At 41.4% G+C, this 102,849-nt stretch overlaps 7 protein-coding genes across 9 annotated transcripts; 1 reads left to right on the top strand and 6 right to left on the bottom strand.

Annotated features, from left to right (window-relative positions):
- The first annotated feature begins 1,624 nt into the window (after nt 1–1,624).
- LOC142956849 (protein APCDD1) lies at nt 1,625–11,308 on the top strand. The gene is made up of 3 exons (XM_076098608.1): nt 1,625–2,509; nt 8,155–8,476; nt 9,577–11,308. The coding sequence occupies exons 1-3, from the start codon at nt 2,195–2,197 to the stop codon at nt 10,038–10,040; spliced, it is 1,101 nt and encodes a 366-aa protein (XP_075954723.1). The 5' UTR covers nt 1,625–2,194; the 3' UTR covers nt 10,041–11,308.
- A 1,270-nt stretch (nt 11,309–12,578) lies between these two features.
- vapal (VAMP (vesicle-associated membrane protein)-associated protein A, like) lies at nt 12,579–26,872 on the bottom strand. Its single transcript, XM_076097344.1, has 6 exons — nt 26,705–26,872; nt 20,244–20,396; nt 17,957–18,060; nt 16,739–16,819; nt 14,080–14,262; nt 12,579–13,551 (listed from the first exon to the last, which is right to left on the bottom strand). Exons 1-6 carry the CDS (start codon nt 26,760–26,762, stop codon nt 13,390–13,392), a joined length of 741 nt encoding a protein of 246 aa, XP_075953459.1. The 5' UTR covers nt 26,763–26,872; the 3' UTR covers nt 12,579–13,389.
- An 813-nt stretch (nt 26,873–27,685) lies between these two features.
- Nucleotides 27,686–35,075, bottom strand: rab31 (RAB31, member RAS oncogene family). Of its 2 annotated transcripts, none has more exons than XM_076098027.1 (7): nt 34,891–35,075; nt 33,818–33,897; nt 33,453–33,534; nt 31,826–31,897; nt 31,279–31,385; nt 30,300–30,409; nt 27,686–29,575 (listed from the first exon to the last, which is right to left on the bottom strand). In XM_076098027.1, the coding sequence occupies exons 1-7, from the start codon at nt 34,924–34,926 to the stop codon at nt 29,478–29,480; spliced, it is 585 nt and encodes a 194-aa protein (XP_075954142.1). In that variant the 5' UTR covers nt 34,927–35,075; the 3' UTR covers nt 27,686–29,477. The 2 variants fall into 2 exon arrangements, with proteins under 2 accessions (XP_075954142.1, XP_075954141.1); XM_076098026.1 differs by lacking the exon at nt 34,891–35,075 and adding an exon at nt 34,291–34,585.
- Nucleotides 35,076–36,243: 1,168 nt separating this feature from the next.
- ralbp1 (ralA binding protein 1) lies at nt 36,244–44,869 on the bottom strand. Its single transcript, XM_076097709.1, has 10 exons — nt 44,801–44,869; nt 42,706–43,010; nt 41,008–41,445; nt 40,541–40,890; nt 39,940–40,101; nt 38,982–39,113; nt 38,667–38,777; nt 38,403–38,524; nt 38,171–38,291; nt 36,244–38,063 (listed from the first exon to the last, which is right to left on the bottom strand). Exons 2-10 carry the CDS (start codon nt 42,953–42,955, stop codon nt 37,758–37,760), a joined length of 1,992 nt encoding a protein of 663 aa, XP_075953824.1. The 5' UTR covers nt 42,956–43,010; nt 44,801–44,869; the 3' UTR covers nt 36,244–37,757.
- An 861-nt stretch (nt 44,870–45,730) lies between these two features.
- twsg1a (twisted gastrulation BMP signaling modulator 1a) lies at nt 45,731–61,080 on the bottom strand. Its single transcript, XM_076097345.1, has 5 exons — nt 60,667–61,080; nt 59,640–59,798; nt 52,133–52,232; nt 47,285–47,545; nt 45,731–46,218 (listed from the first exon to the last, which is right to left on the bottom strand). The coding sequence occupies exons 2-5, from the start codon at nt 59,763–59,765 to the stop codon at nt 46,037–46,039; spliced, it is 669 nt and encodes a 222-aa protein (XP_075953460.1). The 5' UTR covers nt 59,766–59,798; nt 60,667–61,080; the 3' UTR covers nt 45,731–46,036.
- Nucleotides 61,081–62,626: 1,546 nt separating this feature from the next.
- Nucleotides 62,627–90,919, bottom strand: ankrd12 (ankyrin repeat domain 12). Of its 2 annotated transcripts, XM_076098716.1 has the most exons (13): nt 90,751–90,919; nt 75,798–75,911; nt 74,320–74,470; nt 73,178–73,249; nt 72,650–72,790; nt 71,620–71,823; nt 71,282–71,424; nt 70,668–70,815; nt 66,065–70,560; nt 65,642–65,740; nt 65,402–65,545; nt 65,195–65,290; nt 62,627–63,914 (listed from the first exon to the last, which is right to left on the bottom strand). In XM_076098716.1, exons 2-13 carry the CDS (start codon nt 75,855–75,857, stop codon nt 63,729–63,731), a joined length of 5,940 nt encoding a protein of 1,979 aa, XP_075954831.1. In that variant the 5' UTR covers nt 75,858–75,911; nt 90,751–90,919; the 3' UTR covers nt 62,627–63,728. The 2 variants fall into 2 exon arrangements, with proteins under 2 accessions (XP_075954831.1, XP_075954832.1); XM_076098717.1 differs by lacking the exon at nt 73,178–73,249.
- A 1,733-nt stretch (nt 90,920–92,652) lies between these two features.
- On the bottom strand, nt 92,653–98,789 carry ndufv2 (NADH:ubiquinone oxidoreductase core subunit V2). Its single transcript, XM_076097925.1, has 8 exons — nt 98,652–98,789; nt 97,630–97,692; nt 96,138–96,200; nt 95,517–95,633; nt 95,223–95,391; nt 94,718–94,827; nt 92,961–93,037; nt 92,653–92,852 (listed from the first exon to the last, which is right to left on the bottom strand). The coding sequence occupies exons 1-8, from the start codon at nt 98,691–98,693 to the stop codon at nt 92,759–92,761; spliced, it is 735 nt and encodes a 244-aa protein (XP_075954040.1). The 5' UTR covers nt 98,694–98,789; the 3' UTR covers nt 92,653–92,758.
- Between the last annotated feature and the right edge of the window lie 4,060 nt (nt 98,790–102,849).

Below are 102,849 nucleotides of genomic sequence, written 5' to 3' on the forward strand. Positions count from 1 at the left end.
TTTGTTCTTCATGGAGCTTCTGGCTTCTTTAATCACGTGTTTTTTTTTTTTGTTCCTCCCTTGGTGTTAGTCTCAAATTAAAAGCACTGAGGCGACTGCAGCGGCATTCCAAGGTGTTAAATGATATTGCCCAGCATGTTGGGTCCAAATAGAAAGAATTTAAAGCAAAGTCTTCATATTTCAAGGTAGATTTTGGTGATATTAGAGTATTACATTGAATAAATCCTTGCTGGAATGTGGCTTCAAGGCTTTTCTTTGGCTGAAGGCATTAAAAATGCTTTCATTTCCGATATTGTATCCCCTTAAGCTCAGCCCGTTGTTGAGCATATTGTTATTTCATGTGGTGCATCGAGGGTACGCAGACAGGGTGGGAACTCGATCTTCAATGCTGCTCTTGTGCTTTTTAACTTTCTTTGTAGCTTGATTTACAGTTTATTTTAGCGTTTGTTTCAAGTCAGCTGTGAAGGTTCTTCAACCTGGACTTCTAAGCTTTGCCTTTTCATCACATGTTTAGCTAATATTAACCCATAAAGACTCCACTCATAGCAGGTGTTGCAGGTTACGGATGAAGCCCTGTAATCCCCGGGTGATGACATGAGTTAAAATAACTACAAAGAGGCCTGATTGATCAAGCAGAGTGAAAACATGAAAGCCAAACCTCAAACTAAACAGACAACCTCTTTCTCTATTTGAAGTAATTGTAATTAACTTCATTATCAGTTTAAAAGCAGTTGAGCTTCATTTATTAGGTGCTAAAGATTTAAAAGAAAAAAAGATCTTTAGTGGTTTATTCAACATTTCAACCTCAATGAAGCACATGTCTGAGGTTAAAACAGCTGAATGGCTTATTCAGCATCAGTGTATCTATTCAGGATTTCAGTATAATTCATTACACTGCGTTAATACTCAAACATGAAAAAAATATTGTTATTATTTCACATTTTAACAATAAAATCTGTTTCTCTTTATGAAGAGCAATTGAATTAATAAAATTTAAATCTCACCCAACCTTTTGGTGTCCTTATTGTGTCCGCAGGCTGGGCTGAAGGTGGTTCCTCTCTTCACTACTTAGACGGTCGGTCCAGCCGCCTCTCTCTGGAGAAAACCTTCGGCCGATCGCTCAAAGACTCCCAGTGCAAACACATGTTGAAGCACCTTCACAACGGAGCCCGAATCACTGTGCAGATGCCTCCCAGCGTAGAGGGTCACTGGGTGTCCACCAGGTAAAGAACGACGACTTGTCTTTTCTATGCATCTTTAATTCACAGGCAGGCAGGCAGGAAGATTTGACATACAAAATCGAATGCAACTATCCCCTAATGCCCCTATAAGGGCATTAAAACGTGACATGTAGCCTATAGTTTAGGCGTTTTTGCTTGTTATTCTGAAGTGTACATAACACCAACAAGATGAAAAAACGCACAAGAACTTGAATAAAAGAGAAGTTATAGAAGCATACAGCTCCTGGCAAGTCTGCACCTGAACTGCACCTAATGCCCCCCTATACTTTACTCAACATGGTACAGTCTTAGCTCCTCTACTATAAAGCCCATTGGAAGCTCTCACTTCCTGTTTAGCAGTTTAGACCAATGACCTGCAGGTAATGTAGATGGGAGCTCGTCAACAAACATTTTGCCAGTTGAAGTTAATACAACTAATGAGTTCATTTCATTATTCAATCTATCGAGTGGTTATTTCATTAAACAATGTGAATAATGACAGTATGCACACTGAGATGACCAGATATTAACCTACTAATGGTAGCAGGTTAGCATGCTACATCCACATGTGCTTATTATGCTAACATAACACAGCCACAAAGACTTTTCCATTAATTCCCTGCTGGCATCTGCATTACCACAACATAACTTGCTGCACACTAAAACACTCTGGACCAACTTAAGACCTTTTGGCATTTATTTAAACATATTTTGAATAAGAACTTGCACGGTGTTTATCTGAAACCTCTGTTTCCTGTTGCAGCTGTGAGGTGAGACCAGGTCCGGAGTTCTTGACGCGCTCCTACAGTTTCTACTCCAACAACACCTTCCAGGCTCACCAGTTCTACTATGAGGACAACCACTGCACCAAACCCACCTACACCCTGGTGATCCGGGGTCGTCTGCGCTTACGCCAGGCCTCCTGGATCATCCGCGGCGGCACAGAGGCAGAATACCACCTCCACCACGTCCAGATGGTTTGCCACACGGCCACCGTGGCCAAAGAGCTCAGCCAGAGGTTCAACCGCAGCTGCAGAGGAGCCGTGAAGGGCCCCTGGGAGCCCAGTGTGATCTACGAGTTGTGGAGCGAGGAGGGCGGCTACGACTGCTCCAGGGAGCTTAACTTTGCCATGCATGAGCTGCAGCTGCTGAGGATGGAGAAGCAGTACCTGCATCACAACATGGATCACCTGGTGGAGGAGCTGTTTCTAGGAGACATCCACACCGAGTCGTCCCAGAGGCTGTACTACAAGCCGTCCAGCTACCAGACCGCCCTGCAAAATGCCAAGGTAAGTCCCGAATGATCATCTCTCAGGTAGAGGAAAGACGGGGAAATGTGGCCGTGGAGTCTTTAAAGAGCCAAAGTATAGCTGCAGTAATTCTGTAGATTGCCCTTCCAAGGGATCACAACATAATCATAAGGTGTTGTGAGGGAGTACAGAGTAGGAAACAAGAAAAAAACAGAATTCTGAAACACAGAAGAGATCTCTTCCCATCCACTGTGTTTTGTGTTTGTTGGAATGCACGACCAAGCCACAGGTAGGGTTTTGTTTTCCGTCCTGAGCATGTAGCTCGGTGGAGAGCCTCTGCTGAACTCAAGTCCCGCTGTGTCGACCCTCCCCACTGCAAAGACCACACACACCAGAACCAGCATGAACTGACCTGAAGATATGAGAGTTTATCTTAAGCGTAGCCTAAGCAGTGCTGTGAGGAGACCTGGGTAAAATAGCATTTGAAAGTAAGTCTTCGTGTTTTGTTTATGAGGTATCAGAGCAGTGCTCTGTGCTGAACAAGTGTAGAAGGCTGAATGTCAAGTGTTTGTAATATTATAACTTGTGAGACAATCTGAATTGTTTTGCGGCTGTAAACTCCACCTGTCTGTGGTAACAAACCACACTTTAAGAGTTATTCAACTACCGTTTTAATCCAAATCTGATTTAGGATCAGTGCATATGCAAAGATCTTGCCCCTCTACACTAAACATTTGCAGTAGTCGAAACCAGAAACTGTGTACATACTGACTTCATCTCCAAAATCTAGCATCAAGAAAGAGGCCCTTTCTTTCCTCCGCTGTGCTTGCGGGATGTAATTTCTCTATTTACACTGCTGAACAGCATTCCCCCCCGCTGGGTGAAACCCTAGAGTGATGTTTTCACTGTCACCCTCTACAGAGATTACAATAAAATCATGTCTAAATAAATATCCATTTGAACGGGGATGATGGGGCTTGGTGTTGCTGATCGCAATGTAAACAGTGTGGAGTGAGGATCTGTGATCAGACACGCTCCCCTGTGATTCTGCAACGACCAGAGCTGCTCTCCTTAAGCCCCTCTGGTCCGCAGAGGCGCAATGTGAAACCCGGCCTATCTCTGGGAGCGCTCAACATGTGGTATTCCTAGAATTTGGGATCATGCGGCCATATTAATTATTCCAGCGAGCGCATACCAGGTCTGATTTCATGCATGCCTGAGGCTCAAATCAAAGTGTTGCATTTGCTCTATTTCTCCTCCATCTTTTCTGAATAGGAGTAAGGCCCGGGTGTGATTCACTTGTTGCCGTTAAGGGTCAAACATAATTACAGCATTGCCTTGAAGGGATAGTTCTGTTGTTGTTGTTTTTTAAATGGGGATGTATATGAGGTACTTATCCATAGTCAGTCTTACCTACAGGAGATGGCGGTCAGAAAGTTCTGCAGAAAGTTGTTCCAGTGTAAAATAAGAATAACTCAAAATGTTTCTGAAAACATAATGCTGTTGAAATTTGCACGAGGCAATATTTTTGTGGTCTAATAATTGTTCAAATGAAATTACATTGTATATGCGTGGAGGCAAAAAGCAGTCTTATCCCTGTTGAGAAAAGTGGGGACATTTTATTTTGTAATTTGAGTGAGCTGGCTCTTTAAGTTTGGCTTCTATAATAGCATTTTTTTAAGCATCATGATAACTATTGGTAAAATTTGGGCCGCATTGGTCACCAGCTATGCACGTACAGTAACGTCTGTTTTAAATTGTATACATTTTGGGTGAAACGGTGGTAGAAAGTATACCTCACTCCGTCCTACACAAAAAGCACTAAATCCGACCATCTCTCGAGGTTGTAACGGTTTCTTTTCAGGGATTTTTATTGCAATGGCTGACGATCCAATCCATTAATCATAAGCGGTGTACCCAGAGCTGGTCCCCGTCCAGAGCGTTTGCTGGTGCCAGCATGTTCATTGGTGGTTATTGGGTGGATCTCAGAAGTGTGACGCAAGAGCGAGGCAGCAGGCTTTGTTTTTAAATTTGTTTCTGTTCTGTTCTCTCCATTCTCTGTCGCCTGGTTCACTGTTAGAGTAACGAGCACTTGATAATGATGCTTGTTAGGAAGGGATCTGTGTTTTTATATTGTTGTTGTTGTTGGTAAAGTGTTTCGGTGGTTATGGTGTTTTCACATGTATCCCTCATGCAGAGAGTCATTTGTTACGCTTTCCTAAGTTTGGTTTGTGCTTTGTTCTTTTGCTACTTCTTTTTCAGACTATAAGCCTTTGAAATATATTGCAAAAGCCAGATAAGACTCTTATTATGAATTCACTATTAACTATGTTTTACTATTAAATATGATTTTTTTTTTTGTTTTTGATTAATATCACTAATGCGTACGTTGCATTGTACTGCTGTAGATGTTTAGATTCTGTAATTATATTATATACTGGTGGGTAGTTTATTAAACAGCAGCACATCATATTCTTTAAGATCACCATGTATTTTCTCATCAAAAAGTTTATTGAGCTTAAAAAGTAGGATAATTTTCACACACGCATGAACACAAAGTAACACTTCATCTTTCAGTTCATCACAAACATTCAACATCAACACATGTGGAGATGTATGTTTCTAACTGGACAGGGGAAACTGTAATCTGAACAGTAAGCTGTCAGATAACTATAGGGGAGTAAAAAGTACTACATTTGATCTGAGATTCAGTGCAGTAGAAATATAAAGTTGCATGAAAGGGAAGCACTGAAGTAAAGTTCAAGCACCAATTGAGTAAATGTACTAAGTTACATCCCACCACTGGGTGTAGTTTCTATTATATAACCAAGAAGTGTTTTAAAGCCTGACGTGGTTTCTGTTCCTCGTAAAATGTTTGCTTCTGGACATCATCTTCCCCTGAACTATGGCGGTAATCCCCAAAATCCCCAAATGAAAGATTTCTGCCCAAACAAAGTGTAATTCAGTTCTAGTTCTCCTTGATCTACTGTGACGTGGATTGTACGCCAAGACGGACCAAAGTGTCCGCCAAATGTCGCAGTAAAAATGAAATGAATAAATGTAATTTTACATGAAGCAAGAGAAGTAATATCCTTCCTCATTTCCTCATTTATTTTCTTCAATTCCAAGAAGAGTATAAAATGATTTGAATCCAGCGTGAAGACCCAACAATTTATTGAAACACAAGCTTGAACACATTGGACATTGTGTGCTATGGAATCTACAAACTGCGTATTTTGCTGTTTAAATGTAAAGTAATAATTTTACATTTAAACAGCAAAAAAAAATAGGTTTACTGAGAGCAGCTTGTCCATGCTTTCACCCACTCAAACTAAGACTGGTTTGATCCGTTAACGAGCTGAACGGTAGTCAATAACAAATTAGCTGATTGACAGAAAAACTAATTTAACTATTGTAAATAACTTTCAATTAAAAAAAGACAAATATTCTGTGGTTCCAGCCTCAATTCCTGGTGACAAATTCTCATTTTTCACTTCCACTTTTGAACTATATTTCTTAAGAGAAGTCACTCGTTTGTTCCCTGTTAGTCTTAGTTTAGTTTTACATGGTTTTCTCAGTTGGAGAAGCTTCCAGTAAAACCATAAACTGGATTCTAATCATTATTTCGAATGTTTGAGGCAAGTATGGTGTCACAACAGCAGTAAAACTTTTATTTGTAACCTGCAAATAATTGTACAAGCACTGGGTAAAGCTTGCCTGAAGCGGCTCTGAACTGGCTTTAACACTCAATGGTGTTATTTCCACTGGGGATGGGGGGAGGAGGAACATGATTCCCCCTGAATTTATCTCGTATCAGGTTGATTTTCATACTAAAATCTTTCTGAACATTGTTCCTAGTGTCCAGCCTCCACAGTTTACACGCGAGAAGAGAGCAGTTGATAAAAATGTTGACATGTTCATAGTCCGGACATTTTTTTCAGCTCAGACAGGCTGTCTGTGTTTTATGGGCTCAAGATCTGGAACATGTTTTCCACACCTGCAGCCGTCTGCTCTTTTTCTTGTCTACACATATGTGTTAAAATAAACTCTCTGCATACTGTATTTATTTTCCCTCCTCTTACATACATACAGTGTATATGTCTTAATCGTACATATAAGTAGATGTAAACGTGCACTACGCTCTCACACACGCGGGGCTGGATTCAGAGGAGGCCTCCCCTCCAGCTGTCCCATTAACCCGTCACTCTGAGGCGTTTTTTTAGAGCTGCACTGGGATTATCTCATCTGTAGGAGGTGGTGACTTTTTTTTCCCTCCTTCTTTCAGAATTTTTTTACTTCCCATAAATCCCATGCAGACATAGTGTTGTCTGAGAAAAGAGTGATTGGGTTGGTGGGGTTCGGTCTTAAATTTTGACCACCCATCAAATAACAAAAACTCCACCGCCTCCCTGGAGTTTAGTCGTTGGAAGAGACTTTGTGGAATACAGTACGATGAAGGCTTCCAGCTCCGTGTCCGTCAAGGCCCTCAAGTCTTTTCTGCAGCCAGAGACCCACAGCTGTCCTGGTCATTTATAGACTTTTTTTTTTCTTTTCATCAGGGTGAGGAAGACACCCTGCTGTTGTTTTGTAAGTAAGTTCAGCTCCCTGTTCGCGGTGTGACTTCCTGTTGTCATGGCTGTAGTTCAACCAGACATCTGTCTTTTACAGTAAAATGATGCGATCACCCTGAGAAAATGCTCGTCTGGCTTCCAAAACTCAAGAGAATCAGACTGAAGGAAACTGTTTTTCCTCCTTCACCCCCGAACTGACGCCAGAAGTTCTTTGTGTATATTTAACAATACTATATTCTGATAATGATTTAAAACCAGCTTACAGTGCTGACGGATTTAATATGACTGGTTTTTTGTACAGCGATGTTCAAAGGGAACTTCAGCTCAGAGTTTGCAAACAGATCAACAGCTCATGATTTTCATGGTTAATTTTTGTTAATTTTTGTAAATTTTTCACCTGCAAAAATGTACTTTTACGCTTCTGTATCAATAGAGCCCAACAGATATCATTAGCCGATATTAGCTCATTGCTGATTTATCAATAAGTGTATATGTCGTCTGAGGAATTTCAGTTTAGAAATAAAGATTCTTTTCTGTTTTAATGTAGTTTAGTCTCCATCACATGACGCTGAACGAGAACAGCCTGACCAGAGGGCAAGCTTTTTTTAAACTATAAAATGTCTGTTATTGTTTATTTACTGCAAATTTAGTGTTTTTCGTGTGATAACTGTTGATATGGGAAATAAATCTGTAAATGTTCTGTTGTTGACTTGCTGCTCGTCTGCGAATCACTCAGTGGCTTTGGGCCCAAATACATCTCTGATATGCTTTTGCTATATGAACCTTCTAAAACCTGTTGGGACTAGCTTACTGGTGGTCCCAAAGGTTACTTTACATTTTGAATCTCTTGTGTCCCTTGCCTGTACTGTTTGAATTGTAAAACTTTTATCTTTGCTGTGTTTGTATTGAATTTCCCTGGTGTGTGACATGTGACACATTAAGTCACCTTGCCTAATACAGTTGCTTAAGAAGCAATTGTTTTTCTTTATTAAGGATCTTTATTTCAACATAACCTCCTGTTCGTGTTGTTTTAATTAGTTTTTCATGGTTATTGTAGTTTATGTAGCTGTATTTGTATATACTTGGCTCACCTTTCTCTCCCTTGTGTTTCAGAACCATGACCACGGCTGCATTGTATGTCGTATCATCTACCGCTCAGATGAGTTTCACCCTCCCATCCTGCCGCCGCGAGCCGACCTGACTGTCGGGTTGTACGGTCAGTGGGTGAGCCAGCGCTGTGAAGTTCGCCCCGAGGTCCTTTTCCTCACCCGTCACTTCATCTTCCACGACAACAACCACACGTGGGAGGGACACTACTACCACTACTCTGACCCCGTCTGTAAACACCCCACCTTCACCATCTACGCCCGCGGACGCTACAGCAGAGGGCTTCACTCCACCCGCGTCCTGGGCGGGACAGACTTAGTCTTCAAAGGTGACTGGTTGATATTTTCTGGTCTTAAAGCTAATTTTTTTTTTTTTTTTCAAACGTTAAATACAAACGATTCTCAGAAGAGTTCAAGTGCCTAGAAAAAACTAATCTTCCCTAATTGTTCTGACTTTACCTTTATTCAATCGAGGACATAAATAGTACAGATAAATAGAGAAATTTAAAAAAAAATACTAAGAGGTATAAAACTAAAATAAGAATAGAAGTAAGAAAAACTATATAAGAGAAATTAAAGACAAAATTACAAGGTAAAGAGCAACATAATCTGCAAGTTTTAGTTTAATAGTTTACACCAATATATGATGACGAGGACATCTTAAATCCTTAACTATGTTTCTACTCCTCTTTTTGATTGTTGATACAACTATTTCGGTACGACTCTTTGTAACAGTCCGATAAGTTAAAGGAATGCTTAATTTTGGGAAATATTTTTATTCGCTTTCTTGCTTGAGAGATTAATGAGAAGTCTGGGACCGAGTTTTATGTATACTGACTTCCTTTCACCATTAGACAAGGCGACCAGCTGAAACTGCAGGACGTTACTGCAACTGGCCAAGAAACAATCCCGCACATAAAAACAACAGGTCTTTTTTTTACACTTCAGATTTAATGTATGCAATGTCCTTTATGACATTAGAGGTGCTGGTAGGCGGATTTTACAAAAGAATAGGGCCAGAGTTGTAATGACATGCAGAGAAACATTGCATCCAGTTGAAGTCCTTTGCACCACATCACTACTCTGGGGTTTATCAAAAACGAGAGGTTCAGTCCTGCTGGTGTTACTCTTAGTGTGCTTTTCGTTATGCTGAATTATGCTTCCTCACGTCCTCTCTCCTCCCATGACCGGGAATTGTTCCCCCTCTACCATATTGGGGGATCCAAAAACAGGTGTATCCTACACAGACGTTTTTAATCCAGTGACGTGATGTAACAGTTTAATTTAAAACAACTGTGGAACCAAGGATTTCTTATCTTCGGCTCTTCCTCGCGTCTATATCACATCCTCGCTTGGAGGAGCTGAGACGTTAGGAAAGCGAGGAAAAACACCGAAGGAGTTAACAGATCTTATGTCTTTTCTCCCCTAGTGAACCACATGAGAGTAACTCCCATGGACTTTACCACCACCTCCCTCCTCAACGTCTTCAATGGTAACGAATGTGGTGTGCAGGGGTCCTGGCTGGTTGGGGTGGAGCAGGACGTCACCTTAACCAACGGCTGCGTGGCTCTGGGCATCCGGCTCCCCCACACAGAGTACGAGCTTTTCCGCATGGAGCAGGATGCCCACGGTCGCTACCTGCTCTACAACGGCCAACGTCCCAGCGACGGCTCCAGCCCCGACCGGCCGGAGAAGCGGGCCACATCCTACCAGATGCCCCTGATGCAGTGCTCGGCAAGCAGCCAGTCGTCCGAGAACAGCAGAGAGGACGACATCGACGGGCCTCTGCTGCATCACAATGACTGCACGGGATGGCACAGAGGCAGCCAGCAGCTCGTCGAGGTGACTCTCGTCGCATTCGTCGCGTCTTTGCTTCTCAGCCGGCAAAGCTAGAGAGCAGTTAGGGATTTTTGTCGACATAAGACGCAACAAGACAAAAGTGTGGATTACAAGAGCAGACGGCTAATTTTAACGTTTTACTTCTCTGATGTGAAAGAGGATGAAAACTGGTGCTTCTGATCCTCTGAAGTCCTTGCCAGCTACCAAAAAGACTTGACGCTGCTGCACCACAGAAACTTTAGCACTTTAGTGTGGAACCAAAGACCAAGCTGTCTGCGTTTCCACAAATATTCAAAGACGTCTATATATCCACACAGACCTGAGAGTATGTTTTATACAGTGTATTTACCTGCAACTATCAAGTCATCAAGACTCAGTTTGATGTGGGGAAACCTTTTCTACAATAACCTCTTGACAATAAGCTCCTTGTCTCAAGACGTGCTTGTGAATAGTCACTGTTTACAGTAAAAAGGCGCGACACTACTCAGAGCTCCATATTCACTGGCCAACACTTGACCTTCTTTCTATTGGGGACATTTTTCAATTATATTGTACTCAGATTGGGAAATGGCACCTGGAAAATTGGCATATCAACTAGCGTTGTCAACAAATACTCAGACTTCAGATGCACTCGGCAATATGGCTAAATTCAATACAATTATGAGAATATTTTTTTTTAATAAATATCAACATTGTAAATGTATGAAAAATCAAATGAATGCATTGAACGGTGTTCCATTGTTGTGTGCGAAAATGTGTTCATTTTAAATTACAATTTCCTTGGAATTATCGCAATATGTTTCCAATACCTATCTATGAAAAGGAGAATATTGAATCGTTGTCCAGCCTCATGTGCAATCCCAAGCTGTGACATGTTTTGTTTTTCTCGGTTAATGGAATACATGCAAAGGGACTCGAATACATTTATATTCCTAGACATAAATAGGTGGTCTGATGGATCAAACATTGAAAATAACTGTCTATGTTCCAAATAAGATCGTGCTTTAAAGTCAAGTTTTTTTGTAACAACAGAGAAGGCTGAGGTTAACCAGGAATTTAAGTATTTTTTGGGGTAAATATTCTTTCAACTTTTTAGAACAATGATCCAACATGAATAACTGGACATTTATGTAATTGCAGATTCTGGTCCAAAAGCACTGTATAAAAGCCGCACCATGTCCAGATTGTGCGGCTCCTTGAAAAGGCTTCCATTGGGGGAATCTGTGAAATTTTAAAGTTAAAGACAAAAAGATTTGGTTCATTTGTAGATTTGAGGTTTCTGTGGCATTGCGGTCATCAGGTGTGGCACAGTATCAGCTCCCTTCAGTGGGATCTCCATTATAATATTCATGAAGGACTCTGTGATATCGTCACGCTCATGATAGTGGACCAGTACATGTTTGAGAGTTTACCAGCATGCTTCTGCTCTACAACAACACTTTCAGACAGTGTTCAACAAAGACGGAACAAACATGCCATCACAGCATACTTTATTTTTGCAGTGGAAAAACGTTCTTAGTCTCATCATTAATGCAAAATCTTCTTCAGACTGAAGAACCTGTATTGGACTTCAAGAAATGTCTTTTTGTAACTGGATACATGTATATAATAAAAGGTTTGATACTCTATCTAATGAGTCCATTTTTAAAGTGTTGATTTTTTGTATACTTTGTAAAAAAAAAAGAAAATCATGGAATATAGTATCTACTTGAATTGTCAACAGTATGCTGTCAAGTCATAAATGTATTGCATGTTGAAAAATTGATCCCTCAAAATGAAAGCCCCCACCGTGTATTTCCTGTGATTTTCAACCAATATTCTATTTGAGATGCAACAGCTGGTCATATTTACAATCATGTAACATTCGGCTTGTCGCACACTATCTCCATGCAGTAACAGTAAAGCATGTAATGCTTAAGTCTCTCTCTCACTACTGTAACGAACAAACTAAAATCTCCTGGTCTTTTCCCACGCTGGTCTGTCCTCCAGGAGACGGTATGAATCATACATCTCGCTTTAATTCAATGATTGCAGGTTTCACTTTAGGGGAAAATAAGACTTGTGAAGAAGGTTCTGTATTTTAGCAATCATGCTGAATCGAATTAAGTTTTGGGCCAAATGACCAGTGCAGATTTTGCCATCCAGCAACCTATAATGTGCCAAACTACTTTGGCAGAACAACCTAAAAAAATACTTTGTGCAAGATGAAACCATTACAATGTGTAAGAATCTCCTCCCTTCACAACTAAATTTAGAATCCAAAAGAGATCCAAACTTCCCGTCAACAAACAAAGCATAACTCAACACTAGAGTCTTCTTCAATTAAAGCTCGTAACAGAGCAGGAGTCCGAGGTTGTGAAGCATGTTCTAGTTCTCTGACTCTTTGCAATTAGTAGAAATGTCACGAGTAATTAAAACGCATGGTTAGCTCACATATTCTACGTTGTCCTTGTACTGAAAAAGAAACGGTGGCAAGACGGAGAGGAGAACCTGGCACACAAACAATACACTCATTTTATGGAATGAAATAATAATATTTAAGGGCGTATCATTGAAGGAGAGAGACAGGAAAAGACTGCTATCAAAACCATATTGTTTTTCATTTTTATTTCTTCAACGCTTAATACCATGGGACAGGATTTTAAGAATGAGACCTCATTCCAGTCAACATTTGCCTCAGAAGGAATATATGATTTGTATAATAATAATAATAATAATAATAATAATATAAAGTCTGCATTGGTGTTGTAAGGAAAAAGGAAAGGACAGAAACGTACAAGAAGGAGGCACCTATATTATCCCCAGCTGGACCTGAACATTCCAAGACAAGAAGTAGAAATTACAAACTGAACAAATTTACTTCAGAGGCAATCCAGCAACAGGTAGCAAGGTGTGTTTGATGGAAGTTCTCTCCGTTTTTGTTTAAAAGGATTTAAAACATTTACAAGACACCTAACATTCCATTCAATTCCTATTAAAAACAACAGAGAGAGAAGAATAATGGATCTTTTGACTGCGTCTTGCCCATGGCTCACTCATCTTCCATGTTGACCGATAGCATACAACTTGCATTGTCCCACCACATCACCTGTATAATCCAGCCATCAAAAAACAGAAAAAAAAAAAAAAGGGAACATTCACTTTTTTTGCCGCCTTTCTTTTTCTCAACTCTGTGTGAACTTAACCGCGTGAGATTGTAAAAAGGCGACGCCTTTGAATGATGCTGTACAGATGTGTTCACTGTAGGCCACACACTACCAATGATATGGCAAAGTCAACACAAAGACTTCTTTTTTTTTTTTTTTTTTTTCCAGGCCTGTTTTATTCCGGAGCCGGGGCGGGTGGGGGTGGAGGGGGGGGGGGGGGGGGCTGGGGGGGATATGGCTGGCATGCACCTCCCAGTCTACAAGATGAACTTCCCTAGGAAGAATCCGATGAAGATGGCTGCTATCACGACGAGGAGGGAGGGCAGGGAGGCACTGCTGGCTTCTCGGCCGAGGAGGCTAGTTGAGTTTGATGTCATTTGGTCTGAGCGAGGCATCTTTCTCATTCTAATGCCATCATCCTGTAACAGAGGGAGAGCAGGACACAGTCAACAGACCTGCACAATACAGGTTTACATGCATCAATTAAGATAAGCGGTCTCAAACTTAGTACCATTAGCATAACAGACGGCAAGTTACCAGCTAATGCTAACGCTAGCTTGGGTCGCACAGTGCAGCCGTAATTTGCGTTAACTGTGATATTAATTGGCACGTTTCTTATGAACTTACTGGGGAAAAAATAAACAGCCGACTCCTTTAGAGTATCTTTTAATACAACCGAACGCTTTGGTAGTGACTCGTCAATCACGCCCTTAATCGTTTCAATCATTTGGGCATCTTAACATGGGGGTCCCTGGGGATCGACTCCCTTTTGGAGCCTCAAGTGGCCATTCGAGGAATTGCAGTTTTGGGCTTCATTTTTCAGCCCCAGAGATTACTGCTTGGGCTAAACTTATAGAGACCAGTATGACAAAATGTGGTGTGATAAAAGGCCTATGAAACCAGAATGTTTCACCACGTTATGAATATCACGTATCCACAGATCTGACCTTTAATTGCCGGTTCTCATCACCCAGCTTGCTCATCTCAGATTGCAGCCTCTTGCACTTCTCCAGCACTTTCTTCATCTCTGGATCGTCTCCTGAGGCAGTTACAGGCACCGTGGCTGCTGATGAGTCGCCTTTCGCAGAGTTCATCAGAGGGGCTGCTTTGGTGGTCGCCTCGACGTCATTCTGCCCAACAAGTAGAGGAGAGAAAGAGCCAATGACGTGAAATCCGCCATGTCGTGAGTTAAGTAGGGAGATGGGCCTGTGCCAAAGAAAGGCCGCCTTCTCCGAGGCCCAGAAGCTCACAGTGGCTGATCAAAGAGACCAGAGAGGAAACGCGTCCCTCAAGAAGTCACGTTTGATGTGGCTTTGTTTTGTGGGACAGACAACATGGCGGCATGGGGAAATGAAGGGCTTTCTAATGGACATGCAACAACTGTAGTAACGGTAGATGAGGGTTGACAATCATCACACAGACAGGATATGATGATATGATGTTATTATCCATTGTACCACCATCCAAGGCAAGCTGATATTAAAGTCTATCAAGGCCCAGGTCTGTTTTTGTACAAAATAATAAACAATTCATTTAGGCACCTCAAAAGTACCGATGTGAGGGTCCCGGGCAACTATATGATCAAAACTAAGATAAAGACACACAAAAAAAAAAGCAATCCTGCACGCTGACAATCACTTGTGCTGACTTTATTTAAGCCTTTTTGGATCTCATACCTTCATTAGGTAAAAGAAGTGGTTGAGAGAGCGACGGATTGTTTTCGGTTCCTTCACAAGTGAGTTTTTGAAAAACATCCGTCTGTGAGACGGCAAGAACTGTGTAGTAATTGTTAACCAGCTTTCAGTACTTGACAGTATTTGGTACTCCACCAAACCAAAGTACGGGGTTTGACAGCTTATTACGCCTAAACACAAATCTTCCACATTATGACGTTACACCTCAAACTACATAGTCATCCTGCACATTTACATAATTAACATTTTGCACATACATACTATACTGTACATGCTACACGGGCAAAAGCAGGAAGCAGAGCGCAGACACTGTGCTGACTGAGCAGTCCACATAGCCTCACTGTTGAGCCTCTTAGCGTAAGCTAAATCTGACACCGGTGGCATTTTCACCTGAACTGTGAGGACCCGCTGAGCTGTCCAGCAGCACTGCTTATCTAAATCCTGATTACACTGAGTTCATTAATACAGGCTCCCAGTGTTCAGAGAGTCACCAGTTTATTATGACGCTCTGTTGAAGTTGACACTGTTAGAGAAGCGTCGATTCAACTCTGTGGTACATTTTGATGCCGAGTTAGTGGAGTTGCTGCATCTCATTTATGACTATAGGGATAAAACACACTATAAAGTGGGAATTTTGATTGCGCTGAATGATGTCAATGTTGATTGTAAATTTCAACACTATTCATAAACCCTGAGCAGCTATGTGTGGTCTAACAATGAAACTTATTGGTGTACATTTCTCTGGAGGAGCCGTCTTCCCATCATCGTACCATGCTTTTATTATATTTTGTCTTTTTGCGCCATCTCCTTATTGTCTGCCAGTTTGCAGCGAGTCCAGGGTCGCAGATAGTTTTAATCGAGTAGTCGGAGAATAATACGCGTGGTCCAAAGAGAGACATGTGGTCAGAGAGACCAGAGCCGTTAACCAAGAATGGACAAACTCGGAAATGTTCATTCTTCCCACGGACGGTTGAAAACCAGGATGTCTCAAATGTTCAGAGACCGTGACGATTATTAACAGCGGTGATGTGAAGCGCCACTACGACACAAAGCACAAATCTTTTGAGCAAACGTACCCACTCACATCTGAAATGAAGTCACAGATATGAAACAACCTAAGAGCCCAACATGATCAGAATCCTAACACATGAATTCACTCTCCAACAGTGATGTTAACAGAGAGGATAGAGCTGAAACAAGTGGTTTCATAACCACAGATAAAGTCCCTGCTCACTAACTTATCTTATTAGAAGATGAGACGAATATAATATCGTGGCTTTTTTGGGTGACATCACTTCACCCTGAATGAACTGAATTTAAAGCTGCAGGGCAATTCAGTTCATTTTTCTAAAATTAATAAATTTTTTTAAGAAACACACAAATTAAAAAAGCTTCCTGTTATGTCATTTAATCTTGAATGCAGCCCTTATTTTACATGAAACAAGAGAACATTCATTTATTTTTAGATTATTTATTATTTATAATTCGTCCAATTCAATTTGAAAACTGACAAATATTGTTCATATATTATTCTATTCAACTTTCTTTATTTGATTTGACAGTCAGCTGTTGACTTCAGTAATTATGCTTTGGTCTTGAGATGTAGTATTTATTTACCTAAAACAAACTGTACACACAGACTGCACTGCTAGGTTCACAGCTAACTTCACACTAGTGTTGCACGGTATACCGATACTAGAAAGGTATCGCAATAATTATCATAATATATAATTTGACGTTATTGCTGTACATTTTTTCCAACGTTTTTTTTGCCTTTATGGAACGTTATGGTATTCTGGAAAGTTTTAAAGTTGAGCATTGGACAGAAATCCTTCAGAGACAGAAATCATACTTCAGTTGATTTAAATGAGGTGGAAATCAGCCGTTCTCAACGTGAGGCTGCATCTCTTACCACTTTGTCGTTTTCTGAAGGCAGCTCAAAGACGCATCTCAGCTTGGAATCCATGAGATCATCGGGTTTTGCATCTTTCCACTGGTGGAGATGAACAATGGGCATGTTATTCATCCACTAACAGCTGGATTATATCCACACACACACACACACACACTTCAACCTACATCTATTCACTATTATATATATCATATACTATTCACATGCACTGCAGACATAAAACATGCACAGCTTCATTTAAATAACAGTTATAACCCCCTCGACTCATTTTACCACAAACACAAGTGTACATTCCTCCACTGGTTTATTAAGGTCTGTGTTTTTAGAGTGACAAATTTCCATCACGTCAGCTCCTGAACTCTATTTTATACTCTCTATGACAAAGGTGTTCGGATTAAAAGTGCTCATAAAGCAGAGAATTGCTTTAAGTTTAAGTTAAAGAAATAATCTCTGTCATAAGTGGAAGGTGTAACACGGTCCATGTGATAAAGCAGGAACCTTATTAGATCCCAGTTTACTTATCAGGACCAGGGAGACCTTTGTTCCTCTACACTTCCTGGATGTTGCTTCTCATTCATGACAAGTCAGTTCATGAACAGGACTTCAAGGTATGTGAATGTTTTACTGACTGTATGAGCCTTTGCTGTCCTCTGGTGGACAACTGAGAATGCTTCTCAATGCATCTGATGTTCTGCTATTATGGTCTTATACAAGAGCAGAGCGCTTTACATATGAACTCTGCAGAATGACAATTACCCCGACATCATTGATGACCAATTTCAAAGAGAAAAAAAAAGATGTAGGAGTGTCATTTGACACTGAGGTGTTATAATGTATGGAAAGCTCACTCTAATCTGTATTTATCTTAAACAAGAATTAAAAGAAAAGCACACAAATACAATTTAAACTCAGGTTAAAGAAAACTGCATTTTTTCAGGGTAAACAGCGTAGTTTAAACATTTGTCCAGCGTATTTGTGTTCTACCACATTTTACTATTCACGTTCTACAACGTGAATAGTTTGTGTGTGGGGGGGGGGGGGGGGGCTAGCTTTAAATTAAGAGTTTTTAATGATAGAGTAACACAAGCATGTAATTCAGAGCTCCAACTTTAAATACATCCTTATTACTGAAGGTGTGTTTGTATCTATATATTTAAAAGTCGGTGTTTTACTATACACATTTTAAACAACTTCTTTAAGTAAATAAAAATCACTCACCAATGAATCCATGTCAGAAACATGTGACGGGGCAAAAATCGTCTGCACCATGAATTTATGTTTACTTTTCTCGTTGGGGTCATAATCAAAGGGCTGTAGCATGACTGCAAATTAAAGATGAACAATGTTAAAACATTTGAGTAGAGACATCTCTCTACAGGAAACATATATCATAATCAGCATAATAAATCCCACAAATCAATTGTCAGTGACAACATTGATACCCAAAAGATGAAAAGGTAGCGCACACACACTGACTCTTTCCCTGCTTAAGACTGGGACGTTGCCCTCCTCCCCTCTGATCTGTAGCTCTGAGTTTCTGTGTGATTCTGAGGAAGCAGCTCTGAGCTACACTTTATCGGAGGTGCTGAAGTTACCATTAGCACGAACAATGAGCCACACGATGCTGGGATTTATGTAGAAGCAGAAGGTTTTCTGTTAGTTTCAGTTTTCCACCACTGATGAAGCCGACTAGAGGGCAGGTGGATTTCTTTCATGAAATGTTATGACTGGTTAGTTATTGAGAAAGATATGAGGCGGAGGAATGAGTAAATCATGCCTGTATGTGTGTTGACTCAGCAGGGATAACATTAAATGTTGATCTACAAGAAAATAAACATTTGAAAGAGCCTGAGAGCCTTATTGCATTATATGGAGAACATATGTTTGTGGGCCAACCCTGGAAGTTAGCATCGCACTGGTTCCCTCAACAAAATGCCAACGGGAGTTTTTTTTTTTATTGGATTTTGAATTATTGCAGAAAATAAGCTCTGTGGCAAACAAACAATTATGATACTTGTTGTGAACACCACTTCTATGATTGATGAAGCATAAATGCAATGGCCAGAGGTAAAAAGCTAACGTTAGGCTATAAACAGAGCACATCACGGTCGGGTTACTACATTTAGTAGTGTCCTTTAGCCACTTGGAAGAAACCCTTTTCCTTTCTTAAAGACATCAACGTATTTAATGTTGTAGAACAACAAGATGATTTTAGTTTCAATGCTTCCTCTGAACTCAAAATATGGAAACATAGAATGTACATAACAGAACCTGTAACCTCAGTTAAAACAGTATGTCAGATGTATTTGGGATCTCAAGTGACCTCAAGATGTGACCCTTTGAACCTGACAATTACCTGTCAAGTCCAGTAAACAAATGACATGACTTCCATTTTCATTAAATGCTCTGATGAAGGCCTCCACATAAGTTATGAACCTCCTGAAGCTCTGTGTGTGTGTGTGTGTGTGTGTGTGTGTGTGTGTGTGTGTGTGTCCGCTTCACCTTTGGGTGTTCAACATTGGAACTTTGTGTACTTGGGTTTAGCACGACAAACCAATACTGGTAATATGCATCCTGGTCAAAAGATCTCAATGTTAATAATCTCATTTTCCTAAATGAAATAAATGTTCACTTCAGAAAGCCAAAAATAAACAATGTTCTTTATGTAATGTGGAAATCTCAAGTTAGTACATTCCTCCCACACTTAAGGTCGAAGGCTGACATCTGATCACCCTCATGTTGTTGTGGTTTTATATTATTAGTTAATTCCATCATCTCCTAACCAATTTTAAGACGTTTATTTCTACCAATATAATCCAGTGTATAAACAGTAAGTCTCCAATGTCATTGTGCATTTAAATAGGTAGCCAGTGACCCTCCAATCAGAAGTGTCCTATTAGTTTTGTTTAAGCAAAAAGATATTTACAGAACATTTCCCTTCAAGTCTCTTATAAGACTTGAAGATATCTTCCTCTGCAGTATCTCCTTTTTGGAAATGAGCCTCATCTCTTTGCAAGATGCATTATGAAGCATCTAACTCCTTAGCCTTGTGTTACATGGATTAATATTTTTAAATGCTAAAATACTGGATGGCAGTACCCACTTGCAGTATGACTGACTTAGTGAATAAGTTGTTTGTAAGTTACTAATTTTGGCCACTGAAGGTTCAAATGATGGTTACATCCCGACTCTACAGTCAGTTTCTGTCTAAATCCAGTTCTTACACTACATCACGTAGTGAAGCGCAGCCCGGGGGACTTGATAATTGGGTAAAAATGTGTAAGTATCATAACGTTTTGTTTGCCACGAAGCTTTTTTCAGCAATAATCCAAAATGTAATGGACAAAGTCTCATTGGCTTGTTGTTGAGGGAACTAGTGCTATGCTAACAAAAACACATCATCCCTGTAGCACTCTATTAACAACATGTTGAGGGGCTAAAGGAATGTCTGGTCACTGAATTTAAAAGGGAATAAAGACTAATAATAAAAACAAAAATAACGTACCAGAGATAATGACAGTTGCTCCGGGATCGATGACGCCGCTGTTTGGCCGTACACAGTATCTGCGCGGGGCAGTCGTCTTCACTTTGAAACAGACTTTTCTGTCAGAAGGGTTCCCCAGTTTCAGGTTGGTGGTGACTACATCTGTGAAAGGACCTGATGGACAAAGAAAGACAAACACATTATCATCTCTATATCATGGAGTACACTCTTCTCCTGTGTAAACTGTAAAAGGGAAAATAAAGAAAGACGAAAGTATCCTTGTAGCAAAACTTAAAGAAACTGCTGCTGCGTTAAATTGCAATGGAGACAGAAATCCCCAGGGCCTTTAGAATACCTCTAGAATGGTAAATATGTTGCGTGTTTACAGTGAAATGGCAGAAATAGAGTCAATTCAATATTTCAAGTTATATCTCACCGCTGAAAGGCCGATAATGCCGACAGTAATTTAGCGCCAAAGACTTTTAGAAAATTACCGCCAGGGTACAACTCAATTAAGCCTGTATGATTAAGAGGACTAATTGAATAGGGACTTCCTTGGCTTGAAGTTGGATTGCAGGAGCTTTACCGTACAGTATCCAACTTTGATAAGCCATATCACGTCAAAAACACAAATGGATGCCAAGTAAAACATTTAGAAACAACCTTACAATTAGCCTCAGAGGTCTTGAAAAGAATGTGTCCCATGATCAGTGTTTTTCCTGCACAGAAAACAACCAGGCGGTGGTAAACTTCTATCCCACCTCTAGATCTCTACAAAACTCTGATGGGTGTCTTCATGGAAAACACAAAATGTTGCGCATGGGGGATTTCTGTAAATGTGGGAAGGCAGTGGCATTACAGCAACGTGGTGGAGCTGTATCCTAATCAGCATAGTGAACTGGGTGCTGCCAAAACTGTCAGAGAGAAAGGAAAGAGCCAGCTGGTTTTGGCTGGAGCGCTGAAAAGTGGGAGCCAGCCCTGAAGTTTGTCACCAACTGACTGAGCGAGTGATCCCGAGCCGTCTCTAATCACACTTTTGGGGCGTCAAAGCTTGAGTGAGGAATATTTGACGATATTTGAGAGAGAGAGAAAAGAGAAAAGAGAGAGCGTCAGAGGAGACCTTTCTCTTTAAGAGAGTCAGTTGCCTCAGTCTTCACTCTGTCAGTCAGTAAGAGAAACAGATCTCAGTCAGATATACAGCTGACAGAAAAAGGTTGTTTTTTTTCTCTGGTGGCTGGTTGTGTCAGAGTAAAACCTCTGCTGCCATTGTGTCTTTATACGCAAACCTTCCCATTCAACCGGTAGCACAGAACCCTCGGTCCCGTTCAGTCAGGAGTACCACAGACAGTCTTGCAGGATTTCTTTCTCCCTATGAATTTTATTTTATTTGTCCTCCCCTCCTCGCCTCCTGGGCCATCGGGCTTGAGCCCGGGTAAGACGACGACAACACAAGCTGTCAAACTTTCCTCAAATTGTACTTTACAAAGAGAGATGATGACAAAAATTGGGACATCACTGATTTCCTTTTAATTGAAACGAAGACAACTACAAAATGTGCAATAATCACACGTTATAAATTACAGCGATGGCCCTTAGAAACAAATATCCTCGTATGAAAAGGTCTTTAAGCAAATTAATAAATAGACTGTAGCCTATGAGGAGTCTTAAAACAAAGGATCCGACTTTGTTGATACTGTCCGTTTCAGTACCCAGATTAAAATTGTTTCACAGGATATAGTTTATCAGTATTTGTGGTCATATTCTCAGTCTCAAACATAACTTAACCATGGCATGCGATATGCAACTCCAGTACACTTTAGGAACAAATATAACGATACTAACGATCATTTTTTACTAAATCATCATCAGGTGTCTCTTGTGCCCTAACCAACAGGAATAGTTTAAAAAAAAAAAAGGTCTTAACACATGATAAAGTTTTCTTCAGGATTAACCGATTCAAAATGTTATTGTGACTTTGGACTCCTTTGCACTGTTTTCATACATAAAAACAATGGATAAAAGCATTTCAATATTCTTTCTAGTCTCCCACCATTCGTTTGTTTTACAGCTTGGTTGCTCAAGAGTTCACAAAGCCCACATTCAGCCTTAGTTCACACCCAGCGTTCAGAGCGATAAGAAGCAATGCGTGACCAGATTGGAGTGGATCTACCCAGCTAAAGCCAACGTGTCGAGATATAGGAATGACTGGGGCGTTGTTTTCAAAACAGGTGCGTCACAAAGGCATTCCTACAAACCTGAAGAACCTCATTTGCCACATTTCTGTGCACATTCCCTGCTTCCAACATCTTAGTTTTTCCTGCATATCGTTTTGGAAGCTAGAGGAAGAACATACGAGATGCTTCCTGCTGTGGACATACCAGCTTATTGTAACAAAGATAGTAAGAGCTCATTTACATTTTTGAAGGAATGAAGGACGTAAATGTAACTTGGGACAGCTCAAACGTACCTGGCAGGCATGATAATTACAGCTTATAAACCTTTCCTCTTCCCTTTGCACATGCCTGAAGCCGTTCTACTATCCTGTACTTGCTGGTGGGCCAAGAGAAGCATCAGTTTATTTATCAAACAGTTTTCTGTCACACAGACACAATAAAAACATGCAGACCTAAGACAACAGTGTACTTTCTGCAGGAAAGAATTCAAGGTTGACTGAGATAAATCTCTACACTAGGTGGTACTGTGAGCTGGTGCTGGGCTGTATACCGATCCATGCTGTTTTAAATTCCCTTATGATATACATTTTTCATATTCCGGGAATATCCAGGAAGAGCGCTACGGTCGGAGAGAGCAGAGAGTGCATTAACTGCGTACCCTTCTCACTCATGGTAATAACTTACACAACAATTAATAACCCACAACTAACTCTCTTTAACAGGGTAAAGCACATGGCACGCAACAATTTGAGACACGTAAACAATTTGTAAAACTAATAATTGTACATTCACAAATTCACACCATCAAACGGCATCCTGGGTAACATTACAGCTGCTATCTGGCAGCATAAGAATCTGTTACCAGCTAAGGAAGTCCGTCGCTACTACGCATTCAAGAACAGAAAAGAGAGATGAAGGATGAAGAGAGAGAGAGAGACCAGAGATGCACTGGAAGAACCGTGTCTGTCAAAATAAGTCACTGTTGTTGCCAGTGGTGCTAAAACTAACAACCTCTGTCACCTCTGTCACAAAACGTGATGGATTATCAAGAGTGTGATTATGATGGTTGGATTCGCCCCAGTGAAACAGCGAAGACAAAGGGTCAGATATCGCTCGTTACAGGCATTTCCCCGTGGCACTGCATAGGACAGGAAAGCAAGCAGTGGAGCGAGCGACAGTACGAACGCATAACAGTCCACCTATGCAAGGTCATGGTCCCACTACAGACTATTAAATAAGACTTCTAAAAAACTTCTATCCTAACATTATACCAACAATGCCAACACAGTCGCCCTCTTTTCTAGAACAACAGACCTCTGGTCAGTTTATAGTCTTCAAACAACCATCTTAAAATATTTTATTTTGAAAAGACCGAAATATTTGTATATTCCTCACTGTATAATAAGCCACCATAAACCTACATAAAGGCCCAGTCATGCTAAAACAATAATAAAATACTGTGATATACCGTGAAAAATCTTAAAGAATCTTAAAAAATACCGCGATACAGATTTTTGATCAGCATTAGGTGTAGGCATTACTATATCAGTACTGAAACAGAAAAGCAGTTATGCACATCAGATATACACCCACATAGCCTGCCTCCATTGCCTAACACTGCGATGCCACCTTTGCTCGAGCAGCGTTAGCACCATTTCTCTCATCTTGTTGCATGTATGCTGAGTTAGGGTCCCCCAGGCCAGGCCTATTCTAAAAATACCAGCCAAGGAAAGGAGGGCTGCCCCCTCTAGCCTGCTGGAGGAATCCCAGCAGAGGCTCTAAAACAGACCAGCTCTCAGATGCACGCAGACAAATTTAGCACGGCCTCTGTGACAGTCAAGAAGCTGTGGTCATCTTCCTTCTCCTCATATTGTTTTTCAAAAGGCAGAATAGGAACCATTTAATTTTCCTTTGTGATCCTCCTGAAGTACGGAAAACCTCCCAAACTGAGTGATCCTTTCTCTTTGACCAATCTATCATTTAAGTTAAAACCATGGGAAGATTAGTTTGGGTCAAGGTGCATAAACTATTTGTATAACACATTGTATTCAGACTCAGGCCTGCATAAATGAGAGGTTAAGAGGACTATTCAAATTGTACTCTGGTGTAACTAAGTCAGCTTGCTAGTTATGCTCATACTAAGCAGAAATAGAACTGGTCAACAAATCATTATCAATTAATGATGATCAGCTTCGTCTTAACTTTGTAATTTTGCCTTGCATCCATTCCAGAACACAGAGGTTAAAAGTTGAACCTGTCCTGATAACAGAAAATGGAAACCGTGTGACTAATCAGAAAAACGGGAACACAGTCTACCTAAATCGGATAAAAGTAGGAGGTACACTCTATGATCTGATTTTGACAGACCATGTCTCTGCCATCAGACTAAAGGAAACATCAATGTAAGGTTCAGCTGAGAACAAACATTAATTCATGTTTACGTCTTGACCGCTCTATTTCAAACTTGTATCTATTCAAACTGAGCCGACTAGTGCAGCCAGACACCTACTCTTAAACATTTCACTACTTCACTGAAGAAGTTGTCTGTTAAAGCACCAACAACCTGTTGCACAACATTAATGAAAGTTTGATCAGGTTTAAAGTCAATACTACCGTTTGTATTTGAACTAGCTAGTTTTAAACTTAACGCAACATGAGTTTTGTTTATCTTAAGCTGTATATCTTTGTAATTTCTTTGACTGGCAGGCTCTATTCACCACCACAAGTCCTACACCTGATAAAGCAGTCACGGATCTACCAGTGACAAAAAAACCACTTCCTGATTTAATAAAGTACAGCAACTGATTACGAGTTTTGTGGTCAAGGTGAGGCTTTCTTGCATTCTCTGGTATCATCAGGTGTAGGATCTGCATTGTCTAAAAATATGTGACAAATCAGTTACACATAGGACACCTCATCACCTAAAACATCTGTGACTGTCCCCCCATTCAATCGCTGTCCTGTGGGTCTGGTATTTGAACTGGTGACCTCTCCAACAAGCCTGTCATGTCCGGGCTACAATCAGTATCCACTCATACAGAGTCCTTAATGACAATCAGCATCGTAGGATAACCGAGACAAAGGGCTGGTTCTAAAAAAAGTGGTACATTCAGCAACAATAAAACCACACTGACAATAATACCTGCAACAAGGAAAGAAAACACAAGGAAATAATTCTGGAATAAATGAATAATGGGGACGTGATGATGGTCTGGGATTGTTTTGGAAAAACCCATCACCTTGGCAGACTAGTTAAACCTGAAACTTGTAACTACTGTAACTTGTAACAATAGAGTTTTACTGTTGGCTGTTATTTCAATCACTTGTAATTGTCACTTCACAACGAGAGCAACAGCTGAAATCATACAAATGTCAAACTTAAAATACACCGTTGATAGGTCTAAAAACGGCAAAACAAGGCAGTTTGTTCTTAGTAGCTAAGAATGTAAGCTAGCTAGCTTAACGTTAGATATCAACTTTGGCATTAGCCTGGCTTCCATTAGCCAACGGTTAACTGACACATCATTGAACGTTATATCATCAAGCAATCAGTGGTACTCTGATGTGTGGATTACTTTGGTTTCCTATGAATGAGTTGGGATAACACTATGTCCGTTGACACATCTACTGAGCATATATAACGTCATTTAACGGTTGGAAGTTAGGAAAATGGAGCTAACGTGAGCTAACGTCTGTTGTCAACCGTAGTAAGCCAAGTTTGTCATTCAAACTGTCAGTTACTTTTACCAGTTTAACACAGCAAAGTATCTGCGCGAGGTGTGTCAGTTTGGACACTTAACGTTATATGTGTCGCTTGAAAAAAACTTAATTCCCTTCTCCCATTACCTCCGGGCTATGAGTTGTAAGTGAATAGGCTGAGTCCAAATGAAACAACAGTTTGCTGTGGCTAACCCCACTAGCAACAGCATAACGTTAGTAGCTCATGTTAGCTGCTAAACACAAACATAGTGCGCTGTGTGTGTTCACTTCCATTCCGTTTAACAACCACTGGTAGTTGCCCCACGTTCTTCCACTTCTTCGCAAGGTGTTGTCAGTTAGCGTCCGCTGGTCATAAATATGGCAAACGGTCAAAAAGACACGCCACGCCGGCTATCCACGTCACTACAGCGCGAGGAGGATACAGCGGCCCGTTCTTGTCCCTAGCTAACTTAAAATGGCGGTGAATGCTAGCTAGCTTCGCTAGCAACGAAATTCGCTTGAGGGAGTGTGAAATCGCTCTAGTTCAGGTATTTCTCCAACACTACTCGCTGGACATTTGACATGTCAAGAAAATGTCGATTTACCTACCTTTAAATTTGAGGTCGCAGGGAGGGTCAAGGACAAGTATCTGATCCAACTTTGACATGTTTAGCTTGTGGGGATGCACTTGATTTCAGTATCAGGGAATAACTGACAAGTGGAAATTCTAGCTCCCCTGTTGCCACTACTGAGTCAAATGCTGACTGAGCTCTGCGAACGAGCATGTGGGTACAAAAACTTCGAGAACGCGCGAGTGCACAACCCTGTTGCGCGCCCTCGTGGCTCAGCTACTGAATGTGATGTGATTATGGTACATTTATCTAGTTACACTGCGGGTACACTCAGACACTTAGAAGAAGAAAAATACTGTAATTAAAGGAGGACGAGTCCTTACTTCACCCGTGGACATTGTATTGCAAGTTAGTTAGTCCATGTTTGTGGTTTAAATAATAATGTGCTGGTATATTTATTCTATCCTATAGTTAAATCCATCTCCAGGACAATACGTGTAGACCTCCCCTGTGTAAACTGAGAGTAATCCTCTGCAGTGCACTGAATAGGACTCTATGGGAGTGTTCTTCTCTGCCTGTAATTTGTGCGGTTCACAGCTTTTTAGAAGGTTACCTGAAACATATATGTGCAAAAATAACACAAGGCTAATTTGTTGAGTCTTTCCTATTGTGGGGCCAATAGGTCGTGGTAGAGTAATAACTCTTATGTAAGACACTCCCACTTTGGATAACCACATAATGTGGTTTGCAGTGACAAGGAGTAAAAGCTTCATCTAAACTGTGAAACCAAATAGTGTCATTTTCACACTTTTAGCTTCCTGAGGTGTCAAATTGGCTCAGCTGGGATGCATACCATGTTCCCCTCTTCTCTCGTTCATCATTCCGGTCTCCACTAACAAAACATAAAATCAGCGAGGCTATACAATAATCCTCTAAGAGTGTCCTGGTGTCTTTGACATTTCAAAACACATACTTCATCCTTACAATGGGTGAAAGTAGCAAAAACAAAACCGAAACATAGAATAGTCACTACTTTATTACACTGATTAAAATACAAAAGTTAATCTGGTCTACAGAGGATACAGGGGAGCATGGTTTAGGCACACAGTAAAAGAATGGCTGCAGATCATTGTTGACTGTTTTGCATACAATTAGTCTGTCCTGATTTAGTCAAGTAATTCATGCATTACTCTAGCAGTCTGCACTTTTAAGCCGTGTCACACATTTGTTTAGGAAAACACAAAAAAAGGCATTTGTGTAGCAACAAATATATCACTTTAAAAAAATCTCATCACAATGTCAACATGCAACCTCTAATAAAATGTATTTGCTCAATGTAATTATCTCTTGTATGGAGGTCCTATCATGACAAACTGCATTGAAGAAGCGGTGCGATTTAATGAAACTGTTGTCAATCTGTTGGTAAATGTGACATACTGTACATCTGGACCACAAAGCCGTCGGTTTCATCTTTCCATTTTCACTGCATTAGATTTTAGTGGAAGCAAGGGCACATTAATTAGCTGGTTTCTGAAAGGAGTTTGGTGAGAACAGCACATATCAGCACAGTTATACTATAAGTGCATTAAAAACTACGAGTTGAACTCCATTATCCCGTCATACATGTTGGTAACATGTTTTTTTAAGCTATAGTAAAAAACATAAATACTGTTAAATAGGAAACCATGTTGCATCTAGGTCAACTTTCATGTCCATTTAAAAAAAATGCTGTTAAAGAATACTGTTGCTGTTTCAACACTTCCAAATGAATACTGTTAAATGTCTGCAAAGGTGCTGTTATAAATGTCTCAAGTGGTCACACCTAAGGGCACTGCTGCCAAAGAAACAGCAGCAAACAATATACACCATCTTAGAATACACAACTGGGTTAAATCACCCTTTTTCTACTTCTTTGCCAGCTAGAATTTATTGGTTTAGGTCTTTAATTCCATACTTTTTTTTTAGAGCTTGGTTAGTCTATAAATCACCCTTTTGGAACTTTAACAGCTTTCGACATGTTTTGAGTAAAACACATGCAGGTCTTTTCTCCTCTTAACAGTATAAATGTAACCCCTCTTCAGATAAATAAATACATGCTGCACAAGGTCATCCCCTGTAGTGAAATCAATACATTTCAGCAAAAGAACCGTAACAAATCACCATGTAAACAATTCTAGTATTGGTCAGTGCTTCAACAGGGGGTGATTTACTGTAAGCACGACCACGTGGAATGTAAAGCCGCTGCATTTGAGCCACAGAACTGAATGTTTGTCCAACGTCAACACAAGTTGACAAACACAAGTTAGAAAATTCTAATTCAATACATACATTTAAACAAAAGCTCCATGATAAAAAAAAAAGTATAGCCTTGATAAAAAAAATTCAAACTGTATAAAAACCTTCATTTAATGAAGGCCATTTAAGAGCCACAGTGCAGGGGAAACCGAGCCAAACTGCGCTAAAAAGCACATCAGCTAGATCACTTGTTATGTATGTGGGTTTATTATTGAGCTGTGAACTATACCGCACAGACAGAAACCTTTATGTAATTCAGGTAAAACACCACCTGAGGGGGACAAACTGAAAGCCTTCTGATTCCAGACCTCATCAGAGTTGAAACGGCTTCAATCAAATGAAATATAAGTGCAATGACCGATACATAGTACTGTTGTTTCATCTTGCGGCTGACCTCTATCTGTCCACTGTCTTGTCTTTCCCAGCAGTAAGACACTGTGTGCATTGTGGACGATGTACTGTGCTGCTGGGGTCTCTGGTGCTGAGGGGAGCGATCTCATCAGCCACTGTTGGCACTAGCAGCATCTCCTGTAGGACGGAGCCGGCTGCCGGGTGAGTTTGAAGGAGTCGATGCTCTCCACCTCGGGATTTTCCAGGGGCGGGATCTGTTTACCTAAACACACAGCTCAGGGTCAGTCACAGAGTTACCATGGCAGATTTAACTGTTTTAAATCATATAAAGTGTTGTATTGTTACTTCTGCAATGTGTTTGACATGTTAAATGAACCACTACTAGAAGCCTCAAAACAAAACATGACATATTTAAAACATTTTCTTAACACAGCACATACTGTAAAATCAAAACATCAAACAGATATATTTAAAAAAATAATAATAATTGTTAGATATCTGCAATTTTACTTGTCATAAACAAATGTAATGGTGTTTTTCTGCCCCAAATTATGGGAAAATATATTTAGGCCTACAACTTACAAATTGAAGAAATTAAAACGCATTGACAAAAAGAATATTTAGTTTATATTTGAAAGAATGAATGTGTTTTTTTGTGTCATACCATTAAAATGATCCATCCCAGATGTGATTATATGACACACAATTAAACAACATATAAATAACAGCTCCCGGCATTATTGAAAGGCTTGTCTTAATTAATACAGTACTTATATACAGACTCACATGACATAGACACAACATACAGTAGAGACAACATACAGTAGAGACAACATACAGTAGACACAACATACAGTAGAGACAACATACAGTAGAGACAACATACAGTAGACACAACATACAGTAGAGACAACATACAGTAGACACAACATACAGTAGAGACAACATACAGTAGACACAACATACAGTAGAGACATGGTACCTACTGATTTTCTGAAAGAGCTCCTCAACATTGACAGCATTTCTTGCACTAGTCTCGATGAAAATAGCTGCAATTGAGTCAGCAAACTCCTTCGCTTCCTTCATGGGAACTTCCCTGTAAGAGAGAAGGAAACTAAAGTAAGCACGGAGCAGGTTCACACTTAAGAAGTGTCCCATGGAAAATGAACGACTTTCATCAATGACTTTCATCCATTACATCTTTAACTAGTTTGCACTGAAATGTGCTGGAGGAGATGACACATTTGAAACCATAGTGCATCATTAAGGTTCTTCAAACAAACTTTACAGTTTCCCCTCTCAGCGTGGGGTCCCCTTCCACAGAGACCTTCACTCACAGACAGAGAATTTGCGGTGGCCAGAAGGGACAATATTAAAAAATGTCAGCAACCTTCACCAATGTTTTGGAGGTGTTTCTTTAGCTGCTATAGTCAAACAAACAACAATTCAACAAATTGTATCCGGTGACAGTTGAGTGACCAAATGATTTTGCCGCTCAAGCCCCGGCTGGTTTCTACAAGCTGCCCTGTTCCAGTCTTCTTACAGTCGCACAACGATCGCAATGACAACTATCGAGACATGGTTTTCTTAGCACAGTGGACTTGACATGAGCTACATGACAGGTATCACAAGAAGATTACTTTATTAGTTGTGCTTGTTCACTAAACCTGTAAGAGTTTGCTATGCAGAAAGTCCCAAAAGGATGCGGTGAAACAACAGTCATAACTGAGACTCCCGTGAATCTATGGAGGCAAATAATAAAAGCGGTAAAGCGGTAAGAAGCTCGAGTTTTATAAAAAAAACAGATGCGTTTATGTTGATGCACGACAGACTTATAACTATTAAAAATGTGCGTTCTTGTGTCTAGTAGTGAGTGTCTCTTAAACTTTATTATCACCATAATATCCATGAGAATGAGTTTCTTTCCAGCTATGACAGTCTAAAAGAAAAGAACCCTTTGCTCACCTGATGTCTCCTAAATCATTCTTGTTCCCTGCTATGGCTACAACAATGTCCTCCGGACCATGTTCTTTCAGCTCCTTCACCCACTTCTTCAGTGTCTGGAAAGAGTCCTGAACAAGAAGAGCACATCACGGTCAACTGTGGGATAGGTTCTTCATGAGAACGTGCCTGTTTTCTACAACTTGTGCCACATATTCACTGTATTAGAAGGTGTTGTTCAGACAAGTTTCCATGAACAGACCAGGAAAGAATGACATTTGTAGGTCATGGAATGCGGCCCCCAGAGTGATGGAAAAGTAATCCAATTTTACATCAGGCTCATAGTTCAAAGCACTTCTTCTGTTACACACATTTCATACACCAGGGAGCAGCTCCAATGGTGCTTTTAATGGTGAAGGACATTGCTTTTAGGAGGGCAAAACGTATTGTTAGTTATTCCATTTTGTCACGGGGATCTTGTCCACTGGTCTTGCGATGTCACCACTCAACCCAAGTTTAATTTACCGTCACTCCTTTGATGAAAAGATGATAAATGTCTTGTTATTCTTACCAGTTTAGTAATGTCATAGACGATGACAGCAGCAGCCGATCCTCTGTAGTACATAGGAGCTAATGAGTGAAACTAAAAAAGACAACATATTACCGGTGAGCATGATCAATCAATAGTTACACAGAAATGTATAAAGATTTAAACTAGGGATGTCTCGATCGGGGCCAATCCTCTGCTTTACGTCAGCTGTCACACTAATGTACAGTATGTGCAGTCGTTTCATTTCGGCTCAGTGTGAGTCTCTCTTGCTTATGGCTGCCATCTATAATGCATGATGTGTCACTGGGGACGGCACAGACATTCAGCGGTGCAGAGGAGACAACAACCACACTCAACACGCCACTGCATGTGCAACAAAAAGCACCGCGAGCAACGAGCCAATAACAGTAGATTTATTAATCAAAGGATGCACAGATGATGAAGATAAACACTCAACGGAATATAGTTTTAATGCAGGAAAAGACTGCAGCAAAGCAAACACTGGAGGACACAGAAGATTAGAGAGTGTTTGTTATTTTGCAAAAAAAAAACTAAAACATTTAAGAACAGTTTGGATGCAGACATTTTCACTGCAATGCAGAGCGAATTAATTGTCAAGCAGTGCATTGATTTTAATAACTGTAATGTACTTGTAATGTGCACTGTGCAGCTGTATTATTGAGGAAAAGTGTTGGATCGGGACTCAACATCAGCAGATACTCAAAACTAAATTGCTCGGATCAGGATCGGAGGCAACAAAAACTTGTTCGGGACATCCCTAATTTAAACTGAACACAAACTTAAATCCATAACATTGAAAATATTGTATTAACCCGTAAACGACTAACATGATGTGATGTTGGCAGAGGGGAAAAAGTTACTTCCTTACAAGTTTCAACTCGTCTTAACTCACTATGAAGGTTACTCCAGTGTTAAGAAGAATGTTCTGAAAGATAACTGTTTTCCACAGAAGTCCAATATGTGTATTGTTAAAAGCTGAACAAACACGTTGAATGCATTTCCTTCCCCAAGAAACGTCAAATTCTTTATTTTAATGTTTCAAACCCTACATTGTTTTCATCCCCACCACCAACCACATTACCACAGACAGTAGTCAGCACTAATGTGCACCACATCACCCCTGTGCTCATGACAGTATGTGCAATAAAAACCATGACGGTGCCCACTCATCAAAAAACATGGCTCTTAAGCACCACTAGTGGTCATGTTGTCTTTGTATTGCATGCAGCCAGGGGTCATGATAACAACAGTTATTTTAGTACAGTGACGTGATTTCTCAACAATTCACATTAACCCCACAGATGAAGAGAACTTTAAATCCTGCTAAAGAGGTTTCAAGATATCATTTTCATACAAACGAGAGAAATACTTGCACTAGTTTTGTCCATGCTGTAAGCATGTCTGGTTAGCTTTAACTACCCATACCACCCCCCCCCCCCCTCCATATAATATATCACCGTGATGACACCAGTCTTGTGATCCTTATGTGAATCATCCAAATTTGCATCTAATAATAACTGTATGTCATGAGGACCACTGACAGTGACATGATTGTGTCACTGCTAGTGTCTAGTGTCATGTGTCTAATAATAAGAAAATTAGGAATTCATGCTGTGGGTGCACTCACCCTTTCCTGTCCGGCTGTATCCCAGATCAGAAATTTGTGTAGTTCATTTCCAGATGGCACTGTTTTGGTCAGAAATGATGCTCTGTGGGTGATAAAGAGCATCTCACAACAATGATTCTACGCATGTTCTTTAAATAGGCACAGGAAGCAAATCAGTGCAAGTCAGCAGGAAACAAATAACACAGAATAAAGATGGCCTACACTGAACCCATTTAGCCTCAAAGCACTAATAAAGTATGAGGTCAGAGGCGCACAAAACAACAATCAAACGTGTATTTGTAATTTGTACCAAGTCTTCTTATAGTGAGCTGAACCACCTTTCAAAAAATATGCATAAACCATTCGTTTTCCTGCTGTGCTCTTACCCTATTGTGGGACTTATATGGTGGTCAAAATGATCCTGAACGAATCGGCAAACAATGCTGGATTTTCCAACTCCAGTGTCCTGAAAACAGAAGGTCACACATCAGACACAGCGCTGCTCACACACACATGTACACAGAGTCACCGGTCACTACTGGATCATATTGATTAGGCAACTGTCTGGTCACATGCCCATCAGATAGCTTCCTGTTAGTCCACAAATTCTACAACTAGCTCTGTTTTTATAGAAAATATTACTTTTTTTTGTGCAAAACAACAAATCTCCATGTTTACCTAACAATAAAGTAAACTATTATGGAAACTTTTGGCTGCATGTAATTTGTTGTTCGTGCTTTTTAGTTACTCCAGACACATAGACAGCTCTTATTCTTCTTTACATGGTTAAAGTGTGAACCTCTGCTATACATAAGCAAAGGAGGGAACCAAAGATAGGAAAGAAATGTCTGTGGTTAACTTTTCGGTTGGCTATTAAATGCCTGCTGAGCTTGTCACTTCCTGTGGCGGACTGTTGAACGTTTCGGTGTAGTCTCCAGTTCCTCAGCACTTCATTGATAAACTGCCACTTTGCAGTCCCAACGCCTCTGAACGTCCCTGCCACCGTCTCTAAAGAGGGAGTGCTCTGTTTTGCTAACATCAGCAAGAAAACCTAGCTAACGGATTGCTCCTCGCGCTTGGAATGACTATGACGCAATGCGTGATAAACTGAGCCGTTATAACAAAATAAAAGAAAAACGCAGAAAACTTCCACAAGTCGATTTATGAAATCAAACAGACGTAACGGTACACGATGAGACAGGAAGTGGATAAATGATTGCTTCACCCACTGGTGGATCAGTTATTGGTTTATAGTTAAATAACGTTAACTATCAACATGTTGAAGTTTTCTGACGAGCAACAAGACGGTTAGTTTAAAAAACGGTGACCGACCGTTACAGTATCCGTGTCAGTTGGAGAAGCTAACGTCTGTTATTGTGTTGTTAACGTCAGTTACGTTCTACTCGCAGCAGACAAGGAATTTCTCCTCAAAGTTGATCAACAAAAACATGTCACTTACCCCTAAGAGGCACACTTTGAGCTCCCTTATGGCCATGGTCAATTTCGAGAAGTTTTTAAATCATTATTTTAAAGTGTTCACTCGGTGTCTTTGTCTCGTCATGCTTAAATTAATTTGTTTTCCCCTCTTCTTGGGTAAAAGAGAAACCCAGCCCCTGAGACAGACAAGACTGACCGTCTACCGAACTAGCGTCAAGCTTTATAAGTGTCTTATAGAACTTCCGACGGTGACATTCAAAATAAGACATTAGTAGATCGATATACTCCATATTGTGGTTTAAGCTCCAGACCATAGACTGTGCAAGACATGTAAAACAAAATTCTTCTTTCATTAATAATGTGTGTGATTTGGCTTTTCCACACAAACTAATATCACCCAATTAAAAAAATCTTAAAATGACACTCTTTCTCCCTTATTGGGGACTTAAGTCGTTTAATAGTGTATGTGCACTGGATACTTTAAATCACAATGTTACTCTGCATATACATAACTCTGTAGAGTGAATGTCAAAGTCAAACATCCAAATGAAGTAACAGTATAAACAAAATACATGTTTGAGTAGAGGGTGATTTTAAATTAGTACTACTAATGTCAATATTCATGAACAGAGACACTATCTGACTGTGTTTCAGTAAGGAAGCTTTGAAACTAGATTTGAATTGACTTAATTATTTTCCAGTAGTTTAATAATGGAGAAATGAAATACAAAAAACTCAAAACTAAGTTAATCCCAAAACAGTTTTATTTTGAAACCATTTCTGCTTGTTTCCGGTCTTTTCCTGGCTGTTTTTAGCTACTTGACGATGCTACTTTCCAGGTCGGAAACCAGTTAAAGCAATGCGATGGTCGAAGAGCAAAAGCTCCTATCTGAAAAAGCCTGGATCATTTTGCAGATAGGATATTTTGCACTTGGTGCAAGTTGGAAGAGGTTCTACAAAATGATGCTCTAAATTAAGTTTCAACAAAGGGCGGGATTATTTTAAGACAGACTGAATATGAACAGCCTTCCTTGTTCTCATCATCCAAAGTGAAATCCGGCAATCAGAAAATTCTGCAGATATGAGGTTTTGCGCTTTGGCCCTCGAATTTTATGACAAAACAGTCGGGTGGGTGAACTCTCTCTTTTATACCCAGGCCTTGAGTCTCAGTAAAAACTCAACAATGAAATGCTTCACTTCCTCAAACTGGATGCAAATGATTTATCCACAGAGTCATTATGTGGGGAGAGGGGAAAGTATTCAGAGAAATTGTAACAGAAAATAGGAAGCACTAAATCTGGACTACACTTCCAGTAGACATAGTTGAGTAAAAAAGGCAGCCTGTGTGTCAGAGAAAGAGACAAAGATGCAGGTAAATTATTCGGATCGACACTTTATTCTTCACAGCATTATTCTGACTGCAACAATAAGCTACAAAAGCTTGGAACAATATGAAAATAACCTCATGAGAAGCTTCTGAGCCCAATCTAGCGTTTATCTGTTTCAGTCACAGGATTATGAACACGTTGAATCATGAGTCCAGGTGAGATTGCTTTGATTATCCCGCGACCAAAGCAGGGGCAGTCCCACTAGCGTACTACATACAGGTCATTAATAATAATAAAAAAGGAACATATGACAAAACATAAAAGCTGAGAATACAGTATATTTGCAATTTTACAATGATATACACACAATCGGTAAGTAAGTGCAGGCCATGCCTTTGCTTTAAATATCACTGAACGATGACAGTACTTTGTCACGGATCAGCTGTGAAATGGAATGATTGACTTTCAATCTTGAGGGTTTTTTATATTTTTGACTCACTTCCAACTGATGCCATGAACAATAACTGCACATATCAAGAACCTAACCCTTAAAAAAGAAAAAAAACACGATCAAATACACAACAAAACTAAATAGGCCTCCTGCGTGTCTCCGCACACATATTTTGGCGACAGTAATCATCACCACAAGATGTGAATCCATCATAAAAACAGGAGAAATATCATTTTCCACATTTTCCTTGTTTGTGCAAGAGAGGCAGAGGCAGAGAGAGAAGACGATTGCACTACAGAGCAAAGAGTGACGGTAACAGCCTCCAGCTGTGTGTCTACATGTGATGAATATACCTTTGATGCGTGGTGGTTTTGCTGTTCACGTTTTCATCTACTGGTCAGTTAGCGCGGTACAACGCCACTGTGTTTATGTGCATCTGCTGTTCAAAGAAAAAGAAAGAGCACCTACAATATATTTATACATATATATTTATATATTACTAAAAAAGCTGTAACTTAAAAATCAACGCATTTCTTGAATAGTCATCCGTATTCTTCAGAATACCACTTAAATATATAGATAGACCAATCGTAAGCTTTTGTATTAGTGATTCTCTGGGGAAACATCTCCGGTTATGGCACAGTGGTCTCTATCCTAACGCGTCCAATTAGCATCTTATTAGCATGAGAAACAGGGACTGAGATCATTTATGGTCTATGTTCGTCTGTTTTAAACCTTACCACCAAAAAATAAAACTTTGTCATATACTAGGAAGGTGCCTGACTTTATTCCTGACTCTATTCCTTCCCCTTACTTGCTTCATGAATCCCTTCATTTCTCCTTCCTTCATACAGGCTTGGCACTGTGGATTTGATAATACGACTCCCCTCGTCTCTCACAGTGGCAGCCAGTTGTCCGCTACAGCAGCTACTCTATTTCTGTTGTTTGTGTTGCGTGGAAGAATGGCCGCCAGCTGTCACCTGGTGCACACGATGACTAAATGAACCCATGGATCCAGCAAAGTGAAGTTTCCAGTGGATCACGAGAGACACTGAAGGACAACTGACCGGCGGTGGAGACGTACAGCGGGCACAGAGCCAACCGAACATCTCACATGTTGGTGTCCCTCCTGTCTTTGTTCGGTGAGGGCTTTGAAGGATCCTTAGCGGCCTTGCCATTGGACGAGGCAGCAGAATCGGCGTCAACGGAGCGTTTGGTTTGCTCCTCGGTGCGGGGCTCCGGGCTCGGCTGCACAGGCGGGGCCTGCTCGGCCGGCAGCGGTGGTGGCGGCGGCGGCGGCGGGACGGTCAGCTCCTGCTGCAGTTTGTGGCTCTGCAGGAGGCGGAGCTGGACACGGAGCTCCAAGATGGCTTCCTGCTCCTCGTGAATGGCCTGGTTCAGATGGGTGTTTTTGTTCTACGTGGCAATAAAAACACACAGACGTTGTTTGAGAAACAGACTAAAAAAAAATAATAATAAATACCGGACTATAACAGCCAGTATGTGTTGAATATTTTGCTCACCTCCAGTTCCTCGTTTTGCTTCTGCAGATCTTCCAGAATCATCTGCAGCTCTTCCTCATCTTCACTCTCACTTTCACTGTCTGATGAATATTCCTCCGTCTCACTGCGACCCTGCTGACGACTGAGGAGCACAACGTTGGGATACAGTCGAGACCTTTAGCGCATGTACCGACAGGTAATGCATCATATTACAACATGTTTAGCACCTGAACTGGTTTCAGTCTTATCTCACCTCTGGATGTCTGCGATCTCCGCTCGCAGTCTCTCGATTTCTTCCTTCTCGGTGGCAATCTGTCTCCGGAGCACCTGCTCTAGAGAGATCAGCTCCTCCTGCTCTGTTAGGATCTCATTTTCCTGATTAGTGAGACACAAGATTATTCCATCACGGAGGATTTTAACACAACTTTAGGTTTTCAGACACATATCTTGTGGTATATTTTGTCGGTCCGAACACATTCTTTATTAACTTGTATTGTTGTGTGTTTGAAGGACTCACCTGTGCTAAGAGGAGGTTGATGACTTCCTCTTCATTCTCGGTCATTTCCTCTTTTGAAACATCTTCCTTTGAGAGGCTTGCAATCTCCTGGGCTATCTTACTCTCACAGTCCTGAAAGGACAAAGGAGGAGAGATGAAGAAATAAAAGCACAATGGTCATTTTTGAGGCCGTAGTTTGTTGTATTATATGTTCATCATAACCACTATGTTTATGTACATTAGTGCTGTAGTTCAACAGCTTGCAATAAGTTGGTTTGATTGTTTGTTCCCTCATTTAAAAACAAACAAACGTACATGTATCCAGGCACAACTCACCTGGCGTTTGGCCTCCCTCAGTTTGCGTTTTAGAGCAGTCAAGATCCTCTGAACCTCCCAGAGACGCTCCTCCTTAGATAAGTCCTTCACCCCGGCCTGCAGGTCCCTGTGCAGGCAGTTCAGCAGGAACTCCTAAAACACAACCACAGCTTTACTAAACGCAAACTACTTCAACTAATTAAAACGAGGACAACAGTCAAACACCTTTTAATCACAGCAGTCGTTGACAAAGTAGAATTTTGAATGATAATCATCAATTTATCGTAAAAGAAAGTTATTTAAATATTTTAGAGAACTTAAAAATATATAATACCCAATTAAGTAATTTACTTAAAGTCCTTAAGCAAGAAATGGATTAGGGCAGCAACTATTGATTACTTTCATTGTCCACTGATTTTGTCAATAAAATGTCTGAAGAAAGTTAAATAAAATGGTCATCATAAGTTATGAGAGCTCAAAGTGATATCTTCAAATAGCTTGTTTAGTCCGACAATACTTTAACACAAAGATGTTCAATTAAAAAAATCTGCCGTTCTTGACTTTTTTGTTTGATGAATGACCTAAACTATTATAAACATATTGTTATTTAAAGGAATAAAATTTGAGGACCCTCTCATATCTGTCTGTTCAATATGTACTCCAGCTATGAGACAGGTAGCTTAGCTTAGCTTAGTACAAACACTGGAAACAGCTAGTGAGGCTCTGTCCAAAGGTAAAAACCTCTAAACCTTATTAATTAATGTGTTATTATATCTGGTCCTGGTTTGTTTAAGCCATGCAAACACCACAGTGTAAAAACGTCAAGTTGCGGTTTTACGGACAGTTATGTGCTGGACTGTTTACCTTTTTGTCTCGGACTCCAGTTTCGTATCAACCAGGCGGACATGAGAGTGTTATATCTCTCTGCAGGATATTTATATAATTAATAAAGAAGTGGCTTCAGCAGGACTGAACCCACCTGTCGGCGGATCTCCTCTTTGACGCTCTCTTGGGTGTCAGGCAGCGCCGGCATGGTGGCCATGTTGGACCAGCGGAGCGGCCGCACCACCGGTTTCAGGACTACGTCTCCAAACAGCTCCTTCACGTGTGTGAAGAACATGTAAAGAACACGGTTCCCAATCTGAACGCAAGGTAAACAAACAAACCAGTGAACACAAAGCAAAACACAAACTGCATGTAGTCTTATAGTCTCTTATCATGTGTGTTGGACTGTACTATGAAACCCAATTCTTTCTGTGCCACCTTCTCCACAACACAAACATATTTACTTTGCCTAATTCAACTCTGGAGTGTTAATTTAAAGCGTTTGTGGCTCCTGCTGCTGTTGGTTCAGAATAAGTGGAACAGCCAAAGAGACGTCCCCTATGGGAGTAAATTAGGTTCGCTAAACTAGGCCAGAGTTTTACACAAAACTGACTGACCCAATAAAAACGTGGTTGGTGTGTTGCTGAGGGGAGGTTTCTTATGTTTGAGGTACACTTGAGCCTGAGCTCAAGACATTTATCTAGTTTGCCTGCTGAATTACTGCTCTCTGCAACATTTAAACATTCCTCTCTGACCTGTATGGTCGGGTTGAGGACGATGGAGATATTCTGAATATTCATCTTGGTGTCCCCCTCCCTGGCGATGACGTGGTCCATGTGCGTGACGAGCCAGGAGAGAAGAAGCCGGCTCTCCGGCGACACCTCGGCCAGCAGCCTCTGGAACTCGGCCATCTTCTCGGCCTCCACCTGCCGACCGCAGGCGTCCTCGAAGCGCTGGGCCAGATCTCGGCCCAACACGTTCTCGGGCAGCTCGCGTAGGTACTGCTTCAGGAGGCTGGCCACCGTGTGGGGGTCATACTCCTCCAGGCAGGGGCACTCCTCGCGGTCATAAGCCGCTTTCAATTCATCCACTTTGGACTTCATACCTGAAAGGGAAAGCAGATGACGTGAGTATCAATCAGCCTTAAACATCTTGAGATACATTCACATACTAGTTATATCTTTTCCTCAAGATGATGGAAAACAGCTCAAAGTTTCGGTACCTGAGACCCGGTAGATGCCTTCACACTTCATGCCATAACTTTCAATGTAGTCCATGCATTCTCTGAAGACAGCTGGCAGCTGGATACCGTCGTACAGAGCTGTCCTCTTGACAGCTTCAGTCAGAGGGGCTCCAAAGATGGGCCGGAAGGTGGGGATCTCCACCGGGACCGGCTCGGCCTCTGTCGTGGGTTTCTTCTTCTTCTTCTTCTCCTTCCATTGTTTAACCACGTCTGCAGCCGTCAGGTCCTTGGATTTTTTATCCTTGGCCTTGTCCTCCTTGGGGCCCTTCTCCTTCTCCTTCACCTTGAAGTCCTTCTCCTTCTTCTTGGAGAAGCTGGGCTTCTTGAACACATGGATTCCCTTGGAGCGCTTCATCTTGGACGGGCTCTCTGCTTCGTCCGCTGAACTGTCCTCCTGGAAGGCGGCGTAGCCTTCCGCTGTGAAAGTAACGAAAGAGATGAGAACTGAGGGGAGAAACACCCCCGTTTTCTTATCCTCCTCCTACGACAGAACCGTGATAGCGGTGAAACAGAAACAGGAAGAGAGATGTGTGAGAGAGAGAAGATAGCAAAGGAGGGGGAGAATGGGGGCTTAGAAAAGAGGTCAGACACAGATTTAGCATCGCTCCCACAGCACCTTACGCCTCTCCTCTCTAGAACAGTTTAAGTATTTCTCCTCGGAGCAAACAGCTACACCACAGTGCCAAAGACAGTTAGGGGCCTCTTTGTCTCCTCTAATTATCTTTACGCTGGGTTTTCTGGAGAACAAGCGCTGCCTTTGACACACCTTCACTGGGCTATCTGGGTGTGCTCTGAACCGTCCATCTCTTCCTACCCTGGTGGTGTGGAGGCTGAATACAGACATGGAAAAATCCTGATACAAAGAGGACAATGAGCCAGAAAACCACTCGGTGAAAAACATTCTCAGTAAAGGAACATTTCTCACTGCTACAGGCAGCGCCAGCCAACAGGATGGAAAAGTGGGAAGCTCTCTCTCAACTCAACAGCTAATGCTGGGGTGATCGTTCAGCGTCATTATGATGGTATTCAGTCCTCTAGTGCTCAACAGCTGAAGGTACGTGACCTGAAGTACATGACCTGTATGTACGTGGTAGGAAGGTGATATTTGTTTCTTATTGTTAAAATATCCTATGACACACAGTTGTGCTGCGTAGCACAATAAACTACGAAAACAGAATTTACAAAACAGATCAATGAACACTTAAAAGATTTAGCTCATGTGTTGGCTTTGATGAAACTTCTTAGCAAAAACCCTTCCTTAAGACGCTGCCCAAATACTCAATTAGTACTCATCTAATCGTATATAAATCGTAGAAATGACTTATCATTTAGTGGTGAGCACTTTGCCAAGAATACAAATATATATATAATATATATTTCTATGGGATTTACCAGTAAATTGTTGCCATTTTCAACATTGCCTATAATACAATTCAACACCTTAAAGTATTCTCATTATTATGAATATTGTTTTGTTGTACTCCTAAACATGTAGCAGAAATATTAGGATTAGTCTGACAAAGATTTATAGAACTTAATGATACATTTCCAGAGCTTTCAGCCAATTCTCGTAGCTTTGACAACATCTGGAAAACGGCTCAAAGATCCTCAAAAGTGACCCTGAGCTCTTTCAAACTATTTCTAAAGTCAAAAAATCACTACAAGGTAGCTTCTTACTCCTTTTCTCCTTCTTCTTGAACTTGTTCTTTTTCTTGCCGTGCTCTTTGTCGTCGTCTGAGACGTAGGCGTCAGGTGTCTCGTGGTGATGGCCGTCATGAGGCGGTGATGGCTCGCCGGTGCGGTACAATCCGGGGAACTTGGTGGGACTGATCTCCTCAGAGCTGGGGGTGCGGGCCACGCCCCCTGGGTGTTCAGCCCGACGCTGCTCTGCAGGGCTGCTGCTGGGGGGCAGGAAGCACTCGGTCATGGCTGAGCTCTGGCCTTATCACTCCTCCCACTGACACATCACCTCTCCATCACACCTGCAGGGGGAAGAAATACAAGATGGCAACAGTACAACCCTGCATTCAACTTCACAGATTATCTCAAGTTTTGTAAAGTCTGCAGACAGATTCTTTATTTATTCCTGCTGCTTGTTATCTACATTATTCACTTCTTAGTTGTGTGACAGATGGGGGCCAGGCCTGTCAGATTTTCATGGATTTTAATTGTATTTTTCTGTTGACTTTTTGATTATATTTGAACAAGGAAATATAAATATAAACTGCACTTGAAAAAAGCTGCTTCACAATCAATGTTAGGAATTACTAAAGGATTTGTGTCTCATTCCATTTAATGCTTTTAACCTATTTAGAGACGTCTGCGATTGCTTTTGATGCAGCTTAAATACTGTATATGCTACAATCGTCTTTTTTGCAATGTATGTTTTCTCTCTATACATTTTTCCCGCTGTGCTCAGATGGACATTCCTGCAAAGGAGATCTCAATCAAAATGAGTTCATCAAATTCAATAAATCATTGTCTCAGCAGTATGTGCACCAAAAAATCAAAATCAAAATTCATAGTTCTGCTAAAAAGGACATTTTCAACACAAAGTTAGAAACCATGTTAGGCCAAGAGCAGAACACAGTTTAAACATAAATATGAAGTATTACTTCCTCAGACAAGCTGCGATAGCGTATGTAAAATAAGTATTTTTCCATTTAGACAAATGTTCAAAACCTGTAACATCTATTTATCTGTAAACCAAACTAAAGCATGTTCTACTCATAAAGTTAGAATCACAATAACACTAGATGTAGCTCTTCCCTTCTTCTTCTTTCCTGAATATTGTAATGAATGTACAAACAGAACAACTGTAACAGTAGTGTCCACCCACCAGATGGGGCTCTGCTACATGGACAATCACTTCTTGCATTTCCTACTTCTAATTTAGCCAATTCTGACATCCACAGTCAGCTAAATCAAAACTCCACGTCCACTTCATCATGTTTAGAAACGGCGCTTTACCAGAAACACAGTTATATTTGTTCAGCTGAATGTTTATGCAGTTATTTGAAACAGTATGCCAGTATGGCTGTCTGCAGTTTATTTTAGATTAAAGGACTAACGGGAACACTTGTACGAGTGTTAGGAAGTAGACTAATTATGTAATAACGACAAGGGTGCTGTGCGTTTGGGATCTTCAAAGTACCCAACGAATCACTGTAAGAGGTTTCTAACACTGACAGCAGGCTGAAGATCTCCTGTTACATATTGATACTAGAAACAACTTAAATGTATGTCAAGTGTTTAGTATGGTGCATCCAAGAAAGTATGCTGCACTACCACGAAGAAAAACGTGTTAATTATTGAAGACAACAGCAATGCGTACACTAACACTGTCTTAATTGAACTATAAATACTGCCTGTCTGTCTTAATCCTTCGCTGAGTGCAGATTATACTATTTTCTTACCCTGTCTTGTTCTCCAGAGAAAGGTTAATCAAACACACAACTAGTCACATAACAACTTGATATTAGAATACTCCTCCTAGTTTCTCCAGTAATGAATTAAAGCACGTTTACATTAAAAGAAACAGTGATAAAGTAGCAGCTCTCCTCAGAATGGAGGGGCCCATATGCTAACGGCAGTTCCGCTAGCTGCCAACCTGCTAAGCTAGCTGATTAGCCTAACCGTCACGATTAAAGCCGTTGTTTCGTCCAGATAGACCCAACATTATATAAACAGATAGCTACATGTAATGGAGTATATTTTGTAGACGCTGTACTGTCATTGAACACGCAAAACACAAAACACAAAAAAACTTTACCAAGAACTATCCCGTTCGGTCAATTTCGGAGTGGAGCTTCCGGTTGTCTGTATACTAAATAAACCTATCTGCGCTTGCGCGGCAGCCCAGTTGTATGGTGGGAAATGTAGTTTGAAGGCGAATCTATAAATCACTTGGCTCTCCCGCCGCAAATGTATAGTCTATGTAGGTTTCTTGGCCCAGAATGATCTGGATTTAATGTAGAATGTTTAGGCTGTGGTCTCATTCTGACCTTAACCACAAGTTTGCTGTAATACAAGCATGTGTACACGATAAACTGTCAAACAATGTGTTGAAAAGCATGTACATTTAGTGAAACCATTTGCTATTCTGAATCATGTGGACTTTGCCAAATGCTGCGGTTGCACTAAGAAGACTCGTGGTCATCCTGACACATGAAACACATTAGGCCTCTGATCTTTGTTGGCACCATCGGCTCCAAATCCACAGCTGCAATTGCGAAATGAGGTCGTGATTCAATATCATAAAAAAGAAAAAGAAAAGACAAACAAGGTCTCATTGTGCATCCGGTACATTAGTCAGTGCAAACTGCTGTTGCATGCCAATTGGGAACAGAATCAGTGATAGGGCACCCTGCTGCCCTTTTGAAAACGCACTGGCATTACAAAGAGCACTTGTGTGTGGCGGTGAGAGATTGGCATCGGTAAATGTTCCCTTTCCCCTCCGCTTGCATGAGACGGTCATTGAGCAGTGGAACACCTGTGGAACAGAAGGGTATAACAACAACTTTGTTTCCCCAGGAAATTATGCGTTTCCTGACTCGGGCAACACTAGGCTAAGATTAGAGCAGGAGACGCGCAGCAGGGAGAACAAACATTTACTATTCCACTCATGCACTTTTTTACACATCATTTTAAGAAAAATATTTAGAGAAAGAAAAAACATATTTTAAGATCAGACACCTTTCTGTGAGACAACACAGTCCTTGTCACCAAACTTTTCTTTATTTGGCATGCGACTGGGATTTAGCAGACCATAATTGTAAAAATACGTTATTCATATACACCTCTAGTAAAAAACACTATTGAAAACATATCTAAAAATATACAGTGAAACATAACAGCAGAATAAAAACAATTTGCTGGAGTAGGAGGAGGGGTGTAGGGGGTATTTTACAAGGTAACTGAGGAATGCTAACACATAACAGTCATAGTTTCCTCTGCCCTCAGTCCTCTGGTATGGCCCAGACATTTGGTACCAATATGTGCCCGCACTTCAGAAGAGACAGTTCATGCACTTCACAGCCTTGCTGCCGTAGTCTACACACTCGGGTCCGATGCACTGGCAGCAGGCGTTGTGAAACCAGCGGTACTTGGATCCTCCCATTGACTCACAGTATAGTTTACACTGACGGATAGACACGCAGTCGTCAAAGTAGACCACCGTGCACATGTTTTCTGAAATAAAAATGTTTTCAAAAGGAAGGAAAAATAAAATAAAAATGTGAGTCACAAACCCAGTAAAACGTGGTTTATAAAAACAAGCAGCATTTTAAAGGAAGTACCTTTAACCATCAATGTTCCTAATTTAACTTCAGGGGGGAAATTAATTTGCTGCACCTAAGTATGACCATATGTGTTGTGAGCTTAATGAGTTAACTGCTCGGCTCTGTGGGAACACTCCCATTATGAGTGTGTCTTTACAGCAAATAGTACTGGCTCACAGGCAGACAGCCAAAACACCCACAAATGAAAATAATAAAAAAAAAATGGCACAGGAATAACACTTTTAACACAGTTACAATTACCTAAACTGGAGGTCTTTTGGCAGTCATGTCCCCCTGAATTGATGAAAACCTGACCCAACTAAAACCAGTCTCATTTCAAGACTTTGTAGTCTGCTTCAGCTCTGGGCAGGACCTACTTTTATTACCACTCTTAGTGAGTGGGCATAAATGCAAATAAAAGATTTAACTACATGACAGGACTAGAAAAGTATGTAATAGCAATGTGCATGTGAGTAAAGCTCACTTTTTGATCATGTAGTGTAACTTATTTAAAAACTTCATGAGTAATGTTAGATGCAAGGTCTCTATTGGAGCTTCAAACCAGTCCAGCTAATACAACTCCTTTATTGGGTAGTTGTCGGGTAGTTAAATCCATAACAATGCTTCATATTTAACAAGCTCATCATTTGTTGTATATGTCAAAACACAATCAGCAAAGTAATTACTAACTATAGCTGTCAAATAAATGGAGTAAAAAGCATAATATTTCCTTCTGAATAGAGGTTTTAAAGCATCAAATGGAAATTAAATTTTTCCAAGTACCTCATAATAATATTTACGGTAAGTAATGTACAATACTTGAGTAACTACATTCAGCCGCAGGTCACATGTCTATTTTGGGGATATCCACACCTTTTCGTTCCTATTTTACACTGTAAAACTTCAATATATGGATCAATATGGATAAAATATAGATTTCCGCGAGCTAAAATAATCCTTCACAGCTCAAGCGTTACCTTGTGTGTCGTAGCTGGCGTGGATACTGTTGCTCGGCAAGGAGACGTTCTGAGGCTGGCTGTCGAGCGACTCCAAGAAGGACACCAGGTTCTCGTGATGGGAGAGCTCCTCGGCGACGGGGAAGGACACCACCATCATGTTGATCGGTGCGTCGCCCTCTGTGAGGGCGCGGAACAGCGAGGGGATGGGACGGTGCAGCTCCTCCACGGTGCTCTTTGACGTGGCCGGAGTGTCGCTGTAGTTCTTGGGGTTACACATCCCTGACATGAAAAGACGGATGAAGACATTAGAGGTCAGTTCATGGAAACTGTTTTGTCTCTATTCAGGTGAATGGAATAGTTTGTGGTGGTCACGGTATCTTTTTATTCATTACCAGAGATATTGTCCCTGTTACTCTGATTGAATCCAGGCCTCCAGTTGATTACTTACATTAAAACAATTATTTTTTGTATTACAAGTTTTCTGAAATTGTATTTCTAAATATGCAAATTCAGAATTATCTAATGGTAACTTTTGGTGAATTTAGGAGAAATCTACAGACACAAACAGAAAAAGCAGTAAAATAAGCACCTGAATGTGTATTTTGGATGTTTTCTTTCCACTAGTCTGAAAGAAGACTATGGAAGCAAAATAGCCCAAAATCTCAAAACTGACTTTGTACATATACTGTATATTCTAAACGTTGTTTCAAAGCCTTCTCTACACTACCAGGTATGCAATTCTAGTGGAAAATACGGAATTTTAGTTCAATATTACCAAAATATGTGACGATTAATCTAATGTCGAGTTTATTTATTTTTTTAAATCAGCCTTAAAAAACCCGACATGTTTAATATGCGTGTCATTATCGAACATCAACACTTCTTCATGTCATCATACTCCTTAACTTCACAGATGTATGAGCACTGAGGACATGAGCTCATGTCCTCAGTGCTAGCTACAGCCATGACTCTGGTGGAGACAGAAATCTTAGGAGGAGATCTTAAAATCTGGGTAAATAAAACCAAAACTATTTCCATGTCTAGATTCCACAAAGGTTTTTGTTTGTGTTTTGTGATTTGGGTGAGCTGACCCTTGAAGCGTATTGGCATGGTTTCATGGTTAAATGGTTTCACACATGATTTCAACTGGCAGGGGCAGTTTTGTAAAACCACACAGCTGCCAAGAGTGTCTTGTCTCAATTAAGATCCTTTTAACACTTCATTTAATTTCCAAATACAGTAGTAATCATTTGACAAAGTCCCCACATCCTCTGATATGATCTTCCTAAGCCTTCAAATGAGTCAAAGTGAATTACAGCTAATGGGTAAATCATTTAATGGGGAACCGAGTTTGACAGTAGAATTGGATTACAAACCGATGCTAAAAGCAGAGCCAGAACAGCTGTTTTAGATAAAGCTTACACATGGGTCCTCCCTTCATGTCCTCACTCCCTCCTCCTCCCTTCCTCTAAAATACAAACTGTCCTCTCCCCGCCGCTCCTCTACTGGGCTGCTCTAACCACTCGCAGATACACACTTCAAAGTAGCCAGCGTTTGGCACAGATAACATGTTTAGAGTGGAAACTTACTAAAAGTGGTCATAAGGCTAGCGCTGTGAGAAAAAAATAAAAGCGTATAAATGAGAAATATATTCTAGCTTAAAGCTACAGGCTGTCTTCAGTGTGCAGAAGGCCTGTTCAGTAAAGACAACTCCACCACCGTAACATCTGTGCAGCAGCAAGTTCAGCGCTCAGTCAGATCCTTGTATTTGTGTTCCACATGAAAGAGTTTTAATAAAGCCTCCTTGTCAGCACGTACAGTAATATCTGTCCGTCAAAGCTGATCTGAGAGCCTGCTGGTTTACAGGGGCCAGAGAGGTAGACAAGGGTGGCCTAGGCCCCCCTTTGTGACCACCCTACCAGAGTCAGACGGTGATAGGTAGTTGGCCTACCGGCTACGGGTCCAGGGTCCCAGGGTCACACCTAAGCTACGCCCGTAGCTGCCAGCAGCTCCTCACAGGGCGCTGATTGGTCCGTGCTCTGGCTTACCGAACGCAAACGCATTACTCGAGCCTGACAAGATGGACTTGGTTTGATTTGTGATCGGCATCCCACTGTCATGCACAGCAACCATGGAACCTCTGTATGACAAAACAACGCTCAAAATGGCAGAACGGGACACAAAACAACATGCAAAAAGATGCAGAGCGACAACAAAGACATGCAGAATGACCACAGAGACACAAAACAAGCCAGTCTGTGTCTCTTGTTCCAATAAAGCTTGTGTTGGGGGCCTTGTCCATGTCTGTGTCTGAGAACCAAGTCTTTAAATTTGAGTCCGACACACATTTTTTACCTATTTTATAAAAGCGCCCCCATTCTTTGAATCTGAGCCCCAGTCTGCTCCCCCTCCTATCCACAAGTGTCCCGCCCCTGCTGGTTTTGAAGCAGGTTACAGATGAAGAGAGGAGTTAACAAGCTGAATGTTTTCTTCTTTCACAAATCCGGTTGTTTTGGATTTCGCAGGGATTTATACCCCCACCGCACATCGTCGCCGGGAGGCTGAAAGTCAAAGTTCATTTGAGCGGGTCGACCTCCTCGTCCCCCCTCTCTTCCGGCTTCTCCATCCTTTGATCTTCTGGAGGACCTCGAGACTTCCTGTCCACATGTGTAGGTGCTACTTAGCAGTGACAATGCTCCTTTAATTTCCTACGCTCTCGCGAGCGGTGGTGGTCCTTCTCCGGCTCTGCTTTGCATTAACCTCCACGTTGTCACCTCTCAGAGGCGCCTTCGGTATCTGGCTTCACTCTCCTCACACTCTTCTCGTATCGGAGCAGCAACACTCTGAACAAACCGGTTCCTTTCTAAACCAGCACGCTTCTCAACTGTTAAGTGCATTTCAGCCACGAGCTAATTTTTCACAGGCTTTTTACCGGGAGAAAGTGCTCGGCGACAGGGTGACTGAGACGAGTGTCACATGTGAGATTAGTGGCAGAATCATTTTAAATATGTTGCAATCACGGTATGATCAATTATGGGTTCATAGTTTACTGTATTATCACTTTCTCTTAACTGTACTAACTTCTTCTTTTCACATGTTTCACACGACACACTTGCTTGCTTGTTTAAACCTAAGCAGTCTAATTTCACTGTGTATACTGCTTCTGTAAATAATGTCCACATCACAGTTACATGACTGATGTGTCAGAGCTGCAATGACTCTACCACATGCATATTTCATAAATTGGTTGTATGTTCATTTTGTACATTAAATCATTTGGTAACTTTACTTTAACCCTCAATTTAGCATTCATAAGCAGTATGTAAGAATCGAATAGACGGTTTATAGAATACTAAAATATAGGTGTAAGTAAATATAAGAGTATAAGTATAACTCGTCCTGTGGGCATCCACAAGCGGAGGCTGCTGTATAAACATAGACTGTATATAAGAAGTGGACGTAGTCATCGTGAGGTCACTCTTTGGTTTGCGGGCTACACTTTTGGAGCCTTGAGTTCGGCATTTTGGTTGTCGCCATCTTGGCTTTTTGAAAAACCAGAAGTGACATGAGAGGCTGGAGTTAAGTACAACCGAACGCTGAACAAGACTTTTAGGCAACCAACAATGTTACAGTTAACTTTCATGGACTGGAAACACACTGTGAGAGGGTTAAAGACGTAAGACAAAGACACGGACACCGTGGTATCCACCTGTCAATCACAAGGTAGCCTTATTGGCTTTATCATCTATTTTACTCTAAATGGGACGTGCTGTATAGAAGAAGACTTGAAACTTGCCATTGAGACCATAAACTCATGCTCACAATGTTTACTGAGGTAATAAATCAAGTGCGAAGTTGAGTCATTTTCTCATTGACTTCTATACAATCGGACTTATTTTTGTAACCAGAGGAGTCGCCCCCTGAGGAAGAAAGCAAGTTTAAGGCACTTCTGCACTACTTCACTGTTCAGACCTGCATGTTTACGCCTGTGGATAAACAGATAACGTAAGGCTATATAGTAAAACACAGGTGTAATAATACAAAATGAGTCTTCACAGGAGAAGGTAATTAACAAACATTGATAAACACCTAAAAATGTAATTAAATCTGCTTAAATTATAGGGGATTATAATCCATTCATTAAAATGTTTATATACGGCTCATGAAGGATTATTGGGGGTTTAAAGTAAAGTGTTGCCATTAACTTTTATATAAATATACATGCACAGCTAAATCAAATCTATCAACTGGAGGTTATGAAACCAGTTGAACACAATATGATAAGTAGATGACAATAAAAGATCAGTCAACAACTCTAAAAATGATGCTGTTGATTAAATTAACTTTTGAAATTAATTTAAATAGAAAACTTTGAACTTGAAAATAACATCCTAAAACTCTAATAAGTTATATAAACTTCCTTTTATGAACTCAGACTGCAATTTATAAAAAAAAACATTGTAGTCTTGTATTTGCAGCTACTATTTTAATGGGAGATATGATGGAAAAAGAAAGTCTTGATCTGGCCTCAGTGGCAGGTGAACACAGCAGCAGCAGCACCAGATGATAAAATCCTACATGAAGGATGAACCAAGGAAACTAAATCTGAAGTCAGAGTTTCGCGCATTACGTTCAATTAAAATAAAATTTCACTCCTGCGGTTTTACATTAAATTGTGCCTCAACCTTCCAAAAACAAACCCGACAGATGAGCCATTGATGCATCTCAAATGCAAATCTTTGCTGGCACTGAGCTCTCAACAGTCATCTGCGGGCTACGCAGAAAAGTCCAAAATGAAATGCTGACTTAACTTTGCCGCTGTCAGCTCTAAAATGTGTTGCTCATAAATGGAGACGCAGAACTCACCCACGCAGTCGCAGCACTCCTCCCAAAGGTTCCCCAGACACAACATGCACTCTTTACAGCAGGAGCAGTTCCCATCAGACGGACGACACTGGCACAGCTCCTGCAGGACACACACAGTAATCAGGAACATGTAAAACAGAACCAAAGACCGTCACGGATCCATCACACTTCTAATATGATACCGTTTGGTAGCCTGATAGTTTGACTGAATTGCCGTTTTGTTTCACTTTTGAATTGCTGATAAAAACCAAGATTTGGGCAGAAATTGAGAAAGTGTGGAAGAATGCTGATAATATGGAGTTGAGGAGCAGATATTGGACATGATACACGGCTACATGAGGCTTTCAAGGCTCTTAATTAGGGTTAACATCTGTGTTGCGTTGACATTGGCTTCACTGTATGTTTTAAGATAACAGGAATAGTCGAAAATCAACCATTTTTGTCTTTTAAATGTTCTCTGAGACACCAAACAGAAGTAATGTACCATTTATGTAGCGTGCTGAAACACCATCAGCTAAAAATCATGCTAAGATGCCATTTTTTAAACAAAATTAGGAAAAGTATCAATGAAATAAAACGATTTAATGTGTTTTTGATCTGCAGGGAACACCTGAACCAAGCAGCAACAAAGTGCAACCTCCACACTTTGCAAAAATTCAAAGACAGTGGTATAGTATTTATGGATTTCTATTTTATTTTTTAAAGGTTGAGCTTTATTATTATCCATTTAATTGTAATCAGTCCGAGATGCCAAACCTTTATTGCCTTTTACTAAATTATGTTTCAAAAGGCTGTCGTGAGAACATTTTTTCCTCCCGAGCTAATCGGTGTAATTTGGAGAAAATTGGAAAAATGCAACCGTCCATCACACGTCATAATTAAATGAAGAGCACTTTTCATTATAAAAGGTCTGATAGGTGCAGTAGCAGCAGACAGAACACGACATGTAGACACAGTCCTGTACAAACAGGAGCCGTACCATTAAAACACACAAAGAGCAACAGCTGCAGGGTTGTTTCGTGTTGTACAGTAACTATTACTGCACGACATGCGGCATGTGTGGTATCTATAGAAGTATGCAACATCGTAATAACTGTGGGGGAAATAAATAAACCTCCGCTTTATTTCAATTCAGGAACACAGCGGGTTCTGACACGTCCAACTTCACAGTATTCAAAACATTTTCTTGAATGTTTTTTACACGCTCAGCATCTGACAAGTACTGTACTTAACGCAAGTACAAATTAAGGTACTTGTACTTTACTTGAGTGTTTCCATTTTAGGCTACTCTACACTTCTAATCCATCTTGTACTTATTACTCCACTACATTTGTCTGATAGCTATAGTTACTTTTCAGATCAAGACTTAAACATAAAATATACAGTTTATACAGTCGTTAAAATCTAACACTTTAAATGGAACCATTTTACATAATGAGTACAACTGCTGCTAATACTTTAACTTGTAACAGAGTATTTTTACTATTTACTTCTTCCACTACTGCTGACTGAGTTTTCATTTCAGGGCAGTCTTTAACTCTTTAAGTCTTTAAGTCTTTAAGTCTTTAGGGACAAGTTCAAGAGGAGTCTTCATGACAAAAACACAAGTTCAAAAGCAGGTCAAGTCTTCAGCGAATCAAGTGTCAGAAGATGTAAAGTCATCATCATCAGTCATAAAGACATAACATCAGATTATTTGCTGAGATCTTGTGAATGTGGTGACTCTGAAAAGTCCTCCAGGGTGTCGGACATGTTTTAAACAAACCAACAGGTTGACAAAACTTACTTTAAGAGAAAACAAAGCGCTGACCAAAAAAGATCCAAATTCAATTTTGTTGTCAATGTCATTATAAAATTCAGTGTTCATGCTATCAGTTACATTCATGTTACCGTACTGAAAAATGAATCCAATAAGGCTCATGCAGTATGGAAGAGGATGTCGCTCAGCTCTTGATATCGACAAATGCCCCTAGTTTTAATTGATTTGATCTATTTAATAGCGACTAAAGAAACACTATCAAAACCATATCAATAAAAACAGAATATGAAAATGCCATTCAAGACATTCAAATAAAATAATAAACTTATCTGATTTTGAATACAAATAATTAGTTTCTAAACATACATTTATTATCCTGTAACAAAAGTATCACACAGATAACAAAAGTAAAATGAAACTTAATAGAAGTAGAATAAATAAATGAACTCCAATTAACCTGTCAGCCAAACAAACTGCTTGTTAGAAACAGTGAAACTAAAACAAGGATAAAAAGTTTCCACAAACTGCTGGTTTACAGCTTTGTTATAAAATGTATGCATGTAACAAGTATGTTTATCTGGTTTAAGTAATATTTTTTCCAATTTCTTACCCACAGATTTTTTCATTTTTGTTAATATGCTTCATGCAGAGGGGGGAAAAAAACGCTCTTGCAGAGAACTTCTCTTGTTGCTTTTTATAGATGGACGGTAATATTATTACAAGAGCTTCTGCAAACCTCCAATAACATGCGACCTCTGCTGATCCCATAACTCTTCAACAAACACTTAAATAGCTTCATTCCTCAACGTCAGTTTGTCTCGGGGGATGCAGGGACAGTGAAGGAAACCAAACTCAAAACGTGTAGGTGGGGTTGAAAAGTGGGTCTTTCTCCCCCCTCTGTTCTCTCCTGACACAGAACAGGGAGCACATTCCTCCAAGTCAAGGTCACCGCGATGAGGGAGGTGGGGAGGGGGGAGGAACTGAGGGAGGGAGAGAGGGAGGGAGAAGAAAACACCTGGAGAACAGAACATGGCTGCTCCCCTCACCCCCAAACAACACACTTCCCCCCCTTCCCTCCCTTTCTCCCTTGTTTTTTCTCCGTTCAGCCTTATTCCCCCCCCCCCCCCCCCCCCCCTCATGCCCCCCCCCACCTCCCTCTTTCTTCCCTTTTGCTTTGTTTTCTATTTTTCTTCTCCCCCTTTATATCTTCGCAGAAGCCATGTCCTACACAGCAACAGTCCCGGCAACGATAAAAGACTCTCCGATGACTCACCGAGTGAGGGATTGCAAAACCACACACAGCTCACTTAATCACCAGCCTCTCAATCTTCAAACCTCTGATCAAGATCTGATCCCGTGAGTAATTATGACTCTCAAAAGGTGGAATTATATATGTCAAAAAAAAAAAGAAGAAAGAAGAAACCGATGCTGGTGAAAAACCTGCATCTCAAATTTCACAACTCAGGAACATTTGTTAAAAACTATTCATGGCAATAAAAGACTTTATTTTTAAAGTTTAAAGTCAGATACAAGCTCTTACCGTAATGCCTAGTATATACACATATAACAACACAATGTTGTTATATGGTATGGTATATCTTAGGTCACGGTTTCCTGAACACAACGCGTATGAAACTGCTTTTGTGCGACACTTCTTGCATCACTTTCTCTCCCTGTTCCCCTCATACATCTGCCTGACGTACAGCGAACGAGCGAACTCTGGCAGATGGAGCGCGGAAAAATTTTCAGACATACTATAAACTGAAATGTTAAGGACATCAGAACGCCCGCAACAATTTTCACCAATGAAAAAATAGGTCGGATGTGGAGCAATCACACGGAAATTAGAGAGAAAAAAAAGCCAGAAAGAGAGAATTTTTCAAACAAGCGACACGTCGCTTAGCCTGCTGGCTGATGCAGAGCAGGTTAGGACATTCTCATCGGCTATAACTGAAACAATCTGATGTCCGCTTGTGTCTATGAAAGGGACGTAGCCTGTTACCAAACCCTAAATGCAAAAAGTGAATTTGGGTATGCGCCGTACTTATTTATCAATATTTTAGTTCATGGCTGGTAGCACCCTCGAGAACATTTCACACAAAGCTAAAGCGTTCCTTTTTTAAAGCCATGAGTCTAAATAGCACAAATGCAGAAAACTACAAAAACTGAAATAAAAGCATAAAAAACAGCCCAAACTTTGAGCCATGTAGTATTCTCATCCAAAGGCGGTTAACGTGTAGAACATTTTGTGTGATTTTGTCAAACATTTATCAAGCAAAACATGGCAAACATTCTCCGGTTCCAGCTTCACAACTCTTTGTCTTATATGAAAGTAAATTGAATTGAGTTTTGGGCCGTTGGTTGGACAAAAGAATTCGAAGACGTCACCTCGGGTTGTAGAAACTTTGTGACGGACGTTTTCATACACCACTACGACATTTAACAGATTAAACAATCGCAAAACCAAGACGAACACCTTCCTCGCTGAACTGGATGAGGTTATCTCAACGACTTTAAGAGCTCCTATGAGGCTTCCCTCGAGCGGGAGCTGCTGTAATCAGTCAAAACTCAGCTGCAGCGAGACAAAAGGGACTCTGGAGAGAAAGTGAACATGTGCTGCCTCGTCCTGCCGAGCGACCGCTGCTGTGTGTTAACTCTGAAATCTGCTGCCCCACCCTGCTGAACAGCCCGGCCTGGACAGAGTCGGCTTGTGAATCTCTGCACCAAACTGTATATTTCCCTCAGCCAGCCTCCCCCAACAGACACACACACACACACACACACACACACACACACACACACACACACCTCCTCCTGACCCTGGCCTCCCCTCCCTCCCTCCTCTCAGGTTCTCCCACCCTCAGGGGTTTTGGGGGAATTCAGACAAATGACTTGAGATGGCAGCAGAGCGTAAGAGCGAGCGTCGGACGGCAGATCCCACTAATCAGAAGCAACATGGAGCTTCTAGAGAGGGGCGACAGGCAGGAAGGGTTTCTCCTTCACGGCACACGCACCATCGCTCTCGCCTCTGACAGCTAGCAAGTCGGTGTCGGCGGGGTCGCGGAAGCTACAGAGCTACAATGATTCATCAGGCGAAAATAAGCCACCTGGAAGTAAAGACGAACAAGCAGCAACCACAAATGTTCTGCTGATCACAGGAGGTTTAAATTGTACAGCAGGAGGAGCAGAAGCTGGTGGTTTTGGGTAGCACTAAGTGTGCAGACGGAAATCTGTAAAATGGACCACGAGACACTTTATTTCCTGTGAAGATTGACTTATTTTTAGACTGGAAATTCTGTCTGGTTAAAAACTTTAAATTTGCAGTACAGGCAAGTGGGCGGCAGTGACATGTGAGTGCTGCTGAAAGCAACAATTGATTCATTAGGCGATGGGGGAAATGTGTAATGTGTATTAATAAGGCAAATTTAATCACATTTCTGGTTCCAGCTTTTCAAATGTCAGAATTTGTTTATTTTGATTTTTTTTAAATCACTAAAACAAGCTAATCAATGGACTGTGGGGAATTTCAACAGGCACTATTTTAGTGGACGACAATCAATTAAGATTGTATTGGCGGTCAAAATCATCTTTTAAAGCAAGAACTTTTAAGTTTTTAACTTTGTCACAGAGACTCAAGTTGCCAAAAATAAAAAGCAACAGATACTAAAGTTGCGCTATTGTGTTTCTGAAGTTACATCTTGAATTAATTCATCGATTTTTCATCATTTCATGTTTCTATGGCTGCTGTTGTGCTCAGATGAATATATTTGAAGTTGTTCTGCATATTTTTGTCGTGTTGTTAATGGCTGCTGCAAGGCAAGTTTCCCTTGAAGCAGCATAAAATGAAGTAATGGTTGTGGTTTACCAACAGCAAATTATTGCCAAATGCCGAAAACACACCAGAGCAGCGGCGAAGTGCGGCCTGCGACAAGCTGCCATGCAATGTCGATGGAAATCTGTGGCGGCTGCTCAGAGAGGCCGTTTTGATAATTAGGTGATGTGCAGCCAAACTAAAAGTTGGCGATACACGAACCTTTAGCAGCAAAGTGCGGCCTGAAAATGCCTGCAGCCACTTTATCACGAGAACCCAACGCGATGCCTTAAAGTTGCTTTTTTTTGTCTGACCAACAGTCCAAACTCCAAAGATATTCAATGTACCGACGATTTATCAAGAGAGAAAAGCATCAAATCCTCACAGACATGTTGGCATTTTGCTTGATAATGGATTTAAGCTATAAATTGCAGATTAGCTATACATTTTCTTTAGATTGGGAGGTCTTGGTGGCGTCGTGGTAAAAATGCACATCTGAAGCTCCGTTATACGGGGATCATCAACAAATCCTAAAAGGACAAAAAAGTATCCTAAAAAAATATGATAAATTCATTAACCTATTGTTTCAGCTGTAATTAAAAAGACTCAACTTCCTGTGCCATGGATCTGGTCCACCGCAACTACCTGCTAAATAAAAACACAAAGAAAACCCTGTAGTTCACTCACACAGTAACTGAGGTCAAACAGGTGAAATGGCCACTGACGTTAAATACAGTACTTTAAAGATGTTAATGGGAGAGGCAGGTCCACTAAACACACAGCAGGTCAAACACACACACACACACACACACACACACACACACAAGAGGACAGAGGACAAGCAGCAGCTGAAATTTAACTAGACAGGAGGCGCGAAGACAGGCCGACACTTCTCGCCATGTTTTCCCCCTCAAAAATAACAAGAATGTGTGACAGAATTTGTGTAAAGTAGCGGTGTACCAACCCTCTGCCCCTCACTGCGCTGCAGACGGGAGGGAAAAAGTGACACAAAGGAAGTGATGCTACAAAGTCAACAAGAGTCAGAGGAGTTCATGTGAAAATAAAAAAGGAAACCGCACATAAATCAAAGAAGAAGTATTTCCCCGAGACTGACTTGCAGAAGTTGTACAAGTATAGAGAGCAGGTGTGCATGAAGCTGGACATTGAGATCACATCTCCTCTGCTCGCTCTGGGAAAAACCTTCCCTCCAGACTTCACTCAGCTTATCGAAGGAATGTACGTATTTGAATTCTTCACAACAGATTCCATCTTTGTTCTCCGATCCAGATATCCATCTCAGTCAGGACAGATTGTAACTTAACTTTGGCTACGGCTGGGTATTGTTTTGTATGTGAAGTATTTGCACAAAACTGATGTTACAACAGAGGAGACGTACTTTCTTGTGTAGTTTTGAGTCTGTCCCGCCAGTTTAATGCTCATTTAAAATTGTATAAAAAGAGGGTTTTGACTCTTAACTTGAACTCAACTCTGGCTGCAGGCGACATTTAATTTGTGTTCTGATCAAGAAGAAAAAGAACAATCTCTGTTGACACAAAAACAGCTGCGACACTGTTGGATGAAAAGCTTGAATTTGGCTGCACTCATGTCGAAAGTTCCCACTTTAATCTACAGGAAAAAGATCAGCACTCAGATCAGATTATCTGTCTTCAACCACAAAGCTGGTTTGTTTGAGCAGTGATGTAGAAAATAAAAAATTCAAAGTCTGTGTACATTTTTAAAGAAATCATATGGGATCTTTGAAGACGCAAACCATATATTTGCATGTAGTTTAATGTTGGATTTATGTCCTTTTTCATACTTTAAATGTGGATTATAATGAATGGAGTTGTGTTTGTTGCTGTTAAACGGCTGTTAAGAATCCAACGCTCTCAGTGAAAGTGTGTTTACAGAGAGTGAAAACCTTGACGTCCCTTTACCTGGATGAGACACTTGCTGACGTCGCTCGCACAGAGGGCTTTGTTGCAGCCGGAGGTCAGAGACAGTCCCGATAGGAGGAAGAGGAGAGCGGCGGCGGCGGGGAGGATCAGCTGACCAGGCCTCATCCTGACAGCTCACCAGCACGGCAATGGAAACACCTACATCAACACGAGACACAGGACAGGACCTCAGGGACCAGCGCAAATAAACAAAAGTCCATCACGGACATTCCACAGGAGGAAAAAGTGAAAAGCTGCAGTTGGTGCATAATAGATAAGCAGACATGAAAAATGACAAAAGGGGTGCATGATGCTAAAACTACACTTCTTAGATTTTTTTTTTAGCCCAATACAGATCTCAAAAGGTAAATCTGTCCCTTCTTTTCATCCATCAACTCCTGAGCCGATTTTAAACAACAATACTGAATAGTGTTTTTATACCTCACACACTGTGATGTGTGACATCTTAATTCCAATGCTAAAAAGGGCAACAAAGTGCAGCAAAAAAATACCTATATATATACACACACATACATATATATACAGTATATATATATAAAAATATATAAATATCGAAATCACGGCTTTGTGATGCATTAGAAGCACACATGACATGTAAACATCACATTTCTGCGGGGCCTGCGTCCCATTTCATTCAAAGGCAGAACTCACTCGCGTTACTGTGGGATAACAACACACACATCTGGCAACATCAGCTTCCTTTCACCTATTTTTTTCCAAAGTGCAGCGCGTGAACACGCCGTCTCAACCCTCTGCTTTTAAACACCTTCGCCACTTTGCTTACACATCGTTCCACTTGACGTGACGGAGAGAAAACATGTGAGAAACATTAGTCCCCTCAGTCACCAACGCGTTTCTTCACCTTTTTTTTTTTTTTTGGGGGGGGGGGGGGGGGGGGCTCACATCGCTAACACCGAAACTTTGTTTCACTCGCGCGCAGCCACGAGAGAGAGTCGAGCGCAGGAGAACAGCGACATAATAAAGAGAGAAGGAGTTTCAAACTCACCACAACGCCGTTAACGAGTCCGAGACTATTCTTTTTTCGGAGGGAGAGTGGCTGTTTTCTCTTTGAACTTCTCCAGGATGGTGTTGCCTCTGCCGCCGCTCAAGTGTCCACTGTGTCCAGAGGGCGTCAGTCTCTCCGCAGCAGAAAGCGACAGGCAGTCGGGCGCCTTAAAGGCACACACTCCATTTTCTATCCAACGAGGAGAGCGCCGGGCCTCAGGTCACACACACACACACACACACACATGCAAACACCGGGGTCTCTGCAGTGTAACGGGACATGCATGAGCCGACTCACCGCACCATGATACATTTACATGTGCGCCACTGTGGAGTTGTGTGCGCCAAAGTATTGTGCGTAAAAACGTCTCCGTTTATCTCCTTTTGGCCCCAAACTCTGGTCATTGCCCGCCTGCTTAGGTGTGCTCTGTTTCAGCCTCTTTTACATAAGCAGTTCTTTCCCAAGCCACCCCCCACCCCATTAAACAGTCCCTTTGTCTCCTGTCTTATCAGCGGCCTTGTGAGTGCGCTCATTAGGTGAGAAAAGGGCGATTCGGAAGCTGTGAAGTGGTGTGAAGTGGTGCTGAGGCGCGTCCTCCCCCCCCTTGAGCTCATTTGTAGCGGACTATGCCGCGGGAGAAACTTTCTCTCGGATGGTTCTTTTCACTCCACAGGTGTTAACACGGGCTGTCCTTCATCAACACAACACAACGGGCCCCACGTCCTGCAGGAAGATCAGCGAGGAATCCAGGAAGAGACGTCCGATTCAGGAGTAACTTATTTCGGCAAAGTAAATGTAAGCCAAAGCAAAAAAAAAAAAATTGTAATCTTTAAACACGGTAAAGATTATTTTTGTACCTTATAAGAAAATTAGTTTTTGAGTTTGAATCATGAAGTTATGTTGGTGTTGTTGTTCCAGGTGGAGGTTATACTTTTTAAAATACACTCAGTGGCCAGTTAATGACATCAGTGCAATAAATCATCAATACACGGTTTATAATGGAGTTAATTCAAACTTCATTGTCGTTCTTGCTTTGTCTTATTTTAGGGGACGTTTCTCATATTAAGTGTAGCCTTGTTGATGCAAACGGGAGTAAAACAAGATAAACATGTTTCGTCTGAGAGTGAGGTGATAGTGCTTCTCCCTGCAGGTTGTTGAGGCCAATGAACTACAAAGCAGATGTTTTATACTTGAAACGTTGCATTAGCCCCTGCAGATGATTATCTAAATGCAATGAATACCCAACAACGTGCAGTACATAGTATACGTTTGTGTACTAAGCAATTTTTGTCTCATAAGGTGAAAGAAGTTTCAAGTTATTTTACTTCAGTAAAAGTAACGATACAGTTGCATAACACTCAATACACGTTAAAAATCTGCATTAAAAATATTTTACTTAAGAGTACAGACGTTTGTAAGCAGCAAAATGTGCTTAAAGTATCAAATGTAAAAGTACACAATGCAAAGCTTCAGCGGTGAGATTATTTATCATTTAGAACTGATGCAATAATATGTAAGCAGCTTTTTAATATTGTTAAAGTCACCGACGATGAATGACAGATAACTTGATATTTAAGGAGGTCGACAACAATCTGATCAGTATTTGTCACAGAAAGCTCAATGAACTGACTGCGTGATCCGTGTTGTGTGCAGCGCCATCTACTGGCGGAGGAGAACACCGCTGCAAGAGAAGAACTAAAGATGGATTTGAAATGTTAAAATCATTTCTTGTTGGGCGGCCAGGTATGATTATCTTAATCAACAATTCATCTTTTAATTGAAAAACCCTAAATCCTGAATCCTGAGAAACTGAAACCAGTTCTGCATTGTAGCACGATAAACAACTAAAACACTTATAACCAATAATAAAAACTGTTTATTGACTTACCGACTAATCTATTAATTGTTTCAGCTATAATTTCTTGTGCAACCTTAACATGAATGACACCAAAACAAACACTTAATTTCACAACAAATAAAATTTATTCAATTATATATTACAAATATGTACATGTCATGTAACAAGTAAATATTAAAATAGACATTTTTTAGAACTATCGTTCAAAAAGGCATTATGTTGAAAAAATAGGTTTTGTTGTGATCTCACATTGAAACTGTAAAAGTATGTTTTTTCCCCCTTGGAAGCCACAACAGACTTTAATGTGCTCGAGACACAATGGACAACACATGAGGAGTGAGGCCGCAGAGAGGGACAGAACACAATGGCGCAAAAGAAGAAGGAAAAAAAAAATTAAAAAGCTGGAGCACGTCAGTAAACCTCACAATTAAGTACACAGTACAGCTTTTTGGGGAAAAAAGTACAAACAACGCAACGCATGCACAGCATTTAATTGCCAAAGTCAAAAAACACCAGCTGTGGCGTGGAACTCCAGGTGAGGAAGGAAGAAACGGTAAAAACAAAAAACACAACAGAAGCAAACACATGCTTAAGATTTTAAGCCAACAACAACAAGAACATCACGGACGAAGAGGACGCTTGATATAAAAACCAACTTTGGTCCATTAAAACATGAGACTGAACAAGTTTACAATCAAAATATCTATTATTTTTTGTTTTTACAAGTTTAAAACAATAATTACATGGCTATTTACAAATGCACAATTGTTTTATGTATAAAATAAGTTAAAAAATTAAGAGCACAGTCTGTACACAATGTATGAACACTCACTTTGAAAACAATTGAACTCTCAGTTGTGTGTCGATGAGGAGCAGGTGGTTGTCGTCCACACTGCCGTCCCGCCCCAGCTTTTGGTCTCTGCTCCCTGGGCTTCACCTGTGGCCTGGACCCCTCGTTCTCCACGAGGAGCAGTCGGCCTTCCTTCCCCGTCCTCGTGGTGGGCGCGCCGGTCTGGACTGTAAGTTTGCTGGAGTCAAATCGTCACTTTTCTGAATGCTTTTTTTTTTATTATTTTTTTTTTTTTTTTACTACCGCCACATTCTAAGTGCTTCACATTTTCATTTCCTTTTCTTCGAATGTGCGGGCTGCCTCTCGTGTCCGTGATGCGGCGGACGCCGTGGCGAAGCACGTCTGTCCAAGAGCTCATATCGGGGTGAGGTCGAAGTCGTCGTTGACCTCCACCAGTGGGATGTAGAACTCTGGAATCTCGAAGATGCTGGTGGACTTGTAGGTGGCCAGGTCCAGCTCCTGCAGCTTGAGCTGCCACTCCAGACGCTGCACGGCGTTCAGGGCCGCCGCCTCGTGCTGCTGCCTCATCAGAAGACACGTCTGTGGAGGGAAAAGGTACATTTATTATTTTATCCAACCAGATGTTCCTTGTTGCGATCGAGAACGTCTGTATTTTTTGCGACAAACGCAAACATTTACAAAAGCAACCAAAGCTAGCAGGCATAAGGAGAGCACAATGTTTTGTCACAATCCTCCATCCTGCTGTTGGACTCAGAGATGCTGCAGTATAAAATTCCCTGTTAGCGTTTCCTGTTGAGCAACAGTGGAGAGATGGTAACAAAAAGAAGGGAATTTCACATGGAAAAGGCTGCATTAACCTCATACATTTTTGCACATAAAAGACTGTACATGTTGTTCCCCATCACTTACTTTAAAAGGGATATCTCAATCGCCAGTATGAACAGGAGGAATGAGTACATTTAATAAAACCTCTGTACTACGGTTCTACAGGTTTTTCAAAGAGAGCATCACATTCAGGTTACAACCGTAATGTGATAAAATCAAAGAAACACAGCAGGATAACCCGATAAACTTTGGCATCCAGAGTGTTTACAGTTTAAGAAGGGAGGGACTCAAACTGAACTCTTTCAGGAGCTCAGTTTACAGGCAAAGAAAAACATCGAGCGCACAATTGTTTGTTCAGGTTTTCAGCTATAGACTGCCGCCAGCCCCGACTTCAAACTTTATCCATAATTGTGGGGGTTTCCTGATGTCGAGTTCATTCGCTGAGGAGTCTGGCCTTCTTGCCAGGATTCCTCTCCGATTGAAGGATGATTCCTTTCATCAGTAACACCAAGCTCATTACTGCTAGAATCATTTATTTGTTCTGTATTAAAACATTTTTTTTTTGCTCAGTTCACAGAAAGGCAGCAGCTCTTCATGGCTGTGTGACACCACAGGTGGAAAGACACGTCCAGCCAGTTAACAGACCATTAAACGTTCACGTAAACAGCTCGACTTGAATAAGAACCGAGGCGCAAGGCCAGCTACATTTATCTGTGCAAGTAAATGCAGGACCAGTGGCCGCCTAGAAGTATGATGTGTACTTATACTGCATTACATTATTTCTTGGATCCTCTTTTAGATTAAATCTAGAGATGAGGAAGCAGCCTCAGGAAAAATCAAACCGGGTGTTTTTGAGGGCTAAAAAGCAAAAATAAACTGCAACTTTGCCGAGGAAACAAACAAGAGAAACATCTATAAACATTTTTGGTATTAATTAATAAACATCAAAGATCACTCCTTACTCTGTGGCGAGTCTTAGGAATTGTTAAATGGAGGTGGGCAGTGAAGACAGACAACAGTCACAGCGATCTCACCTTCAGTTTGTCAAACTTGTCATCGACATCTTGTAACCAGGACATGAACTGCCTGGCGTTGAATCGGTCTCTGACTGACGTTTTGCCGTCGTCATTCTGTGAACCAAACGCACAACAACTTATCAAACATGCAGTATTTCTGCTTACTATCATCATCAAGTACAGGCTGAAAACAAAACACGGGACTGGTGATCTGATGACTCTCACCTGGACGTCTTGAGGCATGTTGTACACTTCAGCATCCAATAAAACTGTACAGGCACTGAACGGCAGCGTCTGATTGGCTAGTGTTCTTGCTGCCCGGTAATGGACGCGTAAGACTTCCTGTTCATTTGAAACAATCAGTTTTTCCTGAAGAGAGAAAAATAAGTCAAATGAATACAATAAATCCAATATTGCATGCGGTATTAAAAATGTATAGCATGCAACTCGAGCTCCACTACGAACCCTTTCAATGCTGTGTTGTAGTCGTAGCTTCATGCGGACCACCTCTTGTTGTTTGAACATCTCTTTCAGCTGCTCAGGTAATGATGGAGGCGGAGTTATCTGTTCAAACACAGAGGGAAATAATACATATAGAATCCTTCAAGTTCTGGTCTGTTTTGTGTTCAGTCCAGGTTTTTACAATCAAACAAAAGAAATTCTTTGTGTTTATTTATCTAAAAAGAGCTTATGATGAGGTAGGAACAATCTAAATAGACGCATCTTGTGCGGTAACATTACGAAGGGGAAAGTTACTGACCACGTCTCACTTTTGACCGGGGCTAAAATACACCGAATAGGACGGGAAAATAACACTCTGTAATAAAAATAGCTGTTAGTTGTGGCCCAATCTGACCACGATGTGAAAAGGAATGAAGAGGAACTCACTGTTGGTATGCAGATCTTGCTGAGCGGGTTTCCATCTAAGAGGTAGGATCCGTTGAATGTCACATATTCATCATAATACTGCGGTGGCTGTGGGATGACGCTGCACAAGACTTTGCGCTTCTCCTCGATCTTCTTCCGGATGTGCAGGAACTCGTAGTACGGGTTGGCCCTCTCGGTCTGGTAGGGCTGAATCTCCTCCAGCTTTACGGAGTCCACGATGGCAGCCAGAGACTGCTGGCCGCGCTCCTTGTCCTGCTGAGTCACGGAGTACGGCTGGGAGCCCGACGCTCTAGGCATCTTCCTCTTGCGCGGGTGGGAAACGTGGACGTCCGCATCCTCGTCTGCAGAGCGAACCTTGACCCGAGCCCCGGAAGAATCTGAATCCCGGTCTCCAGATTGTGGAGAGCAGCTCCCTGAGGCGCTGCAGGTGCTGCTGCTGCTGCTGCTGCTGCTGCTACCGCTGCTACCACTGCTGCTGCTGCTGCTGCTGCTGTTGCTGTCGGTCTGAATTGCCGATTGGACGGTGCTCTGACTTTGCTCTTCTCCAGCTAAAGACGACTCTGGTTGCTCGTCGGCAGGCGTCACCTCCATCGGCTCCGAGCTGGCGTCTGCTGTAGATTCAGAAGAGCCCTCTGTGGCCGTGCTGTACTCAGCCGATGGACACTCCGTTATAACAGAAACGGCAGAGCTGCTGTCCATCTCTGAGCTCTGTGGGACGTCGGTCATCTCTTCGGCCTTGTGTTCAGGGCTCGCACTATCGCATGACATCGGAGGTGTACCGTCCTTTTTCTCCGTCTCCGCATCGAGACATGGAGCAGCAGCAGCGTCACCGGGAAGTCTTGAGCTATTGCAGTCCGGGTCATTTACATCCGTATCCTCTTGGAAACATTTAGACTCTGCGATCGTTTGGCTGAAGCCGGGCAAAGTCTCCCCCGCTGTGGAGCTGGGAATGTGCGAACTGGTGGAGGGCACAGGACTTCCCCCGCCCTCGGTTCTGAAGCTCTCCGTTTCCATACTCTCTTCGTCTGCTCCATCAGCACTCTCGAGAGGTTCATCTTTAAGGTCGGAAACATGTGTGGTACCCGATTCCGTTTGCTGCACGCTCTCCACACCACAGACGGTGAGCGGTTCCCTCTGCTGGAGGGTTTTTGCGTTTGTGAGCTCCGACGGCTCCGCAGACAGACAAGCTGTAGGCGTCGATGGTCGATCCGACTCCGTGTTACTACACTCTGCCTGGGAATTCTCTGTCGGACACTGGATGTCCTGCTCGACAGGAGGGTCAGAGGAGGGAAGAGTTTTCTGTTCTGTTGACTCCGTTTGAGAGATGCTGCACTCTGGAAGTGTCAGGCTTTTACTCGGAGGATCTTTGTTTAACATTTGTGCTGTTAAAAGTACAGGAGGGCTGCCTTCTCTCTCCATCGCTGGATCAGAAACTGAATTCATACATTGCTGTTGACTGTTGAGGCTCTCTTCTGTGTCTGCCGAGGCCTCTCTTGTTGCCAGCTCTTCGGCAGGCTGGCTGGGTTTCGGCTGGTTTTCAACAGCTTTACCTTCAGCCGATGAGTTGGCATCCTCGTCCAGAATAGCCCTGAGGTACGGAGATTCGTGTCGGCTGGACAGCGGCGTCCGATTACTCTGCGGCACATCTGGAAGACTGTTGCAATCTTTATCGTGGACCGACGGCGATCTGGTGGCTTGAATGACGAGGGAAGACTGGAGAAACGCAGGCTGAGAGTCTGAGGTTTCCAGGTTCATGTCGGAGTCGTATTCGACGTGTCTGGGTGTTAGTGTCGTCGCCTGGCACGAATCCTCCGAGCTGGCGACAGAAACCAAGGACACCGACCTGGACATGAAGCCGCCGCGCTCACTCTCTGGTCGGGGTGATCTGGTCAGACAGTTTTCCACGGCCGACATGACCTTTGCGCTGATAGAAGGCAGACTCTTCCCATCGAGCGACATCGTTCTGGGGCTGGCACTGTCCTTCAGGGATTTATCCCGGCTTTGGACATCAGAGGCTTCAGAGCTTTTTGAGCGCATGAGCTCCTTACTCAGGCACGGTTCGGTCTTTGTTCGGTCTTTAGGCTTGGACTTCCCTGGATCTGCCAGAGGCCGCTGTTTCAGCCTTTCCCGCTCTTTTTGTTTGATTTTCTCCAGGTGTTTGCGATGCCACTGCTCGATCTCCTGGTCCTTCAGGCTGAGCATGCGCTCAAAGCTGGTCTGCATCAAGTCATCGTTCACAAGCCTTTTCTCTTTGGGCTTGGCGTCTCGTGTTGCTGGCGAGGCTTTTGACTTGGCCTTGTCTGCATCCGTCTCGTTGGCTTTGGGCTTGCTGACTTTGGCCTGCTGGGAGCGGTCTTTGTGCCGCTCCTTGTCCTTGTGTTTATCCGAGTCTCTGTCCCGGTCTCTACGGTCGCGGTCCTTCTCTGGTGTTCTCCCAACTTCCTCCTTGGATTTTGCAGATAAGGACTTGCCGCTCTCGGACAGATAGCTCTTCTTCTCTTCCAACAGTAACTTCAGATTGGAGCTTGAGGAAAGAGTTCCATCTTTTATTTTGTCTCTCTTTTTCCGGTCACAGTCCTTTTCTTTTGAACGATCAGATTTACCGTGATCCGCGGTCTTCTCGAGAGGTTTTCCTTTCCTATCGGAGTTGGTGCGTTCCTTTTCTCTGTGATCCCCGACGCTATATTCTCTGTCCTGCCTCTCCCTATCAGACCGCTTGTCGAACTTATCTTTATTCTTCCTGCTGTCCTCATGCTTTTTGGTTGTGGATAAAGATTTCAGTTTCTCATTCTCTTTGTAGTTTTTATCTCCAGGCGAGTGGGAAGAAATGGTTCCTGTTCTTTCTTTTTCCTTCCAACGATCCACCGAGTTCTGTACTTCAGCTTTGTCAGCGTGCTCCGTTTTAACCTTTTTTTCCTTGTCAGGGTGCCTTTTCTCCAGTTTCTCGGAATCCTTCTCTTTTCCTGGGAGCCTCTTGTCAGTTTTATCGCGTGAGGCTTTTTCAGAGAGCTCCAGCTGTTCTTGATCAGCTGTGATCCCACTTATGGGTTTCTCTTCCGTCTCCTCTTTCATGCTGTTGCTCTGCAGCGAATCGTCAGGAATCCGCCCTGAGCCGAGGCCGTCCGCTCTCTCGTCACGCTCACTCGGCTTTGAATCCTTCACCTTCTCCTCCTTACCAGCAGCCTCCTTCCGCTCTTTTTTCACCGCCTTGTCTTTTTCTCGCTCCTCTCTCGGCCTCTTCTCCTTGCCGCTCGGGTGTTTCTCCTTCGTGTTTCTCTCATCTTTGACAGGAGATGACTCAGAGGTCTTCTGAAGTGAACTATTGTCTTCACCGTCCTTCTTCACTGGCAGATGTTCATCCGTCTCATCGCTTTTGAAAAAATTCTCTTTCCAGAACTCTCGGTCAAACTCCAAATTCCTGTGGCCTTCTTTCCTGGCCTCCTTCTGCCGGTGGCGGCTGCGTTCTGCCTCGTATTCCCTCCTGTGTTTGTCTTTCTCCTTATGTTTGAGCTTATGCTTCTTCACCACTTTGCCGTCTAAGTCGGTCTTCCGTAAGGCACCTTCAGAGCTGTCTACGCTGTTTCCTACGCTACCGTCTTTGTCGGGACTCAAATGGCCGTCGTCCCCGTCTCCGCTGGAGTCTTTCTGCTGATGCTTGCTCTTTTCCTTGTGCTTACACCCCTTGGTGCTGGAGCCCTCAGTGCAGTAGTCTGCCTCTGCGTAGTGGTTGTATTTGACAGCGTCCACCGGACATGAGCCGTCACTGATAGAAATGCACATCTTAGTATTTTCCTGTTTGAGTGGCGTTTGTTTATCCGTCAGGCTGTGGTTCAGTTTTGGAGATTTTATGGATGACAAATGGAAGAGGTGGACAGATGAGTCATCTTTAGGACTGAAAGACATCTTGAACGAGTCTTCCTCCCGTCCCTTCTCCGTGCTCTCAGACACGGTTGCGAGAGAGAGGACCAACGTTTTGCTGTTCTCTTTCCCGTCCTCTTGGTTTTCCTTGTTCTTATTCTGGCTTTTGCTCTTCTTCTTGACTTTGCCCTTGTCTTTTTGCTCCGCATTCTCCTTTTTAGGCCTCGTGTCTGCCTTGAGGCTCTCTGAGCTCTGAGAGCAGGTGGGGGAACTCCTTTTCTCTGGAAGGCTCTCCATTTCGTCGCTGGAGGTATCCGAGCTGCAGTGGACACGAGAAGCCTTCTGCTTTTTGGACTTTGAGGTGGAATCCCCTTTTCCAGCCTGCTTTCCTGCAACATGATTCCTATCTTTTTCCTCCTTCTCACGCTGCCGGAGTTCCCTCCGGAGAACGTGTCTGTCGTTCAGGGCTTTACTGACATCCTCCTCCTCTTCCTCGTCCTTGAACTCGTACTCGTCCAGCCCCGGAACGGACGATGACGCTTTCGTGGCCGGTTTGCCTTCAGAGTCCTTTTCAGTATCGGAGTCTTCCAAGTTGTCATCTACACTGGATGGATTGATGGACAGCGGGTCTTCAGACTCTGCAGAGAAGAGAAGATCAACTTTAAAACGATACAAATGAAAGTCAATCAAGAACAAGTGACTTTAAACGGAAGGTCAGCTAAACTCTAGAGCGTTCTCTGCCTACCTGAAGAGGTGTCATCTTGGTCCGACAGTGGCACCTCTCCCTTTAATAGCTGCTCCAGCTCCTGAGAGTCCGACACATCCACGGGCCGCTCGCCGCGCTTGTTGGCCTGGAAGGCGTTACCGCCGTGGCGTAGCAGCAGTTTCACAATCTGTACAAAACACAACAATAATGGAGATTGAGAAGGTTGTAGACAAAACATATGAAACAGAGACGGTTGGAAGAAAAAAAGAGCGAAAAACAACAAATGTTAAAGACTTGAAAATTGTGAAAACTGATTCTTAATACAGTGTGATCCTCATTGTTTCTAAACACTATTTAAGATCAATGATTGGCAAAGTTTTGTAATGTTATGCAGTTTATAAGTATGTTAGAAGACCAACAACTATGGCAGGAAAACACACTGGATGTTTGAACTGGACAACAGCTCAAGATATTTATTATTTCCAAGCATTAACTGTTTTGACTAACAGTCTACATAACTGTCAAAATATATGGGCACATTATATCTATGTCCAGTCTGTAAGAAAAGACCGTCATCAGATTTTTTTAAACGTGTAATTTCAGCTTCAGTTCTACGTTTCTGCGGCAGGACAAACTTCCTGTGAAGCTCTTACATCTTTATGGCCGCTGCTAGAGGCATCGTGGAGCGGCGTGTCGTCATCCAGACCCTGCGTGTTCACTTCTGCACCGGCTGCTATTAAGACCTTGGCCACGTCGTAGTAACCGAGATTACAGGCTTCATGAAGAGGAGTCCAACCTGGCGAGGACAGAAAAAAAAAAAAAGAAGCAACAATCAATCAAAATGAAGAATTCAAACGACACAGAAAATGTGCACAGAATGTATTAAGATGCACACTGATTCGTTTTTATTATCCCATTAGAGATGTCACCTTTGAATAGGCAGCTGTTAATTAAGCCGCTGTCAGCTTCATGCCATAAAAAGCTACCGTACCTGCAAAGTCTTTGACGTTGACGTCAGCTCCCAGGCTAATGAGCTCTTTAACTTGCTTGGCGTCTCCCCTGATGGCGGCCATGTGAAGGGGAGTCTCCCCTCTCTCGTTCCTCTTGTTGACCTTGTCCTTCTGTCGAGACAAGGCGCTGCTGGGGACTTTCTTCTGCACAGGGGTCGTTTGTGAGGGGTGACTGGGAGTAGAGTCTGCAGGCCAGAGAGAGAGAGAAAAGTACTTAATTGATGCGTGGAGCAAAAGCCTGGCACAGGTGGAAATAACTGCCTGCATTCAGCTAGGCTAGCTCTATCCAAAAGATAAAACAAATAGCTCCTCTCAGTGGAAAACTGCACTTTAAACTGCAACTCATTCAATAAAAGAATGTTAAAAATAACCGCATAGTTTCCTCATATTGTGCAGCCCTCACTTTAACACTGGGGTTTTTGTACCATTTAAACAAACAACATTTACAAACTTTTTCAATCAGTGAGCTTTAGAGGTGCTGGAAGGTGGATTTTGTTACCTTCTGTTTTCTGGTCTTTATGCTAAGCTAAGTGGCTGCTGGCCCCAGATTCATATTGAACAGACAAACACGAGCGTGGCATCAAGCTTCTCATCTAACTCATAGCATGAGCATATTTCCCAAAATGTCAAACTGGTCCTTTAATAATCATTTGAGTAACGACAATGACACTAGAATCCTGTGCTGACTTGTGTCTTTGTGTGTATTTTCTGCAGGTCAGTACTTGTTGTACTCGTCTTACAACTACTCAGATCCTATTATTTGCGGAAAGATTATTTCAACTTCTCTGGTTACATATTTGATGGCAATAGCACAACATCACTGGCAAATGATACAGAACAGCTTTCTTTCCAGTTGAGCAGCTACGTTAAACACGACGCATTGCCTTATTCCCAACCAAGCAATGTTGAAATATTAGAAAGCGTGTTTGTGAAAATGCTCAGAGGCATGACTCATCCAACACGGAGGCATCTTGAAGATGGTGGTTGAGGTGAGAGGGCGGGTGCACTAACCTGGACTGTTGGCAGTCATCTGCATCAGGAGAGCCATCTGTTTGCGCTCCGACAGAGGATACCCAAACAAAAGGTTGGGAGCCTGGGACTTCTTGCCCCCAGACTCCTTTTTCACCTTCTTCTTCTCTGGTCCATCTTTATCTGCAACACAACCAAGAAAGATGTTAGGGAGCCGTCCAAAAAACAGAACGGAAAAAAAAACATCCAGCAGCAATTTCATCGTCGCAGTGACACCGTTTTCCTCTTTTCCTTGTATCTGTTGAGAATGCAGAGAAACAGATGACAAGCATTTGAAAACGAAGACGGCATTCTCTTAAGCCAGCCAAGTGCCCGCCCGCCCTCCCCCACCCCCGTCTCCGTCGGTCGTTACTAAACACAGACATGCATGAGCTGTAACGGGGGGCAAATGCAGGGCGAAAACACACACACACGTGCATGTGTGTGTGTGTGTGTTTACAGCAGCATAGTGGCGCTAAGTGGGTTACTTGTGGAGGACACGAGGGCTGAGGATCGGGCTGCAGCGTTTACCTGCGTATATCCTGCAGGGAGGCACTAATCTCTCTCCCCAGGTCTCACTCGACTGGCCTGGGTCTGAGTCATCTACAGTGCAAAGCAGAGAGGATGGTGAGGGGAGAGAGGAGGGAGGGGAGAGCAAGGGGGAGGTGGAAGGGTGGGAAAGCACTGCATTAACGCTCGCTCACTCTCTCTCTCTCTCTCTCTCTCTCTCTCACACCCTCCTCCTCCTCTCACATGTTCTCAAATACAGACAGGCACAAAGACTCCACGCACAGATTATGAGTCACGGCAACACAGCAGAGAAGATCCGACGTGGTCAGTGGATTCATTACTTCCCCTTTTCCTGCTCAACACAGGACCGGAGAGGAACATTCTGCTGGACGCCCTCCACGCTAGTTTAGCTTTAAAACCTGTGCAACATAAACTAAACCGCGGTGATTTCAAAATTGAGGGTTCTCGTCTGGTAGGTTGACACAGGACCACACAATGAAATGCTCTACAGAGGAGATGAAGGCAAATTCAGAGGACCTTAAACTGTCTGTATAACACATTACTGGACCTCATTTGTAATTATGGCTGAATGAGACACCTACTTTTAGTTCTGACGTAAACATAGTTAAAACTTCTAAATGACAGAAGCAGAGTAGTGTATTTACACAAGTAAGAGAGGTAAGTGAATAGTGCATTTTTCTGGGGACTATTTTCAGCGGTGGGTTCATTTACATGTGGTGCCCTTGGAATTTACAGCACCACGATGGTGTACGTGGGATTGAGTCCATACACCACCCAGTGCAACAGCATGGCTCATTGGTGCGTTTGTTTTGGACAAGAATGGAGGTTCATTGCACAGAGGACTAAAGATATACAAGGGTTTTTACTACACAGACAACGGGACAATGGAAACTTTTTTTCTCAAGTCTTATTATACATGTTTTTTTATATCTTATTATTCAACAAAACAGGCCACAACTTCATCAACGCAGTCTTTAGATTTTGATCCTGATGCAAAACAAGTAGAAACCCATTGACCAACAGACGGTCTCTAAAGAAAACGTTCACCAACAGGCCATCGGGGGGCAGTGTGAGGACATGGCAGCCAGCCAGCAGCATGGCTGTTGAGAGGAGGAGCAGGGAGGAGCAGCGACAGCTCTTACCGGTGTCTGAGTCTCGCTCCTCGGTCCGGAGCGGACTGGCAGTGAAGGAGAGCTTGCGCTTCATGGAAGACTTGGCTTTCCCTTCTTTGCCCAGCAATTCACTCCGGTCCAGCTTCGGAGTTTTGGTGAAAGGTGACAACTTGTCTTTGCTCTGTCGAGAGGTGAGGAGGAAAAAGAATAAACAAAAATCAGGCCATTTCAAAACACAGCAAAAGGTGTGGCCACATTTGTGACTCGAGTCTGTGTGTGTGTGTGTGTGTGTGTGTGTGTAAACAAAACAGTTGTGACAGTAGATAAACAAAGGAGGTCCCATTTAAAAAGCTTTGTTAACTAGCTTAACAACAAACAGGTTGAGCTCATTGTGCAGGTAGTCTTTCAGATGGACTAAAGCTTCCTAAAACATGACACTAATATAACAAAGTGGAGACGATCATATTACAGGCTCGGTGTTTCTGCAAGATACTGTTTAGGTCCTGCAGGCAGCAGGTTTGCCTGCATGACTCAGTAAAAAAATTCTTATTCCCAAGGCAGGGTCTCTGCCAAGTGAAGAGTAACAGATCAGGAGTGACAAGGTTGTTTTTTTGTTTACAAATACAAAAGAGAAAGAAGTCTATTCTAATGGTACTAAGCTTGTTGAAGTGTGCCAGTCAAACTCCCATAGTAGTGTTGAATAATAGTAATAATAGACTTATTACATTAATGGCATCTTCCTTAAGTTTTGCATGTGTATAGAGAGAGGCTATCCGGATTCTTCAGAAAATACTGAAAGTACGGTAGGGTTAGAAGAAAAGTAGGAACATACTCCAGTTGCTGACAGCGCCCACTGCATCAGGCCTAAACATTACACCAATAATATATCTGTATTATCACAATCTCTTACAATTCTAGTTACCGGGTTCTTGCACTCTGATTTGCAGACAAAGCTTTTTCAGTTCCAGCACTTTGGTGCAGTAAAATACATGTCTGGCAGGAGGAAAAATGTCTGCAGTGTGGTGCTTCTTTGATCTCAGTGAAGCAATGTGCCAGCTGTGCAAAGCTGAAGTGTCTGGCAGTGTTGAAAGTAGAGGAGGGTTAAGATGAGAAGCACTTCTGCCTTAAAAATTAAAGCAGACATAAATGGTCTCTGTCATTTATGAAGAAAAAGAGAAATAAGTAGGTTTTGGTACAGCAAGTTGTGAGATAGGATATTGTGCACTGCACACCTGCGCGACTATATACAGAGAATGACGCGGCTCGGAGGGTAGATGCTATGATACATATGATAAATGACAATTAAAAGTACTCAAATACAAGCCAGGGGTGAAGATGACTTGAGATCCAGAACAGCTTCTAAATGAACCATGTTTTGTCAACTACTGTTTTCAAAGTCAAGAACTCCGAACCTCCAAGGAAGACAAAGTGAAAACACAAAGAAGAATGTGGATCACTCCTCGCTCAAGTGTTGCTCTTAGTGCTTTTCTGTGTCTGTGCTCACATACCTTCTTCCCCGCCTGTTTATCCACCATGGCTCCATCTCTGTCGCTCCCAGGTTTGGCCATGGTGCGGCACCTGACTAGCTGCGACAGCTACAGCACAGTAGGATCATCATGCACCTGGACGCAGAAAACAGCAGCAATGAGAAGGATTGTTGGATGTCTGGGTGGACGACCGGCCCCGAGTGTTTCTTTGGACTCGGTGTGAACAGGCTGTGGCAAGAACAGGAGGCGTGTTTAAATACAGTTACGATTAGATTTTCCTCAGAGACAAAACGTCAAGAGCCAAGAAGAGAAGAATCAGTTAAACCCAGAGAGGAGAGGAGCAGCACTGCTGCAAAGTGTAACTCCGCTGTGATTCAGGATGTGCGTTGAGTGGAACAGTAATCAGGGATTTCTAATGAAATTTCCATTTCACTTCTTAAGTCAGACGCTAAAAAACAAAAAACAGGCAGGAAACAACTAGAGAAAGCACCATGAATCATGGCTTTAGGGACTCTTAAGCTTCTGAGAGGAGGACGTCCCCCCTGCATGTTGTCACTACGGTCTACTCATCAGTGTAACCGAGCTTCTCTCTGATGTGGTTTGTGTCAGAGTGTAGCAGCACACGCAGCAGAGCCAATGGGGGGGGCACTGTGGGTGCCCGGCTGTAATTGGAGAAAGTTTAACACTCAGTTGAACACGAAGCCGACAATGGCACGTCAGTTATCTCGTCACATGATGATCCATGAGTGACAAGATCCCCTTTCTCGTGTACTTTCAATGAACTTTCCGTCTTTTTCTCTCTCTCTCTCTCTCTCTCTCTCTCTCTCACTCACTTACAGCATCCCTTCTGATGTTACAGAAACATGACAACATATGGATCGTTATCAAAGGATGGTAGATTAACGTTAATTAAATGAATGTTTTTTTCTTTACTCTCTTGATACTTTGCGTCGCGGTAACCCGTCTGCTTATCTGAGGCTGGTGCTACATGCACATTAAAATCATGATGGGGAAAACCTATGCGCACAGGGAAAGCACCTGTGGTTGTGAAGCCGCCCTCGTCGAGTCAATTGATAACGCCCGGTCACACAATGCCCCCAAAGTGAACCTCTGCCAATCCTCAACCAGATCTGCGCCACCACGACGAGGGCCTCGCATGCAGAGCCTCATCCCAAAGGAGCCCTTTGTGATGGAAAAGGCTAAATAATTGGCTACAAGCCAGTAAATAGCTACGTTGTTTGTTTACTATTTTATAGTCGTGTAATACATATAAAAGAAAAATAAAGTTTGGTGTTGATAATCATTCCCTAACAGTGATCATTGACACACGAGTCACTGTTAAGTTGTGTGAATGAATGAATGAATGGGACAGCCCTGTTTACTCAATATGCATCCTGTCACAACTTTACTACGATCTATAAAAGCACATGCATGATTGTTTTGGTTCGCTTTTTTAAGTATTGCAGTTATTCACACAGCCAACAGGAGTTCTACTGGTGGTGACCCACACTCGACATCGTACTGGAGACCTAACCAAAAGATGGGCGAGTACTCGGCTAGTACTAGCCAGCTTCGTACTACTTTTGTCCTTTTAAAATACAAGTTTTATATTGCGTTATTTACTTGAACTGTCATACAATATAGCCAACAGCAAGAAGATTTTCAGCTCCCTGGTGATCTTCCTCTAGCCAGAAAGAAAACTGCATTCGGTGCATCTCTAGTTATTTTGTGGGACTATGATAAATATCCAATGAATCATCAAGCTTTTAATATTAAAAATGTATAAATACTACCACTATTAACATGGTTAAATCTTTAGACCGCGGGGCACATGTCACTCTTAAACTATCACGAATAAGAAGACTACACTTCTCAAGAGGAATCCAACGTTTTATTCTTCAAATACCTCTGACTTCTGCTGATGCGACGTAAGAGCACAGTGTCGACGGGTATCGTTTTCCGACCCACCGCTGCAATGCTCAGCTGAGGCCAGCGAGAGGTCCATCATTAGTCAGCAGTTAGCCAGTATGCAGCAGCATCGTCATTCAGGCAGCTGAATGGGAGAATGGAGCGGCCCACAGTGAACACGTTGGTGTAAAGAGGAGAGTGTGAGGGGGGTATTAAAGCGGTCTGGACAGCCCAGGACCAGAGCAGAAAACAAAACGCTGACAGGACTCCAGTCTGACCCAGAGACGAGGAGGGTGTGACTATAATTACAGAGGGATTTGGGCCCTCGCCAGTGTGGCGTTCTCATTCACTGCCATTTCACGAGCAGCTTAGGGCTGAATAAACCACTGCAGGCTCTGCCGTTAACCTTGGGCTGTTTCAAGTTTAGATCCAACACTGCCTTGATGACTACTAGGCTCACAGAGACGAAGGCTGAGATTAGTTTTAAGGGTGTCAATAATTAACCGTTTAACCGACAATAAGAATTTAGACAGAATTTTTTTAACCCTCTTCTTTTAATCCCAAGGTGACAAGCAAGACACAGGAACTTGGGTCTCGAGGAGTTGTAGCAATTATTCACCAGGAAATAGCCTTAACCGTACACACACATCACTGCATTGTGCACAGCTATTACGTTACTGCTAACTTCATACTTCCCGTCACATCCACGGCTGGCCGCCGAGCTTGCAATACTCTGGCAGACGCACAGCTGACAACCTTGCAGCTAAACTTGGAGCCTTACAGGGAGAGTGGCTGCATGCGTCCATGACTAGGCATGCAACATCGTGGCTGTTAACTCTCATGGACAAATGAGCTGGGGACTCAGTGGCCTGTCTTGCTCATGTACTACAGCTGGCGGTAAATTAGGGATCGAACCAAATAATAGTGACGCCGTGGTAGAGACGCTGTATGCGGCTATGGTAGCGACCTGTCAATCACAAGGAAGCCACGCCCCACCTTTAGCTGCAATAAACTGATAAAAAGGATGCCGAAATAACTAACAAACAACGCAGATTTTTTTAAATTTACATCCCTGATTAGTTTGACGTTGGATCCCGTACAGTTAAAAACAGTGACAGCAACATTTACCTAACCCATTGAATTCCAATGAAGCAGACCATCAAAATGCAAAGTCACGACTGTGAAAGAGTGAGAGATGGAAAACAGATCAGACACACAAGTGATGGCTTGTTGCCTCAGCCGAGGAGCAGAGACGCTGATGGGACAAAACAAAATATAGTAGGGCGGAGACTAATTATTATTGTTTACTATCGATACGTCGGTCATAAATGTTCTTAACTGATAAACACGTTATCTGTAAAATGTCAGAAAACTGCCGGAAAAGAAAAGCCGGTTATAGCTTTACAAAGCTTACGGTCAAGTCTTCAAATATCTTCAGAACATCCAGCAGCTAATCCTTCCATTGGAGAACAAACAAATCAATTACCTAAAATAATCTGTATCAATTGAGTTATGGATTAATAGTACACCCTAAACAATTAGTCAACAGATTTATCAATTGACAGAAAACTACTTTGTTAATCGATTCCTCTTAAAAAAAAAGATTCAAGCAAAAGTACCCCAAATTCCTTTGTTCCAGTTTCTGAGAATATTTTCTTCTTTTTATGATGCGATAGTTCATTTTATATCTTTGGGGTTTTTTTCTGTTGATTGGACAAAAAACAAAAAACACCTAAAAAGACGTCACGTTGAGCTTTAGGAAATGTGATGGGTCATTTTTTTTGTAACATTTTCTAATGTTTTAAAGACCAGACAATTAACAGCATAGTTCAGCAAATGATTATCAGATTAAAATAGGTAATACAGATAATAATTATCAGACTAATCATGGTGGCGCTATAATATACTTTCCTTGGTCCAGATCACTGAAACCAAGTAATAGGCTCTGTTTGCCAAATTAATGGTTGCCGTCAGTTTACTTTTCAGATTATGAGAGTTAAAAATAAAACAGTTTCTAAATTATCCTCTTCCAGCCTGGACATGACGAGCACTTGTAATAAAAAAAGAAATACAGGTCTGAATTTTTCAAACTCTAAATATCCAGCTCCTCCTGACTGAACTAAGTCAGTGAGATCCCAAGTTAAGTGTGCTGGCTGCACTGCTGGTTCCTCTTGAGAAGCAGATGTCTCTGGATTTATTTATAACCTGGTGTTCCTGCTCTTTAACTCCACTGGTTCCTGACTAACAACAATAACCACCGTTTCCCTGTAGTGCTGGAGCATGTTGGCCCTGACAGCAGAGCGGCTGCTTCAGTGCGTGTCCTTGCGTGAGGGTAGCGGTTAGAGGGTTTAAGGAGTTGGGGCGGTGAAGAGTGTGGTGGTGTAGCTGGGATAGATGAAGAGCACACGCACACAGTAGAGTAACCTGATCCACAGACTGCATGATGGGACAGGGAGGGAAGACGGCTAAGAATAGCACGAAGCCTGACACACAGAGCGCCGAGTATGCCACCACGACCACCAGCAGTAACATTACAGCTTCCAGAGTACCTCCTGCTGTGAGCTCTCATACACACCATGAGGAAATACATGTGATTTCTCCTGGTAGGAGGCAGGCAAATCCTGCAACACGCTCAAGGAGAAACACTACGCTTGCTGCGACAGTAAACAGCCGGTCACGTGGTGGTGGTCCTGTGTGCCGTCAGGCTAAATGATGGGGGAGGTCTCTCTCAGCTGCACATCCACTCCCAGCCTTCGTCTCCTCCGCCGCCACCTCCTCCGACTACCTAATGAGTAGCAGGACAAAGCCAGGCGCAAAGGCCCTACTACTGAGGCTCCAGGAGAGGCAACAATACCCAGCCATCTTCAGCATGATCACACACACAGCATACATTTTACTGACCAATTAATGTGCCTGTGATGTATAAATACCTCGCACTGTGTACGCCAAATCTGTTGTGTGCCCTAGAAATGTCCAGTCCAATTATTTATCCCATTGACATCCCAAAATAAGAAGATAATCCTATTTTTCAACATGTCAGCAATCCAAATTATTGGTAAAATTATGGAAAATGACAAATTATCCATTCGAACTATTTATCATATGAAAACAACCAAATGTATGCTTTTATCTTAAGTTCTTTATAAATTGAGCATTAGGTTTGTGGCTGTTAGTCAGAATAAGAAAGCAATTTTAAAACATTAAATCAAAAGACCTGGTAACTTGTGGGGTTTTTACTTAAGTATTTAATATTGAATCGAGCAAAGAAATGTATTTCACAAAATAATACTGGATTAATTGCTGATAATAATAATAATAATAATAATAATAATAATAATAAGAGTTCCAGCCAAAATCCAGCAGCAACATGTAAACCAAGACAGTTGTCTTTGTTGCTTGAAAACCTGGAAATTGCTTTTGAAAATATACGATTAAAATAAAAACACACATAAGCCTCATCTGTTGGTTGTATTTACAGTCATGCAATCCTGCCTTCAAAGGCATACCATTACATGCACAGAATAAGTGCGGCTCTCCTTCCGTCACTGGTTCATCGGGACTGATTTCGACATGGACAAACAAAGAGCAAGTGACACTGGACGCCTCAAGGCGTCGGTTCACCTCTCGCCGCCCTGACCCCAGACAGACGAAACACACGCCTCTTCCAACCAGAGCGTCTGGCCTTTGTTCCGGTGGTTGTCCGGTTGCATAAATGAGCCGGCTATGTTCCTGGGAAGAGATGGAGAGCTCTGGTTCAACCTCCCCCACGTGGGAAAAGCATGGGTTTCCATTGCCAATAGTGGCAAGTAAATGAATGAACGGATACAAGACAACTGCTGCCGAAATTTCACAGAAGCTACCAGTTTCATCAAGGCACCCGCCCCTTACAGATGGAATCTGGTAGTCAAAATGAAACCACCTGCTAAAACTGTCAAAATCTACAATACATCAAGCATGCTCTTCCATTAAACTAAAAGGACAAACCATGTTAGTTTGGCCAAAACACTTTCAGGACACCAAATTGTCTGGCTTAATTCATAATAATCCAAGCATTAAGCTGTTGTAAGACTCAGACATAATGCACTGTGTGTCCTAAATGTGTATTCTTATGTAAGATTGAGAGCTGAACTGTTTCACAGCCTTAGCCATCACTTAAAAGCTTCCATAAAAAACAGGAATAGCCCCTAAATTTACAAGGGAGAGGCTCGGGGCATTGCTCACACACAAATCAAAATAGACTAATGTTTGTACTCGAGAGGCGTAAATGGGGTTAACTGTCCTGGCAGGAGAGAAAGGCTCAGCCCACTGAAACGCGCCCATTAAAATTGGTCGGAGAGTCCGAGAGCCTTAAGAAGCCTGCCACCACAGCTCTGAATGTGGGTTAATGATCAGATATCCCAGCAGTGGACAAGAACAATGAAGCCTTTACTGCCGATTATGGGTTAAAGAGAAGGCGAGGGGGGGGACGCGGGAAGGATTAGAGCAAAGGTTAGGACCTAGGCGTTGGTCTTGTTCCAGTTTCTACCACAGCGCCAAGCTCACATGACTGGACACAACACTGGGGAACTGTTGCTGTTCAACTTTCAAGGGAAGGTCAATCGCACAGCAGACATTTTGAAGTAGAACTGGAAAAAAAAAATCTAAATTCATAAATGACCATAAATAACATGCTTATGTCATTTTATTCGGAAACAAAAAACTACATTTCTTAAAAAGACTGGTCACCTTTCAACACAAACATGCAAGTATTAACTGCAGCTAGTGAATTAATAAAATGACATTGTCATCTTTGTCACTATCCATATGACTATAAAATAAAACTTGAACAAGGTGTCATAACCTCAAGGCATCCCCAATCTACTGGGTTAAATATGAGCAACTAGCAGGCCTCAGTCTGAAAAATAAACCATGGAGGGAAATGCCGTTAGTTCTCATCATAACGTTCAAGAAATGCCTCCATGTACACCTGTCACATCCTATTAAGCCTGATGAGATGTTGATCCGATCACAGGCGCGACACATGGCTGCCCGAGCTGTGCCAAAACCACAGCTTTGCAGAGCAAGCCTCAGAGAGGCCAACATGTTACGGTTGACACAGCATCTCCGTCTTTAAACTGGAAAGAATACATAGACAATAAACAAAGCCTTTGATTAACAGTCATGCAGCATAAAGATGAATCGCTCATACTCTCTACTGAGCACACTCGTCAGGTTCTACTACTTCATTGTGCACATTAATATTTAAAAAAGCCAACACACCGGTTGAACTGTGTTCTTGTTGCACAATGGTACACTGACCAAAAAGATAATTTGCCAATAAACAGCGTTTGCTCAATACTAGGCAAAAAACAAGAGGAAAGAAACTTCATTTTAAACTTGTTGTTTAAACCAGCCAGACTATTGTTTTAGCAAGAAATAAAATGTGCTGCATTTGGTCTAAATTACTCCTACATTTTGCAACAATTATATCGGCTGAAGCACAGAGACATACTCGATGTTAAATGATGTTTCAACATTATGCTAATACCAGCTCATACAAACACCGCCTACGCTGTCGTCATCTTTTTCAACCGCTGCTTTTTGCCACTGCAAAATGTATGAATGGTAAAAGCTTTACTCTGCCTTTACCATAGCACTGAGCTCAGGGCTTCGTTAAAAATGTGGATTCTTACGCATTCCTTGATTGTGACAGTAGCCAGGCTGCTAGCGGTAGCAGCTAGAAAACAAACCAGGAGTTACAAGGATGTCAGGGCCAGTTGGTAATGCTAGCTATGCTAGCGAACGCAAACACTAGCAGCCAGAAACACACATATGATTCATTGCCGTTGGATAATCGAAACAAAGAAAAGGTTTTCTTAAGGTGGCCTTTCTAAAAAAGTTCAGAGGTGAAATTTACTAGATTATTAAACTATTTGAAATCTACTGAAACTATTAAAGTTGAACTTTCACACACACTACAATGTCGCTTTCATTGAGAATGTCTGCAACTGATCAGAAAACGAATTATTCATAGTTAGCCATGCTGTTTTTAAGCTTAGGTTAAATCGTATGTAGACAGAAACAAGTACAGACATGCGTAGCATTGAAGCAACACGAGTAGTAAACCATACCACTGGCAATGATTAACAATATTTGACCACATTTACGAAAAAAGGTTCAGGCCAAAAAGGTCAAAGAAATGTCTGAGGGAGGGTTGCGACAAATCCAATGAAAGAACATGCAGAGAAATCGTCCTGTGAATTAAATACTAATTAAACTATTTAGCAACAGGCGGGTCCTTGGCCCTCAAAGCATGGTCCCTGTAAGGGCCAGAGTAAACAGGATATGATCGCTTTCTTTGGCATCAGTCAAGTGAAAGCAGCCCAGCGATGAAGAATGCAACCACGTGCCCATTGTCACATTGTCTCCACCCTCCCTGTAACAATCAACGCACACTTATCCCCCTAACTGCTTATTCATAAAGAGGAAACGTTAAGCTCTAATTAATAATTAAAAACCTAGAACGTTGTAATATTACAAACCATAGTTTTCCTAATTTCCTCCGCTCTGCATTGTCATGCTTTATTCTCCTGCAGGAAGGTCACAGGCTCTCAAATTGTCAGCCTTAAAAACACACCGGGTGGATTATCAGGCAACGTTAGCCGAGATACTGCACTCAACGTACCAAACAAAACAATTCTCCACACACATTCAGCTGCTGGTAAAGACTAGCACATGTTGTGTAATCAGGAGGCTCTACCCACATCACACACACACACACGAACTCGCACACTGCTGGGCCTCTCGAAACGCAGATACGCGCCCGATAGAGCCAACTGCAGATGCTGCGCTAGAGGCACTTCATCTTATAAACGGCACTAGTGCTTTCAGTCTCATTTGAACTGCAACACAATACATGTGGTCTACAAATTGAAATGAAAGAGATACGGAGCAGAATCTTAAACTGGCTGGAATAGAGGAACCCAACTATTTATGCCTTAGGCTCCCTTTTTTTAATTATTATTATTTATTACAACCTTTCCAAACCTTCAAAATACACATTGTTAGAAGGAATACTAAACAAGAGGTAGAATGAGAGTATAACAAAAACTGACCGTTTTGGGGGGTTTCCCGTAAGATACTGTCCCGGTGTGCTCACTCAAAACTAAGAAAGGGGAACGGCATTTATATTTTGTTAAAAACCAATAGAGCTTTACTGGAGTCAGAATCCATAACAAGCCTGATTTGATACCAGTGCATTACATTTATATATATTTATATATATATATATATATATATATATATATATGTAGTTATTTGATTACCAGCTGAATACCACTAATCCTGTATGGATGCGATAGGATTGCCATCGTTGTTGTATGGCCTGGCTCAGGTTAAACCCTTTGTAAAACATGAACAAATGCATACAGAGAATGAACGCCACAGAACTTTCTTTTATCATCTAGTGTGACAGATTTTCCAGTGTAGCATTAGGGCTGTATGGCCGAAAAAGTAAATCACTGTATTGTTTTGAAGCTGAGGCTGTTCACTGGCTTTTCCGATACTGGATTTGGTGTTGGAACAACTCAAGTCATACCGATTCCTCTTATGATTCACACGATAAAGAGCCTAAATATTCAGTGAAATGAGGCTCACACAGGAGGACATTTTCTGTCCACCACTAAAGACCTTAATTTGTGTTATTTCATAAGTATTTCTATCTTTTCCAGGTAGGATAATGATTAGTATATTGATAAAGACTTTATTTTTCATTCCACTGATCGGCATTAATACCCAACCACCTCCACCTCATTTTGAAGGTCACTTTCCTGCCAACTCTTATTTTCCTTTTCTTAAATTATTTAATACACCAGCCTAAAGTCTGTTGAGGTATGCAACAAAGCGGTGTTGTGCTACAAAAATAAGATGCTCAAGCGCATTGTGTCGGATCCATTCATCCTGAAAATAAAAGAATCCATTGTAATAAAAAAAGACAACTCCTAAAGCAGAACACAAGGGAATACGGTGCGTCCTTACATAAATGTTCCTATTCTTTACCTAAGAGGCTTACAGACGATTTACAAAGGCTATAGTAGCCATGGTATGTTTCCCCCGTTACATATGCAGTCGCTTATTTCTGTACCAGTGTTTATCAAGCCGGGAAATCTTTTAAATGGTTCAACAATAATTTAGCATATTCGTTATTTTATTGCGACTGGACAAGAAGTTGTTAAGATTGTGTTAATGGTGCATACTTTACATCAAACTGGCCATTATGCCTCTCTTGGGGCTTTATTTCTTAACAGGCATCTGCGTTGCTTTCTCACACTACCTCTCTCTGTTTATGAACATTTGCCTGGACTACACGTGTAACACCGAACGTGACTTCATCTCATTTTCATGATTTGGCAGAAATTAGAGGAAAATTAGATTTTCTTGGAGCATCCAGACTCGTCACTCAATACATACGGGTGAGATCAGAAGATGAATGTTGGCTCTAAATGTCGCCAAGATAAGCAAAGACAATAATTTTGCAAACTGACTAAATCGACTCCCTGGCTGAAAAATCAGTTCTTCAGACTTGCACCATAGCAGGACTGCAACAAACTATTTTGTATAAAATTAAAATGCTCTCAAATTACTCTAACTAGCAGCTCAAAAAATGTACTATTCGTAAGGAAAATAAAGTGGTAAACTGCTAATATTTTACTCTGAGCTACCGAGTTGCTGCTTTCTGTATATTTATATCCCGATATCGATCATAAATTAATGCAATCTCATTCATATATGACAACAATAAAAGTGCAGAGTGAGGAGATCTTTCCATCAAATGAAATGCTCCAAGTTACTCTCCAAGCTGCACTAATAAATAACAAAGAGGGTAAGCAATAAAACCAAACCTAACGGATGTGAGAAAGACGGACGGGTAATTTTGAAAGAGAAAGCTTTGGGGAATCAGCAAAGCCAAGATCAAAATGAGTCAGTCAAGGAAACTCTTCAATAGAAGGTGAGGAAGAGGAAATTAACACCAATTCTGACAAAAAAAAAAAAAAAAAAACTGCACTCTCACAGAATAACAGACCATAATCGGTTGTGGAAGCCAAGTGGCTCATGAAATTGCCAGTCATCAATTAAGGTCAACCAATATCTGGCTACCGACTGTTGTTAAATTCACCCTCAACATGTAGTGTGCATGGAGATTTAATGGTGGAATTAGCCAGTTGGCTATGACCGTTAAACACTTTAAAAGCAATGTTTTGCAGTAGCTGCAGCATCACAAGATAAAGCTCGTAGCACATCACATTAAAATACAATAAACTAAAGTTACCACGGCCATTAAAACGGCCAGAAAATCCCCCCCAGGAGTACTTACCTGTTAAGAGTTTGGAGGGGAGGGAGGGGAATCCAGTGTGTGCCATAGCTAAGCAATATGTTTGACGTAGCACTGTAGCTATCAATGATTTTAATTTTGAGTATTCTACTAATTATTATTACCTATAAACTGATGTGGGCACAAAACCCGCTACAGAAGCTATGTCCACCATTAGGAATAAAGAGGTCTCTCATCTTATCAACAGTGACGTTCCATACACTGTTAAAGTACATTTCTCTCTCTCTATCAATAGTTGTTTTGGGATTGCTTGTGACAGTCCTAGTGCCAACCTTAATGATGAGCCCTTTGTATTTTTGAAACGAGAAACATGATGCTGTGATTCAGTTTTTAGGTTCATCAATTAAGTCACAGTTGAATAAAAGCAGTCTATTTAGAAACAAACAGCAGTGTGACTTTTGTATTGAGCAGAGTTAATATGACAGTCTATAAAAGGTTAAGAGACGCAGCCTTTCCTACATACAGGGCTACATAAACATGCCGTTGTTTTAACGTCAAATATCATAAACTGGCAGCTGATTTTCAGAAAGCTTAGCATAACAACCGAAGATACACGTCGGCATGAATGACGCAAGAAAAAAAAAATATATTTTAAAAAACGGTACTTTGGTACTGATGCCAGAATACTCCTAATGCATTGAAAGACACTATATGGTGATATATTGCAATATTAATAGATTTCCTCATCCTATTTTCACACTCAACCTTCAGCACAGTGAGACTTCTTATTCAATCTCAGCTAAAGTACCATCTGATACATCCTCAAGCTACATCAACACTCCTACGTTTTGTTTAATACGTATACCGTTTGCTATGTTTACGCCTAGCGTCCCCACTACTACAGTGTTTCAGACGCGGCTGACTTAGTCTTAGTTTAAAAACTCCGGGGTTGCGTTTTAGTCTGGACGAGCAGAAACAGAGACCTTTGGAAACGATGTCACGGACACTCACATCCATGACTTGTTTGGATCTTAGCAGTCACGAGTCCTTCTCTGATTCATCACGCCGCCGGAAAAAAAAAAAAACGACCGCCTTGATTACCGAGCAACTATCTGTGGTTAATTCAACATGGACAACGAATTACTGGAGTTGCTGACCTTGTTGTCTATGCTAACAGCTGTTACACATTTAAATTCTGCTTTTTATAATGCTGCTACTGCCTAAATGCGGAGGACGCAAGCTATTGTTGTATATAAGAGTAATCAGCCCCACGGAGCGGACATTTCAAGGCATGGTTTGTGGCTTTGAGGAGGGTGATGGACAATAAACAGAGGACTTTCCTTTTCCTATCTATGCTTATTTTGTTTACACTAAATTTGTCTATTTGAGAGTGTGTTGGAAATATAGAAGATCTTAAGTATCAAACAGGACCTAGGGTGCTAAAACGCTCATGTGTACGGAGATTTCGTTTTCGAACACCATTTTAAAACGAAAATGTATTTGTGTGGATCAGTTGCCAAGTACACTTGCAGGACCTTTAAGGATTCTTATGTCCTGTGACTGTGGTTGAATACTGAGATACTTGTACAAACATCATGGACACCAAAAGAGAACTCACTACTTACTCACCAAACTCCCACCCCAACATATTTTATGTATTACTATGTCACAACATAATTTGAAGCTCTTCTCTCCTCATTTGTCTCAATTGCTGTTGGGTTTTAGAAACAAATAAATATCAAATTAACAATATTAGTTTTAAAACACTTTGTAATTATAGAACCGGTGCATTTCCTGTTTATGGAGGTCTGAATTTGACAGGTAGCAAGTCTTGTGCTTTACATTAGTAATGTCAAAACATGGAAGACAGTACACAGGTTGTCATTCAACCCTAAGTACATTATCACAGTCAATGTGTGCTATTAGTTCCTCCTCTCTGGTTTAAGGTGCGACAATGAGTGAAATGACCAAGTGTTAGCCAAATTGAAGACTTGCTAATCGCTCTGTCTTCCAGGTTAGACAACCCTGTCATACAACTTTTTAAAACGAGTTTATGCAAAACCCTGGGAGACTAATTAGACAAAAAATAAACCAGACTGGTGCCACCACCCAATCATTACACAAAACAGTGAGTGAATTTAATAGTAGTAAAAGGCCAAATAGTGTATGCATGTAGATCTATTGTGTTCAAACACCCGTTCTCGCTAATAATGCCTTCAGCAAATGACCATATATAATTTACAGGAAGAGTATGGGTTAAGATTTGTTTTACTGTTGCTTTTTTGTGGTTGTAAACATATTTTCAACATAACTAGTTTGTTCTCTGGCAATAGCCAAGTTAATTAAAATAATTGTTTTGAGATCATGGAATGTTTTCATATTGCTCACACATGCCTTTTCTTCTTGAGCATAGACATTTTGTTCAGCAAGAGAAAGCAAACGTTTCCTTGTGATCACACAATTAAATCTAATGTTGTGACAACACAATATTTTTAAAAAGCATTACAATTGGTAACCCCCACGTTCCTATTCTTGGCAATACCAGCGAGGTTGAACATTTTTAGGCTGCCTCTTTGCCTAACAAAAGACATACATATCTCTCACATCTGAATTTAAGCATTTAGCATCTTACGTGTTTACACTGTTTGAATAATGTGCACGGTTTGTTTTTCTATTATCATGTTGTTACAACATTCGTATTTATGTCAAATATATTGTAACGCTTTGGTAAAATATTCCTCTCCGCTCTCAATATTAATAGTATTTGGGAATATATATATATATATACACACACGAGATCATCAAATTCTGTCTCAACAAAGTCTCTCGTGGGTGTTTTAAATTTAAAAGGTCGACGTTTTGTTGGTTTTCAATGGTCGCCATATAGACAGTCATCTAACACAGGCAGCTTTTGTATCAGGCAACACACCCCCAAGATGTCATCGACTGGGAGGCGCAAGCTCCTGGTTATCTAAGCTATGCTAGTTCCTTTTATGAAATACCAAAACATATGTACGCTAGATGTATAATAGTCATTATCCCAACAACAACGGCGCTTGGGGTAAACAAACGGTGGTGTTTGGCTACATCATTGCAGACAAACACCACCCACCTCACAGTAATGTCGCTCGTTCTTGCTTTCAATGCAATATGTTGAGGCGCTTAAATGTCTTAACTGTGGTTAGTAAACACAACGAGCTCCAATAACGTTATACGTCCTGAAATACGTTGCGCGTGTTAAATATGTTGTGTGCTGTCACTCTGCGGCCAACATAAGTAATATCACCAAGTTTCATGTTTTAAGGGCAATATTTGACACGAGAGCACAGCACAGCACAGCCTGAGACAAAAGCCCACTGCAGCCCCTCCGCTTAATCTAGCTAGCGAGCTCGTTTGCAGCCCGACACAGCCTCGCTGTCTGGGGCTAACCCAGCTCACCGTGCTTCAACCCGACATTTTCTCCTATCGGCTTTACGTCTTCCCGCTTCATAAGAGGTGGCGAGTTTTCTAAACGCAGATAAAAAAGGGTGAAATCCCAGTTTATGGAAGTACTCAAAATGTGTGTAACGCACGTGGCACACAACTATAACCGAAGCCCACGCACAAGACACATAACGTTCGATTTTCGCACGCAGTTTACTTCACGTTAGCACACCGTTAGCACGCTCGCCTGTAGCCAGATGGCTAACGTTCACTGACGTTAGGATTTTTTATGATCCAAAGGCAATCAAACAACTAACCTTGTTTTGCGCTTACCTTGAAACTGGGTCACGCGTATCCCCACTGACTCATTCGGGTTCTGCTACTTGTGAATATTGCGCAATATAAACAGTTATTTCCTAAATATTGGACCTTAACCGTAGCCTACGGCTGTGTGACGTTCATCGCTGGTTTTGAAAACATCCCAGCCGTTCGTTGCCCGTCCTCTCCGAAAAGAAAAGCCCCAGTAAAACATGCAAGCGTCGTTTTCATTGGTCGAGGAGACGTCACGTGACTGCTCTGAGCCCCCACCGAACTTAAAACGTCTCTCCGTCTGCTGGATAGACTATAGATGGGTATGTGTGTGGAAATCATTTAACTCGTTGTTTTGTCGACGCTGTGAGTAAATCACCTTTATTACTGTTAAGAACATTCTCCGCGCTTTCACCTTTTATCAGCTAGTGGCGTGTAATAACGTCAGTTGATGTTTATTAGCGTGTAAGATTTGGGATTGTAATGATAGGAGAGGGGAGAGAACAGTAATGGACACCTGACGTCATCTTTTCCGTTGCTGTGTGATGCGGTTAGTGGGAACTTTCTCGAAGATTCACCGCGGAGGTTAACAGAGGAATGGCTGTTTCCTTGTATCTCTCTTTGTGAGCACGGTTTAGTAATTTTGGTGTCAGTTTAATTAACAAACCGATCGTGTGAAGTAGCCCCGCTTATATAGTCCGCCAACTCATTGTATAGGCCAGCAGCTCATAATCGGTTGCGCAGTGATATTTGCATCGTGGTGTATGGTGCGCGCATGCGCCGTGGTGCACAATATTATATGTTGCAGAGCCGGCTTGAAAGTCGCAAGAGGAAACCGGAGTGGGGGAGGGGCATCGGCTAGACACGAGAAAAACGCCACCGGGGCAGAATGGAAATGTCAGGAGCAGTTGTAGGAATAGGGCTGTGTGTGTTGAGAATTATAAAAGATTACCGGATTAACTTTAAAGATATTTGGGATTCATGAATAAGTCAGAATGTTTAATTTAATATAAATATAACTGCATTTGGACTTCACTTCACAAAGTGCTCGTTTACGATACCAGTAATTACATTTTTATTAGTAAGACTTAGTAGAAAGCTAATTTTGGAATTAAATTGTAATTAATCATATCCACATTGTATAGTTTTGGGTATTAGATATTTAAATAATTACTAGTTGAAACAGAAATTCGAGATATATCTAATTTAGTTGCGAGTAGTGATGATTTCAGTTAGAAACATGTAATAATTTACAATTCTAATATTGTTTGCTTTATTTTCGGATAGTCAAAAATGCCATTCGGTTGCCTTGAGTAAATTGCAGAAAGCCCAACTGTGGTATGTATTCAGTCAAGCTAATATGTGATCAAATGACATCATTGCATTAGGAATTCTGACCAGAAATACATATTAGCATGTCTTCTCTTCTATTTTTATTAAATTGTTAAATGCATTTAATGTGCCACAATTGCACATGATAAATGTACACGACTCTTCTAAAGGCATTTGACTGTATATATGAATGGTAGTCAGAGAAAGCACTGATTATGGAAACTGCGACATAAGCTGCTCTTCTTTTAGAGCACAGCATCGCGAGGTAAAGCTCTGTAATATTTAACTAAATAAAATAGTATTTACGGTTACAGTATTTTAGGTTTAGTTCATGTTTGTCAGCTACGATAGTCCAGTGCACAAAATAGTATAATTTAACTAAGATACACTTCTAGGACCCTGAAAAGACATAGTAGTTCTGTAAAATACCAGATTGTTAAACATTCCAGGAAATACTTACATTATGAGATTCTTAGTGTCAGTCCTATGTGTTTATATTCAACGCCCTACTGTCAAGTGTGACTGATAGAACTGTAGTTGTCGTCACAGGCTATATAATAAATTATACTGTAAGTGACACCATGACACCTTGAGCACAGGTATATGAACAGTTTATTTACACAACATGTTTGAATTAGGCATAATATCAGCTTCAGGGACAAGTTGCTTTTAATAAAAGCAGATGTTGGCCTAAAAATGTCTACAGGTCCGGTCTTACACCGAAGCCCGGTCCTTTAGGAGGCTCGATCAGAGAGGTCAGTCCACCTGCAGGCTCACAGGAGAAACGCCCGTTCCTGTAGAAAAAGGAAACAGAGAATACGTCTTAAAGCGCAGTCGGTGCACATACAATCAACCAGAAAAGATATAATAGGCTAATTAGTTCATGATGGTTTTGTATGTACCTGGGCCCAGCTAATGGGACTCTGCCTGCTTTGAGCTCATCAATAATGTCCTCAATGTCCTTCGGTAAGAGGTCCTCCTGGAAACAAGAAGAGAGCGGGATGAATGAGAAGAAAGGCAGATAGTGCACCGCTTTGCATTGCTCGTGGTTTTGTGCTGGATAATTAACGTCTTAACAGTTTTCCACATTCTTCAACCTGTATAAAGAGCTGCAGGGATGACGTATTTTCGTAGGGCAAAGTTAGCATTACACTGGTTCCCTCGACAAAAACCCAATGGGATTGTTACATTAAATTTTGGATTATTGCAGAAAATAAGCTCCATGGCAAAGTTAGCGTTGGGCTATAAACAAACTATACCACGGTCACATGACTGCGAATATAAACAACTATGCTGTAAAGGCGGACTATTGGTCGTGATGCCGTTTTGTAGTCTCATTTAGCAACTGTCTTTTTAAGACACGTAAACGCTTAAAAACTCACAAGGGTGGTATTTTTATATCATATAATAAAATGTTAAAATATCTTTAGCTTGTATTTAACACAGACCTTGTTGCAGGCATCTTATGAAAAACGCATTGACTTCGAGACGAGGGAACCGGAGAAATGTTAACTCATTTCCGGGTTTTAAGACTCATTCCTGCAGCTCAAAGCTAAGGAGAGAGGGGGAGGTTAAGGCAATACTTGAAATGCTACTTTTGCAATATGCTTATGGGGATTATAGCGAATTCTAAAATGACAATCAGATATAGTAATAGTCAGAATGGCTAAATGTTCATGTACTACAACAGATAATGATCGGTTGAAATCCCCTTATAAAAGATAACATTATGGTTTTCCTGAAGTCCGTGCTAAAGTGGTTACAACTGTGCCAAATAATTGAATGAATAGAATTCAATGAATTGATTTTTTTAACCCAGGTAACCAAAGAAGAGCTGGTTGTAATAGATCATTTTCATGCCCAAACAAATCAGACAGGTTGCGTTTTGCAACTACTGATGAATGAATAGTCTAACGGCATTACAAATGGCTCAGTTACAGCATTATTTACTTTGTTAATGTGCATTAATTATACATTTACAAACAATCGGACATGCTGTTTAACAGGCATATCTGTGCTGCTGCTCTTTCCAGGTTTAAACCCAGAATCAACCGGACACACGTGCTTATCTACAAAACGTTGCATCTTAAGTAAAAAGGAATGATTCTAATACTGAATGCCCGTTACTCACATCAAATGCTAAACTCGGTGCCACCGTACTCTTGACGTTAACAAATTATACCCGTTCTGCCTGCAAGGATCACACCTCAGCAATTTCAGGTGTTACAGAAAATCCCTCCTTTCTCAGCCACGTTTATCTTAAATGGGTCATTCTCTTCTGCTCAGCTTGCAGGAACTAAACGTCTCATGGCGATTGAGTGCAGGATCATTTCAGATAATGTAACCACAACTCCAAAAAGCAAGCTTTTAATAGCATATCTGGCTCCTAAAGTGAACCTTTGCACACGACACAGTTGTTATTCTAGCCATATCATTTGTCTGCCATGGTTTCCATTTCCCACGTTTATATTTGTTTTGAGCCTTACATGCGTAGGCTGAGTCACACCGGCATTGGCTTCCAAAGAAAAGAGAAAAAGAAGGTAGCGCTCCTGAAAAAGGGGCTGAGAGGTATGTTGCAGACATTATTTGCAAAACTAATTTCAGGCTTGAGCCTAATTTTGTTAATTAAGTTATAATGTCCATGTAGTCAAACACTCACGTAATAGTTGTCATTGATCTGCACCATTGGAGCGTTCACGCAGGCGCCCAGGCATTCCACTTCTATGAGGGTGAACAGCTTGTCAGGGGTAGTTTCTCCAACCTTGATTCCTGTGGGAAACCAACATGCTTTATATTTATCCAGACTTTTCTGACAAGCTGCAGATTATGTTCAAGCAGTGCTACCGGACATTACACAGCTGTGCTGTGAGGTATTACTAATAGTATAGCCTCACTATTTGGTTGACTGAAAGAACAAACTAGTACGAGGATGCTCTATTAAATGCGACACAGACTGAAGTAGGTTGGCAGAAATTGTCTGGCTTGATTTCAGGGTGCTATGTCTTCCTGTTTGCTGCGACAGTTTGCTGTTGTTTGAACTGTATATTTACAAGTTTGTTCCCAACCTCTGTTTATATGAAATACGCACAATAAAAAAAAAGAAATAATCATCTGTCTTTTCATCTCTTCATTGGTGCCCCACCCTAAAATAATGTCTCTCTTACCCAGCTTGTTTTGGATGGCCTCCAGGATGCTGTCTGAGTTGCAGAGCATGCAGGGTGTTGTTGTGCAGATCTGAATGAAGTATTTTCCCACGGGTTGACGCAGGAACATCGTGTAGAACGTCACTACTTCATACACTCGCATTGGAGCAACTTCCAGAACCTCAGCGACCTGAAGGAAAACAATTGCATGACACTTAAGACATGGTGTTGTATGAACTTTCATAAAAATGTTTTCCCAACGGATCCAATTGGCATCACACAGCTGTAAGACAAATGGCAGAAGAAGCACTGTGCCTTGTTCATGGCGGAGATCGGGAGCCATCCATGTTGCCTCTGGGCTACGTCCAACACTGGGATGGTGGCTGCTTGCTTGTGTCCAGTAGGGTACATGGAGATGATCGCATCGATCCTCTACAAGGGATCAAAGAGGGAAAAAAGGCGTTGCTCAGAATAAGAATCGTTGCATTCAACTTCAATAATTAGACCAATTTAAACTATTAAATTGATCATACAAAAGCATTACCTGCACAGATATTTACAGATGATGCACTGATCATGGGATATGGTTTGACTTCAGCTTTAAAAAGTAATGTGAAGCTGAATATAACAAAATAATAAATGTTTTATATTGGTGATAACGATCAGGTGCTCATATTTTACTGTCCATTAAAATGTTTAAAAAAAACATTAAAAAAATATATCGATTAAAAAAAACCATGAATCACATTTCAACCTTTTTAGATTTAAATAAAAAGATTTAAAAAAATAACGTGAATATAAATTGTCTGGCTGAAACAGTACAAACATGTTTCACGAGTTCAACTTGTTTGTCTGAATTTGTATTCAAAGACGTATACAGATCAAAGATGTTGTTCAGCGCTTCCCCTGAATGCTCAACACAGCTGTGAACCGTACCTTCATGTTCTCCTCGGTGAACTCAAAAGGAGTATCTGGGTTGTTGTCAGGAGTATCTCTGTGCTGGAACAGAAACACCACCGTTATACAAGGACAGTTAACATTGTTTATCAAAGATATAATTATCCTCAGTCATCTTCAAATAACATTTATATTTATTCCTGTTTCAAAAATATGAAGCTAATACTTTAGACTGAATATTTTTTTAAATATTGTACATAGATATGATGCCTCAATCAATATTTTGGATGCTTTTGTTTAACCAACAACCACCGCTTTCATGTGAGTAACAGGCGTATGTGTCGATCTGATAAACTATGAATAACCCATCATGTAAGGCCTCAGGGGAAAACAGGTGCTGCTATCAGACCGTTGAGAAGACTCAACACAGATAACAATTATTCAGGCCTCTGCACACACTGCCCCCTTGTGAGCAGCAAATATCCTTTGTGCAATTAAGAAAAAGAACAACTTGAAATGTAATGGAGTTTGAAGTTAAAATTGTCAAAAGACAGCATACCCAGTTCCCAAAGAGTTCAAAGACAAGTCAGCCAAAGTGACTTTTCTCCAATCACAGATTAAAAACACCTTTACTATCCAGGGACAATGAAACCATGGCATGTTTCCATTACATGACAATATCACATGTGATGTTTTTGTTGCACAGCATGGCTCTAATAGGCTCTGAAGGCAGCTACTGGGATAAATTAAGAGCTCCTGAAAACGGACACCTTCGGGATTATTTCAGCAAAAATAAAAGCACAAACAAATCGCTGAATCATGCAACGATCACATTTATACATTTGTTTTATTGGCTGAAGCCTATATAAATATTATGACCACTTGTATATAACAGGTAGATACAGTCCATAACTTAACTGACTTCGTGGTTGTGAAAGATGTGTTTATATCAGTATTGTGTAGTAAAACAGGCATTTCATAAAAAAATGATTATGCTAGATGGACGAATAAAACCTCAATCGCCAGAATGTGGAGCACAGAATGAAGGAAATAATTATAGTTTTGATTTAATCCTGTTGTTTAATTGTCAATCTTTTATCCCAAACCCATGTGTTTTCTTTACCCGTTTAAAAAGCACCAACTTGTAAATAACTTATTTTCAAACTTTAGATAAAATGTTGCAACACAGTACATGAATATGCCACATATAGCCCTCATTAAAAGGTCATAAAAATAAAGACATTATGGACTGATGCTTTGACATAATACAGAGTATTGATGTACAATACTATGTGCATGTCCTCTATTACAACTGGGCTGATCACACGGATACAAGGCCACAAAAGGTCAACAATAAGGGCAATTGACTGATATCAATCGGGACAATATTGCATATTCTGAATGTTCTGAGCACCAGAAAGAAAAAAGTGATTTCAACAAATTAAGGCTGCCCACACTGCACTGCACTGGCTACTCTGTTCCCAACTTCTTCTGCACATTTCTTGACTTTGGCAAAGAAACTGTAACTCACCACAAAGATGCCACCAGCTCCAGCCCGAGCAGCAGACTGATGCAGACTCCTGACCTGTCTGGCCTGCAAATACAGAGACAAAGCAGTCAGATGAAATACCCGGTAGTGTGTGACTTCATACTTTAACATCCCACGAGAGTCTTTTGGGTGGGCATGTCTCCTTCAGACTTCCTGAATGGACTGGAAAGTTAAAAGTGACAAACTGGTGATGTTGTCATCGTCTACCACTGAGACTGTCCATAATTTTACATAATTATGCATACTTTTTATAGCGACAGAGTAATTGACATTCTGTAAATTAAAAAAGATATAACAATTATCAGGTCAATTAAAAAGACTTTTAAGATCTGACTGTTCTCGTCATTGTATATAACTAATTGTAAGAAGCTTAAACCATCACAACATGGGATACCTTCACATAAACATAGCTTGAGGTACCAATTTATAAAGGTGTATATCATTGACATTTACACATTTAAGGGATAGAAATACAGGTCGTAGTTTGAAATACTTAGATACATCCTTAATGTACTCATTTGACTCTCAATTGGGGAATTATTAATAGAAATTTAAGATGATCGTAAAATGATATTAGGCTATTACCGGTTCCTGATGTCTAATTTCTTAGCAGTAACCTCAACTTAACCTAAACCTCACACACACACAGTCTTCCCTATAGCATGCAATGATCTACTACGTTATGGGGACTTGCATGTCGTCCCCAAAACAGAATAGCTAACGAGTTGCAGTTACGTGTTTTAGACCACTACTACTTATAATACGCATGTGTTCATGTACCAGACAAACGTTTCCTTTGCATTGCTAATTTTTGCCAAACGATCACCTTGTAAACGTTTGACAGCAGTAGGCTAAATTAGCTAGCATGCTAATGTTACCAACGTTACTTAACGCTAGCTTAGCGGCCTACTTGCCCTTGTGAGGAGTCATAGCATTTTTCTCCAAGTTGTCTAAAAGGGCATTGGCATTTTTACCCAGAACCATAACGAATATTATAAACATACCGTCTGCGACACTGCAGAGCGAAGTACAGCAGACAAGAACATCTTGGAGCTTGAAGTTTGGTCCCAGTGTGTTACCAAATGGAAGGGACAGCAGCAGCCGACATCAACACAAGAGTGTCCACGCTCGATTACAAGGGTCTGACGTGAGCCCCTACGTCACACGTCACTCGCAGTGCAACTGAATCGATCCCAGATTGAAATCTGAGCTAAAATTCAAACGTTGCCAGCAGCCATTTAGACTTTTGTTATGTAACCTGAATGGTGGTTCACGTTGCATGCTAAACAGAGTTTACCACGGACAAACATTCCAAAGCACAAAAAGACTGAATATGTTTAATTACATATTGTTACATATTATAATAGTGAAATGTGCAAATAGTTTATATAATAACAAATGTTAACAGTTTTAACACAAAACAACGCTTCAAATTGCTTCTCAGTAAAGTATATTATATTATAAGATGCTAATTAAAATTATTATTTCATAAATGTTTGATCATGGGTGACATTGTTATGTGATGTTCTGTGATGGATAGTGGCAAAGCCTTGAAGATCAGGGATTTTTTTAAATGGCTGTCAGTGAACAAAATCTCTCTCTCTCTCTCCCTCTCTCTCTCTCTCTCTCTCTCCCTCTCTCTCTCTCTCTCTCTCTCCCCATCACCCACCCTGTCAAATCAAACCACCTCATGCCTACACGAATCCCCAGCATTCATCCTGCTGCTTGGATAAATAATGCCATCAACAGGCCAGAGGGGGCTCATCCAATGAAAAAGTGGGAGTGTTGCACCCTGCAGGCCGATTGGCTGCCCTGGCCCTAAACAGACTGAGTGAGCCTGCAGCTCAGAGATTAGAGGTGGGTCTCTCTGCATGCTGAATTGTGTTGCTTCAGTACAAGAGGCCTTGTAGTGGTCTTACTTTACTCAGGAGGATCCAGACAGATCAGCTGTGACTCCAGATTAACCCATATTCCGACTCACTCTCAGATGATATAGGCATCTGTTCTTCCACAATGGTTGTTCCTGAATCCCAGGAAAAAATGTACTACCCTCCTGATGACCTGAAGGGGGATGCTCATGTGCCTGATTTTAACTCCTACCTGGCACTGTACAGGAAATCACTTGAGAATCCAGAAGGTAGGTCAAACACGACTGTATTTTTAATGCAGTGCTTGCAGAGTTTCCTTATATTCTACCTCCCACTGAGCCTGACTGTGCCGTATCTGTCTGTGTTTATCTGCCCTGTCTGCAGCCTGTAACACTGACATGAAATATTACTTTGTTTCAGCTTTCTGGAAAGAGATTGCTGATGAGTTCTCTTGGAAGAAGCCAGCAACAGGACCAATGCTGCAGTACAACTTTGATGTGACAAAAGGGAACATTTATGTGAAATGCATGGAAGGGGCCAAAACCAACATGTGCTATAATGTCCTGGACAGGCATGTGAAGGAGAGGAATCTTGGTGAAAAGGTTGCCTATTACTGGTAAGCGACAGTTTCTGTCCGCCATGAATGATGACTTTGATGGAAAATACTTCCTGGCAATAGCAACTGTTGTGTCCCATGTGCCGACCCCAGTGCACCAAAGCAAACCTCAGCTAGTACAACACAATGTCAGTGCTTATGATTTGGGTACAACACGTTTTAAAATCTAGCATTACAGCAAATTCTAAGAGTCCTGTGTTTTATTACAGTATAAAAAGGATTGTTTTGAGAATACGACTGTTTTTATTGTCAATATTTTGGATGTAAGCTCATACATTTTCTCACTGAACACTTTAAAGTTTGTGACTTCCACTAAACTCTAAAAGGCTCTACTTTATGTTGTTTTGACTTCATATTATGGCGCATATTTACTCTGTCAACAGAAGAGGCTTAGCAAACAACAAATAGTGGTTCTGCAACCTCAGCAGTAATAGGGGTTCATTGAAACTGGGCAGAGCGGAGACCATCCATCGCCCACACAAGTGTCTTAACGCTGATTGCACTACATCAAAGCACTTATGTAATATGCCCACGTGTTTGTCATACCGGTTTCTGCACGTCATATGAGGAGAATACAGTCTGTCCACTGTAGTACCAAGGTTATATTCAAGTTATAAATGGCCAGACGGATTGTTCACTGATGTGGCTTTAGCTGCTCACACCTTAGCCAAACATTTACAAAACTATCTCAAATGGTAGGATGCTGCAAAATACAACAATAAGAAAACAAGACACCAAAAAGTATTTCATAGTGAGATGTGTGTCGATTTCTTTGACTCTGTTACTGCATCTATTATTTGCACGAAATCGAGAACGGTCTCAGCGCTCTGTGATGACAGGTGTTGACAGGGCTGAAGTGTCACCCTTTGCACAAACATTGCTTTAATAAAGAGGGTTTATATATATTCTCTACAAGTTTCTTAACCCTTTCAAGTGCTCGTAAGAAATAGTTTCAGCATCAAAAACATTTTCTGTCTCACTGAATGCAATACTTGTATAAAGACAAACATCCTGTATAAAGTTATTGAATGTTAAACGGAAAGAAAATTAGACGCTTAGAGGTCATTTATCAGCTGCTTTTAAATGTACTTTTGAATTGTTAAAGGTCATAAGAAACAGTTCCTATTAGTTATGCATTAGCTTCTATAACTGTAAGCTGCAGAAAAACAAAGATATCTCAATGGCAGGTTTATCTGTTAAACAAGAACAGGCAAGGCAAACAAACCGATGAAAGCATCACATAAGATATTGAGACTGAAATAATAAATGACATGAAATAAATCAAATATAGACTAAAAGAAAAAATCAAAGAAAAAGTCAAGAAAATGAAAGAGCATAATAAATAAAAGACTGAAATGTATGGTGCATGTACAACAACAGCACAAAGTCTAAAGACAATGGTAAACATACGAAATAAGCACAGCAGCTAAAAGCAGCTTCACCATGTTTGGATTTTACGACAGGGGACCTCAGAGGATCTGTGGGTGAATACTGTCGTACAAGTATTTCGCTCATAAATCATCTGGTGATTTATTACTGAATTGTATATTTAAGGTGGTAATAGGTTGCCTTGTTATTGTCCCAACATGGACATTCAGATTTAGGTCTGATTTCCTGACCACATCAAGATTTAACCCCTGGGTTTCAGCAGCAGACAACAATGATGAAAACCACTTTTAGTCATCTTTAGAAATACAAATGGAAATTTGGTTTGATCCTTTTTGTAAATGTAGGAATAACATCCAATCCTTTGCCTTGCACAATGCATATTCAGAACTAACGAGAGCATTAAACAGTTGAATTAAAATGGTACAATGATTGACCCCTGTGGAACTCCACATTTGATTTGGTTGGTTCTGATACATATTTGCCAAAAGGCATACAACAGTATATGAAGACTAGTAAAGACAATCAAATACACGCACTTCCTCAATAGCAGTTGCTTTCAGAAGTGCAGTTTCACTGCTGTATTTGTAATTATTTCCCCCATGGGGATAAGGTCGATGCCAGGTTTGAGAGAGTTTTGGCTTCTGTTCCGCACCAGAGGCCTGCTAATATGCTGCTCGCTGGCATGCGAAACATTGTGCCACGTAACTTTCTAAAAATCTCTTCGACAAACATCCAAACCCAATAGACCCAGCAACAGTTGGGACAGGTTATCTCCCCTGTGAACTCAGCAAACTTACAGGGCAACATAATGTTTTCAGAGAAGGTCATTTTAGAAAAAACACTGAATCTGGAGGGTTTCTGTGTCTGTCATGAAAGTATTTTTTTAAATAGTTGATCCCCAGGTTAACACACTGTGATTAACACACACAGACAGCGCTTTATATAATCTGAGACAGGTTTTGCAAGACCAGTAACAGATTTGGGTTGTGTTTCTCCCCTTGTACGTTGTCCTCTCAGGGAGGGGAACTCACCCGACCACCACATGGCCATCACCTACCGCCAGCTGCTGAGCCAGGTCTGCCGTTGTGCTAATGTCCTCAAGCAAATGGGTGAGAAATCTTAGACCGAAACAAAATTAAATCAATATTAATTGGTTTGTAGCTAAAAATGACGTCATCCTTTGAAATTACCTTCAGCAGCTCAAAGTTTGAGTAAAACAAGAAATACTTGAACACATGCCAGAATCCTTGCTTGATTCCAACATGTTTCAGCTTGTAGAATCATGAGGAAAGGAGGACACAATGATAATTACCAGCATGCTGCAACACA

Source organism: Anarhichas minor, unplaced genomic scaffold, assembly GCF_050575085.1.
Source record: "Anarhichas minor isolate MPS153535 unplaced genomic scaffold, ASM5057508v1 ptg000024l, whole genome shotgun sequence".
In the NCBI taxonomy this organism is placed as follows: domain Eukaryota; kingdom Metazoa; phylum Chordata; class Actinopteri; order Perciformes; family Anarhichadidae; genus Anarhichas; species Anarhichas minor.

Bases quoted from the DNA above. Each gene is read 5' to 3' on its own strand.
- LOC142956849 (XM_076098608.1), top strand. From the start codon at position 2,195: ATGGTTTGCCACACGGCCACCGTGGCCAAAGAGCTCAGCCAGAGGTTC. The intron at 2,510-8,154 runs GTAAGTCCCGAA...CTTGTGTTTCAG, and splicing joins CCGCCCTGCAAAATGCCAAG to AACCATGACCACGGCTGCAT. The intron at 8,477-9,576 runs GTGACTGGTTGA...TTTCTCCCCTAG, and splicing joins GACAGACTTAGTCTTCAAAG to TGAACCACATGAGAGTAACT.
- vapal (XM_076097344.1), bottom strand. From the start codon at position 26,762: ATGTCAAAGTTGGATCAGATACTTGTCCTTGACCCTCCCTGCGACCTC. The intron at 18,061-20,243 runs GTACGTTATTTT...TTTAATTTGCAG, and splicing joins AGCAACTGTCATTATCTCTG to TCATGCTACAGCCCTTTGAT. The intron at 16,820-17,956 runs GTGAGTGATTTT...CATCTCCACCAG, and splicing joins TTTCTGACATGGATTCATTG to TGGAAAGATGCAAAACCCGA.
- rab31 (XM_076098026.1), bottom strand. From the start codon at position 34,470: ATGTTAGCAAAACAGAGCACTCCCTCTTTAGAGACGGTGGCAGGGACG. The intron at 31,386-31,825 runs GTAAGAATAACA...CTTCTTGTTCAG, and splicing joins TCTATGACATTACTAAACTG to GACTCTTTCCAGACACTGAA. The intron at 29,576-30,299 runs GTAGGTACCATG...CTGTGTGTTTAG, and splicing joins GGAGCTCTTTCAGAAAATCA to GTAAACAGATCCCGCCCCTG.
- ralbp1 (XM_076097709.1), bottom strand. From the start codon at position 42,955: ATGACCGAGTGCTTCCTGCCCCCCAGCAGCAGCCCTGCAGAGCAGCGT. The intron at 38,778-38,981 runs GTGAGTTGTGCC...TTGTCCTTTCAG, and splicing joins TGAGGGAGGCCAAACGCCAG to GACTGTGAGAGTAAGATAGC. The intron at 38,525-38,666 runs GTGAGTCCTTCA...CTCACTAATCAG, and splicing joins TCAACCTCCTCTTAGCACAG to GAAAATGAGATCCTAACAGA.
- twsg1a (XM_076097345.1), bottom strand. From the start codon at position 59,765: ATGAGGCCTGGTCAGCTGATCCTCCCCGCCGCCGCCGCTCTCCTCTTC. The intron at 52,233-59,639 runs GTAAAGGGACGT...TGTGTCCTGCAG, and splicing joins TCAGCAAGTGTCTCATCCAG to GAGCTGTGCCAGTGTCGTCC. The intron at 46,219-47,284 runs GTAACGCTTGAG...TTTTTATTTCAG, and splicing joins CGCCAGCTACGACACACAAG to AAAACATGTGCACGGTGGTC.
- ankrd12 (XM_076098716.1), bottom strand. From the start codon at position 75,857: ATGGCCAAACCTGGGAGCGACAGAGATGGAGCCATGGTGGATAAACAG. The intron at 71,425-71,619 runs GTACGGTAGCTT...TGTCCTCGCCAG, and splicing joins CAACGTCAAAGACTTTGCAG to GTTGGACTCCTCTTCATGAA. The intron at 65,741-66,064 runs GTGAGTTCCTCT...GTGTTTGAACAG, and splicing joins GCAAGATCTGCATACCAACA to ATAACTCCGCCTCCATCATT.
- ndufv2 (XM_076097925.1), bottom strand. From the start codon at position 98,693: ATGTTCTTGTCTGCTGTACTTCGCTCTGCAGTGTCGCAGACG. The intron at 97,693-98,651 runs GTATGTTTATAA...CTGTATTTGCAG, and splicing joins GCTCTGCAGTGTCGCAGACG to GCCAGACAGGTCAGGAGTCT. The intron at 93,038-94,717 runs GTGAGTGTTTGA...TCTTGTTTCCAG, and splicing joins AGATCAATGACAACTATTAC to GAGGACCTCTTACCGAAGGA.